General features: G+C 41.1%; 1 protein-coding gene and 1 long non-coding RNA gene across 6 annotated transcripts; one reads left to right on the plus strand and one right to left on the minus strand.

The window, feature by feature from the left end:
• Positions 1-23,588: 23,588 nt before the first annotated feature.
• Positions 23,589-60,107, minus strand: SNX16 (sorting nexin 16). Of its 5 annotated transcripts, XM_065902493.1 has the most exons (9): positions 59,938-60,107; positions 57,803-58,050; positions 57,576-57,715; positions 51,879-51,965; positions 43,964-44,112; positions 32,512-32,581; positions 28,007-28,143; positions 27,365-27,484; positions 23,589-26,643 (listed from the first exon to the last, which is right to left on the minus strand). In XM_065902493.1, exons 2-9 carry the CDS (start codon positions 57,948-57,950, stop codon positions 26,550-26,552), a joined length of 945 nt encoding a protein of 314 aa, XP_065758565.1. In that variant the 5' UTR covers positions 57,951-58,050; positions 59,938-60,107; the 3' UTR covers positions 23,589-26,549. The 5 variants fall into 5 exon arrangements, with proteins under 5 accessions (XP_065758565.1, XP_065758561.1, XP_065758562.1 ...); XM_065902489.1 differs by having other exon boundaries at positions 57,576-58,050; positions 59,938-60,106; XM_065902490.1 differs by lacking the exon at positions 59,938-60,107 and adding an exon at positions 59,692-59,768 and having other exon boundaries at positions 57,576-58,050.
• On the plus strand, positions 58,066-89,085 carry LOC136144660 (uncharacterized). Its single transcript, XR_010658611.1, has 3 exons — positions 58,066-59,330; positions 86,480-86,661; positions 88,721-89,085. It is a non-coding gene; the product is annotated as an uncharacterized lncRNA (long non-coding RNA).
• Positions 89,086-144,179: the final 55,094 nt, after the last annotated feature.

The raw sequence follows: 144,179 nt of genomic DNA on the forward strand, positions 1-144,179 counted from the left end.
TGAACTGCAGCATTTCCTCCTTGGCAAACACTGAGTCTGAGCACTGATTTACTTAGTAGAAACTGGAGTAGTAGATACTTTACACACCACAATCGTTTACGTCTTACTAAAACAAACTGAATAATCTGTTAAAGTTAGGAGTCCGAGCAAGAAGAAAGAAAAAGAGAAAGGAAAAATTCCAGAGAAGCTAGGACCAATAAGGATACCTTGGTAGCATTTCATTACAGCCCAGTGGAACCAACTTATAAACTGTTGGTCAAAGTCTAGTTCATGCCTCTACTTTTCATTTCTTCAAGATACATACTGATGTTTCTGCTGGAAAAGGTATTTCTTGTTGCTGTTCAGTTGCTAAGTAATGTCTGACTCTTTTTGACCCAGACTTGACATGCCAGGCTCCTCTGTCCTCCACTACCTCCCAGAGTTTGCTCAAATTCATGTCCAATGAGTAGGTGACGCCATCCAACCATCTTATCCTCTGTTGTCCCCTTCTCTTGCCTTCAATCTTGCCCAGCATTAGGGTCTTTTCAAATGAGCCACCTTTTCCAACAGGTGGCCAAAGTATTGGAGTTTCAGCTTTAGCAATAGTCCTTCCAATAAATATTCAGGGTTGATTTCTTTTAGGATGGAATGGTTTGATCTCCTTGCTGTCCGAGGGACTCTCAAGAGCCTTCTCCTGCACCTCAATTTGAAAGCATCAGTTCTTTAGCATTCAGCCTTCTAATTTATGGTCCAACTCTCACATCTGTACACGACTACTGGAAAAACCATAGCTTTGAATATAGGGATCTTTTATCAGCAAAGTAATGTCTTTGCTTTTTAATATGTTGTCCAGGTTTGTCATACCTTTCCCTTCAAGGAACAAGTGTCTTTTAATTTCATTGCTACAGTTACCATTTGCAATGATTTTGGAGCTCAAGAAAATAAAATCTGTCATTGCTTCCACTTTTTCCTCTTTTATTTGCTATTAAGTGATGGAACTGGATGCCATGATCTTAGTTTTTTGAATGTTGAGTTGCAAGCCAAATTTTTCACTCTCCTCTTTCACCTTCATCAAGAGGCTCTTTAGTTCCTCTTTGCTAAAGTCCTAGTGGTATCACTTGTACTTGTGGTTGTTGATACTTCTCCAGGAAATCTTAATTCCTGCCTGTGCTTCATGCAACTTGGCATTTTGCATGATGTATTCTGCATATAATGGGCTTTCCAGATGGCTCAGCCATTAAGAATCTGTCTGCAGTGCAGGAGTGGTAGGAGTCTCAGGTTCAATCCCTGGGCTGGGAAGATCCCCTGGAGGAGGGCATGACAACCCACTCCAGTATTCTTGTCTGGAGAATCCCATGGATAGAGGAGCCTGGTGGGCTACAGTGCATGGGGTTGCAAAGAGTCAGCCATGACTGAATGACTGAGCAGGCACCCTGCATATAAATTAAATAAGCAAGGTGACAATATATAGCCTTGTCATCCTCGTTTCCCAATTTTGAACCAGTCAGTTGTTCCATATCTGGTTCTAACTCTTGCTTCCTGACCTGCATACAGTTTTCTCAGGAGACAAGTAAGGTGGTTGGGTATTCCCATCTCTTCAAGAATTTCCCAGTTTGTTGTGATCCACAGTATTTCTTAAATTAGCTAAAATACTTCAACTTCAAATTTACTTTACATCATTTGTTTCCTGGCTGACCAGAAGTTTTATTGCACTTTATAGAAGACATTGGAGCTATTGTTTTGGAAAAAAAAAAAAAAAAAAGACAGTATATATTGACAAAGTACAGACAGGGCAAAACAGTAAAACTGTTATTCAGAAGAGAGATGTTCAAGCCCTGAGCAAGTAGGCAATGCCTCTGATTATGAATCCTTCTCCTGAACATTTCTGATATTCACAGGCTACTGAAGGCTGTCTATAACAGTGTTACTTATGATATCAGGAGGGTAAATGTTTCTTTTCAGCATCCAGAAAAAATCTCCAATCCAGGCTTCTCTGTGAAGCACCGAAAGGGTGACACATGGGTGGCACGTGGCATGGTTTTATGTAGTATGTTTATATATATGAAATGTGCCCAAGTGGGTCATATATGCTTAAGTACAAATTATACACGTGTGTTAAGACATGTATAGCTGCATGTCTGACTCTGCGACCCCATGGACTGTAGCCCACCAGGCTCCCCTGTTCATGGGATTCTCCAGGCAAGAACACCGGAGCGGGTCACCATCTCCTCCAACAGTCGCACATACTCTCTACATTAATACAGTATGTGTCTGTCCCCTGCTCTTTGGAAAGGCTTCTGCTTGTCACGCTCCACCATTCTGCCGTGCTCCGTCAGTCCCAACTCTTGCATCTTTTTCTCTTTGGAGGGCTCAGTCTTCTTCCTGACTCATAAATGTGAATCTTTCTCAGATTTTTAATAATTCAGGTATTTGCTCTCTCTTTTCTATACTATTCATAGGTATCATTTTAAATTATAGCTTCAACTATCCTTTCTTTGAAAGAATGAATTAAATTGCTCATATAAATTTATTCATTCAATCAATTAATGTTTACTAAACACTATCCTCTGAGCTCTGAGTCAGCACGGGGATTAAAGTTGGAGCAGTCCTCTGGCACGTGTATTTCTAGCTGTGACCTCTATCCCAAGCTCTAGTCAATTAGAGGCTGGAGGTTCACTTTAGTTTTCCTGCCGTCACGTCCACCTCAACATCTCTGTCTTAAAGTCTACTTTGGTGTTTGTATAGCTACTCTCTTCAGCTCTCTTTTGATTACATTTTGCATGGAATATCTTCCCATCTTTTTATTCTCAATCGATACTTGTGCTTTAATTTACCATGAGCCTTTTGTAGATAGCATAAAATAAGATATTTCTTTTTTTAATCCATTTCCCAATCTCTGCCTTTTAATTGGAGAAGTTAATTGTTCATATGTAATGTACTTACTGTATTTGCCATTTTGGTGCTTGTTTTCTATAATATATGTCTTATGTCTTTTTTCCCTTAGTTTCTCCATTACTTCTTTCTTTCAAAAAGTTAGTAGATAAATAGCAAATAAATACATTCTAGTGTAGTATTTTAATTCCCTTGCAGCTTCTTTCACTATGTAATTTATTTTCTTAGTGTATTTCCTTGGGGATTACAAATAACACTTTAATTATAACAAACTAGTTCAAATTAATACAAACAACTTGAATATTATATAAAACTTTCCTTCTATATATCTCCCATCCCCCTTTATAGTGCATAAACTACATCTTTAGGCATGTGTGCCCGTAAACACAGGCGTATAGTGATTACATCATATACTTGTCTTTTAAATAAAAAGGAAAACAGAGGAGTTACAACTAAAAGTACTCATCCTGGTTAACCCTTACCTATGTACCTATGTAGCTACCTTTACTGCTATTCTTCGTTATTTGCGTTGGTTCAGATTACAGTCTGGTGTCCTTTCATTACTGCTTGGAGGTCTCCTTTTAGCGTGTCTTGTGAGGCAGGTCTACTGACAATGAATTCTTTCAGGTTTTCTTTATTAGGGAGTTCTTAATTTCGCCTTCATTTTTTTAAAGAATAGTTTTGCTAGTTATAAATTTTGGGTAACAATTTTTTTTCTCCTAAAAACTTGAATATGCTACTTTCTTCTGGGCACCATGGTTTTTGATGAGGAAACAGCTGTTAATCTTATGGAGGATTCTTTGTAGGTGATGAGTCTCTTCTGTCTTGCTACTTTAAAGATTCTTTGTCTTTTGACAATTTGATTAAAATGTGTGTAGACGCTTTGAGTTTTTCCAGCTTGAGTTTCATTGAGCTTGGATTTGTTGATTCATATCTTTCATTGAAGTTGGGAAGTATTTGTCATCATTTTTTCACATATTCTTTCTGCCCCTTCCTCTTCCTCTCGCCATCTCTTTCTCTTCCCTCGGGCGTCCAATTACACGTGTTACTTTGCTTGGTGGTCTCACACAGGTCTTTTATACTTTGTTCATTTTCCCCCCCATTTTTTCTTCTCAGACTAGATAATCTCAGTTGATCTATCTTCAAACCCACTGATTCCTTCTCTCTGCCTGCTCGTTTGTTGATGATTTTCTCTAGTGAATTTTCATTTCAGTTATTATATTGTGTTTTTCAACTTTAGAATTTCCAACTAGGTCTTTTTTCATGAAATCTCTCTCTTCATTGATATTTCCTATTGGTGAAAAATGATTCTCATGCTTTCCTTTAGTGTTTTAGAAATGGTTTGTTTAGCTGTTTGAAGATATTTTAAAATAGCCAATTTAAAATATTTGTTTAATAAGTCCAGCATCTGGCTTGTTTTAAGGTCAGTTTCTACTGACGGCTTCCCCTTGTGTTTGGAGCACACTGCCTCATTTATTTGTGTGTGTCAGACTGTTTTCTTGTTGAAGACAGGACATTTTGAATATCACATATGTGAATATTATAATCCTTCCCTTATTGTTTGATGTTTCTTGAGCTTGTTTGCTTGCTTAGTTACTTTTCTGAACTATTTATTTTGTCTGTCGTCTTTGTTGTGTGTGTCCAGTGAAGTCTCTGTTCCATGGTAGTCAGTTAATAACTGAACACAGATTTCCTTAAGTACTTGGACCTAAATGTATAAAACAAAATATCCTGCACAAAGTGGTGTGCAGAGCTCTGTGTGCCTTTTACGAAAGCATAATAACAGTCCACGTGATTTGTTAACGTTTCAGCAAGACTCCTGTTTCCTTGAGGGTGACATATGCACAGTCTGCACTGCCTGGGAAAGAAGGTTCATATTTAAAGAAGGTTCATATAAAGAAGGTTCATTTATGCGTTCCCCAGATTATTCATTTTTTCATATAGTCTTTCACCAAAGACTACTTGATGACAGACACTGTGAGCTTAAGCAGGACACAGACCCTGCTCTGAGGTAGGCCACAGTCCAGCTCTGTGACCTTGGGAAAGTTTCTTAACTTCTCTGAGGCTGAAATACCTTTATGACATAATGGGAAGACTATATCCTTGACATCACTGGATTATCATGAGAATTAAACGGGAATATATATGTAAAACTAGTACAGTACCTGGTACAAAATTAATGCTCAATAATTACTTTCTTCCTTCTCTTGCCAATTCTCAAAGCAACAGAGGCAATTTAGGTAACAATTGTCACCATCTGTAATGTGCTAATTCTATGCCAACTGAGTGCAAAAGGTCTTACTCAATATTTCACTAGTTTGTAAAACATGGCTTTGAATTAGATATTAATTACTTAATATATCTAGTCATTAATAAATCTGAAAGTGGCTCAAAAAGATGAAGCAACTTTCTGAGGTTATACAATTGCTAATTAGGATGAAGAATTTGAAATCAAGTTTCTTTGGTGGCTCAGACAGTAAAGAATCTTCCTGCAATGTAGGAGACGTGGGTTCCATCCCTGGGTTGGGAAGATCCCCTGGAGGAGGGCATGGCAGCCCACTCCAGTGTTCTGGAGAATCCCATGGACAGAGGAGCCTGATGGGTTACAGTCCATGGGGCTGAAAAGACTTGGCCACAACTGAGCGACTAACACTTTCACTTAGTTCAATATCTATATCCTTAACTTCTTCCCTGTATTTCTGCTGATGCAAGTGCTTCCTTCACGAGATGACACGTGCATAAAATCTTAAAAAAAAAAAAAAAAAGTTCCAGGCAAGTAGAACCTAAGAAAAGATCATTCTTTGTCTTTCTTTGGCTGTAGAGGGCAGCAGAGGTCCAGACTGAGAAAAAAGTGCATGTGTCCTACTAGTATATCTCCTAGAAGGTTATTTTGTCTGCAGAGTCTGACAGGATTTAGTGACTGAACAACAAGAAGATTATTTTACTTCGGGCAATGCAAAATAACAAAATTACATAAGCCTAAAACTGTTATCAGAAACTCCTGGGAAACTGGGCCAGATTGGTTACATTTCTAATATTAATTATTTTTCTGACAGAGGTTTTATTTTAATGAACATGTATGCTTTTTGCAGAGAAAGAAAGCAAACTTTAGCTGAGAAGACTGAGCCAATAATAGCTCAAACGCTGACTCCCGAGTCCCCATTGGAAAATGTAGCCCTTCTGTAGTTTTTAGTCAAGATTGACAAGTTCAAGATCATGTTTTCAAAGGAAGGATCGAAGGCATTTGAGTTGCTTTCGCTCTGACTTTATTCCTGAAGATGCCTGTGCAGGATCTGGGGCATGGAGCTATCCCGCGGCTTCTGACGCCTGCACGCGTGAAGTCACTCAGCACCGGTTACACCGGGCAGGACAGGACGCGTGTGACACACGCCCTCCAGGCCCAGGGTCAGCGCTCCTGAGTTCTCTCTCCTTCTCTTAAAACATTCCCTTCTCAATGGCTTTAAAGATGTTTAGTAAAATAACATCAATAAGACTTGGATCAGGCTTGGTTATTTAAGGAGGAGAAATATAACTGCTAAATGTCTGAGTTTCTGAAAACACTGATAAAGAAAACAAAGTCGAACATTAGAGGGTTTTGGTATTGCAACTAGGTTGACCACTTCTGACCTGAGCCTAAGTCATGAGTTGAGAAGATCACTTGCCCGCCCCTTCGAGGCAGCAGACTTCATTGTGAGGTTTCCGAGGGCGGGAACTGTCAACAAACGAGCCTGAGCAACCAAGCCAAAAGAGCAAAAGCTGACTGACACATGCTTGTTGAACGCCTGTGCTGAGTACCGCGGACACAAAGGAAAGAAAGGCCTGCTCATCACAGGAGGGTGCAGTCAGGGAACCACCAGCGGAGCCGCTGAGTGGGCCGCGGTCTGGTCACGTGGTCCATCAGTGACTGGCCGCCCGACTCCTCCTGGCCAGGCTCCCTGGGAAGAGAACACAGCACGCGGAAGGAGGCCGACTTCGGCGTCCATGCCCCAGGACTGGATCAGACAGAGAAGCTGAGGGGCGGTGCGGGCTCACGGGCGGCCTTGCTGACCCCACAGGGCACCAGGGAGCCGCGCCTGAGCGCGGGCGACCCCGCGGCGCTCACTCAGAGTGCGGCTGCCCGGCGGAGCGCATGGTCCCGGGGTGAGGAGAGCCACAGGCCACGCTGCCGGGGGTGAGCCCGTCAGTCCTCTGCTGAAGGGGATTCGGAGGTTGCGTTACAGCTTCCCCCGCAGTGGCCTCCATCACTGAACTTCGTTGGTCTTCATTTCCTTCATGTGGCAGATAAGTATTGACGATATCTTTACACGGTCAAAATTAGGGTTAAATACAACAATACAGGCAACATCCATGCTGTGCCCGGCACGTGAGACGCTGCAGAAATTCTCCATTGATCCCCCGCTCACAGCGTCTCCAGTGTACGCAGCCGCCACGCTGGCGGACGCTAGGTTTTCAGAAACCGGCAAGGACAGGCCCGCGCCCTCCGGAAGTCTGGTCAGGGCCGCTGGCACACCCAGGGCAGTGCCGTGTGATGCGTGAGGGTCCAGCCTTGCCTGGCTGCCGGGCTGGCCTTCCGGACCAGCTGTTGCCGGGCTGAGTGCCGAAGGCCTGGTCCGCGCTGCCGACGGGCACCGTGAAAGAGAAGGCGGGGCTCCAGGGGTCCGGCACGCGGGAGGCGAAGGCTCGGGGCGGCGCCTGGGGACGGTGAGGCGAGCGGGTGCCCAGGGCCTCCGTGCCCTAGCGGAGGGTTGGGTCACGCTGAGGTACTGGGAGGCAGGGGAAGATAAGTGCTGCTCAGCTTGCGGGTTACAAAGCGCGGCCTGTCACAGAAACAGACACAGCTGGAGGGGCCGCAGTGAGCTGAGGGGACTGGGCGCAGGGCAGTGGGGTGTGGAGGCGCAGGCAGGCCAGAGGCGCCCACCGCGGGTTCGAGAGGCCCGGCGCACGCGGGGGCGTCTCCGGGCAGAGGGTAGCAGGAGGCGGGCGGCCCGGGGTGGGGCGGAGACCGGTGGGTGTGCGGCCCGTCGGTGACCCCAGGGCTGCGGAGGGCGGGCTGCGGGAGGGTCAGAGCCTGCAGCTCGTGACTGCAGCCGTGGCGAGAAGGCGGCGGGCTGGGCACTGGGAGAGGCCTGGCCAACAGCCGGGCGGTGGGAACCGCAACGAGGACGGACTGGGACCACGGGAAGTCCAGGAGGCTTTCAGCGTCTACCGTGTGCTTTGACAGTGTGGAAAAGCCTACTTCCATGCAGTCAGGAAGCAACTTTCTTTTAATTATTTGAGCAAAGCCACTTCTCTCTGAACGTCTTCTTCAAAAGCAAGACATGGAGTAAAGAGGAAAAATTTCATTTTTTCAAAATAAGGTGACAAAAGTTATCGAGCATACAGTGTTTAGAAAACTAGCTGAAGTAAAAAAGGAGTTAAAGCCCAAGAAAATTTTGAAAAAAGAGTAAAGAGAATGTGAGAAAAAGTTAACATAGGGAGTAGAATTACGAAAAACTTTTAGAAACAGGCATCTTTCAACCTTGTGTAGCTGGCATCCTAAGTGAAAATTAGGTCAAATAACACAAACGGATACACTGAAGTCGGCTACAATGAAAAAGTAGTTGATAATGATTTTTGGAATTTCAGATATAAGTGTGAGTAAGGCAAAAGTCAATTTTATGTTCCTCCCTTGTGAAGGTAACAGTTGACCAAAAATTCTACAGTAAATGAAAGGCCTTCCTCCTTGGCTCTTGGAGATCTGGATGGGATGGTAGCCCAGTTTTCTCAGATGAGACAGTCACTCAAGAGACGCCTCCTGGGCTTCACCACCTTTCAGTCAGACAGACTCTGGAACAGCGGCCCGGCCCATACCCGCGGACCTTGGTTCCCCGGACTCGCTTCCCCGGAAGCCGCGATGCCACCCTGGTCCACGGGCGCCACTCCCTCCACCGCCCCGCCGGCCGGGGCCCCTTCCGCCGGCGCCCCGCCGGCGCCCCGCTCCCGTCCCCCCCCCCCGCGCCCCTCCCACCGCCCCCCTACAGCTCCTCTCGCCGGCGTCCCCCCCACGGGCGCCCCGCCCACCGGCGCCCCTCCCACCACGCCCCTCCCCGTCGCCGCCGGCCCCGCCCACCGGCGCCCCCCCACGGGCGCCCCTCCCACCGCCGCCCCTCCCCGTCGCCACCGCCCCCTCCCACCGGCGCCCCGCCCACCGGCGCCCCTCCCGCCGGCGCCCCGCCCCGCCCACCGGCGCCCCGCCCACCGGCGTCCCCCCCCCCACGGGCGCCCCGCCCACCGGCGCCCCTCCCACCGGCGCCCCTCCCCGGCGCCCCTCCCACCGGCGCCCCTCCACCAGGAGGCCCTCCGAGCTCATCGCCAAGGCCAAGACTAGCAACCGGCTAAACTCGGCCAGAGGCAGCCCCTTTCGTGAAAAAATGTTGTTTGGATTTTATTCATCGACATTTTAGAACGGATACCTGCTTCTTTATAGACCTAGGCAGCAAGGCCAGCTGTATGATTTAACTGAGCCTGAAAGTCGGTTGTCTTTGGGACCCCGTTTTGCTTCCTCTCACGCCCCGTTTTGTGCACCAGTGAGGTGAGGCGGCCGGTGACCACCCCAAGTGTGCTGCGAGAGCGCTGGGGGCTCCTCCCCAGCACAGGGGCCTGCGACGGCGCTCCCTGGGGGTCACCTGGGCTGACTACTACTCAAGGGACTGGTAAGAGCCAACGTGCTTGCTTCTCAAGGAGCTGGTAGGAGCCAACGTGCTTGCTCAGCCATGCTAGAGGCACCAGTAACCTCTCCAGCAAGCGGCTCCCAGGGGCGGGTTTTTCACGGCTCAGGGGCAGAGAAGGAATCGGGACACGATTGCTGCTGCAACTGAGGGCGCAACACTGAGTAAATTCAGAGCCACAGCGATCCTTAGCTGCGAGCTTCCAGCGTTGGAATGGGCAGCGATTCTCAAGGCCTTCAGGAAGGAGGATAGGATGCGCGCAGCCAGGCTCAGTCTGGAAGCTATTGACCCTGCTCGCTGACTGTGGCTCAGATCATGAACTCTTTATTGCCAAATTCAGACTGAAATTGAAGAAAGTGGAGAAAACCACTAGACCATTCAGGTATGACCTAAATCAAATCCCTTATGACTATACAGTGGAAGTGAGAAATAGATTGAAGGCACTAGATCTGATAGAGTGCCTGATGAACTATGGAGGGAGGTTTGTGACACTGTACAGGAGACAGAGATCAAGACCATTCCCAAGAAAAAAAATGCAAGAAAGCAAAATGGCTGTCTGAGGAGGCCTTACATATACCTGTGATAAGAAGGGAGGCAAAAAGCAAAGGAGAAAAGGAAAGATATTCCCATTTGAATTCAGAGTTCCAAAGAATAGCAAGGAGAGATAAGAAAGCCTTCCCCAGTGATCAATGCAAAGAAATAGAGGAAAACAACAGAATGGGAAAGACTAGAGATCTCTTCAAGAAAATGAGAGATACCAAGGGAACATTTCATGCAAAGATGAGTTCAATAAAGGACAGAAATGGTATGGACCTAACAGAAGCAGAGGTGACAAGAATACACAGAAGAACTGTACAAAAAAGATCTTCACAACCCAGATAATCACGATGGTGTGATCACTCACTTAGAGCCAGACATCCTGGAATGTGAAGTCAAGTGGGCCTTAGGAAGCATTACCACAAACAAAGCTAGTGGAGGTGATGGAATTCCAGTTAGCTATTTCAAATCCAGATCTTCCCTGATGGCTCAGATGGTAAAGCATCTGTCTACAATGTGGGAGATCCAGGTTCGATCCCTGGGTCAGGAAGATTCCCCCTGGAGAAGGAAATGGCAGCCCACTCCAGTACTATTGCCTGCAAAATCCCATGGACGGAGGAGCCTGGTAGGCTACAGTCTAAGGGGTTGCAAAGAGTCAGACACGACTGAGCGACTCCACTTATTTCAAATCCTGAAAGATGATGCTGTTAAAGTGCTGCACTCAATATGACAGCAAATTTGGAAAACTCACCAGTGGCCACAGGACTGGAAAAGGTCGGTTTTCATTCCAATTGCAAAGAAAGGCAATGCCAAAGAATGCTCACACTACCACACAATTGCACTCATCTCACACACTAGTAAAATGATGCTTAAAATTCTCCAAGCCAGGCTTCAGAAATACATGAACCGTGAACGTCCAGATGTTCAAGCTGGTTTTAGAAAAGGCAGAAGAACCAGAGATCAAATTGCTAAGATCCACTGGATCATCAAAAAAGCAAGAGAGTTCCAGAAAAACATTTATTTCTGTTTTATTGACTATGCCAAAGCCTTTGACTGTGTAGATCACAATAAACGATTTCAGGAAAATTCTGAAAGAGATGGGCATACCAGACCACTTGACCTGCCTCTTGAGAAACCTATATGTAGGTCAGGAAGCAACAGTTAGAACTGGACATGGAACAACAGACTGGTTCCAAATAGGAAAAGGAGTACGTCAAGGCTGTATATTGTCACCCTGCTTATTTAACTTATATGCAGCGTACATCATGAGAAATGCTGGACTGGAAGGTGCACAAGCTGGAATCAAGATTGCCTGGAGAAATATCAATAGCGTCAGATATGCAGATGACACCACCCTTATGGCAGAAAGTGAAGAGGAACTAAAGAGCCTCTTGATGAAAGTGAAAGAGGAGAGTGAAAAAGTTGGCTTAAAGCTCAAAATTCATAAAACTAAGATCATGGCATCTGGTCCCATCACTTCATGGCAAATAGATGGGGAAACAGTGGAAACAGTGACAGCCTTTATTTTTTGGGGCCCCAAAATCACTGCAGATGGTGATTGAAGCCATGAAATTAAAAGATGCTTGACCACCAGAAGGAAAGTTATGACCAACCTACATAGCATATTAAAAAGCAGAGACATTACTTTGCCAACAAAGGTCCGTCTAGTCAAGGCTATGGTTTTTCCAGTGGTCATGTATGGATGTGAAAGTTGGACTGTGAAGAAAGCTGAGCGCCAAAGAATTGATGCTTTTGAACTGTGGTGTTGGAGAAGACTCTTGAGAGTCTCAAGTCTTCTTGAGAGTCCCTTGGACTGCAAGGAGATCCAACTAGTCCATCCGAAAGGAGATCAGTCCTGGGTGTTCATTGGAAGGACTGATGCTGAAGCTGAAACTCCAGTACTTTGGCCACCTGATGTGAACAACTGACTCATTGGAAAAGACCCTGATGCTGGGAAAGACTGAAGGCAGGAGGAGAAGGGGACGACAGGATGAGATGGTTGGATGGCATCACTGAGTCAATGGACAGGAGTTTGGGTAAACTCGGGGAGTTTGTGATGGACAGGGAGGCCTGGCGTGCTGAGGTTCACGGGGTCGCAAAGAGTCGGACACGACTGAGCGACTGAACTGAACTGAATTGACTGATCTATACTGAGCTCCCCAGGGGGTGCTAGTGGTGAAGAACCTGCTTGCCAAGGCAGGAGACATAAGAGATGCAGGTTCGACTCCTGAGTCCGAAAGATCCCCTGGAGGACAGCATGGCACCCCGCTCCAGTGTTCTTGCCATGGACAGAGGAGACTGGTGGGCTGTAGTCCGTGGGGGTCACAAAGGGCCGGAAAGGACTGGAACAGCTTAGCACAGACGCACTCACACTTACTGGTATTAAAATGTGATGCATGAAATCCAAGGAAGAGGGGATATATGTATACATGCGGCTGATTCACTTCGATGCACAGCAGAAAGTAACACAACATTGTAAAGCAATTACACTCCAACTAAATAACTAATTACTTAAAATATGTTGATGACCTTTCTTCACCAGCCTCTTTGATTGATGTAAGCCTAAACGGTAGAACTGGAGTCTGGAGTCAAGGACAAAATTGAGAACCTCTCTCCGGTGGCTGTGAAAAAGTTCACACACAGATAGTGGCTATGATCCAACATCCATGCCATCTTTATGGATAGAACCAAACACAACAGCACCGGGCGGGGTATCAGAGACCTGTTTTCCACAGCGTTCTACCGCTCGGTCAGCGTTCAGGTCCTCTTCCTGGAGTGGGGTTTTACCTGTAAGATGAGGGTTTGGAGCAGAAGACTTACTTGATGGGCCCCATCAGCCATGACAGTTCTAGGATTCGGAGCTAGTGAAGTAGAGTCTGCCTGCAAACTTGCACCCCTCAGCCACTGTGGGAGAGCTTTTCGAATCATAGCTTCTGGGGGAAAGGCAGATTTGCTACCTACGGGATTATTGCCGAGGGTCAGTTTAAACTAGCTAGTTCTCAAAGTACTTCTAGTTATAATAGACCCTCTGAGTCCATATTAATTATAAGGCATTAATTGTCTGAGGGCTAAAAGGTTCAGATACCTCATTTTTAAATTATTTTTAATTTCCAAGATTAATCCATGCATTCATATGAATCACGTTTCCGTAGAGCCTCTGGCGTGCGTGTGCTGAGCATCTCCGTGGGGAATGGACTTAAACAAGTACCACCCAAAGCAGTCAGTGCCCTGCTAGAGGCACGCACGCGGTGCCGGGGGCCCACCTCCCGGGGGCTGGGAGACAGGATGTCTGGGGTCCAGGGCCCTCACAGGTCCTGTGGAAGTAGCTGGGTCAGGCCTTGCTCACTGCACACGTGTCCAGAGCCGGCCCTACCGCTCAGGTGGGCATACAGACCACAAAACGTTGGGTAATTGAGAGCAACGTCTAAAATGTTCCTGTCATATTTCTGTAGACTGAATCCAAGGCCAGCACAGGTTGTGTTTTTGTTGCCATCATTTTTCCAGAAACGCTATAGATGTGGGCAAGAATTTCATGATTAGACTGGTTAAATTTAAGGAAATTCTTAGAGCTTCCCAGGTGGTGTGAGTAGTGAAGAGCCCGCCTGCCAATGCAGAAGACATAAGAGATGTGGGTTTGATCCCTGGGTCGGGAAGATCTCCTGGAGGAGAAAATGGCAGTCCATTCCAGGATCTTTGCCTAGAGAATCCCGTGGACAGAGGAGCCTGGCTGGCTACAGTCAATGGGGTCACAGAGTCAGACACGACTGAAGTGACTTAGCATGTACATGAGGAAATTCTTATTTACATATCTCAAAATACAAATTTCTTAGATGATGTCACTTCTTAGCAGAAGCTTGTGAACAAAGAATGGAATAACATTACTCAAATAATATTTACTTTCAAACATTTTAAAATTAAAACCTCTCTATGCAATTGAGTGAGGCATCGACCAAGGCACAAGGCATGCTGTCTGGTCAGGATGGCTGTTCTGTACCTTGAAAATAAATTTAGGAAGTGACTTCTGTATCAGCTTTTTATGCCTTGACAGCACACTGAATCAATAGTATTCCTCTGACATATTTGAAAGGTGAGACTAGACCAAAAGAAAAATGCTTCCAAGAATGTTTGAAGGAATTTGATACCTGACAACAAATACATCAACTTCTCTCATTTCACTATTTCTTTGTGTCCTTAAACCACATGCCTATTTGCTTTATGTATTTACATTTTACATTTCAATGTTTATAGAACAGTTTGTAAGCATCACTCATAAAACAAAACTTATTGGACAGACTGCAGAAGCAGGAAGTTGAGGTTTCCGTCGGTTTTGGCTTTATTCTTCTATTGAAAGAAAATGTAGCGATAATGTCGTCCCTGAAGGTTTGGGGCAGGAAAGTAGAGCATTCCAGGTGCTGAAAAGGCTAGTGTGACTGAGAAGTCAGAAGCAGAGTGAGAGGTGACCTTGAGGAGGTGACCCCAGATTAAGTGTCAACTAGGGTGCCTTAAACGTGCAAGTCCGTGAACATACGCAAACAGAGATCCCACCATCACCAAAGAAAACTCTTGACTGGGAGGAATATGGACAGTTCAGCGTCTCAGGGAGCTTCCTCTCCTCCTCCTAAGCCTCCGGCTGTGGCTGAACTCTGAGCTCTCAGTGGCACGGCTGGTGGGCACTGCGTGAGGCGGAAGTGCCTCGGCTGTGCACAGACCAGCACGCTCAGCACCCGTGCAAGCCCAGCTGCCCTGGGCTCGGCTGTTCCCAAGCCTCGGGAGATGCCGGGTCCACACCTGCGTGCTCCACACGCCCTTCCACGTGTCCGCCTTTCAACACAAGCTGGTGAGCACTCTCATTATCTCTGTTTTAAACGAGCACCGAGGCTCAGAGAGGCGAGGTTATTTGCTTTACTTAGTAAGAAGCAAGAACGCAAGCTTAGGTCTGTTTAACGTATATTCTTAACTAGCTTCAGATTAAGGGGTAAGTGAACTTGGAAGGTTCTGGGGTTCCAAGAACTGGAGAAAATAAGGAAACATTTTGTAGATATGACATATTCAGAAAAGTAAACCCCACAGATTTTTACACAATATTTTGAGGATGGCATTATGAATATATCCACATAAACTATATCAGGGGCTTCCCTGGTGACTCAGATGGTAAAGAATCCGCCTGCAATGCAGGAGATCTGGGTTCAATCCTTGGGCCTGGAAGATCTGCTGGAGAAGGGAATGACAACCCACTCCAGTGTTCTTGTTTGGAGAATCCCATGGACGGAGGAGCCTGGTGGGCTGCAGTCCATTGGGTTGCAAAGAGTCTGACACGACTGAGCAACTCACACACACACACACACACACACACACACACACACACACAAGCTGTATCAGTCACAAAGTTTCCTCCGTAAAGGAGAAATTAATGTATTACCTAGCTAAAAAATGAAAGACATTTCTAAACATATTTAAATCTTTCAACACATACAGTAAAATCTTATTTTGAACATAAAGCCGTTCACGTATTATAAAACCAGTTTCTCCAAGATCCTGCTAAATAAATCATTGATGGAGCATCTAAAGGATTGAGGTCTGAAACTGCATTATCAGCCTCCCACACTGAGTGCCCTCCTGTTTTTGTCTGTTCCACTTTTATCCACCGTATCCTTCTGCTCATCTTTCCTTCATTTCTGGGGCATGAGCCCAAATGCTGTTGTAACTTGCTCGTCCTTATTATGCATACTTTCATTAGTTCACCTTGGGCCATCTTTCACTTCTTCCTCTGTCTTCCAATTCCTGTTCATAATCATAAGTAAAGCATTATTAATCCATTTTAAGCAAAAGCAGAGCCCTTATTTTGATTAATGAGTATAAAATTAGAGCTGGTGACTGACAGTCTTTTGTGGAACATGAATGCATGAAGACATTAGAAATAGAAGTAATTCTAGGTGATGGTGGCGCGGCAGGGGTTCCCTTGTTCGGCAGGGGGTCGGCTGACGTGCTTCCACTTCAGCTGGCGGACGGAACACGGGGAGGGCACTGGTGGTTTCTCTGCGTCTGTGACTTCGTGCGGTTGTTGCCCCGAGTGTGCTGCGTGAGTCGCCAGGCTGGAGGCTGGCTTGGAAGCGATCTGTATCCTTCTGGCAAACCGTTCGCACTGCTTGTGGGCCCATTTAGTTGAGGTGGCCCGACGTGTCATTTCTGAGCAGACTCCAAATCTGTACCATCTCTTTGTGTTTGGCCTGGCTCACTTGGAAATCTCCCATTATTTCTTTACAAAAGTCTCCACTTACCTTTCATCTCTAACTAATCTGCCTTCCTGAAACCCCATGCATGCGTGTTAAATTGCTTCTGTCTTGTCCAACTCTGCGACCCCACGGACCGTGGCCCGCCAGGCTCCTCTGTCCATGGGGTTCTCCAGGCAAGAACACTGGAGCGGGTTGCCGTGCCCTCCTCCAGAGGATCTTCCCGACCCGGGGATCGAACCTGAGTCTCCTATGTCTCCTGTGTTGGCAGGTGGGTTCTTTACCACTAACGCCACCTGGGAAGCCCCCTGAAGCCCTGTTTGTCCACACAAATATTTGCTTTAAATTATCCTTGCTTAATCACCAGTTCAAACTTTATAAATTGCCCCATTGCAATCATTATGCAGATTTCCATTATCCTATTTGTTGAAAAGGCATTTTAAGATTAATCTGAAGGGCCATCATCTACCCCCGGTGCCGCCAGCGAGTGCCCACCTGCCACTGCAGGAGATGGGGGAGAGGGGGCCCAATCCCTGGGTGGGGAAGACCCCCTGGAAGCGAGCAGGGCACCCCGCTCCAGTGTTCCTGCCTGGGGAACCCCAGGACAGAGGAGCCTGGCGGCTGCAGTCCGTGGGGTGACAGGGGGTCGGACACGAATGAAAGGGCTGGTAGACGGGGCTTCCCGCGCAGCACTAGTGGGAAAGAACCCGCCCGCCAGCGCAGGAGACACAGGAAACGTGGATTCGATCTCGGGGTCGGGAAGATCCCCTGGAGGAGCGCACGGCAACCCACCCACTCCAGGACTCTTGCCTGGAGACTCCCGTGGGCAGGGCAGCCTGGGGGGCTACAGTCCATGGGGTCCCAAAGAGTGGGGCACGACGGAGCGACTTAACACGCAGTCTCAACGGACTGCGTCATGGCGAAGTGTGGCTAGAAGGAAGACCATCAGTAAAGCAGACAGAGCCTACGCGAGCTTTCAAAATGTGAAAGAGGGTGAATGGTGGAACAACAAGGTTAGTTAACGAACGGCATTCAGTCCGTCCACCAGTGTCAGCTTCATGAAGGATTTCCAGCGTCTTCCTGCCACAGGGAGACTCCTGCGGGGCCGAGGTGATGCTATTGGGTGCAGGGGGTCGTCGGTCAGTCTGTCCACTTAGAAGCGCCTCCTCCGGGACAGGCCGAGTTTAGGGTTTTCACACTCAGTTTGGACCACCACAGTGCCTAGAGTGGATGGAGTTGATAGGAGTGAAGCAGATGAAGGAATTTGCCTTGAGGCAAACACACTGTAGATGATGGGGTACTACACATACTAATTACTGTTAGCTTGAAAATAATTTAAAAATTACAAAGGCTTTTTTCAGTACATGCTTATTATAGAAGAGAGAATACAGATTCATGACAGGAAGGAAATAAGATTCCTTCATAATTCCATCAAGTAGATAACCATGACTATGATTTTATTTTTTCTGTATACAAATGCATAAATGTTGTACACCTTCTTACTTCTAAAAGTGAGATAATACTATCTTGAATTCTGCTTCTTTTAATTATATCATGAATATCTTTAAGTCTTCTGTAACATTGCATTATTGGGTACAAAACAGTCCACTTTTTATCTATCATAAAATATTTGACAAAATCCCCTCAGTACTGAAAACTGGCTGACATGTTCAAGATAAATGTGATGTACATCCTTTAAGCAAAATTTTTAAACATCGTATATATTTCTTTTGTATAAGTTCCTCAAAGTGTAATTGCTAGATCGAAGGCCATGAACATTTTTAGCAGTTTGACTGCATGCAGTCAAATCAACTCCAGAAATACTGTTCTTGAACCAGTTCACACTCCTACCAGCAATACACAGACTTCATTGCTCCAACTCTAGTGAAAATACATTAAAAAAAAGTGACTATATCTGATTACTAGTGAGGTTGAAGTATTTAAATTTTACTGTATATTTTAATTTTTCTTAACCTTTACTTTAAATGCTAAATATTAAAATTAGCCAAAGTAAGACAAAACTGTGGTATGGTGCTCTTATTGTGTCCCCTCTAAATGAAGAAGAAAAACACGGTTCCCTCTGATTACAAATTACTTTTGGAATGAAAAACAAATTAACTGGATGAGACACCTGGGCCCATTAAGCGTATTCCTATGATGCTTGTCACAGTAGCACACCTGGGGTCATGCATTTCTGGTGTTCATTTTAGTACTGCTAACATACGGGACCCTGACAGGTTTTAGATCAATGCAGAATGGGCAACGGATGTGAAGAACAATTAATCCTATGAATCTGACTTGAGTTCTACAAGGCAGACCGCCCCTCTGAATTTTGGATGACTTCGTCCAAATGCCTGCTAGAGAGCTGCACTTGGATGACCTGTCGTATTTCAAATCCAGCGTGTCCCAAGCTGAATCCAGCCCCTAAACCTCCCTCTTCCTGCATTATTCTCTTCCTCAGTTGGCAGCACAACGACCCACAGAAGGTATCAATTCCCAAGACTTAAATTTTCCTTTCAAATACCTCTATTTTCTCTACTATTTTCCTAACTTAGGTTATTCAATAAATATTGTGAGCATCTGCCATTTCTTTCTAAGCTTGGTAGTTGTGGGGCAGGCGGGGATTAGTGGAAAATAGGCAAAGCTTTGCCTTTGGGGGCAGGCTTTGGGGAGGTGGGCAAGTGGAACAGATAATAACAAAATAAGAAAACTGAAATCGAAGTGACTGTTTTGAGGACTATTTTAGGTTGCCTGAAGAGGTAACATTTAACCTAAGACTTGGAGGAGAAGAGCCAGTTAGGATCTGGCGTATGTCTGAGATTCAAGCAAAGCGCTAGGGGTGTGGCTTATCAAGAGCGAGAACCAGAAACTCTCAATCTAGTGAAACTATACCAACTGCTGACAGAAAACTGGTAAATGAATATACAGTATGTGCCCTACATTAAAACATTTACCGTGTGTATCACAGTCTGGGTCTCCGATCTGTTACATCAGGGAAGCGGACTTTTGCATTTTGTAGCTGTATCTAAGGCATGGGAAGAGGGAGGGAGAATTAGGGCTAATAATACTTGTGTCTTGAGTAGGCTGGATGTCGGGAGCCGCCCGGATGCGCCCAGTCCGTGACAAGGTCATGGGATGAGAGGAACCTGCAAGGCAGCTCTTCCCCTCGAGGCTGTCCCGGGGCCCGGTGTGTCTGTTTCTTCTTTCTGTCTTAACTGTTGTTGGGCTTTCTATTAATTTTTGGAAATATAATATATAGTAATAAGGCCTCCCTGGAAAAGTTCAAGGCCTTTTGGAAATGCTCATGATTGCTCTGGCTCAGGACACGACCACAAACATCAAGTCAAATAAAATAAAATAAAATAAAAAGGCCACAGGTATAGTTTGCTTGTTTAAAAGATTATAATGTTCTAGAATAGAAAAGAGTAGAGGCATTTAGATTTAGAAGTAGATATACTGCTTCAGTTTACTTGATCCTTGGTTGAGAGGGTTTTCATTATTGCTATTTCCTTGCTGCCATTTGTTCATTGTTTCCCTTTCTTTAAACAACATGGAAGATTATGTGTATTTTTATAGAGTTAGGAAATGGTGTACATAGGATTGCAATAGAAGATTTATATTAACCAGCTTCACTGCCATTATCTCACTATTAATAGAGGTGTTTTGATGCTTTAGAGGTGTTTTTGCTACTTGATAGTTAATCATTGTAAATTGAGATTTTGTGGTTTCAGGTAAAGAAAAATATCAGGTTTTTCTCATGGTATTATTCTCAGAAATGTCAAACCTGTTACCGTGACCCTTCCCATGTTTTATTGTCCAAAGAATTTACACTGTACCTGAGATTTGTAGAAGATTGTTTTTGTTAGAGTGAAAATGTTAGGCCATTGAGGCAAGAAGCCTATGTACGGGACATTTAAGAAAAAACCCTGTAATTGGAAATGTTCTAGATGAATGCAGAGGGGAAAAACATGGGAAAGAAAAATACTGACAGGAGCACGAAACCAGTATCTGATGTAGTATGTGGTGACTTAAGGGGGAGGTAACATTTATTCTATAAAAACTGAGCTTCCTAGAAATAAAAAAAGCTACCTCTTCTACGCAACCTTCTGTATGTGTCTGTCTCCTTCCTCGCCGACGCCACTCATCCCTCGGGAATTCCTGGTCCTGTTGGGGCTGGACCCCGCCAGCTGGAGCTGACTTTCTGCTAGCTGGGCCCTTGCGTTCCGCTTTGAAAAGCAGCTAAAGCCTGGACTTCTGCTGCTTGTCACTGTTTGCCCCTTTCCAGTCCTCTCATTTCCATAGTTCATCACGAATCTCTCTATTGCCAGTTTACATCATGCTGCTACAGATCACAGAAACATCCACTCACTCTGAACTCCTGGAAGGGATCACATACTTCTCAACGACTTTTATAACCCAGAGCAGATACACAGTAGATACTCAAGTGCTGCTGAATGAACAAATGAAAGAATAGGCTGGTGGTGGTTGTTCAGTCTCTCTCCTTTTGAATGAAGAAAAATCTTTGTAGACATTTAATGATGTCACATTCATTCCATGCTGTTAGGGACTGAATGTTCCTGTTCTCCCCAGATTGATACATTGAAGTCCCACCTCCCGAGTGTTGGCTGTGTTTGTAAATGGAGCCTCTGGCTTCTGAAGTGGCTCAGTAGCAAAGAATCCACCTGCAGTGCAGGAGCCGTGGGTTCGATCCCTGGATTGGGAAGATCCCCTGGAGCAGAGAGCGGCAATGCACTCCAGTATTCTTGCCCGGGAAATCCCATGGACAGAGGAGCCTGGTGGGCTACAGTCCAGGGGTGTGCAGAGTCAGACAGGACTGAGCACACACAGGCATGCAAACTCACCAGGGCGTAATTAAGGTTAACGAGGTCACAAGGGTAGGGCTCTGACCCAACAGGACTAGTGTACTTGCGACACACCCTGAGGAAGGGCCGCCTGAGGCCACCATGAGAAAGCCGCTGACTGCAGCCCCAGGGAGTCTTCATCAGACACCAGCCCTGCTGGCCCCCAGACCTTGGCGTCCCGCCTCCACTGTGCATTCACTGTTTCAGCCATCAGTCTGTGGTGCTGTTGGTTACCTGACCAGACTAATATCTATACATCGAATAATAGATCTTTTCATTCATATTTGTCAAAAGGAGCGTCAAATGTAAAGTGACCTTTGATATGTCTAATAGATTTCTTATTTTCCCTCTAGCTTTCAAAACTTTTTTCTCCTTTTTTCCTTTGGTGATATACAGTATCATCACAGGAAGGCCTCTTAGTTTCTCCTGAAGCTTACAACCTACAATCCAGATTTAAGATAACTTTTATCTTGGCATAATTAACAAACAGCTACAGCTCGGGGTGGATTGACAGGTAGCTGGAGTCTCTGTGATTCTCTCCCTCTTCCCCCACTCTTGTCACACACTTCGTTTGCAACGTGGTTGTTGTGATAGCTCTGGATAGCACCTGAGGTCAAAGGAAGCTGGAGAGGAGAGGTCGGCAACGCGTTTACCTTCTTACAGGAAAAGCGAGGCATCTCCCAGAAGCTACCAGCAAATGCCCATGTGTGTCACTGGCTGTATGTGTCACAGGCTCAAACCGAGCTGCAAGGGGAGCTGAGACAAGTTTCTCCAATTCTTATTTTGGAGGTGGCGAAGAAGACAAACGGAAATACCTGTTGGGTTAGTCATTACATGTTTGTTACATAGGGAACTGGAAAACCAGACTGGCGGATCAGGTCATTCTTGACTTCTCCGCTCATGAGCTTAATCACCCCAAGATGGGTTTTGTGTTTCACACTGCTGCAAAGGATTTCAGGTACTAACATCAGTAACTCTGAGTACAATTAGCTGGGTTGCAAACATTACACTAGGACATGTGAAGTCTACACCTAATCTTCCCTGTATCTAAAATGCTACCTTTCATCTACTGAGTATACATTGACTGTATTTTTAATTATTTGTTTTATCCGGAGATAACAGAACACTGTTCTATTGGGTTGGCCAAAAATTTCGTTCAGGTTTTTCTGTAACATCTTATGGAAAAGATCACTCTTGTCACTTTCTGATATTTATCACTTTTCTGTCAGTGATAAATACCAAAACGGTAAGTAGCATCTGCTCTAATTTGAGGCAACGGTTAAAATCATAACTGGTTTACTGATACTGTGCTCTGGCCAAGAAGCTACCAACAGCTGCCAACAGACAGCAGTTCTAAGTCTGCACTCGTGTTCACTGACTTTACTTAAAGGCACCGTTTAAAGTAATCTGTCTAGTTACTGGTATCACTTAAGGGTGCAGTGATTGCTTCAGTGCAGGCTACGGCAAGTTCTTATCTAACGTAGTCTAAAATATTCAGATCTGAGACTTTACTGGAACAAAAATACATCTGCTCGGGGTACACTTTTGCCCCCTTCTGATGCCTATGTCAGAAGCTTTCTCTATCTCCTCTATACTTTAATAAAACTTTATTACACAAAAGCTCTGAGTGATCCAGCCTCGTCTCTGGCCCCGGATTGAATTCATCTCCTCTGGAGGCCAAGAATTCTGCGTCTCATTCAGCAACAACCTTTCATCTTGGGGGCTCGTCCGGGATCCTTCAGGACAAGATGGGCCTGATAATCTATGTGAGCCTACTTCTGCTGACTCCAGAAATCCTGAGTCTGCCATTTGATCCTCAAGACAATGCTTCCTGTCCTGGGCTCACTCCTATGCTGCATTCCACAATCAGTCTAACTGCTAGGTCTGCGGAGCACTCCCCTCTTCATCAGTGGAAGGCTTCCCGTGGTGGACATCTCCACTTCAAGGAAAGGAAGTCTGCAAATACCTTCAACAATCGCATGTGATGCCTCTTCTTAAACTGATGACATCTAACAACCTTAAGATGGACTGATGTAACTATGGACATAATGTGACTTTTCATTTTGATTTTAACTTGGTTTAATGACTATTTTGCCTTACATCTGTAACTGTATAATGGGGTTTTCTAACCGTCTAAAAGCTTTTAATTTACCAAAAAAAAAAAAAAAAAAAAAAAAAAATCTGCTCTAATTGAATAAGCTAAATAGTGAAGAAAACTGGAGTTAAGAGAAAATGAGAGGAAAACAACACCATATTTACTACACAAAAGCGTAACTCATAAGGTTCTGTACAGTAGCTATAGGTGAACCACAATTTGGCTTAGAGCTGCCCAGAAAACAAAAATAGACAGTGATACAGTCTTTAAGATAAAAATGAATCACTTGTTCAGGAGAAGCACAGGTTTACTGGAACTGAGACCTAAGAGAATTTTCTCCCATGAGTTCTCATAAAGGGTACTACACAATGTGACAGAGAAGACATCAGTTTTAAACACACATGTATTGAAATTACAAGTTCTGATGACCATTTTTGCCAGTACAAGCCAACAGCATAGAAACAAACAGCAACGGAACAAAGCTGCTTCTATGAAGAATCAAAATGTGGACCAAATACGTAGCTCTTTGAAAAACTCCCAGAAAATTTAGATTCCTTTCTTTACTAGTTGGGAATACAAACTTGTTTTAATATCACTGGAAGTAATAAAAACCCATTTCAAAACCAGATTAATTATTCTTAGACCTAAGGCCACTGTTCCCTTCTAATCTCACAGGCATGTGCAGTAACTACATGATTTACCTCAGGACCATGTTTTCTTCCTTTAAATAAAACATTTGTTGATCAACCATGGTTTTCTAAATACATGTGCTTTAAATGGCTAATCTAAGTTTAGGAGATAGAACACATTCTAAATGCTGAATTTTATGGTTGTCTTTCTTATACATAGACTTAATTTTCAAAAGGTTAAAAAACTATTCACAGAAATGTTTTCTCTTTCAGTTATGTTCAAATTTTATATTAATATTGGTTACATTTGAAGTGCACCGCACCTATTCAGAAACTTAAAATGATCAGTAACATAAAGTATAAACTTAAAAAGAAAATCACACTCAGTCCCCATCTGTGAAATGCAGCAGATGCAGCTAATCAGAAAATGTCCATTTGTGTCACTGACTAAATATGTCACAGGCTCAAACCTGGCTGCAAGGGAGCTGAGAAAACAAGCTTCCCCAATTCTTATTTTGGAGGTGGCGAAGAAGAGGACTGCAAATACCTGCTGGGTTAGTCACTACAGTCCACTACAATTCAGTTTACAATAACTGTAAGGGACAAGAAGAAGAACACAGAAACTGGAGGGGAAAAATGGCATTCATGATCTGACAAGACAGCTACTATTTACTGAAAAAATAATTTATTAAATGAATATAATACTGGGAAAAATTTATTTAAAAGTAAAAAAAGTAAAAAAATGTATTTAAAAGTAAAAAAAAAAATTCTAAATATATATAAATAATAGTGATTTCTCTAATTAACAAGAGTTTTTCTTCACCCATTTAAGTTTTAAATACAATCTTCTGAAAGGCCAGATTTTGAAAGTGTATGGTTCACTTTAAAACAGACATATATGTAGCACTATAATACCTAGAATTTATTATGTTTTATTAGACTAAAAACGATATTAATTTAAATGATTGTTCTCTTTAAGCCTTTTTAAACATTTTGAAATGAACGAGTAGATCATTTTATTATACTCTTTGTTTCCCAGGATAGCAAACATATTTCTAATACAATTTGTTGAAAATATTCTGAGATAAAGCATACCTGTCCATTTTGATGAAAACGTTAAAAAAGTTTTGGTACTTTGGTAAAAAGCAGTCTCCTTTTCAGGTCAAAGACTAACAACAGCCATTGTATCTGTTTATCTACGTCAGATGGATTTTAAACAATCGCATCTTAATATGCTGTATATCAAGACACTGATAAATTTTAGAGGAGGGAAAAAATGGAGATTGTTATTCTAATTCCCCAGTAAGTTTCTTTCAGTTTTTAAAAAGCATATGCAGTTCAATAAACCAACTGGAATTTCAAAATGCTAGAATGATTACCATGCTTATTAACAGCAATATGCAAAACAGTAGAAATAAAAAATAAAATGAGTAACTTCATACTATAAAACGAAACAAGGCACTTTCAACAACTATATGCAAAGCTGAAATAAACATCTTTTTCATAAAGCAGACTCACAGGACTCTAGGAGACGTTTGTAAAAGGTGAAATAGTGAAGGCACTATACAATTCTTTTTCCTAACTCCAGTTACTAAAGAAATTCACCAATTAAACTTGGCACAAAGGAGTTTAATTATCATAAAGTGCATCATTTAGCTAAATATATTAAGAAGAAAATCAGCATCAATACATTATAGCAACATGTTTACATATACAGAAATAAAATCGCAAAGCCAGTTGATATAGGAACTCTGCAGGATATATGGCTTTTTCTCTTTTATTTTTCTATATAACTGCCTATTTGCTTAGAATCTGTGTTTTCAAAAGAGTATGCCCTGATTAGCTAAAAGAGGTAGTGTTCTGAAAAAGGCAAACCCATTAATTCTATAGGTAGAGGTTTAAGATAAAGATTACATGGAAAATAAATAAGTGTAACTTATATAATACACTGGTACACTTATTATAGTATTTGGATATTAATGAATTTGCTTTTCAAATCAAAGCTATTTTATCACTTTAGCTATGATATTACAGCTCTTTCAGAGTTTTGCTTTGGTATTAGAAAGTTTTCTTCTTGTAAATAGTAACATTCCAAATAAGCAACTTTCATTTAGAGATGATAAACATGTCAATATTTAAAACTCATCTTTACCACTCATTTAAATAAATCATTAATAAAAATATATCAGGTCAGAGACACAAGGAAGTATACATTCAACAGATAGCAACATGCAATTTATGTCTACTTAACTAATACAACTAGTGATTTAAACACATACACACAAAGTGTGCTCACCCATGTTAGTCTGGATCAATATATTGGCAAAGTACCAAAATAATTTATGTACAGTATTTAAGGATGTGGGCCTTGATGACAGAAGTCTTAACTAGATTTTTTTTAGTGTATTAAATACAAAGTTTGTCTAAAAGACAATTTAAAGCAACAGTGAATATATTTCCTACACCAATAACTTAAATTTTCCTTTATGTAAACTTTATACATGTGCAATCTGGCTGTTTAATGTCGATGCTTCAGTCCCTTTTTTTCTTTTTAAATATCTGTCACTCTATTCTAAATCCACAGGAACGTAAAAACGGAAGGAACCGCGGGAGCTGCATTAGTCTTCTGCGTTATACGCCACTTCTGCTACTTCTATGTCTGATATGGAATTTTTAGGTTCACTAAAACTTGAGTATTGCTTATTATCAGCTCTGCAAAAAAAGAGAAACACAATGAAGACACAAGATGCACACTACTTCACCTATTACCTTATAATTTTTTTTAGCTCATGTAAAGAATATTTAATGGAAAAATACTCAATAAAAAAGAATATCTAAATATTCAATAAGAAATTTAATAAAGTTGTCATTGCCAGATAACACCTCTGGGGATGATTTTTAACTCTTTTAGCTTTCTGAACTACTGTTTTTCAATAAAAATCTAGTTTGTAATGACCTTTACCAACATAAAATTTGTTCTCATAGTTATAGCTTAACGACCATCACTGAAGTATTAATGATGACCTTGGACTTATATGCAATAAAAATTCTATGTGTGTTCAAATATACTATCTATCCATCACTCCTATTATGTAGACAGGGTAGATGCTGTTACAGTGCCCCACTTTTTGCATGGAGAAGACTGACGCTGAGAGAGATTAAAGTGATTTGTCAAGGTTACAAAATTAGTGAAATAACTGAGTCACACCCCTGTTAATTCAGACATATCTTCAAAATGAGTAATAAAATGTAGACCTTGGATGCCAAAGACTCACTTTTAGGGACAGTCTAGAATATGTAGAGTTTCCCTGTGTTTGCTCATCAGATTCATGATACAATGATACTGAATTCATAAAAACATACTCCATAGAGCATGACTATTTCCCGCCAATTACTCAGATGATTAGGCCACAGTAAACCAAACATTGTATACCTAGATTCTTCATCCGGGACACCCTGATCAACCTCAAGCGCAGAGGGCTCCACCTTTAGGGTCTGTCTAGCTTCTGTTCCTGATGTGAGCAGGGATTCTTCAGGTTTCAAAGATAGTGTCCTAGCGGTAAAGTACAGTAATAAGTTGTTTTCTATGAATAAAATAGGTATATATTTATTGTTGTCGATGCATGTAGCTTTAGCAGCTTTTAGCCGCTCTAAGTGGAGTCATATACTTAATAAACTGCTGACTCTAAGTGTCAACAGTGAAATCAGTACTTATGATTAATTTAAAATGATTTTAACATCAATTTGATATATGCTGACAAGAAGGCAAACTAGAAGTATCAATATGTGAAAAGCTGGTATAAATGACTAGAAACAAACATATCATTTAAATAGGTTAAAATAAATAATGTTTGCCTTGGTGAACAGCTACAGCTTTATTTTCCTGGTATTTCCTATCCTTCAAATTTCAGCCTTCTAAATGATCAGACAACAATTCTCCCCATCTATGAGGATGTACACCATGAGTCTAAGACTTTGGAGTCAGAAATTTCCTAAGTTATATTAATGCACAGAAGGTATTTAGTACAGAGTACTGAGCTGAACTTGGACTGAAAGTGCAGCCCACAGCACATACCTGACTCTGTTTTCTAGAGCGTCTATAAGAAGCTGCTTCTCACTGAGCAGCTTCTTCAGTGATTCCAACTCTTTTTGTTTTTCAAGTAGTTCTTTTTGAAAACGGTAGTTTGTCTCTTCTAAAGTTTCACAGAAAGCCTTAAAAATAAACAGCAAATAAAAACCACATGCAGAAAGAGAATAACATTAACTACTTATGCAGTACACTCTCTAGAGTGTAACTGAAGAGTTCACGGACACAGATAATCAAAACAATATGGATACAACCCAGGTGACTTGTTCTCCACTCTCATCTTTTCAGGTCTCTGCTACCTTAGATCTCACTTACTGGGGAAATCATAAATAAACACAAGTCTCTTTTCCTGAGAATTATTAAATAGTAAGTCAGGGTGCCAGAAATGCATATGTGATATGTCTCCAGTGTACAACTGGGAAAAAATTACTAATAACCACTGTTTTAGTTTCTATTCTCCTCCGTCTGCTTTTGCCCAGTCTGAGATGATTATACTGAAAAAACAAAACAGAAACCAACTGTGGTTATTGACTCCATTTGTGTCAGCTCAGAAGACATATCTGATAATCAGAATTTCCTTCATAGTGCCCTCAATATTATTTTCCCTTGCTTCTCCTTTCACTATATTCATGCAAGGACATTTTACCCTTTATACCAGGAAGTTAAACTACTGAAATAAAAATTAAAACCATACTGACATGAAGAATGATGTCATAAAAAAATCTGGGTCACTCACCACACTGAGATTTTCAGTATTGCTGATCAATTCTTTAAATGACCTCTTGTTACCTATCATCCCCTGTCTCCTGTGTGACTGTTTGAATCCTTCATTCTTGCAAACTCCCTATAGTATGTTACTCCTGGTTATCCCAAGCCCAGCAGATGATCTTTATTTCCATCCCAGAAAAAAATGCTCCCCTCCCAGAATCCTCACTACATTTGTATCCCGTTCCTGTCCTCGGGAAAATGTGCCTCTTCAAGTGAAGCCCCATCTCCTCTGGAAGTCTGTCCTGTCCCATACACTCTCTCTTAAATTTTCAACTTGCTCCTCTCTTTTGGCTCTTAAGTTTATTTAATCAACTTGACAAACTGATTAAGCAAACTCTAAAAATCTCTCCACTGAAAAACAGCCATTTTCACCACTCTTCTGATACGAGTCTCTATAGCTACTAACTCATTTTCTTCTTTTCAAAATAAAAAAAGATTTCCACAGAAAAACTTTTTATCATTCAAATTTATCCCCTCCCTCCCATCCCTATCCATGGCTAAGTTCACTAATAGTTTTACTTTTTTCTATATTAACTGTGCCCAGGCAAATGCTAATAATGACTTCTAACTGTCAAATCCAAAATGCTGCTTTTCTCAACTACACAGCATGTCACTACACTTAAAAAAGTTAAGTAAAAAAAAAAAAATTATTGGCCTCTGTGAAACCCTGTGATTCCCCTAACTTTACAGTGAGATTTTCACTTGTTCTTTACACATGGGCATTCACAGTTTTGTCCTTGATTATATATTCTCTTGCTCTATATGATGTCCTTGGGCAATTACTGTTAGCACTTCAACTATAACCTATGCTATTTGCTATCAACTTCCATTTTTTTCCCGTTAATCTCCAGCCCAGACCTTTCCTGAGTACGTAGTTGTCATTCATATGCCTACTGGTCCTCTTCAATTAGACGGACCAACAGTAGGTTAGAATGCACTCCCAAGGGAACATCTGCTCTACCTCCTAATCCGTAATCACCAAATCCACCAGGCAGGCCTCTTAGATCACGGCATTTCACTGCTTTCTGCGACCCAGGCAGCCCAGTCTTTTCCACTTCCCTCTTCTCCTCCTCCCTAACATCTCGTATGTGTTTGTCATTTACTCATTTCTGCTGTGCAGTCCTGGCAGCATAAGGATAACTAATGAGATCAATGAAAGAAGAGAGTCCAGAAGTGAACCCCTGTTCTTTACATTCACTTGACTTTTGATAAAGATGCCAATATAACAACACAGAGCACTGACAGTTAAATATTTATAGAAACTCAAGATCATTACTTCACCACACCTTATACAAAATTAGCTCAGGCTGGATGTAAGAGTTAAAACTATAAAGCTTCTAGAAAAAAAATTAGGAGAAAATACTTGTGGTCATGTTTGGCAGAGTTCTTGTGATACGATACCAAAAGCATAAGCCAAAATAGAAAAGTGATAAAATGAATTTAATAATTAAAAACATTAGGACTTCAAAATATACCATTAAGAAGATAAAAAGAGACATACAGACTATGAGAAAACATACGAAAAACACGTATTTGATAAAGGACTTGTATTTAAAGAATTCTCACAACTCAGTAAGACAAACAATCCAACTAAAAAAATAAGCAAAAAGCTTCATCAAGGAAAACATACAAATGGCATAAAGAGCACATGAAAAAGCGATTAACATGAAAATCATTATGGAAATAAAATTAAAAGTTTAATGAAATACCATGACATATCTACAAGAAAGGCTACAATCCAAAAGACAGATAATATCTAATGTCTGTGAGAATCTGGAGAAACTGGAACTCTCATACATGACAAGTGGGAACATAAAATGATATAGCCACTTGAGAAAATTCTGCTTTTTAAAAAAAAAGTTAACATAAATGTTTGGTTATATGGCAAACATAATTTGCCACATAACCAGATACTCTACTCTCAGGAACCAACCTAAGAGAAAAGAAAACATATGTCCACATAAAGTCTCCTTGAAATTGTTCAAAGCTGCATTATTCATAACAGTACAAAGCTGGAAATAATCCAAATATCCCTCAGCTGGTGACTGGATAAACAAAAGGTGGTATATGTATATAACGGAAAACCATTCAGTAACAAAAAGTAACGAAATACTGAGACTGTTACATGGATGGGCTTCCCAGGTGGTATTAGTGGTAAAGAACTTGCCTGCCAATGCAGGAGATGCAAGAGACCTGGGTTCAATCCCTGGGTTGGGAAGATCCCTGGAGTAGAAAATGGCTACCTGCTCCAGTATTTCTGCCTGAAAAATCCATGGACAGAGGAACCCGGCGGGCTACAGTCCATGGCGTCGTGAAGAGTTGGGACATGACTGAGAGACTGAGCACATCATCTGCACATGTAACATGGGTGATGCTCAAAAACATTATGTGAGATTTAATTATCTGTTTTTTAATAGGCTATGCATATTGTACATATGGTACTATGTATTTATATAGACACATACATTTTACACGCACATGAGCTGGTGATGGACAGGGAAGCCTGGCGTGCTGCAGTCCAGGGGGTTGCAGAGTCGGACACGACTGAGCGACTGAACTGAACTGATACATGTTTATATACACGTGTGTGTGCTACATTGCTTCAGCAGCGTCCAATTCTTTGTAACCCTGTAGACTGTGGCTGCCAGGCTCCTCTGTCCATGGGATTCTCCAAGCAAGAATACTGGAATGGGTTGCTATGCCCTCCTCCAGAGGATCTTCCCCATTCAGGGATCAAACCTGTGTCTCTTGCATTGCAAGCAGATTCTTTACCAGTGAGCCACTGGGGAAGTACTGTATACACATGATATGATTCTACCTATATGAAATAGCCAGAAAAGAAATTCGCAGAGACTGAGAGCAGAACAGGAGTCATCTGAGGCTGGCACTGGGGAATGACCGCAAAATGGCTTGTAGGATTTTTTTTTGAGGTCGTGGAGATTTCTAAAATTGGAGTATGTTAATGAAGGCACAGCTCTACAAATTTACTAAAAGTTATTAAATTGTACATTTAAATGAAATAGCAAATAACAAATTTTATGGATGAAAATTTTACTTCAATAAAGCTGTTTTTAAAAAAAAGCTACGGCATTCTTCTAACACAAAGAACTGACTCAGTTTAACTGAAAACATTAACAATTAAATCTGTTCCACTTAAAAGTCATTAAACATTTGGGGGAAAATTTGCATAAAATCCTAGCTAACCTATTATTACCAAATCTGTGAATCTAGCCAATTTCTTCAAGAAATAGGCCACTTTAGACGTCAATTAGGGTAATCTGAGTGGCATCGAGCTTGAGCTGAACTGATAACAAGACAGTAACTTCAACTTCTGAGATTAGTTTTTTAAATTTGATTTTAAAAAATGTAGTTTCCTTACTTTGATACTTGGATGGAAGAAAATTCAACATACACATATTACTTTTGAATGTAAAATAAATTTCCAAGTAATTTTTTTTTTCTTTCTGAAATGGTAAAAACACAGACAGCATAGGATTTAATTTTCACTGACTATATGATATGTACGAAATTTTACTTTTTTCACTGAACTAGGTCCATGTATTTCAATGAAAGAAAGCTTTGACTCAAACATTAAAAGCTTTCTGTGCAAAACTACCAGTCTGAAATTATAATTTTGCTGTTTGCTATTCCATTCAAGAAACAATGTAGTTACTGTATGGTATTATTTGTTCCTCTTTTCATGTGATACATAATACAGCACTTACCCTGCTTTCTTCTAAGCTATCAAATGGACCTGGTGGATCATCCAGACAAAGAAAGTCTCTCACTGCAAGGCTTTCAAAGGAAAAAAAAATAGCTGGGGTACAAATAAGTTTACAAAAGACAGCAGAGAGCAAAAGTTATTCCGAAGCTATGGTGTTTTAAGCAAGTTGGTTCTTCTGATAAGCAAGAAAATGAGCAAGATGGCTTATGTTTTTTCACACAAGTAACAAAATACAAATATAAAATTGATAGAAGATACAAAGATTTTAGGTTATTTCTAAGATCCTATGAACAAATAGAGATTCTGAATTTGTTACATAGTCTATATGACATAAAACATAAATCTGAATAATGGTACAAGAGATCAACTTAAATGGTGAACAGTATAGTATTACTTTCAGAGAAATGTGAATTTGAACTAGTCTAAAAAAGTCACTATCTTGTTATGAAGAAATACAATTTCTAATTTATATATCATTGTTTCCTCTTCAGGAGATGATTCTAAAGTAATTACAAATTAAAAGATTTTTCTTGTGATTATGTTTATTATAATTTACTTAAATATTTTCTCTAGAGAGTTCAAGAGAATTCTGACCATTCCATTTATGAATTACCAAAAATTTCAAAATAATGAAATAATATGATATTATTAAAAACTGAACTTCCTTGTTATACAACATTCCTCTTTCTAAAAAGTAATTCGGGACTGAGAGAGACAGCTCTGTGTGTGTGTTAAAGCTGTGGATCTTTAAAGTATGACTGGGCTTCCCCAGTGGCTCAGCAATAAAGAACTTGTCTACAATACAGGAGACCGTCAGAAAGATCCCCTGGAGAAGGAAATGACAATCCATTCCAATATTCTTGCCTAGGAAATCCCCTGGACAGAGGAGCCTGGGGTTGCAAACAGCTGGACACGACTTAGCGATTAAACAACAAGAGTTCTACTCAAATGAAGTCCAACGGATTCTCTAATTTTTTTTCCACTATAATTCTAAGGTTATATTCTATATCCCACTTTGTTTAATCTATGGCATAAGAATGAAATTTAAGACTGGCATCACAATTTTAATTTACAAAACACTTTTTTAAGGGGTTCAATACATTTCTTCTGTTTCAACAGGACTCAGTTGATGGAGGAAGAAAGTTAATACTCTCAAGCTTTTTTTCTTATCCAAGAAAAGGGGCAGACGAGAATGTCAGAGTAGTGTTTGAGAAAACAATTGCTTTATCAAAAATTCTGATCCTTTTTTCCTGTCTAGAAAGTCAAGCTCTTACCCCTTCCTGAGAATCACTGACTAGAGAACTTTACTTAGATTTGATAAACACTTGATTGCTTATATGTGCTATGGCCTGCTTAGCGATTTCTTATATATTATCAATGTATGATTTATAAACAAATCAATTAAATTCAAATAAAGCATAAGTACCAAAGAGTCTATACTATTAAATGACCTATGGATTAAATTGTTGGAGTCCTTTAATGGACCGGAACCTGGTGGTACGGAGTCGACGATAAGAAAGTAAAAGAGAGAGAGAGAGAGAGAGAAAAGACCCGGGGACCTAAGCTCTGATGAAGCAAAGGTGCTTAAATGATTTTCCTATGAGTATATACAGGCTGCAGTACAAGAAACTTCTTTCGGGAATGATAGAGATCAGAAAACCAAACGTACAGCAACCGTTACCAAGGGAACAAGGGGTAATGTTAGTCACAAGGTCAGGAGGCAATCCATATCTCAAGAAAGGTGAACAAGACTAAGCAGTTTTGTCCTAAAGAGAATGTTGACTAAAGGAGACCCAAGCCTGCCTCACACAGTGACCTCAGTCCCTGGGAGCAGCGTGCTGTTCCGCTTGAAGAGGGACAGAGGACTCATGAGAGACAGCACGTAGGAATCCTCCCGTCAAACATTCCCTGACATTAAATAAAAGTCAATTCTTTTAAAAAAGTTTTATTTACTTGTTCACTGATAACTTCAATATAACCCCTAATCTCTCTTCTGTATTCAATACTTAATACTTTTCATTTGACCATGATAATAACGGTAAGAAAAATATCAGGACAAGAGAAAATCCAATAATCTGGAATTGAAAGGTAAGAAAAGACTACCTTTCTGCTCTCTTTGGTATGTAGAGTTGACTTTTTAGAGTGGTTGGGAAATCCCTATTTTAAAATTGTGATCAATTATTGACTTAACGTGCCCAACGTAAGGAAACCAGAGATGGTATTCTTCAGCATCGCTTTTATCAGAGCAAACCTGCCCTGTAACTTAGACTCTTCGAGTCTCCTGAAAAAGTTTCCTTCAAAAGAGTTTCACTGTAATTTTCAAACTTCTTAAAAAACTATTTCACTCAGTGAATCTTCACCTTGTATTTCATATCTTTTTTTCTTTCATGGGTGTTTGTTTACATGCCAGTTTTCTAACAGACCAGTCAGTAGTCAAGTATGGATGTGAGAGTTGGACTATAAAGAAAGCTGAGCACAGAAGAATTGATGCTTTTGAACTGTGGTGCTGGAGAAGACTCTTGAGAGTCCCTTGGACTGCAAGGAGATCCAACCAGTCCATCCTAAAGGAGATCAGTCCTGGCTGTTCATTAGAAGGACTGATGTTGATGCTGAAACTCCAGTACTTTGGCCACCTGATGTGAAGAGCTGACTCATTTGCAAAGACCCTGATGCTGGGAAAGATTGAAGGCAGGAGGAGAAGGGGATGACAGAGGATGAGATGGTTGGATGGCATCACTGCCTCGATGGATATGAGTTTGAGTGAACTCCGGGAGTTGGTGATGGACAGGGAGGCCTGGCGTGCTGCAGTCCATGGGGTCACAGAGTCGGACACGACTGAGCGACTGAACTGAACAACTGTGCTCTTTATCTCAAAATTTATGTTAAAAAAAAGAGCTAAAAGTAATGCCTACAATTCATTAAAAGGTCAATAAAGAGCTAAGTAAAAAATGAAATAAAATTCTAGATACTAATTCTGTCAAAACCAAATTAAGCACAAAAAGTCACTGCATGAAAAAGTTAATGAGGGATTTCAGATAGAAATGTTTTATTATTACTACTTCTCTTCAGTAATCTCGGTATTCAGTAAAATGAAAATAACAAAATTTGACATTAACTATAGCCTTGAGGATAGGGATTCTCAAGGCTGGTGGCAGTGAGGGTTGAGGTGCAGGAACTGGGCTGGTGGGTGTGAAGCGGAAGGGCTCCGCTTCCGTAACTGTGGCGGATGTGTGGGCCTGGTTTTGGGGCCTGGTTTACACCTTGATCATGTGTCACCTGGTTACTTTTAGTTCATTTGTGTCCCGACCTTCAGTTTTATTCCTTCTAACATGAAATGCTTCCAGAACAAATGTTTTATGTCAAACCACCTGAGCCTCCTCTCACAAGAGGGAACAAAGCTGAGGTCTTGGTGTTCACATAAGTGCCTGCGTACATTCAAACTTTAACTGCCTTCCTTATTTGACACTTCAGAAATAGTACATCCTCATGTCCATCGGGGTTGTTTCATGCTTGCCGCTATTATCCTGGCCCACCCTCCCCCCCTTCACTTAGCCAACTCATACTTAGCCTTCGTGTCTCAGTTCATCTAATGTCTCCTCAAACAATCTTCTCCAACTAAATCCCTTTCCTCTACACTCTACTAGGTTCAGTGCTCTTATATGCATTACCACACCACCTTGAAGAGATCCCTGTCACAGGACTTCTACACGGTCTTATTAGCATTATCTGTTTAACCAAGCAGTCTTCTGTTTCACCAAAAAGTAGATGACAAGTTCCAGAACTGTACAGAATCTGAACCAATTAGCACAGCACAGAGTAAGTATTCAAAAATAATGAATTTATTTGTAAGAGCTATGCAATTAGAAGGAAAAAAACAATGAAACTGTTAAGAGAATCAGAACAAACTTCTATCCACTGTTGTAGATAAATAATACAATAGAACTCTCAAATTTGAGGTGGATTTTAGTTTTCAACAGATATTCCTACTTTCATGAGAAAATAAGCTTAGACAGCAAAATGTAATACCAAGTCTTAAGAGTTAAAAGAAGGTTAGAATCTGGTGGCTTCTGATGGTATGACTTCAGGATTTATGAAGAAGCACAACAAAAAGAATAAGAAACTTAAGAGCTAAAAGTGAATATTTTTAGAGAACATTTAGTCTAATTACTTCATTTTCTAATTGGAGACATTGATTAAAATCAGTTAAGTAATTGCTTAAAATTATTTCACTACCAAGCTCAGAAAACTGAATTTTGCATAAGATCTTTGAGACCAAATTAGGTAAGAGTTTACATGTATCTGAATACAACATATTTAGCTTTATTGCATTAAAAAGAAAACTGTCCATAATTAAATGCCTACCAAACTAATATTTTGTGTAAAAATCATCCAACCAACCTTAGCAATAATGTGTTCATTCTCATGAGCTAGAATTACAAAAGCTATTGCTTATATAACTGAATTCTTTTATTTTATAAAAATACTAAGGTTAACTCAACCTCTCCTGACAGTCTCTTTACATAAAAAAACAACTTAGACACACGAGAAGATATGGAAATGTATAAAAAAGTTACTTTAGATATTCTTGCTCAAAAATTATAGACTGACTTTTACAACTAGATGAGGCCCCTAAGAAGTTGTTAGTTCAATATACCCCATGTAGTAATTTCCTCTTTAATACCACCGATAGTTTCCTAGCCTCGTCTCTTCTAATACTTAAGGTAAACTCACTTACTCAAAAGGCAGAACACATTTCTATACCAGACAGCTTGAAATGACATGTGACTTTTTTATCTGAGTTTAGGGGTGCTTCCTCTAACTTCTCATTTTTTCTTCTACATGTTAGTCTTGCTATTCAAAATGAGGTCCTAGGCCGGTGGCATCGGCATCACCGAGAAATTGGTTAGAAACGCTGCATCTCCACTCCCAATCTTGCTAATTCAGAACCTGCACTTGAACATGATGTGCATGGCAGTGGAGAAGCACGGCTTTAAAGCTAACTATCATTTAATTGATTCTTTTCTGAATGTGTGTTTATTTGCTTGTTTTTGCCCGTGCTTGGTCTTCACTGCTGCGTGGAGAGTAGGGGCTACTCTGGGTGCAGGGGTCTCTCTCGTGGAGCACTGGCTCTGGAACACGTGGGCTTCAACGGCTGCAGCTCCCAGGCTCCAGGGCACAGGCTCCACGGCTGCAGTGCACGGACGTAGTCCCCTGAGGCGTGTGGGATCTTCCCGGATCAGGGACTGAACCCGTGTCTCCTGCACTGGCAGGAGGACTCTTTACCACTGAGCCACCAGGGAAGTCCTCATTTGATTAATTCTTTTCCCCATCACAAGCTTTCAAACACCTGACTATGGTTATCATGTCTCTCCAAGTAAGTTTTTTTTTCAAAGGGTAAAGATTCTCATTTCTTTCAATTGATTCCTCAAGTAAAATGTTTGGATAGTATTTTTTTTTAAATCATGAGCTTCCGTTAATCCAGATATACCTGGACTTTTTTTCTTTTAAAACAGAGGTAGATAAAGAAACAAAAGACCTATACATAGAAAACTATAAAACACTGATGAAAGAAATCAAAGAGGACACAAACAGATGGAGAAACATACCGTGTTCATGGATTGGAAGAATCAATATTGTCAAAATGGCTATTCTACCCAAAGCAATCTATAGATTCAATGCAATCCCTATCAAGCTACCAACGGTATTTTTCACAGAACTAGAACAAATAATTTCACAATTTGTATGGAAATACAAAAAACCTCGAATAGCCAAAGTAATCTTGAGAAAGAAGAATGGAACTGGAGGAATCAACCTGCCTGACTTCAGACTCTACTACAAAGCCACAGTCATCAAGTCAGTATGGTACTGGCACAAAGACAGAAATATAGATCAATGGAACAGAATAGAAAGCCCAGAGATAAATCCACGAACCTATGGACACCTCATCTTTGACAAAGGAGGCAAGGATATACAATGGAAAAAAGACAATCTCTTTAACAAGTGGTGCTGGGAAAACTGGTCAACCACTTGTAAAAGAATGAAACTAAAACACTTTCTAACACCATACACAAAAATAAACTCAAAATGGATTAAAGATCTAAATGTAAGACCAGAAACTATAAAACTCCTAGAGGAGAACATAGGCAAAACACTCTCCGACATAAATCACAGCAAGATCTTCTATGACCCACCTCCCAGAATATTGGAAATAAAAGCAAAAATAAACAAATGGGACCTAATGAAAATTAAAAGCTTTTGCACAACAAAGGAAACTATAAGTAAGGTGAAAAGACAGCCCTCAGATTGGGAGAAAATAATAACAAATGAGGAAACAGACAAAGGATTAATCTCAAAAATATACAAGCAACTCCTGAAGCTCAATTCCAGAAAAATAAACGACCCAATCAAAAAATGGGCCAAAGAACTAAACAGACATTTCTCCAAAGAAGACATACAGATGGCTAACAAACACATGAAAAGATGCTCAACATCACTCATCATCAGAGAAATGCAAATCAAAACCACAATGAGGTACCATTACATGCCAGTCAGGATGGCTGCTATCCAAAAGTCTACAAGCAATAAATGCTGGAGAGGGTGTGGAGAAAAGGGAACCCTCTTACACTGTTGGTGGGAATGCAAACTAGTACAGCCACTATGGAAAACAGTGTGGAGATTTCTTAAAAAACTGGAAATAGAACTGCCATATGACCCAGCAATACCACTTCTAGGCATACACACTGAGGAATCCAGATCTGAAAGAGACACGTGCACCCCAATGTTCATCGCAGCACTGTTTATAATAGCCAGGACATGGAAGCAACCCAGATGCCCATCAACAGATGAATGGATAAGGAAGCTGTGGTACATATACACCATGGAATATTACTCAGCCGTTAAAAAGAATTCATTTGAATCAGTTCTAATGAGATGGATGAAACTGGAGCCCATTATACAGAGTGAAGTAAGCCAGAAAGATAAAGAACATTTCAGTATACTAACACATATATACGGAATTTAGATAGATGGTGGCGATAACCCTATATGCAAAACAGAAAAAGAGACACAGAAGTACAGAACAGACTTTTGAACTCTGGGGGAGAACGTGAGGGTGGGATGTTTTGAAAGAACAGCATGTATACTATCTATGGTGAAACGGACCACCAGCCCAGGTGGGATACATGAGTCAGGTGCTCGGGCCTGGTGCACTGGGAGGACCCTGAGGAGTCGGGTGGGGAGGGAGGTGGGAGGGGGGATCGGGATGGGGAATACGTGTAACTATATGGCTGATTCATGTCAATGTATGACAAAACCCACTGAAATGTTGTAAAGTGATTGGCCTCCAACTAATAAAATAATATTTAAAGAAAAAAAAAAAATGCAAAAAAAAAAAAAAATAAATAAAACAGAGGTAGAATTTAAAACGCTGAATTCTGGCACTGAATCCCGTATAGATGAATGGTATATAAGGAAAATATACATAATTTTAACCCTTGCATTTTAAAGCATTAACAAGAAAAATCTGGTAAATCAGGATATATGTGTAGCAATTATGAAAACATGGAATAGTAAGATATTTGCTGTGCTGATTAAATGATGTGATTATTTCAAAATAGCAGAAGCCAGAATAAAACAGTAGCTATATTTTAACTATACAGCTACGAGAGACCTTCCCCCTCCATCCGTCTTTATGCATTTGACAAGCTAAGCTAGATGCTGTTTCAGGTACAGGATTGTGCCTGCTTGCTTCTGTATTATAATGTATTTCTCATTTGGAAAGTCCTTCTTTACTTTCTCTCTGTCAATTCAAATATCAGCAATTCTTTAAAACCCAGCTTAAATATCACCGTCTAGGAAGCTTCCTATAACTCCTCCAGTTAAAAGTTCTCTCTTTCCTTCCCCTTCTGAAAAAGACAGATATCCAACTTTTATTTTTTGGTGTGTCTTCTTCCTATTTAGTTTTCTCAAATAAAGGATTTTTATGCACTTTATGCACCTTTGTGTAGCTGCAATACCTTATATATTGTAAAAGACCTAAATAAACATTTATTGAACAAACAAAACCAATAAGAAATTCTATCATGAAAATATTAACGCTTTTATTTTGTATTTTCTAAATGTATCTGAAAATAATATTCTCTTAAAACACTTAAACCAACAATTCCTAATATCCCTTGGATCTCAACTGCATTGTGAGGTGCTAAGGAGTCAAAAAGCAAAGTGAAAGAGCTGCATAAAGTAGTAGTGTCAAACAATTATTTGGCCACATAAAGACAGTACCGTTCTGTGCTGCCATTAGAACTGTAACAGATTGGTATGCTAAAAGGCATACCAATAGGTAATGTAAACTAACTGACACTTTAAATAGTGACTTTTAAATATGCAATTTCACGTTTTTATAAAGAAGAATAGGGATTCTGTCTTTTCCCCTTTCCTCCCTTAGAAGAAATTCATAGATGGACCTGTACTCTTAATCTATCATTCATGGTTCTCAAGCCCCACTCCCTACTTCCAGTATTGTTTGGTTCACAGCAAACAGGACTGATCGTCCCCTTCTCTGAATTCCTTTTATTTTTACCATCTGTATCATGTCAAGTAGAATTTTATAATCTCCCTTATTTTGTCAGAAGAGAAGCCTAATGTCTTCAAACTAATTAAGATTAGTAAATAGATCCTCAATTTCTGTTATACCCTTCTTAGTATGAAAAGGGACAAACGCTTAAGATATAGATTAATAACTCTTCCTTCTGCAAAGTCATGTTTTAAATACTAATTTATTAAGAAACTGCTTAAAATGTGAAATAAAAAACGCTACTCACCACTCACGAAAAAGACGGTACCCGAGAACAAACATAAGGTTTCTACGCTTATCTTACTTCCATGGGGTCGCAAAGAGTTGGGACATGAATTAGCGACTGAACAACAATAACAACACATACATTATTTAGAGTTCTATTTATCTTACCGAATTCCTTCAGTATCTGAGATATATGACAAAAATACATAGGCAAGTCTAAGTGTGAGGTACACTACAGGTTTTTGTATAATACTTTAGAACCTTTAATATTCTAGGAAATTCAAATGAAACCTTTCCCCAACTTACTTGACCAAGAAATCTTTCTTTTCCTGAAAACATCTATCTGTGAATTGAACAAGACCGCTATCACTGTTCTAAGGACAATTTTAGAAACTATTTTAGAAATAGGATCTTGAACGTTTACAGAGATCTAGTACCAAAAATTAAAAAAAAAAAAAAGGTACAGGTCAAATAAGATACACTTAAAAGGTTTAAAAAAAATCAATAAATCATAAGATGAGTTTATCAATGTGGTTCATACTACATAATATTTCATTAAATAAAAAGAGGATGTAGTCATTTATAGAATAAATTCAATTTTAATTTGCTATATTTTCAATACAAATATATAAAGGTTTAATTGAATAAAGAGTAAGAGAAAAGGGATAGGATTTGTTGATTTCCTAGATATAAAAGTCTTTTACGGTATGGTATAAAATTTATTTTCTTCAAGGTTTTCTCTATGATTTTAGAGTTTGTTGGCTTTTATTCCTGCTTTGTATATCTGAATTAACACTATTTTTTTTCCCTTTGGAGAGATTAAAAAAAGACACTATGAGAAAGACTTGACCTGATTTTTAGTGGTGGTGATGGATGAGGGGCTGATCAGGAGACCAACCTAAGGAAGTGAAGTCTGCTTGAAACCTGAAGGAGTTATCTACGCTGGGACTGGGCAAGAAGCAAGGAGCAAGGGCAAGAAGCAAGGAGCAAGGGCAGTACTGTGAAATGCATTTCTAGGAACAGCATATTAAAAAAGGAACAGGGGATTCTGAAAAAGCACGAGACCAACTATGTCTGATGCAGAGAACAGGCGCAGGGAGGAATAATGAAATATAAAGTTGGAAGGACAGACATGTAGTCAGGGACCAGAAATTGCGTCACAAAAGGCCACTGTGGCCCCAGTGGGCTACAGAAACAGGAGTGGATGAGGAAGACAGTGGTGGGAAAGGAGTGATTTAAGTGAGAAGCAACCACTTAGACTAGAGTGGCAATGGCAGGGACGGAGAAATGCAGACAGATTTGAGTAATATTTAAAGTATAACGGCAGGGATGTGTCCAAATGACTAGGTTTTGGGTAGACAATGATGCTGAATATTGGGGGGAAAGTGAGGGAATGAGTTGTGAAGTCTGTTCTAGGTTTGAGGTCACACTGAGATGTCTGAAGGAGATGGCAAGGAGGCAACTGCAGCAGTGAATCTGGAAATGGGAGGAGAGGTCTGGCTTGTAGTTATTTTATTAGAGGAAAGTGAGGAGCGATGGCAGAGATCTCAGGCAGTCACTGAGCTTAGCACACATTAAGAAGCAAGATATATATGTATAGGACATGTGTCATGTGTAATATCAGTTCAGTTGCTCAGTCACGTCCGACTCTGCGACCCCATGAACCGCAGCACGCCAGGCCTCCCTGTCCATCTAAGGTGAACAAATAAAAGAAAGACTAAGAAGAAAGGGTGAAAAAAGTGAAAGCGGTTTTATTTGTTTTCCATTCTTATGTGAAAAATTGCTGAAGATCGTCACAAAAGTAGGTCTCTACACAACATGCTATTGCTGCACTGTAAATGCTGTCTGCTGTTGGTTAGTCACGAAGTCGTGTCTGAGTTTTTTGCGACCCCGCAGACTGTAGTCCACCGGGCTCCTCTGTCCGTGGGATTTCCCAGGCAAGAACACTGGAGTGGGCTGCCATTTCCTGCTCCAGGGGACCTTCCTGACCCGGGGATCCAACCCCAGTCTCACACACTGGCAGGCGGATTCTTTACCATCGAGGCACCTGGGAAGCTACAAACATGCTAATTTTTTCAAAATGGTTCTAATTTATCTTATAATGTAAGTTCCAAGATTAGATACCCAGATGCAATCAGATCATATAGCAATTTTCTTGTAAATATATTCAGATACAAAAAATAAAGAAAGGATATAAATCCCTTCTTTCCCTTTCTAATAGTTTCTGGTATTTTTACTTCACTCTCTGTATAAATTAACCTGATTTCATGATTTTTGTATTACTTTGGAGAATTATAAATATTGTCAAAATTATATAGTGTCATATTTACCAAAAATCTACCAAAATGCTAGCTACTATTGTAAGTTATTACTAAAACACTAAACTCAAGTTTACAGCTCAGTAGGTGGTTTGACTACATGGCACAGTGAGTTTTTAACTTTGCTGGACTTTTCGTAAGTGTGAGTATAAACCAAAACCAAGTAAGCCCATACTGAAAAAAGCCAAGAAAACCACAGCTACGCTTTCAGAGAGGATAAGTAATTATACTCCTACTTTGTATTTTTTGTGCTTGAATAAATGTGGTCCTAGATTTATTCTCTAGTTTAAACCAGTTATTGGAATGCATTCGTAACTCTTATTCAATTTGTTACATACCAGTTAGCAATGTCCTTGTGAGCTACTAAATTCTGAAGAAACGCTTGTAATCCTAATTGCCTATCTTCTAAAAAGTCGGCATTGTAATTATCTCTAAACCAGCGTTTTGGTGGAAGGGCTAATCGAAAGCCTGGAAACATCTCTTTTAACTGAAAAAGAAGAAAACAGAAAATACAATGTTCAACTAAATTACCTGAATTCTAAAAAATCTAACCTGTTGACTCTATGAAACTACTCACAAAACAAGCTTACAATAAAATTTAAATTCAGATATATGCTTTTTACGGCTTGACTGTTTTACTTTGATTTCTGTGTATGCACAGGAGTTGCAGTTGCTCCTCGTTCCTGCGAACACTTGGTATTGTCCATCTTTTTAATGTTGGCCATCCTACGAAGCGTGTAGCAGTATTTCACTGTGGCTGTAACTTGCCTGTCTCTGTCGACAAATGGTGATAAGTATCTTTTCATGTGCTTGGATCTATTCAAGTCTTCTGAACCCTCTGCTTTTCAAAAAAACTGGGTACTTGTCTTTGGATTAGGTTGTCAAGAGTTCTTTATATAGTCTAGATACAAGTTGTTTATATAGTCTATATATAGTTCTAGTATAGAACCAGTCTATACTAGTTCTTTATATAGTCTTTATATATTCTAGATACAAGGCCTTTGTCAGGTGTATGTATGATGAATATATTCTCCCAAACTGTGTTTTGACTTTTCATGTTATTCTTAATGGAGTACATTTAAAAATCTTTACTGTTTCCTAACTCATCCTTTTTTTTGTTTTTTCCTTTTCTGGTTTATGCTGTTTTAGATACTATCTAAGAAACCTTTGCTCACTCCAGGGCTGTAAAAATTTTCTTCTATGTTTTTTCCTAGATGTTCATAGTTTTAACTTTTACATTTTGGCTTCTAATCCATTTTGCATATTTGGCTTAAATTTTACTTTCTTAGGGAAGGCTTTTCCACCTTCTAAGCTGGGTGAGATTTCCCTTTATACACTCTGATTAACTGACTATATTAACATAACTGGATAACAAGGTACCTCAAAATTCAGTGGTATAGAGCAATCATTTATTAGGCCATGGACTCTGTGGGCTGGCAATTCCTACAGGGCAGGGTGAGGATGGATTATTTGTTTCACAATGAATTAGAACTTCAGCTGGACACTTGAGGTTGAGAAGCATCTGAAGTTCACTCCCACATATTTATACAGGAATAGGCTGTTTGCTGGCTGAGACCTTAGCTGGGGCTGTCAATCACAAGGCTGACAGGGCCTCTCCCCGTATAGTGGACTTTCTCACCACATAGAGACTGGGTTTCAAAGAGGGAGCATCCCAAGACAGAAAGCTAGGATGAAGCTGTATACTTCTTATGGTCGAGCCTCATTCACAAAGCGTCAGTTCCACTGTTCTCTATTACATCAGTTACGAGCACACCCATTTTCGAGGCAGAGAGGAAACAAGATTCTACCCCTTGATGCTAAGTGGCAAGATTCCGGGAGAGCATTTGGGACTGAGAGTGCTGCTGCAGACATATTTGGAAAAGACAATATGCCACACATTAGCAAATCTTTCACTTATTTTTTAAATGACATTTATCATGAGGCAAATTAAGTAATGTCTATTTAACTGGATTCTCGTACCAGACCAGTCATTCTAAATGTTGGCTGCACACTGGAATCACCCAAGGAACTTTTGAGTAGGAACTCACAGATATTCTGAGAGGGCTCCACTGTAAACAGCTCCCTTTTGTCTGAAGATGATTAATTGATATTAATGACTGTGTCCTACCTCTGACATATTTGGATTTTAACTGGTTGGGATATGGCCTGGGCATTGTAATTTTAAAAAGCTCTCTAGGGAAGTGCAAAGTACAGCTAAGACTGAGAACCATTTTACACACAGTTGCACCCCCAATGCCTAACACAATGCCTGCTACATTACAAGTAGTCAACAATCTACACTCAATAAATGGATGAAATGAAATGGAACCACATACATTCACATTTCTCTACTTAAATACAAGACAAATATTACAATGTAAGAAAAAAGACTAGCAAAGGAGAAAGATTCACAGGGTAAAAAGCTAAAGAAATATATAAAATATTCTGTCAACATTTCTATACTGAAAATTCTGATTTGATTTCAAGATGTAGATAGATATTTTTGGCCTTGGAGTCTGATTGTTTACTGTTTGAAAGTAATAAAAGCTTTAAGGATGAAATAAAGTCTTTTAAAAGATTAATTTTAAGCTTTAAAATTTAAACGTAACGTATGTCCACATGCATGGTTAAATTTTTTTTTTCCCCCTTAAAAAATAATCCTCTGAAAAGAGTGAGTTGTTCCATAATTAGGCCTTCACAAAGTGTTTATAAGTGCTTATTCAATAACTTTATTTTGAACAAAGTACAATTTGGGAACTATACATTAGCTTGAAATAACTAATAAATGGTAGCTTTTATATTTCATTAAACATTAATAGATTTCCTGTGAAATGACATCAAAGTAGGCATTTGATATTTTTATAAAAAAGCCTTGAAAAAAATGACACACATGCTGTGGGATTAAGATGGAGAACTGAGCAGATTCATCTAATTCTGTCTTTCTGAGTTCTGCTAAAATTATGGTAAAGAGAAAAAAACTTAAAACAACATCCTGGAAACTAAAAAGCACTGAGGAGAGCAGCAATTGGCTCAAGAGAGCCAAGAAACCTGAGGTGCAGAAAAACTTACTCCAAGTTCATACTTAAAGAGACCTCACACTGCTCGCAAACTGGCAGCACGAGGCAGGCGACTGGAAAACACCTCGGGAGAGTCTGATCAACTCAACAGCAATGACTTTAAGATCCTGCAATCAGAAGTTCTCCAGGAAAAGCCCACCTTTCCCATTACACAGTGAATCTTGAAGTCAACACAAGACTCTCCCATGAAGCAAGAGATTCCAATCAGCTATTAGTACCCAACTGTTAATCATGAGCAGACAACCAAGAATTACTACACACTAGTACTTAACGTGGAAGACAAAGGCAAATATCACAAGGAGGAAAAAGTATGAATAAAAATACAAACGATCACTAATGCAGTCAATGGATTAAGATACTACATTAAGAAATAAGAATAAGATGACCAAAAGAAAGGAAATGCAGAGAAAAGATGGTCTTAGAAAGAGAAAAGGAAAACTGCCTTCAAAATAGCAAAAAAAAAAAAAAAAAAGAAAGAAAGAAAAAAAAAAAGTAAACAGGGGGAGGAAAAGATCCAGAATCATATAGAACCAGCCCAAAGGTCTGTTTTACAAGAGAGGTGACACAGAACATAGAAGGGAGGAATTCATTAATAAAGCAATTCAAAAACACTTCTCTGAACTGAAAGACATGGACTTCCCAGAGTGTCCAAGTTAACACAAGAAAAGAACCTACAGAAAGTCACTGTGTGTCCCCTTCCTCTTGAACCCCCCACCCCCACCTCCCTCCCCACCCCACCCTACAGGCTGTTAGAGGCCTAGTTTGAGTTCCCTGAGCCATACAGCAAATTCCCATTGGCTATGCATCTTGATGTTTGGCAGAAACCAACACAGTTCTGTAAAGCAATTATCCTTCAATTAAAAAATAAATTTAGAAGGTGGCCAAAAAAAAAAAAGTCACTGGAAATTTCAGATTAATTACACAGAGAAGATTCAAAAGACTTCTAAAGAAGAAAAAACAGGTGACACACAAGTGATCAGGAGCAGGAACAGCTCTGGACTTCTCGAGGGCAATACACAACACTAAGAACAAGATAAAACAGCTTTCGAAACATCCCACCCTCCCCTTCTCTGTATATTATCTGTGGTGAAACAGACCACCAGCCCAGGTGGGAGGCATGAGTCAAGTGCTCGGGCCTGTTGGGCTGGGAAGATCCAGAGGAATCGGGTGGAGAGGGAGGTGGGATGGGAGACCGGGATGGGGAATTTGTGTAACTCTATGGCTGATTCACATCAATGTATGACAAAACCCACTGAAAAATAAAAAAAAAAATTAAAATAAATAAATAAATAAATAACTCAAAAAAAAAAAAAAAGATAAAACAGCTTAACGTCTTCAACATTCTGAAAGAACATTTTCCAACCTAGAGTTCTATACCCAGCTCACAACCAAGCATGGAAACGGAGTGAGCATTTTAGACGTGTGGGGTCTGAAGGACACTGCTTCCCATGCGGCCTTCCTCAAGAAGCCACCGAAGGGTGAGTTCTGCCAAGAGGAGCCTGTGATCCGAGAGAAGACATGAACAAAGGAAAGGAACCCCGACAACGGAAAAAGTGAAAACCCCAGAAGGATAGTGAAAGGCAGCTTTACAACCGCCTCATGTCGGTCAGTCTGGGACAGTTCATGACAGTGTGACCCAAGAGACAGACATGCTGAAGACTGCCATGAGTTTCTTTCTAATGGAAGGACTGAATGCTTGGTTGAGCTTAGCCCAGATTTTCATGAGCTCTGCTTGTCTTGACAGTGGGCTGATAATGGTTCTGCTCCCTCTCTATGCTCTGCTGGGTGGAACCAATTGAGAATAATCATTTTACATCAGAGAATTACTCAACTTTAAACTACTTCTGCAAACTGGAAGTAGAAAACAGTTAGTTTTCTAGTAGAAAATAAAGAAAACCTCACTCTCATGGCCACATTTCTGCAAACTATTCATCACCAGTCTGCTCTACAACTCTGCCAGATGTCTCAACTCTGAGAGACGGTGTGTTCCAGACCTTGCTCATGACTCTGCCCTCTAACTTTCTCAGAAGAGGTTCTGAAAAACTCCTAGAGAAGTTGAAGCCAGATTATAACCCAGGTAATTTAAAAAAGAGGAAGAAAAATTTCTCTTTCTAAACAGTGTTATTTTAACTAAAATGATTTTCACATTGACAACTGGCTATTTTTTTTCTCACGACTATAGAAAAATGGAAAATGTAAACTCCTCAAAGTTAGAATCACATCTGTATAGTTTCTATATGATATCAAATTCCTAGCACAGTGATGAACTCAAAAACTTCATGACTGGTTTTACAAAATGAAAGATGCTAAGATTTTACTTTAACAATTATAAAAATAATAACTACCATTTAAACTGTGTGGCTGCTGGTGTCTGACACACATTTTTGATTCTTGCCAGTAAAATCAGGTGATGAATGGAGCTCTTTCTGGTACCTAGAAGACTGACATATACACTTATTAATTTTAAGTGCCCAACTTAGAGGATCAAGGATATATCTTACAAGACTTAAATTAAACTTCTATTAACATCTTTTTTCAAAAGCTTAAGAGCAATCTAAATCCCAGCTTGCCTAAGGCAAGAAATATTTTGGCAGTAAAGATGAATCTAAAGAGATAAAAGGAAGCAAACACTAAATAATAGTTGAGTCCTGAGGAGAACAAAAGTCATAAAGGATGAAATAGCTCTGAACTAAAACTGTTAGAAATGAGTTTGTATGAACAAAAATTATAACAATTTCGTAAGAAAGGTAAGAATTCCACTTAAGTATGTGGTAACTTAATGAATCACTTTGGTCTTGCGTATTTTAACCATTTAAAAAGATGAACAGAAGTAAAGAATTATAGGCTTTTAAATCAACAATGTAAAATAAGAACTCGGGAACAGAAAATAAGATTTATATATGATATAAATATCTTAAGTCATCTTAACAATACCTTAATTAAGGATAAAATATTTAGCATTTTATATTTTACCTTTTCATTAAAACTGAGGTTTAAGAATGGTGGAAGCTTTTTGGCATCCCGGCAGTTGCAAAGTCTCATAAATGGAACTTCTCATCACCAAACGTTCTAAGTACACACCAACTTGAGAAGTTCAGAGAGTCCAAGAAGGTGAGAGGGAAGATGGCAGGTGGGGAAGCAGGACCAATAAAGTTTCCTCTACTCAACATCTATCAAAATAGGGAGTAACCCGTGGTCCGAGGTCATTGTACTTGGCCTCTCCGAAGCATTGTAAACCGCTTGCTTCTTTTGGAAAAATGCCTTTTCTCTTGGTTTCTTAAATACCAGTTACCCCTACCTGTCCTACCTGGTTTTCCTCCAGCTCTGTGAACACTTTAGCTGCTGTTTCTCTACTGAATTCTTAGTGCAATTTACTCAATCAATTCCCTAGTGTTAGAAATTTAGGTTGGTTCTAATTTTTACTATTTAAAACAAAATAAAAAATGAAAAAAGAGAAAAATACACAAAATATTATGAGAAATATCCATAGGGCTATATCCTGCCCATATCGATAATTTACTATATAGGATAAATCCCAGAAATGTAATTATTGTGTCAAATTATACATAGCTTTAGGATGTCCTCTAGGAAGACTTATGTTTCTAACAACAGATATACCACTTAAAGGCTGTCAACTTGACAGGTGAAAATTAAAATGGTTTTCCTTTCTTTTCTTTAACTGTAATTTTATTTGTTTATTGGTGGTGCTGGATCTTCATGGTTGTGCAGACTTTCCTCTAGGTGCAGAGAGCGGGGGCCTCTCTCCAGCCGCAGGGTGTGAACCTCTTGCTGGGGCAACCTCTCCTGTTGTGGAGCACAGGCTCCAGGGCACAGTGCCTTCAGCAGCCGCAGCGTGTGGCCTCAACAGCGGTGGCTCCCGGGCTGTGGAGCACAGGCCCAGCAGCGGTGGTGCACGGGTTCAGCTGCTCCATGGCACAGGGGATCCTCCCAGACCAGGGCCGGAACCCATGTCTGCTGCAATGGCAGGCAGATTCTTTACCACTGTGCTACCAGGAAAGCCCAACAGGTAAACAGTGTCTTAATTTTCTTTTCTTGGAGTACTCGTGATAGTAAATGGTTTCCAAATTTATTGGTTGTTTATATTTCTTCTGTGGATTACACAGTTCATATCACTTGCTGAATTTTCTATTTTGGGGTGTTTCTTGTTACTTATTTTTAAGGGTACTTAATGTACTGAGGTCTATTGTTATCTTCTTTGTTTCACATGTGCAGTGGACACATGTGAATTCTAGATGGCTCCATGACCTTTGCTCCTGGTGTAGCCTCTGTGTTTCCTTGTTACACAGCAAAAATGATTTTGTACATGCAATTAGGGTTACTATTGAGTTGACCTTAAGACAGGAAAACTATTTACGTGAGCCTAATCTTATCACTTTAGCCCTATAAACGTAAAGCTTCTTCCTGGCTGGTGACAAAAGAGAAAGTCAGAGATATTCCAGCCCAAGAAAAACTTGACCAGCTCTTGCTGACTTTAAAGATGGAAGGGTCATGTGCAAGAGCTGAAGAATAGTATCTATGGGCCAAGAACAACCTTTGGCTAACAACCAGCAAGGAAACAGGGACCTTGTCTCACAATCACAAGAAACCAAGCTCTGCCAACAACAATGATACTGAAAGCTGATTCTTTCCCAGAGCCTCCAGATAAGAGGGCAGTCAAGTCAACATTTTGATTTTGACTCTGTTTGACCCTAAGCAGCAAACCCAGCTGAGCAGTCCAAATCTCTAAATAATGAAGAGGTGTGTTTTAAGCCACAAAGTTTGTGATAATTTGTAATACAGCAAAGAAAACTAACCATAATATGCTAAATTTTTCTTCTTCATTCTTCTGTAATCCTATGATTTTGGGGGTCTTAAACACATACATCTTTTCAAAGTTATAAGATTATGTAAATAATTATATTTCTGTTGCCAATTTTAACGTTTTCACATTTTTAATATTAAAAATAATTTTTTGTTTCCAACAAAAGGAAGTTATATGTAGAGATGGGAGTTCAGACTCTTAATATTAAATGAAACAGTTGTTAGGAAATAGCAAAGATTCGACTTCACTCAAATAATTAACAAAGCAGAAAAAACAAGTAACAACAGTAGAACTCCAGGAACAGATAATAATTCCAAACTGAAAAGTCAGTTTTAGATTTATTAAAGTACTTACTTTATCATTAAGCCTAGAGAAGTCAGTGTATCTTCTAAAGACTACCCAGCTTTCTTCTGGGGTCTTCTTTACTAATATTTTATATACCTATGGAGAGAGAGAGAGTTTTAAAATATATTTCTGTAAATATTTTACAATTTAAGCCAAATAATTTTAAAACTTTTACTTGACAAGCCAAATGGTAATGATTATTATGTTAAAAATTCAGAAATTATTTAGGCCATCAAATGTTCAAATAATCAAATGTAGGAACCAAAAGCAAAGATTTTTTTCTCAGGACTGACAAATTTAAGGCAAAATGCTTTTCTGAAGCACACTAACAATAAATAAACTCATCAGCCTCTAAAATGTATTTTATGCTGCTGTTAAGTCGCATCAGTTGTGTCTGACTCTGTGCGACCCCATAGATGACAGCCCACCAGGCTTCCCCATCCCTGGGATTCTCCAGGCAAGAGTACTGGAGCGGGTTGCCATTGTCTTCTCCAATATTTTATGTTAATATACTCTAAAATTAATATGAAAAATAGCCACTATTGTCTTACACAGTCAATAATCAAAATAACTATAGTTAAATTAATAATCAATAACTGCCAAGCAAAGTTTTCAAATAAATCAGATGTTTTAATCTTCAAGGATTAAATACAAGGTAGAAAATAGCTGTAGTAGATGAAAGTTTACATTTCTATAATTATGTAAAATTTTCTAGGCTACTGAATAGAAAAATTTGGTTGAAGCAAGTCAATATTTTAAAAGGTACTTAAGAAAAAGCTAGATTCTATGTTTCCTAAGGATAATTTTAGAATTTATTGTGAGGAAATACTATTTATAACAGAATCTCAGAGAAACATCTGGTAGTTTTTGGTACAGTGTTTTGAGCTAAGCTAAATACATGACACACAAAAAGTACTCAATAACTATCTATTGAATGAGTGAAACTCTCTTAAAAAGAGTAACTTTTTTCCTTCAAGTTAAGGTGTGGAATAGCTTTCAACTGTAGCTCTAGAGCTGCACTCTAGCTGCAAACGGCCACAAAATACTTGAAACGTGACTTTGACACATGCTGTGAGGGTAATATAGAACAGATTTCAAAGACTTAGTATGAAAGAAGATGTAAAAATACTTCATTAAAAAGATTATATAATGGCTACATGTTGAAATAATCATACTTTAAATATATTAAACAAAATACATTACTAAATATAATTTCATCAGTTTCTTTTTACTTTTTTTAACACTAAAAATTAGGAAATTTTAAATTACAAGTATGACTCATATTATAATCCTATTGGATGATCTAGAGACAATTTATTAGTTAGGGATTGTTGATCATCCTTCCCATTTGATTCGTCTCCCTTACAGACTTCTCAGCTTTGAAGGGAGAGAATCAGCAAGGGTTAGGATGGACTCTTTAGTTTTCAGGTAAAAAGTAAATAATCTATCTCTGTAACACATAACGGTGAGGATGAAGATGACTCAGACACCCTGTAAAGTCTCCAGAAAGTCCTGATGTAAAACAGCCATGCAGGGGATGAAAAGTAGATATTCTTTCTAGAAGTTACTAATTCAAAAAGGGATAAATTGACTTTAATACTTTTGACTGTGAATAACTGATGCATGATAAAAGTCACTTCATATGATAATTACTTCAACTATACATGATACATATTAACTTTATTTTTTCTGTTTTAAAAAATGAGCCCTTTTCTAACTGCTACCCTTCACAGTGGTCCTTTTTTTCTCTAGGAAAAACACAGGATAGATTTTTGTTTTATTTTTTCTAGAAAACTCTCCTATCTACTTGTTTAAGTAGTACTTTCAACGAAAACTATGTACAGTACTGATCATTGCTTCCTCCAAGTTCTAATAGCAGCTATTGTCTCTACTCTTTATTTGAAACTTAGTGTATACTACTTTGTACTCTTGTTTTATGTAGTCTCTGCTTTAACTAAACAAATGTAGACACATACACTGATCATAAAATACATACAGAAAAGCACAAAAACTTCAGTATACAACTTAATAGATTTTCGCAAAGTAAACATACCATGTACTGAGTGACAAGAGGAAGAAACAGAAACAAAACATTACCAAAGAAGTCCACCCATGACTCTTTCCGGAACCTGCTCACCACTCCTCCCAGTTGCTTTTTGTTTTTAAACACTTTTCAAAGACATTACACTGTCTATATAAGACCTTGCCAGTTTTTCCTAAACTTTCTTCAGTTAAAGAGATCAATTCAAAGAAATATACCAAGGTGAAATTATTTGACAAACCTAAGACCCTCAATCTTGTAACTCTAGCTTAGACCTCTCCCCTAAACTGAACACTGAATATATATCTATGTGCATATATATAGAGAGAGAGATAAAATACATATACATGTGTATACTCTCATATGTACATACACGTAACTGACATCTCCACTTGATGTCTAACAAACGTCTTAAACCTAGCATATGCAAAAACAAATTCTGGTCTTTCTCTCAAAATCTGCCATTTATTAAATGGCAACTCTACTTCTCACATCGTTTAGATGAAAAGCGTTGGGATCATCTTTGCTTTCTCCATCTCCCACATCCAAAGGCTCTCTCTTCAAAATATATCCAGAATTGATAATTTCTTAGGCCCTCTTCCCCCACCTGGTGCACACCACCACTTCTCCCATGGATTACTACAAGAACCTAACCGCCTCCCGCCTTCCTTTTCCTCCCACGAAATCTAGTCTCAATTCAGCAGCCAGAATGAGCCTTTAAAAAGCTTAAGTCAGATCATCTGATTTTCCCTTTTAAAATCTTTTTGAGATTCCCAGCTCAAAATGGGGAAACTCTAAAGGCCTCATAAAGGCGTCTGTGCTCTACTTGATCTGAGGGTCACACTCCCTTGCTGTTACCTCAGTTCCTACATCTCTCCCCACTGATTATTCTGCTGTCAGCCACGAGGGTCTTGGCAGTTAAACCACCTGTCTGGGAAGCCCCCTCTTTCCCCCCGCATCATCCTGGGTATTGTCATGGTTCACTTTCTCTTCAGTTCAGTGGCTCAGTCGCGTCTGACTCTTTGTGACCCTGCTGACTGCAGCACGCCAGGCCTCCCAAGTCCATCCCTGTCATTTTCTCTTAGTGCTACATCTTTTCTGTGAGGCCATGACTGGCAGTGCCACTTATTGCAGCTCCGGTTTCAGGAAACTATTTCTTTCCCCTTTTTTATTCTTCTCTACAGCACTTATCACCATGTGACAAACTAACATTAAAAATAAAATTGCTTATCTATCTTTCAAACGTTCAGCTGAGCTCCTGTACCACTATTACCTGGAAGAGGGCTTGGCACATAACAGGTACTCCAAAAACATTAAATAAATGAATAAGTGAATATGACTGATTTTATATATGTCATTTATTTCTTCCTCTGTATTGTCTTGAAAGACTTAATATACAAACTTTTCACACACATTATCTCAGTGAATGCTCATTTTTTTGAGAAGGTAGGTCACTGTACAGAAATGAGCCACCAATTTATTATAATTTCCAAAACTCACTCACAAAAAAGTCAGATCCATGCAGATTTGCCATTCCTATCATGTCTTACAATATTTTAACTCTAAAAATTGCCTCTTCATAATTTCAATATTCTTTATCCTAGAAGATCCTTCCATACTGTCATTAACTATACAACATGAAATGTTGAAGTAAATATGAAATCATTACTTCCAGAAAATCCAAGAGAAAGAACAGTTTCAAAGAACAAGCTTATAAATGGATTTAACAAGGTCACTGGATAAAGAAATATGTAATATATAATGAGGACAAAATAGATTAATTTATTAAAATAGTATTTAAATTATTTAAAATATTTAAAAATATTTTTAAAATATTTATTAAATATTTTACTTATAAAATATTTATATTTATAAAAATAAAATATTTATTAAAAATAAAATTATTTAAAATTAATTAAAATATTATTTAAATAAAGACTTAAGGACATGGTTTAGGTTCGTAGGTTCAAAGATTTGGTACTGTAAATGTGTCAGTTCTCCCTAGATAGATTTAATACAATCTCAATGCAAAGGGGCAAGACAACCCTGAAGAGGAACAGCAAAGCTACAGAACTTAGCTACCAGATGTCAATGCTACCATCAGGCCTTAGTGATGAAGACAGGGTGGAACCAGTGAAGAAGGGAGAAATGGAACACAGAATCAGACCCGTACACTTATGGTCACCTGACTGTGACATAGGCAACAAAGCAAATGCAAAGGAGCTAAGAGTTGTCTTTTCAATAAAAACCTGATTTTAGGAAGAAAAAAATGTGTCTTGACTCTTCATACCATGGACAAAAATCAATTCCAGACAGTCTATAGCTCTAACTTTGAAAGGTCCAACAATAAAGCTTTTAGAAGAAAACACAGGACAACATACTTGTAACCTGGGAGGAGGCAGATTTGAAAAAGAGCTAACTGTAAAAAAAAAATTTAATGTGTTGGACTATATTAAAACTAAGAACTCTTTGATTATTGAATGAACCACTAAGGCAGGCAAATCACAGAGTGAGAGATGATAGTCACAACACATGTTCTGAAAAAGGACTTATGTCCAAAATACACAGGAAACTATAAATCAAAGTGGAAAAGACCTCCCAAAAGGAAAATGAACAAGTCTTGAACAGACATTTCAGAAAAGAGAATACTCAAATGGCCAAAAAAAAGAGTCTTAAAGGCAAATTAAAACCACAATGTATCATTCTGCTCACTAGAAAAGCTAAAATGAAAAAAAAAAAATACTACATGTTGGGAGGGTGTGGAATAACTAGAATTCTCAAGGTGGGAGGAGAAGGGGAAGACAGAGGATGAGATGGTTGGATGGCATCACCAACTCAATGGACATCAGTTTGAGTAAGCTCCAGGAGTTGGTGATGGAGGGAAGCTTGGCGTGCTGTGGTCCATGGGGTCGCAGAGTTGGACATCACTGAGTGACTGAACTGAACTGGGAAGGTGTGGAATAACTAGAATTCTCATACACTGCTTAAAAGAGTATAACTTAGTACGGCCGCTCTGGTACATTGTTCATCAGTATCTTCTAAAGCTGGGCAGATGATCCAGAAACTTTATTCTTAGGACTTTATATCAAACAGAAGTGAGTACATGTGTTTAATGAGGGACAAGTACTACAGGCTTGCAGCAATAGTATCTGTAAAAGTCCCAAACCGGAAATGATCAAAATGCCCTTCAGCAGTAGAACAGATAAGCTGTAGTATATTCACATAAAGGAGTAACATCAGTAATAAAAGTGAGCTGCCTACAATTACATGCAAGATCAAGGGTGAATCTTACAAATGTATGCTGAAGAGACCATATCCAAGAGTAAATACTTCATAATTCCACCAACGTGAAGTACAGAACCAAGGCAAAATTAATCTAGGCCATCAGGAGAGTGGGTATTGACTGACAGCACGAGCAGAGGCTTTTAGGATGTTGTAACGGTCTATTCTTGACTTGTGTGCTAGCTTCACAGCTGTGTCTGGTTTGCAAAAATTCATTCAAGTAAAGCAAAAGTACACCAACAGCATGACAATTTGAGGGGTATAAACCAATTGACTTATAATTCAAGAAATTATAAGTATAGGTTAACATCATTCAATACAAGTTTAGAACACAGGTTAATAAATCTTTCATCTAATGATGGATAGCAGAAGTCAATACTCACAGTAAATTTAGCTCTTTCTTCCATCACCTCATAACCCAGGATAATAGGTGTAGAAGGTCTATCTTCCAAATTCACTGTTTCAGGACTTTGTTCTTCACTTTCTCTTGGTCTAGCAGAATACTCAATGGAAGAATCTGCACCTGTAAATTTAGTCCTAATGAGGGGACTACTACAGACAGATGAAGTGCTTTCCATTTGGTCAGATACACTGGTCTGTTTAAAATTACCCATATTTGAATCTTCTAACTGGCTTTTGGAAGAGTTTGAGCTTGTTGAGATACTCCCAAAAGAAGAACTTCTTTGGTTTCTGTTGGTTGCAAAACTGGAAGCAGAGTTCCCTAGGGGCATAGGAACTGGAACATAAGGAGTTGCCATCTTCTTTTGGTGTTTGTAACAAACTTGCACACTTCTGAGTCCGAACAATTAGAGAACAAGTAATAAGCAATACATTATTTTCTTCTTAGGAATTCACTCTCTAAAAATGAGAGGAACACATGAAAGATTAGTTTTTGGTCAGGAGCATTATCCAAAAGAAAACAAAATGCTCATATCCATTTCTTTTAATTTTGTGACACTGTATTATTTTATTTAGAAAGAAAATACACCCCAAACTTCTTTCTTTAATCTAAAAATATCACCTCTAAGAGCTCCTGTTTGCAAGACGAAGAGAGCAGAAGTATTCTACACCCTTTTTCTTGATCCTAATATTACATGGTATCCTTTTCCCCGGATTGCTGTAAGGGTCATTGTAACCTGACAGTCATGGACATAAAGGAGTTGAAAAGAGGAAAAGTGATAAAGATTGTTCTGAAACTTTATTCTCTTTATTATGATGCTGACACTACTACATATCGTACAGGCAGTGGAGGGTAAAGGGAAGGAAAGAAAGGGAGAAAAATTATTTTATTTCCTTCCGATTTAATTAGGGAAACTAAAAAATTATCCAGAGTAATGACAGTCACCAGAAGCTTAGACAGCTTGTAAGGTAAAGAATAAACAGTTTTTAAAGCAACAGGTTATTAAAACCAGGATCAAACGGATTTGGGGGAAAACCAAACTTGGTCAAATTATATTAATCAAATAAACCGCAATGAATATATATATCGAACAAGATTAAATGATTAAAAGTTTAAACGTTCTTCTAGTTTCCAGACCATCCCTAATTCCTACACCATAAACTGCAGGTACTGAACAAATGTTCAAAACCCATACTCCATAAGCTCTGTTCTCAAAAGGAGTTTATCTTGTCTTATAATTTCACAATAATACAGGAAAAAAGGTTTCCCACTAAGCTATTAATAAAGTACGAAATACCAGTAAAGTACAGATCCGGGAAATGGCACACAATAATGGGTCTGCCTATCCAACTACGTCTACGCAGCTCTACCGGCGAGTAAGGTAAGAGACAAGCCGCGGAGACAACATTTCTAACCCAGCACGTGGCTCTGGGCAGCCTTCCCCATCATCAGGGACTCGGCAAACCCGAGCTGCTGATTCACCGCTCCTCGGTTCCGCCCGACGGCTTCCTCCCAAAGAAGTAAATAAAAGCCTGAACTCTCAACCTCCTGACGGCCGGCGGGGTCGCCCCGCCCTTGGCCACGCGACCACCTGCGGCCTCAGGGCCGGGAGCACCCGGACAGCCTCCGAGCTCGCGAGGCCCTGAGCGCTGCCCGGCGGTGAGACACCAGGCGGGGCTCGCGCCGCGGCCTCGACCTGCTCTGAGAACCTCTCCGTCCTCTGGAGGACCGCGGGCAGGTGAGGTGGCCCGAGCCCGAGCAGCACGGCGAGCCAGAGAGGTCGCGGCGTGCGGGTAGCGCAGAGCCGGGGCTACCCAGGACGGGCTCCTCGGGTCTGCGCAGGCCAGGGCTCCTCGGCTCGGGGGACGGCGAGCCTCCGCCTCCGCCCCGGCGCGCGGCAGAGTCGGCGGCCGCCCGGGCTCGGTAGCACTCCCGGCCCTCCGGGGGAGGCCCCCGCCTGCCACTGGGCGCAGGTGTCAGCCGCCGCGCGCTCCCCACATCAGCGCGCCCCCTACCTACCTCAGCGCGCTCCCCACCTTCCTCAGCGCGCTCCCCACCTCAGCTCGCCCCCTACCTACCTCAGCGCGCCCCCTACTTACCTCAGCGCGCTCCCCACCTTCCTCAGCGCCTTCCTCACCTCAGCGCGCTCCCCTCCTCAGCGCGCTCCCCACCTCAGCGCGCTCCCCTCCAAAGCCCGCTCCCCACCTCAGCGCGCTCCCCTCCTCAGCGCGCTCCCTACCTTCCTCAGCGCCTTCCTCACCTCAGCGCGCTCCCTTCCTCAGTCCGCTCCCCACCTCAGCGCGCTCCCCTCCTCAGCGCGCTCCCCACCTCAGCCCGCTCCCTACCTCAGCCTGCTCGGGCGCGCTGCCCCGGGAGGGTTAACTCCGACCCTGCCTCACGGCAGCTTTCGATCTCCAGCCACAGCTCCCAGAGAACTCACGTGACTCCCTTCCCGAAAACAGCTGCTCCCCGCCCGCCTCCGTGCGGGCCACGGGCCCAGGGTCCCCGCCAGGCGGAGGGAGGGGCTGGGCCGCCGCCGCTCCCGGAAGTGACGTCCACCGAGGTCGCCCGCCTCAGGGGCATGAGTTGTGGGCTCAGGGGTCCTTAACGCCTGAGTCTAACCTAGTTTTGTGGTCAAAATTTTATCTTCTTTCCCATAGCTTTATTTTTATCAATTAACTTTTGAGAAATGGAGGCTACGGTCCCTAGTTTGACCGACAGGTGATGAGAAGACTACAATTCCCGGGAGGCACTGCGGCCAATGTGGGCCTGGGCTCGCTTTGCATCATGGGACTCGTAGTCATCCCCTGCGGGGCTGGTTCTACCGGGTTACGGGCTGGTTTCCAGAAGGAGCCGAGTTTCAGGGGAGGACTGCTGATTCTAAAAGGGGGACGCAGGATGCTTCACTACAGTCTGTTCCTCCTACTTTTCCTCACTATTCCTCCAATGAGGAGTAATTTCAGAGAACTCCTGAAATTGTTCAGTGTGGCGTGGTTTTTTTTTTTTTTTAATTTTTATATATTTTTTTATTATCTCGAGAGAAATTTTGTTTCAGAAAATATAGTATTAGGCTTGTTAGGGACTTCCTTGGTGTCTTAGATGGTAAAGAATCTGCCTGCAGTGGGGAGACCCTGGTTGCATCCCTGGGTCCCGTGGAGGAGGCATGACAACCCACTCCAGTGTTTGCCTGGAGAATCCCATGGACAGAGGAGCCTGATGGGCTGCAGTCCACGGGGTCTCAAAGAGTCAGCAGGAATGAAACAGCTTAGCACACAGGCTTGTTACACGTGCTCGTTTAAAGACCTGAAGATATCAGAAAAATCGTTCTTTGATAGGCAAATACTAAAATTCAGACTGGTCTGCAGGCCTGTTTATCATTAGAATTGAGCAATTTGATACAAAAGTCATTCCATGAGTTCTAAGGCGTTGGAACAGTCCCAAGACTGGGAAAAATTGATACTTGTAATTTCAAAGTGAACATAGGAAGATAATCTGGCTTGTGGTGTATTGATGGTTTTCGGTTGATAATATTGAGCTTTCAGTGTGAATAAGACGTAAAATGAGAATTCTAGGGACTTCGCTGTCAGTAGTAGTTAAGACTCTGTGCTTCCCATGCAGAAGACAAAGTTTCCATCCTTGGTGGAGAAACTAAGATCCCGCATGCTGCCTCCTACAGCGAAAAAAATAAATAAAATTTAAAAATAAAAAAGAATTCTGTAGAGATGGTAGACTAAAACATGAGATAGTTTTCAGGATAGACTTGGCAGTCTTGACTGAGAGGTGGCAGATAAATCCTTGAGTTCTGTAAGTTAATAAAGGTGTAGAAAAAAAAGAAAAAGGAGCTTTGGAATATTTCCCTCACTTGTCAGGACTGCAGAAAAAGATAAGTTTGAAAATGGAAAATCTGATAATCTAATATCCAGGAAGCTAAGGAATATTAAACTTTCAAGAAATATACATATACCTCAGTTAGGGATAGAAAAAAGATCTAGAAAAGATCTTTGGAATTGTCCAAGAAGAACTTCCTTCACAAAGTATTTAGAGGAGTGTACAGGACATACATACTATATGTATCCTTTGTCTTCCAGAATATCTGGCATAGATGAATGTCTAGATTTTTTACTTTTAGAAAATGAACGGAACATTTCTTAAAAATATTTTTAACGAGATTCCAATTAGCAGTATAAATTATACTAGTTTCAAGTATGCAGCATAATGACTTAATATTTGTACTCATTGTGAAGCGATCACCATAGTAAGTCTAGTTAACATCTGTCACCATAGAGTTATAATTTTATGTTGAATATGTTAGCAACTATTAAATATGCAATATAGTTTTATTAACTATGGTTACCATGCTGTACATTATATCATCATGACATTAATTTTTTTATAACTGGAAGTTTGTACCTTGTGACCCCCTTCGCTCATTTCATCCACACTTCCCTGCTCTGGCAACCCCAATCTGTTCTCTGATTGGTGAGCTTTGTGTTCTTTTTTAATTCTACATATAAGTGAGATTACATGGTATTTGTTTTTCCCTGTCTGACTTATTTCACTTAACATAATGCCTTCAAGGTTCATTCATATTGTGCCAGAGGGAGGATTTCATTTTTTATGGCTGCATAGTGTTTCCGTCTGTGTGTCTGTGTCTGTGTCTGTGTGTGTGTGTGTGTGTCTGTGTGTGTGTGCGTGTGCGTGTGTGTGTCTGTGTCTGTGTGTGTGTGTGTCTGTGTCTCTGTGTGTCTGTGTGTGTGTGTGTGTGTGTATCACATCTTTATCCTTCCATCCATAGATGGGCACTTAGATTGTTTTCGTATGTTAGCTTCTGTAAATAATACCGCAGTGAACTTGGGGGTGCCTGAATCTTTCTGAATTAGTGTTTTGTTTTCTTTGGATAAATACTCAGAAATGGAATTGTTAGATCATATGATAGGCCTATTTTTAAGTTTTTAAAGAACATCCATACTGTTTTCTACAGTGGCTGCATCAACTTACATTCCCACCAACAGTGCATGTGTTCCCTTTTCTTCATATCCTTAAACTTGTTATTTCTTATCTTTTTGGTAATAGTCATCCTAACAGGTATGAGGTGATGGCTCATGGAGTTTTGATTTGCATTTTCCTCATGTGCTTGTTGGCCATCTGTATGTGTTTTTTGGCAAAATACCTGTTTAGATACTCTACCCATTTTTAATTGGGTTGTTTGCTTTTGGACTATTGAGTTGTATGAATTTTTTAAAATACATTTTGGATATTAATGCCTTATTATTTACAAATATTTTCTTCTTCTTCTTCTTTTTTTTTATGGTTTCTTTTGCTGTGTTCAAGCTTTTTAGTTTGATAGCTCCCCTGGTTTATTGTTGCTTCTGTTGCATTTGGAGTCAGATTCAAAAAAATCACTGCCAAGTTCACATTGAAGAGCTTACTGTCCATGTGTTCTTCTAGAATTTTTAGGGTTTCAGGCCTTACAGTCAAGTATTTAATTCATTTTGAATTAATTTTGTGGATGGTATAAGATAATAGTCTAGTTTTATTCTTTTGCATGTGGCTATACAGTTTTCCTAGCATCATTTATTGAAGAGACTGTCTTTTCCCTATTGTATATTCTTGGCTTATGAACAAAGCTAGTGGAGGTGATGGCATTCTAGCTGAGCTATTTAAAATCATAAAGATAATGCTGTTGAACTGCTGCACTCAATAGGGTAGCAAATTTGGAAAACTCAGCAGTGGCCACAGGCCTGGAAAAGGTCAGTTTTCAATCTAATCCCAAAGAAGGGCAATGTCAAAGAATGTTAAAACTACTGTACAATTGTGCTCATTTCACATTCTAGCAAGGTTATCCTCAAAATCCTTCAAGCTAGGCTTAAGCAGTACATGAGCTGAGAACTCTCAGATGTACAAGTTGGGTTTAGAAAAGGCAGAGGAACCACAGATCAAACTGCCAACTTTTGTTAGATTATGGAGAAAGCTAGAGAATTTCAGCAAAATATCTACTTTTGCTTAATTGACTATGTTAAACCCTTTGACTGTGTGGATCACTATAAACTGGAAAATTCTTAAAGAGATGGGAGTACCAGACCACCTTGCTTGTCTTCTGAGAAACCTGTATGTGGGTCAAGAAGCAACAGTTAGGACTGGACATGGAATAACTGACTGGTTCCAAATTGTGAAAGAAGTATGTCAAGGTTGTATATTGTCACCCTATTGATTTACCTTCTATGCAGAGTACATCATGTGAAATTCTGGGCTGGATGAATCACAAGCTGGAATCAATGTTGCCAGGAGAAATATCAACCTCACATATGCAGATGATACTACTCTAAAGGCAGAAAGTGAAGAGGAGCTAAAGAGCTTCTTGATGAAAGTGAAAGAGGAGAGTTAAAAAGCTAGTTTAAAACTCAACATGAAAAAAACTTAGATCACGGCATTCAATCCCATCAATTCATGGCAAATAGAAGGAGAAAAAGTGGAAGCAGTGACAGATTTTGTCTTAGGCTCCAAAATCACTGTGGACAGTGACTGCAGCCATGAAATTAAACGATGCTTGGTCCTTGAAAGGAAAGCTATGACAATAGACAGCATATTAAAAAGCTGAAACATCACTTTGCTGATAAAGGTCCATATCGTCAAAGCTATGATTTTTTCCAGTAGTCATGTACGTGTGTAACAGTTGGGCCATAAAAGGCTGAGCACTGAAGAATTGATGTTTTTGAATTGTGCTGGGGAAGACTCTTGAGAGTCCCCTGGACTGCAAGGAGATCAAACCAGTCAACTCTAAAGGAAATCAACCCTGAATATTCATTGGAAGACTGATGCTGAAGCTGAAGCTTTAATTCTCTGGCCACCTGGTGTGAAGCAGACTCACTGGAAGAGACCCTGATGCTGGAAAAGACTGAAGGCAAATGAAGAAGGGGTGACTGAGGAGTCCATGGTTAGATGGCATCACCAACTCCATGGACATGCGTTGGAGCAAACTCTGGGAGGTCGTTGAGACAGAGGAGCCTGATGTACTGCGGTCCATGGGGTCGCAAAGAATTGGACATGATTTAGTGACTGAAAAACAACAATAACAATATTCTTGTCTCCTTTGTTGTAAATTAATTGCCCATATTTCTGAGCTCCAGGACATCCTTAACAATCAATAAAGAATATCTGCGATTGTCAAAATAAAAGTTATATTAACACAGATAGCATCTAATGGCTAGTCTTTGTGTATGGAATATTTTATTTGAGCTATGATGCCTTTATACAGTGCACACAATCAAATTGAATTGCATTCATTAAAATTTTTAAAGTAACAGAAGACCATTTTTCTGCCCTTTCGTCATTTTAATTTTGTATAAAACATATACACATAGCAGGACATATGGAGCCCGCTCAAGGTCTGATTTTATACAATGATATATAGATATTGGTACGTAGGGGTAGAGGGTTTAAGGGGGATGGAGAATGAAGGTAGAAAAAACATAGCAGAATAAAGTATGTGAAATAGGCAGACATCTCTTGAGGTAGCTTCTCAGATCCCAACATTTCCCCCTTGTCTGAAGTTTGTCCCTCTTCTACAAGGATGGGTCCTCGTGGCCGTGTTCATAATATGTTACTCTTATTACAAAAGATTTTTTTGTCATAGTTGATTGTGTCTGAACAGGACTTTTGATCCAGTTATGTCCAAATGATGCTCTCTTCTACTTTCTTGTGGGAAGGTGAGCATATAGACTGGAAGTCACAGGAGCTAAAGTCAGCTAAAGGAAATTTTGTGTGACGGTCCATCAAGTCCCACAGCTGAGGTCCCTGGAGTTGGTCTAGTTCTTCCCCATTATCCACTTTTTTTGGAGTTATGAGTACCTTAATGTTCTTCCGGTAGATTTGCTTTTTACTTAAATCTAGCCAGAGTTGGTTATTTTGCTTATAACTGAGAGTACAACTAATAGACACATTGAAATGAGACAAACTGAATGCACAAAGTGAAAGTTGATAAAATACAAACAATCCCTTATCGATGGTTTGAAATAACTGAAATAACATAAAATGACTCTTCTCCAGTTATTGTTGTTCAGTCACCCAGTTGTGTCTGACTGCTTGTGACTTCTTGGACTGCAGCATGCCAGGCCTCCCTGTCCCTCACCATCTCCTGGAGTTTGCCCAAGTTCATGTTCATTGTGTCAGTGATGCCATCCAGCCATCTCATCCTCTGACACGCTCTTCTTCTGCCCTCAAACTTTCCCAGAATCAGGGACTTTTTCAGTGAGTTGTCTGTTCACATCAGATGACCAAAATCCTGGAGCTTCAGCTTCAGTATCAGTCCTTCCAGTGAATATTCAGGGTTGATCTCCCTTAAGATTGACTGGCTTGATCTCTTTGCTGTTCAGGGGACTTTCAGGAGTCTTCTCCAGCATCGCAGTTCAAAGGCATCAATTCTTTGGTTTTCTGCCTTCTTTATGTTCCAGCTCTCAACTGTACGTGACCTCTGGGGTGACCATATCCTTGACTATATGGACCTTTGTTGGCAGAGTAATGTCTCTTCTTTTCTACACACTGGGTGTGTCATCACTTTCCTGCCAAGAAGCAACTGTCTTCTGGTTTCATGGCTGCATTCCTTACTTTGGTAGAATTTCATGGATTCCTTGTTTTCCATAGACTGCTGCTGCTACTACTGCTAAGTCACTTCAGTCGTGTCTGACTCTGTGCGACCCCATAGACGTCAGCCCACCAGGCTCCGCTGTCCCTGGGATTCTCCAGGCAAGAACACTGGAGTGGGTTGCCATTTCTTTCTCCAATGCATGAAAGCGAAAAGTGAAAGTGAAGTCGCTCAGTTGTGTCCGACTCTTCGTGACCCCATGGACTGCAGCCCACCAGGCTCCTCTGTTCATGGGATTTTCCAGGAAGAGTACTGGAGTGGGGTGCCATTGCCTTCTCCATTTCCATAGGCAGTGTTTCTATAACCTTAATAGTCAGAATCTGAGTTCCACCTGCCCTCTGTTTTCTCCCTGTCATGAAATTTTAAGAGTTCATAAAAAGAACTGTAGACGGTGTGTTCTTAGAGTGACAGGAGGTGGCCAAAGCAGCAATGGAGCAGCATGATAGCCAACTTTCTTACAACGGATTTGTGACCCGCGGAGTGTCCTAACCCCGGGTAGGAAGTACACGACTTTCTTATAGTGGGTTTGTGATCCGTGGAGTGTCCTAACCCCGGGTAGGAGTTACACAACTTTCTTACAACGGATTTGTGACCTGTGGAGTGTCCTAACCCCGAGTAGGAATTACACAACCTTCTTACAGGGGGTTTGTGACCCATGGAGTGTCCTAACACTGGGTAGGAAGTACAAAACCTTACAACGGATTTGTGACCTGTGGAGTGTCCTAACACCGGGTAGGAATTACATGGCATTCGTAATGGCACAGAGAAGAGCCTTTCATGCCACTAGCATGGATTTGTGATTTTCTACTCCTATTACTTAAGGAAGACTCTGAAAGCATGTGTGGAAATCCTACTGGAAATATAGCAAAGAGACCAAATTGCTTCACAAAATCGCAGTTATTCTTCGAACTGAAAGGGACCATAATGATCTTGAAGATAAGTCTCCATTTTAGAACTGAGACTCTAAAATGACTCTAAAATGACCCTTTCATTTCCTCAAAAGCTGAGGAAAACAGAAGCTAAAAGATCTGCTTGTAATCAGTTCCACTGCCCATGAACTCTTGGTTCTCAAGCTGGTAAGCTTCTTACCCGGGATAGTAAGACACCCTTTTCTGAGCACTTTGCACTTGTGTCCTAAATGTCCGTCATCCTTCCAATAGTGTCTTGCCCCTGGTACATTCTCAGTTAACAGGTGATGCTTGGGAAGTCTTCATGGATTTTGGTGCATGAGGAGGACCTACATTGGGCTTCAAGGGTTGCTAGGAATTGAATAAGTGAAGGATTCAGGCAGGGCAAAAAACAAAAATGAAAGTGAAGTTGCTCAGTTGTGTCCGACTCTGTGACCCCCATGGACTGTAACCTGCCAGGCTCCTCCGTCCGTGGGATTCTCCAGGCAAGAATACTGGAGTGGGTTGCCATTTGCTTCTGCAGGGGATCGTCCTGATCCAGGGATGGAACCTGGATCTCCTGCATTATGGGCAGACTCTTTATGGTCTGAGTCACCAGGAAGAGCACACCAGGCAAAGTCAGAAACTCGAGAAAGGGCATACCTGTGTGGAGTGTGGTGAGACATCGAGGAGACCAGCCTTATTGAACTGAAGGGCCTTTAATGTGGCTGAAAATAGAGCTATGAGCTCCACCTCATCCCTCAAGCCATCTCAAATATAACTTCGTTAGTAATACCTTCCTGCTTTCTTCAGATGGAGTTAAAGCAAGCACGTATACAAGCCTCTACGAGCCTTGTATTTGGTACACGAGTGGAGGCAGTCGTTGCTTGATTTGTGAGGGCTTTTCTGGTGGCTCAGACAGTAGAGTCCTCCTGCAATGCAGGAGACCCGGGTTTGACCTCTGCGTTGAGACGATCCCCTGGAGAAGGGAACGGCAACCCACTCCAGTGTTCTTGCCTGGAGAATCCCATGGACAGAGAAGTCTGGCGGGCTTCAGTCCACGGGGCTGCAAAGAGCTGGACACAACTGGGCCACTAACACTTTCACTTTCACTAAATGTACAGCATAAGGGCCAGGATTGTGTATTGACATCCATGTACTGACCTTGTATGGTACCCGAATAAGGCAGGTGGGTATCGTCTCCATAATAAGTACTTTATAAAATACCTGGCTCATCTTTCTTGTGCACATTTCCTACAATATTCTTCTAGACTTATGCATTTTCCACTCCTGGTTTAGAGAATAAAATCTAAATTTTTGAGTAGGTCCATGAGCCCCTTCATATAATGACTTTTATCTCTTTTATGGTCTATTTCCTCTAGATGAATTAATTGGTTAATTAGTCCACCAGCTATTTATTGAGTACCTATCATATGCAATGAGTCTCAAAGTCCAGCTATATCTATATATTTCCCCTTCTAAGCTTTCCATTTTTCTGTTTGCTAGCTTTTCTTATAGCTTTTGCCTGGAATTCTACTCCTCTCGTCCCATTTCTGAGACTCAGCTTTAGATGACATGCTCTCCAAAGGCTGGTCTGACTCCCTCTCCACCATGTTCTCACAGTCCCCTCTTCAAGCTTCTGTTATGGCCTTGCCCCTGTTGAATGTGGTTATCGCTCTGTGACTGCCTTTCTGACTAGGACATGTGCTCTTTGAGGCAGAGACCATATCTTTTTCTTCACTGGCTCACAGAACCTCCAGCATATGTTGTGGCTAAATTCATTCGAGTTTATGAATGAAAGTGGGTGACTACAATTTTCTTATTGGATCAGCTAGGTAGTTTACTAGAAACAAGCGAACACACATACACACATTCTCAATGAAACTTGGTTTCAAAGAAACTTTAAAAGGAAATTTAGCGCTTGAAACAAAGTGAAACAACTCTGCTTAAAGAGAAAGGACCCTTACATCTGCACAGAGTAACTTGTAAATCACTGTGTTAGATAGATGATCTCTAAGTCCACTTCAGATCTAATGTTTTATAAGTTAACGAGTATCATTTGAAACCTTAAGGAGAGGCTGAAACAAACATCACAGTCTGGTTCAGATCTATAAAGTGCATTAGGCAGAGCGAAGATTAAATAAAATGCAAAAAAGCTGAACTATTGAAATTAAACATACAGATGAATCAGGTGTTATTGTTCTTTTAAGTCTTTGTCTTAATTAAGTTTGGGATATGCTGCAATTCCTGGGATAAACAAAGAGAAGGAATTCTGAGGTCCTAGTGCCAGGTTTCAACATTCCACTATGCAAGAGATCCTTCAAAAAAAGAAAACAAAATGTATTCAAGGAAAAACTATAGCCTTGGAAGAAGTAGCAAGTTTCTGGTCCATTGACACCAAGATTTCTGCTCATCTTTCAGGTGAGGTATTAACCTCTTCAGAGAGGGCTTAAATTATCTGGGTTACCCATGGTCTTTTGTTTGGATTACTTCCAGCTTTTTTAAAATCTGTAATATGTGACAATAATAATCCTTCCTCATAGGGCTGTTTTGAAAAAAAAATCGATCTTGCTTGGTAAGTGCTTAGTACAGTACCTGGCAAAATGAACAATAGATATTATTATCTGGGGTCAACTTGGTAGCTCAACTACCTTAAGAAGGTAGACAGTATTGATAGTAATGTATATAGATATTTGTTGAATGAATGACTGAATAGTAGTTAATTATGAGCAGAGATCTGCACTATTTATTTTATGTACATTAACTTATTTAACCCTCAAAATAATCCCATGAGTCAGATAGTGTTGTTATGATTGGTTCTTTCCAGACTGAGTTTGTAAGAGGCCAAATAGCAGCTCTTTATATATGAAAAGTTATTCTCTGAGAAGTTATCTTTGTATATATAAATGCATATATATATTTGAGAAGTTCTCTTGTTTGGAGGAGAAGGAAATGGCAACCCACTCCAGTGTTCTTGCCTGGAGAATCCCACGGACAGAGGAGCCTGGCGGGCTGCAGTCTGTGGGGTCGCAGTCAGACGCGACTCGGCGACTCAGCCGCAACAGCAGCCTTGACTGGAGAGAATGAAGGACGCAAGCCCGGCTCTGTCTGCCTCGGAACCCATGCTCAGACTGCTCCTCCGCCATCCTCTCTCTGTCATCTCACGGGCTGAAGCCTCGCCCCTCAGAAGCCATCCTTGGCAAGACAGAGATTGAAAGAGAAGTCTTTAGACTTAGTTCCAGAAACGCTGGGGGTCTCACTTCATTTAGCGCTATGGTAGCTGACCCGAGTGATTTCATTTCTTTTATCTTTCTCTTTGACTCTTACCCAGTTGTAGTAGAATTCATGCATCCTGGGTTTGGCTCCTAAGATAACTTGTCTTGGTAGACTGATGGTTTCCTCAGATGCTCTCCTGTTGCTCTCATTTGCTGTTTATATTGGTTCTGAGCCCTAGCTTCTCTCATCTTCCTTGTTGAAAGATTGGATGGACTAGAAGGGTTGGGAAGGAATTAAACAGGTAGAGATTGTGTTTGGATAGGAAATGAGGGAGTGTAGCTGGGAAGAGGAGTATCCTAGGCAGAAAATGTATAGAGGATTTTATATAGAGATTCTTTTAATAGTGAGAGACAAAGTTGTTTGAATTGAAATAAAGACAGACCTGCAGTTTTAATTTTTATGTGATACTAAATAGCCTTATCTGAGGAGCCAGCTCTTCCTCTTCATCTGACAGATCTTTGTTGCCTGCCTACCATATGTTCCAGTTATTGTTCTAAGCCTCTAGGAATTTATCAGTAACAGCATATGCAAAACCACTCTTCTCATGGACTTCACATTTGGTAAATGTTCACGTGGGGACAGACAATAAACGTAACAAGAAATAAGTGTTAAGAATTTATCTAGGTTTATATTCTTTGAAGACAATAAAGTAAGAGTCATATGATCGGAGTCTCTGGGGCAGGGGAAGGTGAAGCAGTCATCCACTGGGGCATCGAAGCAGACCTCTCTGAATGCGTCTTGATTGCTGAGATTTGGATGCCTAGAAGAAAACAGCTTTGCAAACGTGAGGATGTAGGCAGAGCATTCTAGGAAGGGTGACTCGCATGTTCTGTAGGAGGAAAAAGGAAACCACTTAGCCAGAGCACTCTTTTTTCCTTTTCCTAAGATCTCTGGTTCCAGGAAGTAAGATGCCAGATGTTTCTCCAGTTGCATATGTGATCCAAGTGTTTCTGACATTTGAATTTTAACATCAATATCCCAACCTTGCTAGTTTCAAGCTCCCACGTCATTTTAGGGAATTCTAGTCTCATGTCAGTTTTCCTTTGTTTGCTCACCCTTAAACTCCCCAAGAGGCATCTTCTGTGCTTCAGGGACTCTGTTTTGGTCATTACTCCCTTAATGGCTGGGTCAGCTGCTGTCCCTGCTGTTGCCACCGGCAGAATCACGCTCGTATTGACAGCTCCACAGTAGCCTTTCCACGCACAGGGGTGAGACACTCCGTGTCGCTGGAGTCACGCTCGTACACAGACGCCAGTGGAGAACTTCCAGCAGGGCCCCCGGCCCCGGCTGAACGGGAGACCCACGGGGCAGCAGCCTGCTGCCAGCTGAAATGGAGAACTTTCACGTTTGCTTGAATCCCCAAGTGTTACAGAGTGTGTCGGGCACCCCCTTTGAGTTTTGTTCACTTAGTCCCCTTCTCCCCAGGGAGCACCATCCACATGGGTGGCTGAGTTTGCCGAAGGTTCTGTAACAGTTCTGCAGTGGGCTTCATCAGATGCCAACTCTCTGAGTGTCTTTCTGTCTAGGGAATTCCTACCATCTGATTCTTGGTGAGAGGTCAGAGCCCACTTTCCACTCTCAAATTCTAGGTTACCGTATCCTTGCTTTCTCAGCCTCATTCCAGTTAGCGTACAGAACAAGCCCTCAGCATTACCAGTCAGAGGAGTCTTTTCCCATGCCTGCTGCATTGATTGAAGAACAGGGTCTAATGCTCAGAGGTAGCGGCCTGCTCACAGACTCATCATATGGTTTGGTTTTGGGCTTTCCAGGTGCCACAGTGGCAAAGAATCCTGCCAGTGCAGGAGACACAGGAGCTGTGAGTTTGACCCCTGGGTCAGGAAGCTCGCCGGCAGTAGGAAATGGCAACCCGCTACAGTGTTCTCGCCTGGAAAATCCCGTGGACAGAGGAGCCTGGCGGGCTACAGTCCATGGGGTCGGGTATGACTGAGCGCCCAAGCATGATTTGTTCCTGCAACCCACTTCAGTATGTTTGCCTGGAGAATCCCGTGGACAGAGGAGCCTGGTGGACTATAGTCCATGGCATTGCAAGGAGTCGGGTATGACTGAGCGCCCAAGCACGATTTGTTCCTGCAACCCACTCCGGTGTTCTTGCCTGGAGAATCCCATGGACAGAAGAGCCTGGCAGGCTACGGTCCATAGGGTCGCCAAGAGTTGGATACAACTGAGCAACTTAGCATATATGCATGCAATGTCCCCAAGGATTTCAGAGTTCTGTTAAGCTAGTCAATATCCTTAAAGTTTTTCTTTTTTTCTTACCAACTTATTGACCATAGACATATTAGTACATCTTTTGTTACCCAAACAGTATTGACTGGAATGTTTCAATATTTGCCTGCACAACAAATCTCCAGCCACAGGTTTTAGTTTCTTCAAACATTCCCCAGTCAATAATGTGTTAAATTTGACAGAGTCACTTTTGAGCTGCTTGCTACATAAGCAAGTGAAGAGAACGGCAAAGAGAAAGGCCAAGAAAAAAGAATGATTTAAATTGAGGGAAATTGATGCCTTTGAACTGTGGTGCTAGAGAAGACTCTTGAGTCCCTTGGACAGCAAGGAGATCAAACTAGTCAGTCCTAAAAGAAATCAACCCTGAATATTTCTTTTAAAATTAATTAATTTATTTTAATTGGAGGCTAATTGCTTTACAATATTGTAGTGGTTTTTGCTATACATTGACACGAATCAGCCATGGGTGTACATGTGTTCCCCATCCTGAAACCCCTCCCACCTCCCTCCCCATCCCATCTTCTTGGGTCATCCCAGTGCACCAGCCCTGAGCACCCTGTCTCATGCATGGAGCCTGGACTGGCAATCTATTTCACATATGGTAATATACATGTTTCAGTGCTATTCTCTCAAGTCATCCCACCCTTCACCTTCTCCCGCAGAGTCCAAAAGTCTGTTCTTTACATCTGTGTCTCTTTTGCTGTCTCACATATAGGGTCATCGTTACCATCTTTCTAAATTCCACATACATGCATTAATATAATGTATTGGTGTTTATCTTTCTGGCTTACTTCACTCTGTATAATAGGCTCCAGTTTCATCCACCTCATTAGAACTGATTCAAATGCATTCTTTTTAATAGCTGAGTAATATTCCATGGTGTATATGTACCACAGCTTTCTTATCCATTCATCTGCCAATGGACATCTAGGTTGCTACATGTCCTAGCTATTGTAAACAGTGCTGCAATGAACATTGGGGTACACATGTCTCTTTCAATTCTGAAGAACTGATGTTTTTGAATTGTGCTGGGGAGGACTCTTAAGAGTCCCTTGGACTGCAAGGAGATCCAACCAGTCCATCCTAAAGGAAATCAGTCCTGAATATACATTGGAAAGACTGATGCTGAAGCTGAAGCTCCAATACTTCGGCCACCTGATGGGAAGAGCTGACTCATTTGAAAAGACCCTGATGCTGGGAAGGATTGATGGCAGGAGGCGAAGGGGATGACAAAGGATGAGATGGTTGGATGTCATCACCAGCTCAATGGACATGAGTTTGAGCAAGCTCCAGGAAATAGTGGAGGACAGGGAAGCTGGCGTGCTGCGGTCCATGGGGCCACAAAGAGTCGGACACAACTGAGCGCCTGAACAACGGCAGCAACAGCTTGAGGGGAAATACTCTCTTCTTCTCTGCAGTTGGCCATGAACAAGGGAGTGCAGAGTCCTGACCACCATTACCCGTCATCTTGCAGCCGCGAGGGAGTCACTTTGGGATGGAGCCGGTGTGGGGATGGCAGGGTAGTGAAGCGGGGTGAGCATCCTTTGCATTTGCTGTTCCTGGAGTCCGCACTGCTTCTGGTTTTGAAGTGGTCTGAGATAATAAATTTCCTTATTGATTAAGCAAGATTAATTGGGTTTAATTAAGCAAGATTCATCGTGTTTGCTGAGTGATGAGAAGTGTTTGTCTGTTGTTAACAGCCCAGTTGGAAAAAATGGTAAAGCTGACCCTCACCCCCAGGTTTTTCTTTTCTAGAAGTGAACAAAAAAGGGAGGAACATTCCACTTGGGCTGAGTCCTTGAAGCTGGTTGAATTTCTACTTGAATGTTCCATCAACACTTTAAGACCGGTATCTCCCTCCTCTCTACTTTCTTTGGTGACAGTATTTTTACCAGCCAGATAACTTGAAGCAAAAACTTAAAAATTGTCCCAAATTTTCATTTCTCTATTCCTTCCACCTTGTCAGAAATAGTCTGTTAGTTGTTTTTAAAAATATCTTTCAAAACTGTTTTCTCTTCACTTATCACTACAAATACCTTCCTCTGGGCATCCATATATATTTCCCTGGACTGAGACGATTGACTCCACACTGGTATTTTTGACACCAGACTTTCATTCTCCTCTTTTGCTTCTAGAGTTAGAATTTTGAAACATAGATCTATATGCGTCCTAATTCACCTGTTCAGATTCTTTTATTATCACTCATCATTTAAGAGATAAAATGCAAAACTCTTTTGCTTGACAGCTGGTGCCTAAGACTTTGTGATCTGGCTGCTGCCTACCTCTCTAATCTCCTTATTCCTGATTTTCTTTTTCTCTCTTTTTAGTCCATATATTGGATGAAGCACTTGTTATAAATGTGACATGTCTCCCCTCCTTGGTCTGTGCTGTTTCTTCTCTCTCTTTGAAATATCCTGTTCATAAAGCTCATGTTTTAAGTCCTTTGTGTGTATTTTCATAAGTTTTCCATGCTTGGTTGGCATTTCTTCCATATGTCCCTTGTGTAAATTTCAGCCTTGACCACACTGTACTGAGATTGTCTTCATATTTGTCTCCCTTTCATTCAGTCAACCCAGATTTCCAGAGTACTTTTTGTGTGTGAAGCACAATGCTGAGTGCTAGCCATTTAAAAATAAACACTTAATATTGACCAACTTGGTTTAGCAGTTAAACAGAGAGAGGCACTTGAATAAATAAATATGAACATGTTCGGATGGTAGGATGGATCTCTCAACAGGGTACCTGGTCGGCATAAGGAAGAAAGAGGCACTGTTACTAGGAGTTGTGGCTTACGTGTTAGGTCATGGATAGTGATAGTCAAGTTACATGTGCTGTCCCGTTTATTCTTCTTCACCAACAGATATTTAACGAACACTTATGGTTACCATGCTCTGGACCAAGAGATACAGTAGTAATTAGAATTAGTAATTGCCCTCATGGCGTTTACGGTATAGTTCAAAGGCGGCAGACCAAACAGGCTATCACAGTACAGCGTCGCAAGCACCACAACTGGGTAGAGGGTTCATACAGAGGAGGTGGGCCAACCCAGGCTGCAGGGCGGGCCATGAGTGAGGACTTCCTGGAGGAAATGGCACCTGTTGGTGAGGTCAGACCTGAATGATTATTAAAAGTTGGGCAGGAGAGGGGGATGGGGATTGGAAGTGAGGGAGGAAGACATTCTAGGCAGGACAGTACCTTCTAAGGTCTGATAGTGAAAAACAGCGTGGTAGAGTTGTGTTTTAGGGGTAAAACATTATGAGTGTATGAATGTGTACAATTTTCTGTGCACCCTAGACCTTAGAGGACTCAACCTTGCTTCTTAGGTCTTAGGTCTAAAGTCTGAGTTTTCAAAAATAATTAAAGCAACCAAGAGGGTAGTTGTGCCTGCCTTTCCCAGAAGTTTCACGTGTGCGTCCTTTCTGAGGATCTGAGAGAATTCTAGGGCTCTGAACTGCTGGCTTGTCTGGCTGTCCTCGGCCATCCTAGGGTGGATTACCTTAGCTAGTGGGCTTGAGTGGAAGAATGGGGACCAAGAGTGCTGCCTGGTGGGGGTGGGATGGGATGGAGGGGGAGCCCCCTGACTGTAAGAGAGCCACGAGGGGAAAAAGATCTTTGCCAGCTTCAGAGGTCATGGAAAACCTCCAGGGGAAAGAAAGGTGCATGAAGGTAATGCCTAGGTAGCATTCTGAAATTCTGTGTGAGAGTCCTGGGTCACCTCTTTAAGAACGTCACAGTTAAGATCTATGCTCTCCTTCAGGCTTCTGGACTTAAGGCTCATGTTTCTGTGGCTGGGCCACCACACAGAGACTGGACTGGCAGTTCTTTGGATTTCAGAAGGAAATGCAAGAAGAGAAAGTTCAGAGAACAAAAATCTCAAGCATAGAGTCAGGGAAGGTTCATGATGAGGCCAAGAAGGTGGAGGACCAGGTCACAGAGGGCCCTGAAAGCAAGGCTGAGAAAGGGCCCAGGGTCACATTTGCATTTCAGACAGATTCCTCTGTCTCTGGCATCTGGAAGAAGCAGAGAGGTGAGACCCAGGCAGGGAGGTGACCTGCTCGGGTACAGAGCAGTCCTTTGAAGGCAAGGGTTATTATTTACCTTGATTTTCCAGGGGAAGAAGCAGAGCTCAGGGAGCTGTTTGGCAGTGAAGGGGATTAAGACTCTGGACTATCGGACTCCAAAGTCCACACCTCTTCTTGGTAGATCACACTGTCCCCGTGTACTCGGCTGTACTCCTCTTTGAAGGAAGAGGCTGCGTCTTCTTGTTTATGGGTTCAGTGCCTGACCTGGTTATCTGTCAGTGAGTGACTAAACATGGCCAAACTTAGTGGCTTAAAGCGGTAGCATTCATTTTGCTCATGCCTCCGCAAAGGGAGCAGGCATGGCCTGGGAAAGCAGTTGGCTCTGCTCTCCTGAGTGACGCCTAGGGCGGCTTGAAGGTGGGACTGGGTGACCCGTGGGCTCCTTCACACACGTCTGCCAACTGATGCTCGCTGTTGCCTGGAACCTTAGTTGGGGCTCTTGCCCTGGACACCTCCACCTGGACTTTCCTTGTGTCTTATTCCTTGTTGTCTTACAATATGGCATCTGGGTTCCCAGGGTGAGCATCCTAAGAAAGAGTGGACCATGCTGAGGTTGTATTGCTTTTTTAAACCAACCTTGCATTTCTGCTTGTTGGGAACGCCTTATTAAGGCTTGCTCATACCTAAAGAAAAGTAAATCAGAATTTTGATGGGAGGAGTGTCAAGGAATTTGCTGATGTGATTTAAATTAACTACAGTGCCTAATTTTATAGCTAATACTTAAGTACTTAAACTTAGAAAGTGCTCTTTTATGCTTTTTACTTGGGTTGAGTATTTGATTCTCATGATAACCTTGTATTGGTGAGTGGTGGTTTAGTAGCTAAGTCGTATCTGACTCTTGCAACTCGATAGGTCATAGCCCGCCAGGCTCCTCTGTCCATAGAATTCCTGTCCAGGCAGGCATACTGAAGTGGTTTGCCATTTCCTTCTCCAGAGGATCTATGCAACTTAGGGGTCAAATCCGGGTCTCCTGCACTGCTTGCATATTCTTTACTGACTGAGCTACAAGGGAACTTACGTAGCTTGCATTACTGGGCCCATTTCACATGTGACTAAATACAGCTACAATAAGTTAAGTATTTCTAAGACACAGATAGTAAGGTGGGGGAGACTACTAGTGGAACCTAGACAGTTTGGCTCCAGGGTCTATGTTCTGAACCATTCTGTTATGTTGACTATTTCAGAGTCTGGAATGTAGTCAGAACCAATATATAATTGTTGAATGGATTAGTGTTTTGTATTGATAATTTGGGCTTCTCTCAAATGCTAGTTAAGACATTTCTTAAGTATTTCATATCTGACATTTCATATCCTATACCCAACATTGAATTAAAAATATACTCTTGGAAATATACAAGTGGAAAAGGTTAAATCATGGATTTTCAAGTCAGTTGCCCTCTCTCCCCCACCGAGAACACACCAAAATCATTGAAAGAGTATGTAGTTGTATGTGTATACATTATATTTCTCTCCTTTCCCAGACAGGTTTTATTTCAATAGTATTCATTTTAAAAGAACATATAACAGATAATATATTCTCTGTGGAAGTTGTTTTTTCAGTGCTACTTACATGATACAGTTAATTTAGAATATAAGAAGAGCCACCTTGTGGTAATATTTAGCATTTCACAGTTATATATATATATATATATACTGAGCAAAAAATTATAAGCAGTTTTAAAAGGAATCACTGGATAGCAAAATAAAAGGTATTTGAATATATATTAATATATATGTTATATGCAAGTCATATGATATGGTTTCTGATATATACAGTTTGCTTTTTTTTTTCCATTTATTTTTATTTGTTGGAGGCTAATTACTTTACAATATTGTAGTGGTTTTTGTCATACATTGACATGAATCAGCCATGGATTTACATCTATTCCCCATCCTGATCCCCCCTCCCACCTCCCTCTCCACCCGATCCCTCTGGGTCCTCCCAGCCCACCAGGCCCGAGCACTTGTCTCATGCATCCAGCCTGGGCTGGTGACCTGTTTCACCCTAGGTAATATACATGTTTCGATGCTGTTCTCTCGAAACATCCCACCCTCGCCTTCTCCCACAGAGTCCAAAAGTCTGCTCTGTGCATCTGTGTCTCTTTTTCTCTTTTGCATATAGGGTTATCATTACCATCTTTCTAAAGTCCATATATATGTATTAGTATACTGTATTGGTCTTTATCTTTCTGGCTTACTTCACTCTGTATAATGGGCTCCAGTTTCATCCATCTCATTAGAACTGATTCAAATGCATTCTTTTAACAGCTGAGCAATATTCCATGGTGTATATGTACTACAGCTTCCTTATCCATTCGTCTGCTGATGGGCATCTAGGCTGCTTCCATGTCCTGGCTATTATAAACAGTGCTGTGATGAACATCGGGGTGCACGTGTCTCTTTCAGATCTGGTTTCCTCAGTGTGTATGCCCAGAAGTGGGATTGCTGGGTCATATGGTAGTTCTATTTCCACTGTTTAAGAAATCTCCACACTGTTCTCCATAGTGGCTGTACTAGTTTTCATTCCCACCAACAGTGTAAGAGGGTTCCCTTTTCTCCACACCCTCTCCAGCATTTATTGCTTGTAGACATTTGGATAGCAGCCATCTAACCCTAACCCTAACCCTAACTAATACAGCCACTATGGAGAACAGTGTGGAGATTTCTTAAAAAGTGGAAATAGAACTGCCATATGACCCAGCAATCCCACTTCTGCACATACACACCGAGGAAACCAGATCTGAAAGAGACACATGCACCCCAATGTTCATCGTAGCACTGTTTATAATAGCCAGGACATGGAAGCAGCCTAGATGCCCATCAGCAGACGAATGGATAAGGAAGCTGTGGTACATATACACCATGGAATATTACTCAGCCGTTAAAAAGAATTCATTTGAATCAGTTCTAATGAGATGGATGAAACTGCAGCCCATTATACAGAGTGAAGTAAGCCAGAAAGATAAAGACCAATACAGCATACTAACGCATATATATGGAATTTAGAAAGATGGTAACAATAACCCTATATGCAAAACAGAAAAAGAGACACAGATGTACAGAACAGACTTGTGGACTCTGTGGGAGAAGGCGAGGGTGGGATGTTTCGAGAGAACAGCATTGAAACATGTATATTATCTAGGGTGAAACAGACCACCAGCCCAGGCTGTATGCATGAGACAAGTACTCGGGCCTGGTGCACTGGGAAGACCCAGAGGGATCGGGTGGAGAGGGAGGTGGGAGGGGGGATCGGAATGGGGAATAGATGTAAATCCATGGCTGATTCATGTCAATGTATGACAAAAACCACTACAATATTGTAAAGTAATTAGCCTCCAACTAATAAAAATAAATGAAAAAAATAAAAATAAAAAAATAAAAACTTGATAAAGGAAAGGAAAAAAAATTAACTATAATATATAAGCCCTATTTTGGCCCTTCCACATCTTATTGTAAAGTCCTGCTTAATTACTAAATTTTCAGGAGAGTAGCATTTCTTCCGAACTTATAGCTTAAACACACATACACACACATGCATACACATATGAAGAATACATTTTTATTTTCCTGACTTTAAAAATCCATATACCTGGGACTGGTTTTTCTTTTTTAAACTTCCTTTTTAATTTCTCTCTTTGATCATATACCAATCATTATTTCTTGACAACATTTGTGTCTTACAAAGAATATTTTAATGGTGCTATGTCATGCTAATCCTGGAGAAAAGTTATAGTTTTCATGAATATCGCTTTTCAGTGCAAATGTAATACCCTAGGGAAATATTTTTAAAAACTGGAGTTTCTACCTGTTAATGTAAAATGTTCCCGAGAAATAGATAAACTACAAAATTAAAAATTCATGTTTATACTGTAACCCTTGATTGTGTTTTCAGAAATTGCCTGGTCTGAATGAAATTATTTAGTTTATAATGAGTTTTAGAAGAAATGAAGAAAATGGAGGAATTGGAAAATGAAATGTCTCTTAATTGAAAAGCGACTATGATTGTTTCTTTCCAATCTAAATCGAATTATTATGACAGTGGTTTCAAGCAATTGGACAGAAGAATTATTCTCTGGAAATAATGACTTCATTATATAACCTAAAAATATAAATAAAAAACTTTAGCTGTGTTTTTACTGAAATAAATGATTTAAAATGAACATATTTTTGTTCTTGTTCCTCTGAAGAATCCATTTTTTGAAGTAATATTTATATTACTTTGACTATATTATCAGTTCAGTTCAGTTCAGTCAGTCAGTCATGTCCAACTCTTTGGGACCCCATGAATCGCAGCACGCCAGGCCTCCCTGTCTATCACAAGCTCCTGGAGTTTACCCAAACTCATGTCCATCGAGTTGGTGATGCCATCCAACCATCTCATCCTCTGTCGTCCCCTTCTCCTCCTGCCCACAATCCGTCCCAGCATCAGGGTCTTTTCCAATGAGTCAGCTCTTCACATGAGGTGGTCAAAGTATTGGAGTTTCAGCTTCAGCATCAGTCCCGCCAATGAACACCCAGGACTGATCTCCTTTAGGATGGACTGGTTGGATCTCCTTGCAGTCCAGGGGACTCTCAAGAGTCTTCTCCAACACCACAGCTCAAAAGCATCAATTCTTCAGTACTCAGCTTTCTTTACAGTCCAACTCTCACATCCATACATGACCACTGGAAAAACCATAGCCTTGACTAGATGGACCTTTGTTGGCAAAGTAATGTCTCTGCTTTTTAATATGCTGTTTACGTTGGTCTTAACTTTCCTTCCAAGGAGTAAGCATCTTTTAATTTCATGGTGCAATCACCATCTGCAGTGATTTTGGAGCCCAAAAAATAAAGTCTGACACTGTTTCCACTGTTTCCCCATCTATTTCCCATGAAGTGATGGGAATGGATGCCATGATCTTAGTTTTCTGAATGTTGAGCTTTAAGCCAACTTTTTCACTCTCCTCTTTCACTTTCATCAAGAGGCTTTTTAGTTCCTCTTCACTTTCTGCCATAAGAGTGGTGTCATCTGCATATCTGAGGTTATTGATGTTTCTCCCGGCAATCTTGATTCCAGCTTGTGCTTCATCCAGCCCAGCATTTTGCATGATGTACTCTGCATATAAGTTAAATAAGCAGAGTGACAATATACAGCCTTGACGTACTCCTTTTCCTATTTGGAACCAGTCTGTTGTTCCACGTCCAGTTCTAACTGTTGCCTCCTGACCTGCATACAGGTTTCTCAAGAGGCAGAGTATATTATATATAATATATATTATATTACATTATATTATTTATATTACCATTAGAAGACAAGTGTCTGCTTCTGTACTGGAGTTTTCATTTGGGCTACTAGGAGATATGAGCTACCTAGGCAAAGGAAGTGAGGCTATACATATATATACACTATATATATATATCACATATGTATTAGGGTAAATAAAATACATATGATTTTAATTGTCTTGCTTTCATAGAAGTTTTAACAATTTTTAAATTTACTATTTGAGATGAAAATAATTTGATTTTTCAGAAATATAATTTTCATTTTATATTATACATACACACACATACACAATCCCACTACATCCTACTACATTGGATGTAGTAGGATACCCCACATGTTGATGCTTATAAAAGAACCATGATTAATTCATTTTTCTCACATGAGGAAAGAAAGAATACTTTTAATTGTTTTTTTACCTTTTGGGGAAAATGATCTCCCCAAACTCCAATACTCACTAGATTTTTAATAGTGTGAAATACTACCCGATTTTCACCTCAATAGCAAATGCTAATTGTCCAAATCCAGATGTTAGAAATAATTACTAAAGCCTTCAGTCATTTTCCTTTTCCCATTTACTGGTACATGGACCATGCAAATCATTATTCAGGCATAGCCCTTAGACTCTTGGAGTTTTGATTGGGTTCTCACATTTTGGAAATTGGGAAATTTGATAAAAAATGTAATAATACTTATCTGCCTATTTGCGTGGATGTTCATTGATCTAGTTAATATCTACCTATCCTATGAAGGGCTTCCCAGGTGGCGCTAGTGGTAAAGAACCCATCTGCCAATGCAGGAGATATAAGAGATACGAGTTTGATCCCTGGGTGGGGAAGATCCCCTGAAGTAGGGCATGGCAACCCAGTCCAGTATTCTTGCCTGGAGAGCCCACATGGGCAGAGGATTCTGGTGGGCTACAACCCAGGATTGCAAAGAGACGGACATGTCTAGAGCGACTGAGCACGCACGTATCCTCTGAATCTCCCTCCGTCTCTCACCAGCTTACCTATAGTGTGTGTACCATGTATGTTGCTCTTTCTTTTACTAAACATTTGCTATCTTCTCTGTGTGTGTATGTATGTATATGCTCTGTCAGTTACATTTCTTTTCTTTCCCATTTTTGTGTGACATTCAGTAGATTAACTTTTAGAATATAGGAATTTGGGGACAAATGCTCATAGAATCACACTTGGGGAGTTGTAATTCTTTGAAAATTCATTCTTGTTTTGAACTGAAATTTCTGTCTGTTGAGTTCACTTTACTAGCAAGCAGTAAGCCCAATCTTTCCTGAAACAGTGATCTCATTTCATAATCCTACTGTTCCTTTCTCCTTTCATCTTTAACTTAATCCACTCCTACAGGGTTTCACACTAGGCTTTGGGGCTTTGTCTTAGATACGTATCTCTAAACAAGAAATCTTTATATGTTCCAATATCTGTGTGTGTCTCCCTCCCTGGCAACTTTCTTTTTCTATATTCTGGTTGTTAATCTTATTCTCCATAAATCTCAGTTGCAGGCAATTCTTAAAAATGTCACCTATGTTTATATCAATGTGTAGTGTAAAGGTAACAAACATAATGAATTAGAGATTATGAATTAGTACGATTAAAACAAACTTTAAGTCTAATTCTTATTCCTTCTGTATGCTTCTCTCAAAGATAAATCTTCTGAAAATAAGACTTGCTCAAATCAGTATCTCAAAATCCCTCACTAAGTCTGTACCGTGTAGCAAATGAAGTATGAATGCTGTATTAGGTATTGCAGGCCCTTTGATCCATCTTGCCAACTCTATCTACAGCTGTTTTCTCATCAAAAACTTGACCAAAATAAATCTGCTCATTACTCACTGATAGGCAGTGTATTTAGAGAGACCAGGTTGTCTGTATTTGATTCCTGCTCTGCTACTTTCTCACTGTATAGCTTGGGTAAATTAATTAAACTATCTGTGTCTCACTAAAAGAGAACTACTAACAGTATCTGCTATGTAGGGTTATTATGGGGAGTAAAACGTTCTTACATAAAAATCACAGAAAACCGTACATGACACATGGAAAGAATTCAATACATTATATCAGCAAAAATGGCAGATTTGACTTTATTTTCACATGCCACTTCTTTTTCCAGAAATCATTACATTTTTTATTTCAGCTCTCTGTTGCTTCAAGACACATTGCAGATACAACCTCCATTCTTCAATGATGTCTACTCTTCTGAAGTGGTGTGTTTCTTTTCTTTGTCATTGATGCGGTGCTCAGTTAGAGCAGTTGCATTATTTATTATTCAAGCTGGGACTCTTTTGATAGTGAAAGTGAGTACCACTGATAATTACGCTGGGACTGACCTGGGCAAAGAGACAGACGGTTACCTCCTGAGTAGTGCAGCCCTAAGTTATCAGATCTGTTATTATCAAGTCACAGCAAACTATCTTTACATGCAAACGGGTATGGCAAATCTCCCATAAATTTATGTGACAGACAATGAGATTCATTAAAGTGAACCTTTAGAGTCAGACACGACTGAGCGGCTAAGCATACACGCACACACAATGAGCCTCAGCTGTCTCTGGCCATTCCAAGAGCACTGTTTCTCGACTGTTCAGACCCAAACACCCCAGTTTCTTCTGCTGAGGCTTCTTCATGAACAGAGCTTGATCCTCAGGTGTCTTCTGCATTACTGACGACCGATAACTTACGAGATAGCCGCTCCACACGGTACTCCTACATTGCCCAGCCCCCTGACTCCCTGCCTTACCCCTCCTGGTCCTCATACTCACAGCCGTCTCCAGGATGGGGAAGAACGACGCTCATTCCTGTCATTCTTCCCCACAATGCTTGTACTAGGTCTTTTTAAATGAACCTCAACCCAACTGAGACCCTGGTAATTCTTGCTTAGGTTTTATTGATGCACCATGGTAAAAGAAAAAAGAGTAGAGAGGTTTAAGTTAGAGAATTCCTAACAACCATTGCCTAAACCTGTGCTCACACCTCTGATCACTTATGGCCTCATTCTTTGCCTAGCTCTCAGCCTGTGTCCTCTGACCAGGGATAACTCGCGCCTCACCATTAGAATGACTCCAGAATTCTCAGTCATTTTCGTGCATGAGATGGCCCTCCCCAGAAGAGACTAGTATACCCCTCACACCCAAGTTCCCTACCACCCCCTTCCCATCCCAGCTTTCTGGTTTAACCTCTTTTTTATATGATCAACAACAGGAAAACTCCTCTTTTCTGGAAAAACCATCCCAGTACTCAAGGAAGTTGGTTTTGTTCTATTGCCTTATTAAAATAATTCTACTAGCCCGATATTGGTATATTTCCCTAAAACTGGGATATTTGGCTTACTTCATTACTGCTTGTTATATACTTTTGAACTGTGGTGTTGGAGAAGACTCTTGAGAGTCCCTTGGACTGCAAGGAGATCCAACCAGTCCATCCTAAAGGAAATCAGTTCTAAATTTTCATTGGAAGGACTGATGCTGAAGCTGAAGCTCCAATACTTTGGCCACCTCATGCGAAGAGCTGACTCATTGGAAAAGACTCTGATGCTGGGAAAGATTGAAGGCAGGAGAAGAAGGGGAGGACAGAGGATGAGATGGTTGGATGGCATCACCGACTTGATGGACATGAGTTTGAGCAAGTTCTGGGAGTTTGTGATGGACAGGGGGGCCTGGAGTGCTGCAGTCCATGGTGTCGCAAAGAGTCAGACATGACTGAGTAACTGAACTGACTGACTGACCTGTTATGTATGTTGTCTGCCGCTTCATAAATATGTTCTGTATCCTCAGCTTCACTGTTCCTTGAGAGCAGGTATTTCCGTTGCCTGGCAAAGTTCCTGACACTGAGCTGATGTTGGATGAAAGTTTATGGTTGATGAGTGTGGGGTGATACAGCAACACGGAACACTCCTCATTTGTGAAATACCCCTTCCTTCCTCAAACATTGCTTTTTCCTTGTCGTCGCCTTTCGGCCTCTCAGTTTTGTCTGACTCTTTGCGACCCCATGGACTGCAGCCTGCCAGGCTCCCCTGTCCTTCGCCATCTCCCAGTTTGCGCACATTCACGTCCACTGAGTTGGTGACACAGTCTCACCTCGTCCTCTGCCGCCCTGATCTCCTTTTGCCTTCAGTCTTTCCCAGCATCAGGGTCTTTTCCAGTGAGTCGTCTTTCCTTGCAAGACGTGGTTTATGTGTAGAACAGCTGTCCAGGAGTCTCTGGGTTCTCCTGGCAGAGCCGTCTTGCTGGTGTGCACAGAGCCTTCTCCTCTGGTCCGCGCTGCTTGCACTGTGACCTACCGGCCCTTCTGGGACAAGTCAGGCTTGTGTTCATGGTTATCAAGCACAGATTGGCTCAAACCTTGGTGAAAAGAAGGTTTGTTCAAGAAGTGAAATCCACCACCAGAGAGACATGTCACAAAATCACCAACACTAATGCTGGGCTCACAGGGATTTGTGTTAGGAATTTCCCCACCAGCCTTGTCTGTTTCTCAACAGGGCTGTCCATAGCACTCCAGGGGCCTGCTCCGGCCACTCTTCAATTGTTTAACCCAGCGACATTCCTCCCAAGTAGACATCTTCGTCTTCTGAACTCTAAGAGTTTTCACGTCATAGCGTATCTTCGTCAACCAGCACTCACCTGTGTGCTCCGGTGGCTATCAGACACGACACCAAACAAGGTAGGTTTTACTCTCTTATCAGTGCGATGTTTTTTTCTATCATTCGAACTGACCTGGTGTCAGCCGCTCCTTCCCCAGATGCCATTGTCAGTAATCACAGTTACCCACAGAGATGTATGCTCAGATTTTGACCTTTATTCTCCACACTGAGGACAAAGAAGAAACGAAACTGGTAGTTTATCTAAATAGAAAATGATGGAAGACTCAGGAGAGGTAACACTAAGTGAAAAATTCGACCATTTATTTTAATTCAGTTTTCAAGGTGGTTTTTTCGAGAATTACATACTCATTTTGGCTTCATAAATTGAAATCTTCCAAACAACGGCAGACATATTATTTTTGGTTTTTGCTTGACTGCTATATAATTTAACGCTTTGTGTTTTTGCTGGGAATTACGGCCTTTACCTTTTTTGTGAAACAAATAATGAAACCACAACTCAGTCTTTGATGGTGCGTGCCTGCTAAGTCACTTCAGTTCTATCCAACTCTTCAACATTACAGACTGTAGCCCACCAGGTTCCTCTGTCCATGGGGTTCTCCAGGCAGGAATACTGGAGTGGATAGCCATTCCCTTCTCCAGGGGATCTTCCTGACCAAGGGATTGAACCCGGGTCTTCTGCATTGCAGGCAAATTCTTTACCATCTGGGGCTTAACTGTCCAATCTTTGGTCAGCCAGAGTTATAGCCCTGTCAGCCGGAAAGGGGAGCGGACGTCTCTCAGGATGACCCTTCTCCTGAGGCTGCTCTGCAAACACTGGTTACTGCTCCTCTAAGTACCCACTGGGACCACTCGCAGGCAGTATAGATTTTATACTCAAGCAGCTCTAGGGCAAAACAATAACCAATTAAATTAACTCCTCCAAGACTAGTCTGCGTTGAAGGCTGACGTTCACTTATATGTTACTTCGCATCCCAAATGTATCCCACCACATATCCAGAAGGGGCGATCAGAGGTTCTTCAAAGAGAGCAAATGAAAAATCATAAAACACAATCCTCTTCTTATTATCAGATTCCCTGGGAGAAATGTAACTTGTCAACTGAATTCCCTTCCAGGCTGTATCTGTTAACTTCTAGTAGGAAGCAGATGGCAGCTCACGCTGGGCAGTAGAGAAGGGTTTAATAAAAGAACTGTTGACCGCAGTGGAGACAAGGTGTCTGGAAGTGAAGAAGGATGGACAGCATCCTGGGGTTATCAGGAGGGGGTCCTTGACACCACCCTGGGCCTGAAGGGGCCACGGAGGGGGAGAGCCTCAGACTCCAGAGAAAGGAGTTGCGTGGAGAAGGCCACCTTCACAGAGAGGAAGGGGACTCCGGCGACCTGGGAGGAACAGAGGGGAAAGCCCGTGCCCTGAGTTCCTCCTGTTCTCCGGGTGCGTCCCCGGGGGTGAGTTCAGCGGAGAGTCAGAGGGCCAGGGGCCTGTGCAGCTTCTGGGGCACGAAGCATACAGAGTGATCTGGAGAGCAGGCAGAAAAGAACCAGCTCATCAATTCAAGTTTAGCAAAAAGCATGAAGGAAATAAAGTCCAAAATCAAGTTCTGTTGCCCTTGTGTTGTAGAATGCCAGAGAAATTTAAGCGCAAAATCCATTCTGTTTAACTTAATATTCTGCTCAGTCTCAGCTAAAGCCATTTCTGTGTTTGGGTTTCTTTTAAAAGCTGCAGGCTGGACTCTTTCCTCCTGCAATGGGTGTAGATCCTTCATCGTCTCAGAAGTTGCATTTGCTTAATGCCAAATGTTTGTTTTATGAGCTACACATTTTTTTTTTTTTTTTGAAGAGACCAAATTCACATCAGAAAGTGTCAGCTTTAGGTACATAACAACAAATTGTGAAATGAGCCAATCTCTAGTTCCTGGGACAGTTATACAAGGCAAAATAATATTTCCAGAATCCAGAACCCAAGATCTAGTCTAAGTAAATGTTGTTTGTCAAAGCCCACAGCATTGACTAAGGATATGTAAGTGAAGGAACTCAGGAAAAAAATTTTTTTTTTCATTTTTGTTAATGTATTTACTTTAAATGTTAATGTTAATGTATTTATTTTAAACTTTATTTCTCAGAAAATCTCTGAACTTCAAAATACCTAAATTTGGAAGCCTTCCCAGAAGACAAAGCTGAATCTAGCATTGGAAGTATGAAAAATAAAGATTTTGACTTAAAAAAAAAGCCACATGTGTACAAACTGCTGTATTTAAAACGGATAACCAGGAAGGACCTGCTGTATAGCACATGGAACCCTGCTCAATGTTACGTGGCAGCCTGGATGGGAGGGGATTGGAGGAGAATGGATACGTGTATCTGTAACTGAGTCCCTTCTGTGTTCAGCCGAGACTAGCACCTTAAATGCCTTTACCCCAACTCAGGGCTTCCCAGGTGACTCAGTGGTAAAGAATCTGCCTGCCAATGTAGGAGACAAGGGTTTGATCCCTGGGTCAGGAAAAGCCCCTCTAGGAGGAAATGGCACCCCACTCCAGTACTCTCGCCTGGAAGATCCCATGGACAGAGGAAACTGGCAGGCTGCATTTCATGATGTCGCAGAGTTGGACACGACTGAGCATGAACATGATACCCCAATATAAAATAAAAAGGTTTTTTGTTTTTTTTTTGAAGCTTGAGGTTTTTATCAATTAGGAAATAAGAAATGACTTTAGAAGGATTCTGCATTGGTAGATGTTCCAAGTGATAATGATGTTATCACTCGTGTCCTGGTTTCTTTGATCACTATTTTCTCTAAACACCTACAGGTTTTATCTCATCCAAAATATAAATTAGCTGTATGTTTCTTAACTGCCTGTCACAGAAAATATTCTTGATCTAGCTTTGCTGTAAAGTCAGTCGTGATAGTTGGTCCAGAAGTCGTAAACTCAAATGAGAGAAATCAATAAGAGTTTAATTTTTCCTTTACATGTATATGGAGCAAAATCCACTTCTGTGTACCATGTCCTCTTCCAGATCTTGCATTTGAGAATGGCTGCTGGTTTTCAAAGGTTAGAAACTTTTAATGGTGGACAGAAATTTTCAGACAGAAAATCTCAGGGAGTCTCTCATTTCCATCCCATGGTCACAGCCTCCTGTTTTTGCATGTCTTCTTTGTACTGTTCATCTGTGCCTGACATTGAAAATCTAAACCTGGAAACTCGCCAGTGTAGTGTAGCACGGGCAAAACTCAGGTTAGCCTGAGCTAAATCCTTTCTGCACAGGAGAGGCAAATGTTCTGTGTCCTGTCCAATCTTAGGGCCTCTGTGTGAGAAGACTGCTTCCTGCAGCTGAGCTTTATCTCAGCCATGGCTGCCTAGGAAGCCACACCTGGGTGGTCCAAGGACCCGTCCTCCTGAGCCTGCCGAGTCAGCTGTAGATCCAGCCTTAGATGAAGTCGCACCCCCGCCTGTTACAGCCATCATCCTGTTAGTCCTGGGACAGGTGTCACTGCCCTCCCAGAGAAAGCGCCTCTGTAAGCTGTGATCAACAGCGAGTGAAAAAATGCCATCGTGCTCAAAGCTCACCGTCTCTCAGGCCAGGGCAGGAAAAACAAAACCACAAATGCATAATTGTAGATTTCAAGGTTGATAATTTCTACACGTGGTCTCAGTAAACAAACAAACCAAAAAGCCTGAAGCCGCGGGTCAGAGCCTAGCCCAGAAGCCCTCCTCACTGCTGGTGTGTGTCAGTCCCCAAAGATTCATCCTCCTTTCTGTTACAAAGACCCTGGCGCTGCGTGCCAGACATTTCCTTCCTGAAAAATAAACGCAGGCTCCTCACCCTCCATCGAGTGGATCTTGTGTCCTGACCTGGAGCAGTGAAGTGTATAATAATTTGCGGGGAGTCCGGTTCCCGAGGAAAGGAGGGGGAGGTGCGAGGCAGGGCATGCTGACTCTCCTGCGCTGAGATGCGGAGCTTGCTTCTTCTGTAGCAGGGAGCGTGATCGGCTGACGGCCCCACTTTCTGCGCTTTCTGGAGCCGCCTCTGCACCTCTCCTGGGGCGGCTCCCGCCAGTGACCGAGCAGGGCTTGCGGACTAGTTCCACCCCCTCCCCAGGCCTTCTCGTGGGCAGCCCCTTGTGAGGGCCCCGTTGACCTCGCCCAGGCTCTCGGAAAGGCACTGTGGTCTGAGTCTGACTGATGCTCCTTCGCAGCGGTCAGACCCGCACTGCGTTATGAAGGCTGTCTCCGGCCTTCCCTGTCTCCTCTGCCCCGGCCTTAATGGGCATTTCCTCCAGTGACCTCTTGCATGTCTCATCCCATCTTGCATAAGCTTCCCGGAGGACTCGAACTAACACTTTAATACTTTCCAAAGTCAATGACTTGTTAGGTAATTCAGCCCATCTCCCCTAGACTGAGTGAGGGGGAGGAAAGATAAAGAATGTGAAGCTGAGCAAGTATCCCTTTACATGGAATACGGTATCAGGATTGGAAAATAAGCTGCACGCCCTATGGTTTCATTACAAGAAGTTACGGAAGCTAAAGGTTATCCCGTCTTCTGTCTGTGTCTCCATCAAACTATGTCTTAATGGTGTTTTCAGGAGCAGAATATTAAACAGGCCCTTTATCGGCCTCATATGGTTTTTCGTTGTGATGAGAAAATAGAGTTGATTGATTTACTGGTTTAATAAAAATTAAACCAATCAATAATTTAGTTTTCAAATTTTGAGTACTTGCTGTTGTGTCTTACAAATGCTCTGATCTCCTGATTCTTTTTAGCGCGTTTCAGTTTGGTTAAAGTCGTCAGGCATCCATTCAGTTGCTCAGCCGAGAAATTTCGATTCAGGTCTTTCTTTAAGGTCCGTAGTTAATCAGTCGCCAAGGGCTTTAGAAGGTACTCTTCAAAGGTATCCAGAATCTGCTTCTTCCTTTTTATTCTTTCTGATAATGTTCTTGTCATCAAATTTGACCTGTTTAAATAGCCTTGTTATTATCTCTCTTCAGTCTCTTCATTATTCCAATTGATTCTTTTTTTTAATCTATAAACCAAATTATATTAGTTTCCTGCTTAGAAATTGCTTTCCATTACCTGGGAGATGAGGTTAAAACTCTATCATGATGCAAAATGTTCTTCATAATCTGATCCCAGCTCTACTTTTGAGAATCGTGCCAGGGAACCGTCCGTTCTTCATGTCCCCTGTTCTGGTCACACACCACCATTGGACGCGCCTTCTATCTGTCACCTGTTACACTTTTCTCTGTGTAACTGTGCATGCTTTTCCTTAGGTCTTGAGCTTTATTTCTTTCCTTTAATCTGATGAGTTCTTCCATATGCTTTGAAGCCTGGCTAAAAATCACCTCTTCTGAAAAAAAAGAACCTCAAAGGTTTCCCAGGCAGAATTAATAATCTCTAATATTCACCCTTAAAATATTGTATATAGACATCTACAATGTTACTTTTCAATCATATTTTAATTTTTTTCCCCTTTGTCCTTTTAGACTGTAAATTCCTATCAGGGTGGGCAATTCTGGTTGGCACACAATAAATATTACTGAATTTAAGTAGAAATTTCAAGATATTATAGAAGAGGGATCTAGGAATAATCAACATTAAAATGTATTTCTCCTTTAATAAATATATTTCTGTTCAATAAATAGTAAAAATTCTAAATAATATATTAATAAATAATATAAATTGCAGTAGCAGAGCCTTGCTATAACCTACTTTTCAATATTATGAAATTTTAAAGATTTTTGGTCTTCTTCAAAAGGACCATAGGTAACATACAGAATTACTTAAATTATATTATTGCATCCAAGTGTCTCCTACATATTTCACTCCAAAGGAAAGTTTTAGCTTAGGGTATAGTAAAGTCATGTGTCCCAAACTGACTGAATATTTTATGTACATTATTTCTTCTTCTTGTCTTTTTTCTTCTTGTTTTATTATCAACAAACAGTAGCAAAAGTAGCTGTATCTTACTTAGCAAAAAGAACCTAAATGCAGTTGAGTGTACTTGTCAATATTAAGCTAAATTAGTAGAGCAAATGCTAAAAATGCATATGGAGGTGATAAATCACAGGCATATGTATTAATAATATAAGCAGCATTAATGAAACATTTGTACTGAGTACAGATTCACTTCAGCAGGCTCTTAGCTGTTCTTACTGAATGACCGGAGAAGATGTATGACCTCTCTGGGTCTGAGTTTCCTTAGTTGTAAAATAAAAGGGCTGGGCTAGGCTCATTCATTTATTCAGAATGCTTATGTGCCAGATGCTAGTGTTGGAAATACAGAGATGAGCAAGATATATAGAGTGCCTGTCTTCTACTGATTTAAAAGGCTTATGTGAATTTAAAATTCTTTCTCCTTTAGAGTTTCATAAATGTGGCATAGTGGTTAACTGAGATGGATAATGAAATATCCATATTTTATTTTTTATTCAGAAGCCTATTTTACTGATGTTCATATGACTAAAAGTTCTCATTAGAAGACAAGTCTTAATGGTTAAATAGTGATAAACATATTACCACTATTTTATAGTAATTGGCCCTTGTTTTAAATTTTTTTTTTTTTTGGCCCTTGACTTTAAACAACAGAAAATTGGTTAATGCATTGATCACACATAGACTAGGTTTTAGTCAGACATATGTATTTTAAATCCAAGAGTCCGTTATAGAGATTTCACTCTGCACAATGACTCTTATTCAATTCCAGATTTCATTATTGTCTGTAGCCTCACATGTGACCTGGAGATGGGGAGAGGAAATTTTTCTGTTGCTTTCTAGTGCTGTACAGAGGGGACAGCTGATTCAAAAATATAAATTACCTTGCCCATTTAAAAAGTGGACAATGCTGGTGGATAAGGAAGACAAAAATAAGCAAATATTCACTGTTTTAGTAAATTTGCCCCATGGAAGTTTTAGGAATTACCAGAATGACATAAAGACACTAAGAGGAAGATGCTCTTTGAATCCATATTGTAAATGATTTTCATTTCACCTGCTAATTATGTATTTATTAATACCATGTGAAATGTCTTCACTCTTACACTCTGATCATACCCAAAGGATATGGAATCCACATCCAAAGGAATCAGAAAACCTGCCACTGTAGTTTTAAAAATATGATCCCAGTATGTTGCAGTCAGATTATGTCTCCTGAGTGAAATATCTCAGAGGTAAAGCAGGTCCCTTTCTGCTCACTTTTCCACTTAAAGATTAGAAAACTGCAATATTCCATGTTGTAACAGGAATGATATTTTCATGGTATTAAGCCAAAATGGAGTTTTTCCCTAGTAGTTTTATGACTTTCTTATGAAGAGCCATGCCTGGGATGTTCAGATTATATTATCTTTTAGTGTAGAGAAGACACCTCTTCTATTATTGAGGCTGGGAACTGAGGTTTCATGTCTCCTGGGAAGGAGTTATCAATAGGTAAAATGAAGAAGTGTTTGCTTGGGAAAAATAAATGTAGGATACTTTCCTTTTCTGAACATGTGGATTTAGGAAAAGAAGAGAGAGAGAGAGGGATGTGGTCAAGAGGTTAGGTTTTCAGGCCCTCATTTTTCTCCTCTTGGAAATGGAATCCGCTGTCTGTGGTAGGAACATGCATGCGTGTGTGGGAGAATCTGACCACATCAGAGGGTCAAGTAGAAGCGAGCTCAGGGGAGACTGCAAAATTCAGAGAAAATCTCACATGTGTGGCAAGGGTGAAGGCACAAGGACGGTGAAGGAATGACCCAGGCAGCCTCCTCAGTTCCCGGGTATGCATGGAGGGTGAGGGAATTAAGAAGTCCCTTTATCCTCTAGAGGGGACTGATGGAGTCAGTGGTCCATCAGAGGCCCAGAGTTGAGACAAAGAGGTCTTTGTGTGAAGGACCTCAGACCTATATAAAGGTTTCTCAGGAGACAGGTAAGGTAATCTGGTATTCCCATCTCTTTTAAGAATTTCCCACACTTTTTTGTGATCTACACAATCAAAGGCTTTAGTGTAGTCAGTAACGCAGAAGTAGATGTTTTCCTGGAGTAGTTCTTTTTCTATGATCTAGTGGATGTTGGCACTTTGATTTCTGGTTCCTCTGCCTTTTCTAAATCCAGCTTGTACATCTGGAAGTTCTCAGTTCACATAGTGTTGAAGCCTAGCTTGAAGGATTTTGAACATTATGTTGTTAGCATGTGAAAAGAATGCAGTTGTATGGTACTTTGAACATTCTTTGGCATTGCCTTTCTTTGAGATAGAAATGAAAACTGAACTTTCCCAGTCCTATGGCCATTGCTTAGTTTTCCAAATTTGCTTGCATATTGAGTGCAGCACTTTAACAGCATCATCTTTTAGGATTTGAAATAGCTCAGCTGAAATTCCATCACCTCCACTAGATTTGTTCATTGTGATTCTTCCTAAGGCCTACTTGACTTCACATTCCAGGATGTCTGACTGTAGGTTAATGATCACACTGTCATGGTTATCCCAGTCATTAAGATCTTTTTTATACAGTATCTTTGTGTATTCTTGCCACCTTTACTTGACCTCCACTGCTTCTGTTAGGTCCTTGCTGTTTCTGTTTTTTATTGAGCCCATCTTTGCTTGAAATGTTCCCTTGGTATCTCCAGTTTCCTTGAAGTGATCTCTAGCCCTTCCCATTCTATTGTTTTTCTCTATTTCTTTGCCTAGTTCATTTAATAAGGCTTTCTATCTTTGGAACTCGGCATTCAGTTGGGTATGTCTTTCCTTTGCTCCTTTGCCTTTCACTTCTCTTCTTTTCTCAGCTATTTGTAAGTCCTCCTCAGTTAACCACTTGCCTTCTTGTATTTCTTTTTCTTGAGGATGGCTTTAGTCACCACCTCCTGCACATGAGCCTCCATCCATAGTTCTTCAGACCCTCTGTCTACCTGATCTAATCCCTTGAATCTATTTGTCATCTCTACTGTATAATCATAAGGGATTTGTTTTAGGTCATACCTGAATGGCCTAGTGGTTTCCCCTACTGTCTTCAATTTAAGCCTGAATTCTGTAATAGGAGTTCATTATTTGAGCCATGGTCAGCTCTAGGTCTTGCTTTTGCTGACTTTATAGAGCTTCTCCATCTTCATTTGCAAAGAATATATGATCAGTTTGATTTCATTATTGATGATCTGGTGGTATCCACATGCAGAGTCTTCTCTTGTGTTGCTGGAAGAGGGTGTTTGCTATGACCAGTGTGTTCTCTTGGCAAAATGCTGTTAGCCCTTGACCTGTTTCATATTACTCCAAGGCCAAACTTGCCTGTTTCTCTTGACTTCCTACTTTTGAATTCCAACTCCCTATGACGAAAAGATATCTTTTTTTGGTGTTCTAGAAGGTGTTGTAGGTCTTCATAGAACCGTCCAGTCAGCTTCTTTGGCATTAGTGGTTGGGGCATAGACTTGGATTACTGTGATATTGCATGGTTTGCCTTGGAAAGGAACTGAGATCATTCTTTTGTTTTTGAGATTGCACCCAAGTACTGCATTTTGAACTTTTTTGTTGACTTTGAGGGCTACTCCATTTCTTCTAAGGGATTCTTGCCCACAGTAGTAGATATAATGGCCATTAATTAAATTCCCCCCTTCTCGTTCATTTTAACTCACTGATTCCTAAAACATTGATGTTCACTCTTGCCATCTCCTGCCTGACCACCTCCAATGTGCCTTGATTCATGGATTTAACATTCCAGGTTTCTATGCAATACTGTTTACATCATCAGACTGCACTTTCATCAGACACATCACAACTGAGCATCATTTCCGCCTTGGCCCAGCCTCTTCATTCTGTCTGGAGCTACTTCTCCACCCTTCCCCAGGAGCATATAGGACTCCTGCTGACTTGCGGGGCTCAGCTTTTGGTGGCATATCTTTTTTGCCTTTTCATACTGTTAATGGGATTCTTGAGGCAGAATCCCGGAGTGGTTTGCCATTGCCTCCTCCATGGACCACATTTTGTCAGAACTCTCTCCACCATGACCTGTCCGTCGTGGGTGGCCCTGCATGGCATGGCTCGTAGCCTCATTGTGTTACAGGGGGCTGTGATCCATGTGATCATTGTGGTTAGCTCTCTGTGATTGTGCTTTGCATTCTGGAGTCTGTGGGGTTGTAGTTCTCGCTTCTTCTATCTGAGATTCCACATATACGTGACATCATATGGTATTTATCTTTGTGTGTCTGGCTCTCTTCACTCAGTATGACAGTCTCTAGGTCCATTCACGTTGCTGCTAATGGCATTATTTCATTATGTTGTTCTTTTTATGGCTGAGTGATATTCCATTGTATATCTGTGTGTGTGTGTGTATACGGCACATCTTCTTTACCTGTTCCTCTGTTGATGGATGTTTAGGTTGTGTCCATGTCCTGGCTATTGTAAACAGTGCTGGAGTACATGTATCTTTTCAAATTATGGTTTTCTCCAGTTATATGCCCAGAAGTGGGATTGTTGGATCACGACGTAGTCATGTTTTTAGTTTTTTAAGGAACCTTCATACTGTTCTGCATAGTAGCTGTAGCGATTTACATTCCCACCAACAGCAAAAGAGGGTTCCCTTTCCCCCACACCCTCTCTAGCATTTATTGTTTGTAGATTTTTTTTTTTTTTTGATGGTGGCTATTCTGAGTGGTGTGATTATTATAATTTTAATTTGCATACTAAGCAATGTTGAACATCGTTTCACGTGCCTATTGGCTATCTGTATATCTTCTTTGGAGAAGTTAGACCCCATTTCTTGATGGAATGTGGTAAGGTCGCATTCTAGAAGAGAGGGTGAAATAGATATTCTGGTAGCCTTTGGAAAGTACAGGCAGAATCCTTGAACCACAGTTACTTGAAAGAAAATGTTGTATACTAAAAGGAGACTAGTTAAACTTGAAATGACTGAGATGGTATTAATTGGAAAGTATAAATTTCCTAGTTACTCACTGGAATGTGGCTCATTGGAAAGATTAGATTTGCTTTCGTTTTCCCATATTGTAGTAACAGAGATTTATTCTGTAATCCCACTATGTCAGCCTAGTTGGTTTGGGTACAATTTTGAAACCACTATGTTCTCTGTCAATGACATTTTGATAGCTAGCCTGTATCTCTGTTGCCTCATATCAGTTTCAACTGTCCATGAGCAAACATTTCTCTCTTGAGCTACAGTCAGTCTTTTGAGTACCCCCAAATGATTGCCTATCTCTTAGGGTGCTCGAAAGTGCTTCACCTTAAATAACAGTCTGTGATGTTTTCGAGAAGACATGTCTCTTTTCAGTTGCCAGCAAATTCTGATTAAACAGCCTTTTATTCCCTTTGAAAAGTGATTTGTTTCCTTACTGGTTTTCAAGTGATTTTCCCTCACCTCCTCCGTGCCTGCGGTCCCAAGTGAATTTTGCATGGGCTATCCTGTCTGTTTGCCAGACTTTCTAATTGTCCCTCGGGCCTTCCCAGGTGGCCCAGAGATAACGGATTTGTCTTCCAAGGCAGGAGACGCCGGAGATGTGGGTTCGATCCCTGGGTCAGGAAGATCCCCTGGAGTAAGCGATGGCAGCCCACTCTGGGACAACCCCATGAACTGGGGAGCCTGGTGGGCTAGAGTCCACGGCGCCCCAAAGGGTGAGCGCGACTGGGCGCGCCTGCGGGGAGGACGGCAGCGTCCCTCAGCCTGCAGAAACCAGGCTCTGACCGTTAGAGGGGAAGCCCGGAGACGGTGAGGGCGCCGGCGGGCCGCGCCTGACGGGAGCGGGAGGGTTAGCTCTGACCGTTAGAGGGGAAGCCCGGAGACGGTGAGGGCGCCGGCGGGCCGCGCCTGACGGGAGCGGGAGGGTTAGCTCTGACCGTTAGAGGGGAAGCCCGGAGACGGTGAGGGCGCCGGCGGGCCGCGCCTGACGGGAGCGGGAGGGTTAGCTCTGACCGTTAGAGGGGAAGCCCGGAGACGGTGAGGGCGCCGGCGGGCCGCGCGCCTGACGCAGCGAGAGGGTTAGCTCTGACCGTTAGAGGGGAAGCCCAGAGCGGTGAGGGCGCCGGCGGGCCGCGCCTGACGGGAGCGGGAGGGTTAGCTCTGACCGTTAGAGGGGACGCCCGGAGCGGTGAGGGGCCGGCGGGCCGCGCGCCTGACGGGAGCCGGAGGGTTAGCTCTGACCGTTAGAGGGGACGCCCGGAGACGGTGAGGGGCGGGCGGGCCGCGCCTGACGGGAGCGGGAGGGTTAGCTCTGACCTTTAGAGGGGACTCCTGCCGCGAAGCCCGGAGACGGTGAGGGGCGGGCGGGCCGCGCCTGACGGCAGCGGGAGGGTTAGCTCTGACCGTTAGAGGGGAAGCCCAGAGCGGTGAGGGCGCCGGCGGGCCGCGCCTGACGGCAGCGGGAGGGTTAGCTCTGACCGTTAGAGGGGAAGCCCGGAGCGGTGAGGGGCGGGCGGGCCGCGCCTGACGGGAGCGGGAGGGTTAGCTCTGACCGTTAGAGGGGAAGCCCGGAGACGGTGAGGGGCCGGCGGGCCGCGCCTGACGGGAGCGGGAGGGTTAGCTCTGACCGTTAGAGGGGAAGCCCAGAGCGGTGAGGGCGCCGGCGGGCCGCCGCGAAGCCGCCTGGGCGTCGTCCCGGGCTGAGAGGCGTCCGAAGGTGGGAAGCTTCGCCATACACAGCTAAGCAGTTGGCTTAGTGTCCGCATGTCGCTTTCTCATTTAATGCTTGCTGCTGTCTTTTTATGTCAATAACTATCCCTACAATCTTCTGGTAAACACATTTAAACCGCACCTGTCCTGTGTGCTTTGGCTATCGTTACCGTTTCTGTTGGAGGGCAGGCATTCATGGAAGGCTGTCTTGGCATGCAGCTACCATTCTGTTACATTTATTGTAAGCCATCGTCTGTAGTATGCTGTTTTATGACAATGTAATTGAAAGGGCTTTAGATAGAAGAGTTTTGGGGGACTTTAGGTTCACCATGTTAAACAATAAAACAATGTGTTAGATAAAATAATTTCAAAGTTTCTATCCAGTGTTGTCAATCTATTAACTTCCCGTATTTTAAGGAGGTGATGAAGAATAAAAAAAGATCTACATACAGTTTAATTCTGTACAAAGCGTTTCTCACAACTCACACATGGTCACCTACTGACATTTATGAAGGAATTGTGTTGATGAGATTTGGACTATTTCTTATCTCTATAACTTTAAATGGAATCTTGATGAAGTTACTGAGGTATTTTTCATTATAAAGATGGAAACATTTTTCTGTACAATAACATCGCAGTTCAAGAATACCACAAATGAATAAATGTAAAATTAAATTATCCTTGAACTTCAGGCATATAACATAATTCAATTTTGTTGTATGATAGGATTGCCTCATTTTTATTCACACAGAATAATAGAAAAATAAACTAGTGGAGACAGTAGAATACTTTGGAGAGAAAATAGTCAATTTAAGTGCAAATAACTAAGAAACATTATTGATAGGTGTGAAAAACAAAAGAAAAATTTACCTCATTTTGATGATTATTGTGAAAGGTAATGTATTTGTTTTAGGAAAAAATATCTAAATATCTCGATTTTTTTTCAATTTAAAAGTGTGATTTAAATGTTTTGTGATATTTGATTACATTTGAGACTTCACTTAACATGAAATTACCTAAACCAATAGCTGAGCATAACTGAAGCACATTATCTGGAAAACCACTAAAAATAATTATCGTTTTTACAGGGTAAAGACTAGAATTAGTTTTGCAATATTTTCCTTTGGCAGAACAGAATTCCATTAGAGATAATTTACATATTTTTCTAGCTAGTAATTATTTTTCTCCCCAAAATATTGTATGTAAGACTGTAATTTATGATGGATTTAAAAATTGATTAGAGTGATGCTCGTGGGCCCAGTTCCCTTGGCCATTTATTTCTCTTCCTTTTTTTCACCCAAACAGACTCCTTACACATCCCAGAACCCTGGACTTCAGGAGAGCAGTTTGAAAATCAATACCTTACTGTGTAAAATAATTCTATATTAGTACATAAATGGCAACATTAGCTTGTTACAACATTACCAATATTTAAGAATGAGAGACATTATTGTTGAAATTTCTTGTTTTATGTATATAAAATTCAAATGATTGTTGCCTTATTAATTGATTTAAATCTTTATATCTCAAAGAGATTGGCATGTGAAAGAAGGGGGTGTGCATGCGTGCTAAGTCACTTCAGTTGTGTCTGACTCTTTGTGAACGTATGGACTATAGCCCACCAGGCTCTTCTGTCCCTGGGATTCTTCAGATGAGGCATGGGTTGCCATCCTCTCCTCCAGGGAATCTACCCGAACCAGGGATCAGACCCGTGTTTCTTAGGTCTAACCTGCATTGGTAGGTGGGTTCTTTACCACTAGCTCTACCTGGGAAGACTGAAAGAAGGGTAGTCAACTTTAAAATGGTTAGAAAACCTAGAACTAATTAAGCTAACTAGGGAGTTTATATCTAAGAAATCAACAGGTATCTTCAAACAAATGAAATAAAATATTGCTTGTAAGTCTGTTCAGATTGCTACACTGAAGTTCTGTCTGGAGTCAGATGTTTGTGAAAAACAATACTATTGGTTTATCAAACAGTAGGAAACATACTTTGGTGATTTTTATTGAATCTTTTCACTTTTGAAAGGTTTAAAATGACTGGAGTGTCAGATGTGGATGGTTCTCTGGATGTTAATGAACTGCTCAGATTTGCTCAGATGAGGTTAGCAGTGGCTGGAAATCTCTCCAACACATTTTATGGCATTTATATAGTGTGTTTATCTCTGTGGAATGTTTACCACCGAGCATCTTCTGGAGAAGCAGTCGATAAATATTTGACTGACGGGACACAGAGCTGCTAGGCTGACAGATGTTTCTGTTGGCAGTCTCAATATAGCGGAAGCTGACTTGCTTGTCATGGTTTACGGGCTTTCTTCGCTTCCTCAGTTTTTTTGTCACCCTTAGTCATAAACACTGTACCATCTCCTCTGAGTATGTAATCTCAGATTCACCTCATCGTTTTCTCATCTCATATTCCAGTCGTCGGAGAATCAAGAAAAGCTATTATTTCCCTACTCCACAGAACCATGGCCATGTTTCTTTTGTTTTTAATCTAACTATTTATTATTTTACTGTCTGACTCTGCTGGCTCTTGGTTGGTGGGCTTCCCTCTCGTCGCAGCAGCAGGGGCCCGCCGCTGGCTGTGGTGAGCGCCTCACTGCAGCGCTTCCCCTGTCGTCGGGCACGGGCTCTGGGGCGCTCGGCTTCAGCAGCTGGGGCATGCGGGCTCCTCAGTCGCGGCCCCCAGGCTCCAGGGCACAGCTTAGTCGTTCTGGCACACGGGCTTAGTCGCTCTGCAGTATGTGGGTTCTTCCTGGACCCCGGGTCAAACGCACGTCTCTTGCATTGGAAGATGGATTCTTTACCTCTGAGCCACCAGGGAAGCCCATAACCGTGTTTTTCAACCCAAACCTCCATGCTCTTGAATCTGAACTGGGTTATCTATGGGAAACTGGGAAAAGGCCCGTTGGTCCTCAGATTAGCTTGTGTTTTTCTAGAAAGTAAAAATCAGCGTCACCTGCTAACTGAAACAATTTTGCCTGTGGTAATGACATTACACGGGACATCACAAATCCTTGAAAATGTTCAAGGTAGTTTCATATTATAAAAATTGCCCAAGCTTCAGAGAAGTTCTCATGTAGATACTTGTGTAGATACTGGTAGATATTTGTGAGCTAATGGTGTAATCACATCATGTTAGGAACTGCTAGAGATCTAAAAACCAAACAAGTTCTCTCATTTTAGGAGTTTATAGATAACAGGGGAGGCAGTGCTGTGTTTTGGTTAAGAAAGCAGATTCTAGAGCCAGACTGCCTGAGTTCAAGTCTGTCACTGTGCAACTTTGGGCAAGTTGCTTTACTTTTTTATCCCCTGATTTCCATATGTCTTAAATGAGGGTTATGAAAATCACCATCTCATGGAGTTGTGAGAATTAAATGAATTACTGTAGGTAAGACTTTGTCCCTGGTACTTGGTAAGGACTGTGTTCTTGTTGTTGTCTTTAGTTGGCAGGGCATTTCTTTGTCTGCTTTTCTCCATTTAGGGCTCATTGAGCTGAACTATAACCCTACCAGTATTTACTTGTACCAATTGACATGCTTGTGTGTGTGTGTGTTGCATATGAAAGAAAAGAAGCTGAGAATAAAGCCAGTGTTTGGAATCTGTTTCCAAGCAGGCAAATGAACTTGGTTTGAACTGAATTCAGTTCAGTTGAATTGAATTCAGTTCAGTCGCTCAGTTGTGTCCGACTCTTTGTGACCCCATGGACTGCAGCACACCAGGCCTCCCTGTCTATCACCAACTCCCAGAGCATACCAAACTCACGTCCATTGAGTCGGTGATGCCATCCAACCATCTCATCCTCTGTTGTCCCCTTCTCCTCCTGCCCTCAATCTTTCCCAGCATCAGGGCCTTTTCAAATGAGTCAGCTCTTCGCATCAGGTGGCGAAAGTATTGCAGTTTCAGCTTCAGCATCAGTCCTTCCAATGAACACCCAGGACTGATGTCCTGGGTTTGAATTAGCCGTGTTTAGAGACTTAACAGAACTGCTGCTCTGAGTAAGATGTGGGGAGGTACCAGGAAGAGGCAATGGTCAGAAGCCGAGAGGACTCTGAGCAGGACCTTGTGAACAGCAAACAGAGTTACTTAGGAGTGTTTCAGAAGAGCTTCTAAGGGCTGACTTTATTGACTTACCATCACTTTTCCCACTTCACTCTAGTCTACTTGCCTAGTTCAAGTAAATCAATACCGTTTTAACCCTGGGCACTTAAACAAACAAGCGAAAAAGAAGCCCATTTAGTAAGTGTAGGCCCCAAATGGGAAGATCTAAGAATGAGTCCTTCCCAGGCCCGATTCTGCCACTTCTGGCTCCAGCGCTGATTCTCGGGAATAAGGCATTCTATCCCTAGGCAGGGGTGAGTTGGGCAGCTCCAGTGCAGATGGCTTCCCTGGACCATGATTGAATGGCCTGGATTCTCATCTTGCTAGTCCTAGGAGAGTTGGAGAAGGGTCCATTCTGAGGTATGGATAATTCCATCTGTAGCAACCTATAGCGCAGACCTTTTGGAGCTTTTTCCCGTATTGTGTTCTCAAGAACTTCTGTCCCAGCGGAGTCAGAATCTCACTAGGTCTTGTCTCCGCAGCCTGTCACAATGAGCTTATGTCTCGTTGTTTTATTTCCCCCTAGTGCCCAGACAAACAAGAGGGACCTCAACTACTTTAATAAGTCAGACTGTACTAGATTCTTATGATTCGCTTCTCTTATCTAGGTGTTTTCAGGAACACTGAATTAGAGAGGAGGAATCATTGCCCCGGGGGAAATACAGGGTTAGATGCCAGTGAGCCTATAGTCACAGCATTTTCATCAGCCAATCAGTACGGAACCTTCTTTTATATGTGCTTCTGTTTAAAAAAAAACTTGTTAAATATATATTCTTGACTCATCAGCAGCGAACTTGCAGCCAGTAGCTCTGTAACCCCTCCTGAAGGCAGCTTACCTAGCGCATGCACTTTCTGCAGAAGACGTACCACAGCCCCCTGTGCTTGGGTGGAAGCGCGAGCCGGCTCTCCCGCGCTGTGCTCAGGGCCATGGTCCACAGGGAGGTGGCCAGCAGAAAGCACGACGTGTGGAAACTGCGGCCCTAAATACCCTGGAGAAGGACACCGTCTAAACGGACAGCGTTTACACTCTGGGAATCAGAACAGGGAGGCAGAGGGTCTCTCCGCCTTCTACCGGGAGTGTGCACAGATGACGTACATTTCACCACTCTCAGCCGCTCCAGGCCGCACCGTGTGTATGGATTTGGGGGCTACAGATAAATTGTAAGCAAGTGGGCAAATCTGCAGACACAGAATCTGAGAATGATGATTTACTGTATTTTTCAGATGGGTACAATGTTACTTTGATTCAAGAAACGTTTTTGATTCTAAACATGCCCACCACTTGAATCTTAAGCATTTAGAATGGCCTTAGCGCCTCTTTTTACCAAAGGTAGATGAACTAGCTGCAGTAATTCCCACATACAGACTAAAACCTACCTCATTAAGTTAAAAAAAATGGAATCTCAGTTCCCCAACTTAAATTATCCACCCCCTCCCCCTGCCCCCAGAGTAGCTCGGGCAGATCTTGTCTGTGGTCTGACACGGAGTAGGGCCTCCCCTTTCCCTCGGGCGCTCTGGCCGGGTTGCCTCTTCAGGCCGTAGTCTGGGCTCAGGCCCCGACGGTCACCAGCCGTGGTGGTGCAGCTGGTCTGGAGGTTTCTCAGGCGCCTCACGGGCACGAAGAGCGCATACAGAACAGGATGTTGAGGTGCAGACGTGCGGAGTAATGGTTTCTGGACACTTGTAAGGGCTCTTTGGATGACCCCAAATAACCAGGGACATTTTAGGGGTACCATTTTTTTGGTTAATAAAGCTTGTGGACAGTTGGAGCATGATAATTTAAACTTTAAAAGGCTATATGGCCTTGTTTTGTAGGCCTGTGAATTTATGGGCACTCGGATTACAAAATTCTGCAGGCTTGTTTGTGCATTTATTGGGAAACCTACAGACGTTCCGTTTACATTTCTCTATCCTTATTCTGCAAACGGAAAATTCTGCGCAAGTGGAAAATTTACACAGGCCAGGGAATTTCATGGTGTTTTTCAGATTCTTTCAAGCAGACGAATGGATAAGGAAGCTATCTATGGTACATATACGCGATGGAATATTACCCAGCCATTAAGGGGAATTCATTTGACTCAGTTCTAATGAGATGGATGAAACTGGAGCCCATTGTACAGAGTGAAGTAAGCCAGAAAGATAAAAGACCGATACGGTATACTAATGCATATATATGGAATTTAAAAAGATAGTAATGATAACCCAATATGCAAAACAGAAAAAGAGACACAGACATACAGAACAGACTTTGGGACTCTGTGGGAGAAGGCGAGGGTGGGATGTTCTGAGAGAGTAGCATTGAAACAAGTATACTATCAAGGGTGAAACAGACCACCAGCCCAGGTTGGATGCATGAGACAAGTGCTCAGGGCTGGTGCACTGGGAAGACCCAGAGGGATAGGATGGGGAGGGAGGTGAGAGCGGGGATCGGGATGGGGAACACATGTAAATCCATGGCTGATTCATGTCAATGTATGGCAAAAACCACTACAATATTGTAAAGTAATTAACCTCCAACTAATAAAAATAAATTAAAAAAAAAAAAAAAAAAAAGATATCATAGAAATCCATCATATAATGGGTGTAATAAAATATCCATCATTTATTGAGTACCTACTGTATGCTATGCACACTACAAGATGTTTATGTGTATTATTTTATACATTAATGGACTTGCTATCATTTTATAGATGAGAAAATATAAGTTAGAGAAATTAATAAATATGTTTAAGGTAGAAAGTTAGAAAACAAGAGTTCAAAGCTACGTCTATCTGACCTCAAATTCCACTCTCTTTCCAGTTTACATTTCCTCAAATATCATGTCAGAGGGTGAGCACGTGGAGGTTTGTAGTGGGAAGATTCTCGCAAATTGATTAATATATGGAAGAAATGTAGAAGTAAACTGATAGTCCTTTATAGTTCTCTACCGTGAGGTAAAGATTCTTTCTAGGGCCGTGTGCCAGTGATGAATACACCTCAACCTTCAACAGGAATACACAGAGGAGACCGACTGTCAGAAAATGACAGTATTGATCTTCCGAGAAAACTGGAGCACGTTTTAATAAAGTGTGACATTTGAAAAAAGACATATTTGATAAACTTACTGAACATATTTTGAGCCTTATTGAACTTTAGAAAAGCAATCTGAATTTTCATCAGTCCAAAATGTGTAGGGTTAAAAGTCACACAGTTTAAAAGCTTACGACCGAGTACAGCTGCTTTCTACATCCCTCTCTTTCTTTACTCCAGATCCTGGCCCTTCAAGGGGGACTGCGTGTCCTTCTCTCTGTCCGTTTCCTGTCATTCCCTTCACATGTCCAAAGAAGCTGCTTCTGTGGGTTTATTGATTTTAGACATCTACTAGGTCTTGTTACTGTCAGGTTGGCCAAAAAGTTGGTTCGGGGTTTTCCGTAAGGTGGTATGGAAAACCAAGTCAACTTTTTGGCCAGTCAGTATTAAAGATTGACCTTACTTATATAAGACTTCTCCTTCCCTCTGTCTCTCGGTGTACTTTTATCACTATTCACTTTTCACTACCTTATTGATATTTACAATATTTCAGCTGCTGAATTGTACCCTGTATTGTACCGTGATTATGTTTTCTGTCTTTTATAATAGTTTCTGACATCTCTCATCTGCTGTCTGTACCTTCCTGTTCCCTTTGTTCTTGTGGAATTATATTTTCACTCTTTACTGTTAATTTTTAAGGACTTGAGAGTAGATATAAAATCATGTTAAGGTGAAATTCCTCTTTTATTATTCTTTTATGGCAGTTGGATTGGAGATGTGACTTGCAGACCTTTACCTCCAGGTGTGAGTAAAAGTCAGAGCTCATTTCCGTCCTTAAGAAATGACTGAGGAAACATATTGCTTTCCTCTTTGAGACAGTCCATGAGGCACCAGTGTAATTTTTAGATTCTGGAATTTGCATTTTCTTGGCATATCATTGGCTAAAATATTAAAACTTTTTTCTCAATCATTTTGAGTTAAATTGTTTCTTATTTAAAAAAAAACACACCACATTATTGACTGTGTTTATGATGGGAGTGATGTAGCTATGAAACAAGGAATATTGGCAGCCCCCAGAAACTGGAAAACAAGACGCATCTGAATGCTTCTCTCTTCTGAAGATCTGCTAAATATTTAGAGCAAAAGTTTGTAACCTATTCAGATATCTAGATGATAGATGATCCTGATGTCGATTGGTGAGCTCTTTTTCTATGCAGCTTGCTTGTCTACAATATCCAGAGCCACAGACTTTAGTTTCTTTGGCAGCTTCAGACTTTGATTCCTCAGCTCAGTGGTATTTCTGTGCTCTGCTGGACTCCACCTCCCTGCATTGTAATCTGGAAATTTTCCCTGGGGCAGGAGTTCAGGGCAATTATGGGACTTCTTTTGTGTATTTCCTTTCTCCGGGCTGCCTTTTGACCAAGATCTGAAAATACTATTTCATATATTTTGTCAGTTTTATAATCATTTACTATTGGAAGAATAGTCTGGTACCAGTTTAATTTGTTAAAGTTAGAAATTTCCTCACTGTGAACTTGATATCTTTATTTGAATATTTTAGGAGAGGAAAGAGAGAGGGGCAAAATAAGGTAGGAATTGAGAGGTATAAGTGGCAGAAATGATCTCATTTGCAAAGCAGAGATAGAGACACAGGCATGAGAACAGCACCAGGGAAGCCCCGGGAATACTGGAGTGGGTCGCTGTTCCCTTCACCAGGGGATCTCCTCGGCTCAGGTATGGAACCCAGGTCTCCTGCCTTGCAGGCAGATTCTCTACCTTCTGAGCCACCAGGGAAGGCCAGATATACGGATACCCAGGGGGGAAAGGGGTGGAGTTGGGAGCTGGAGACTGATTGTGTTCGCTCTGGTACTATGTGTGGAGTAGATATCTGGTGAGAACACACCTGATGCACAGTGCTGACTGGGACAGGAAAGAAGCCCCAAAGGGAGAGCGCGTATGTGCGTGAATGGCCGAATCATTTTCTGTACAGCAGAAACCAACACAGCATTGCAAAGCAACTGCTTTCCAACAAAAATTAATTTAAAAACAATAAAATAAAAAAATGAAGCCCAAGGATATATTGTATAGCACAAAATATTGGAAACATAACCAACATTTTATAATAACTTCAAATGGACTATAATCTATAAGAATACTGAGTCACTATGTTGTACCTCTGAAACTAATATAATATTGTACATCAACCGTACTTCAAATAAAAAAAAAAAGAACAGAAAAAACCGACACACACAGAAAAGCATTTCAAATGCAGTATGTGCCCCCCTCCTCAAAATTCATGATTTTCCCCTCCCTAAATCTGGTCTAGTTATACAAGTCAGAAAGTTATAAATTACTTTTGACACCTCTTCTTCCCCACCTCCCACATCCAGTGAATCAAGCTTCCTAAGTATCTCTTGAATTTATACCTCTTTCCACCTCCACTAGTCACCTGGGAGACCAAGGCAGCACATTTAAATAGCCTCCCTGCTGACTGACTGAACTCTTGCCTCCTCCTCTCCCTGTCTGTCTTCTCCTTGTAGGCCTGCTAATTGGTGTGACGCCAAACCTGGTCATGTTTGGTCCCTCCTCACCTCCTGGTTAGAATCCTTCAGTGGGTTTTACGACTGTATCATGTGGGTAAGGTTCCTTAGCGTAGCCTCACAGCACAGTATGGTCTGTTTTCTACCTACCACTCAAACTTTATTGATGGTTTCATTTACCTTATTCTCTTCACTTCAGTCCAGGAAACTTTGCTCATGCTATTTCCAGGAATCGTTAACTTCCTCACACCTTCAGGCATCCGTTCAATTCTCTCTTCTCTAGGGAAAATTCCTTAATCTCTTTGACTAGATCACATCTTCAATTAATATGCTCAAATAAACTCATATAAATCAGTTGAAGTTTCACATTTCTGTGATTTTTTTTTTATTAATGTCTTTATCCTTTACTAAAGTAAAGGATAAAATGTCATGAAAGCTATTTTGGTGCTAATGTTACTGCTCATACTTAGTAATAAAGGTGAATAAAATAAAAGAAAGAGGTGAAATGGAGGTGACTTAGGAGCATTGGTTGATTGAATAAGCAAATCTTCTCAAAATGAATAATGCAGTGCAGTGCCCATAGATACCTCACTGCCCACAACTGTTATCACTATGAGAATTGTAGGCATCATTTCCATTAGGAATACAAAGCTCTTATCTGTATCCATTACAGAAGTATCACAACATCAATCTCCAATTTGAGTGAAAACCCCTTTTCTGTGAATTCTTTTTATATAAAATTATAATGAACATTTAAAATTTTACTGCTATTTCTAGAATCTAAATACTACAGTCTCAAAGGTATGTATAAGAAGTGTTTCTAAGATCATGCAAGTGTTAAATATACACATAAAGTTAATAATATCTAGAGTTCTAGTCAACACTTGTGTACTATGATTCCATGTACTTAGGCTAGGTTTCTTTACGCCAGGCGCTATTTTTAAGTGCTTTACAAATATTAACTTATTTAATTTTCAAAATAACATTATAAGGTAAGTAGTATTATTATCCCTATTTTTTTAGATGAAGAAGCAGAGGTACATATATGTTCAATAATTGTCTAATGTTCAACAATAGAATCAAGAGTCAAACTCAGGTTCTCTGGCTTTAAAGAGCTGAGTATTTGCTTAGATTCTCTTTGTGTGGCCTCTATCATCTAGCCAGTTACTCGAAAGCCATAAGAAGTTGAGGGTAAAAGTTCTGTGTTTCTTTCTTTCTTTTTAATGTGTAGTACACTCTAGGTTTTAAAAATCTACATCTCCTTTTTCATCTCGTGAGTACTTATATGAAGGCAGGGAGAGGTACCTTGTTAACTCTGTCAAAGAGGTTTTTCTCTCACCTCATACTTTACCTGTAGAAAGGTAGTGTTAATTGCAAAACATATGTGGAAGTTGTGAAATCACTGAAACTTAAGAATTTCAATGTGACTCACTAGATTGAATGAGAGAAGCCAGAAAATTAGTTAAAGATATTCAATTTGGTAAATGGTCTGTCAGGATTTGATTTAAAAAATCCTTTTAAGCAGAGTGTAGCTTTTGTAGGTTTGGCAAAGTGTCAAAACTTGTGAAATATTTGGAGGTCTCATTTCAGCAGTGGTCTTAAAATAGATTGTCTTTAATGAAAGTTAAACGTTAAAAAGGCAGAACGGAATACAGCCTGCCTTAATGTTTCACAAAACTGCTAGATTGCCAGATGATACTTAATTGGAAGCTCAGAAAATAATGATGAGCAACCTAATCAGGAAAAATCTATTTGGTCTAAATCTCTAGAGAAGGAGGTTGAACAGACAGTAAACAGTAAATTGGCGACATTTAAAGATTAGTCACACGGTGAAAAACAAAACCAAAACTGGCCCCTCTCAACAAAACCAGGCATAAAAACAACAACAGAAAATAGAAAACAGCTGTTTAACTTAATATAGATCTACATTATATTTGAGAAAGAAAAATTAGACTTTATCTAGCTAAGGAGTTATGAAGAAGGAAAAAGTAGCTTGAGTCTGATTCTTTGCGACCCCATGGACTATCGTCCACCAGTCTCCTCTGTCCATGGAATTCTCCAGGCAAGAATACTGCAGTGGGTTGCCATTCTCTTCTCTAGGAGATCTTCCCAGCCCAGAGACTGAACCCAGGTCTCCCGCATTGCAGGCGGATTCTTTACAGTCTGAGCCACCAGAGAAGCCTCTATATAGTAAGGTCTCTCTGAAATTAGCAGTAGCTGCTAAAAAACCTTTATTTAATATCTATGACGTGTGTGTGCATGCTAAGTCACTTCAGTGGTGTCCGAGTCTTTGCAACTCTATGAACTGTCGCCTGCCAGGCTCCTCTGTCCATGGGGATTCTCCAGGCAAGAATCCTGGAGTGGGTTGCTGTGCCCTCCTCCAGGGGATTTTCCCAACCTAGAGATCAAACCCGTCTCTCCTGCGGCTTCTGCATTGCAGGTGGATTCTCTACTGCTGAGCTACCAGGGAAGCCCATGTATGTGTGATACATTTGCTCTATTAAAGAATTAGAGCTTGGAGTGCCATGACTGCAATTTTGTCAGAACTTGAGGGAGAGGAAAAGTATGGTATAAAGTAGAAACCTTATGCTGGAAATTCAGAGTTCCATTGATGTAACAACCATCTTAACCCCTGGGTATATTTTATTAAAAACAAAGAGAAAATTCCAGGGGTACTTCAGATCTGTACTACTGAATACAAATAGATATTTAAATGAGAATTTAAGCTAATTAAATTTAAATAAAATAAGAGAATTCCTCAGTTGCATTAGTTACATTCTAATTGCTCACTAGCTGCTTGTGGCTAGCGGCTACCATGTGAAACAGAAAACAGAGATATTGAACATTTCCATCATCCTAGAAAGTTCTATTGCAGAGTCATGCTTTTGAGCATTTATACTGGCCATATCAGCGTTGTTTTCAATCTCCATGGTCCTATTCAGTCTGTCTGAAGCCCAAGGTTCTATTAGTTTCCCACGTGGACATCCTGTAAGAGAAATATCTCTCACTAGTCACTTCTTTTTTTTTTTTCACTAGTCAATTCTTAAAACTCAATTTTCTAATCTGTGGAGAGTAAGACCTAACCTGTAGGGTTGTTGTAAGAATTAATGTGAAAATAATATAAGAAAACTGCCTGACATATAGTAGATTCTCAGTAAACACTAATTTGTATTCTCTGTAATGTAATTTTTTCAGTGATAATAGATTTATATTAGATAGACAATAGATTCTTGGAAAATCAGGAAAAGATGGTAGGAGAAATCAATATACTCTGAATCTAGAGGAAGCTTGTTCTGATCTCTGTATGACACTCTTCTATTATTCTTTTGTCTTTTAATTTTTTCTTGTCCTGCCACAGTACGTTTTAGGGCGTATAGTCAAGTACCTAGTTATTTGTGCCTTTCTCTAGTCACGGCTTCTATGCTTGTCTGCTTACCATCAAAATCGAGCAAGGGAGTAACAAGCAATGTCTAAGGGTGCCAGACACATTCCTCCCTGCCTCCATGATCTGAGAGTAGCTTTATCTCTTTCTAATGACCAGCTGCCTCGTCCGGTCTGGTAGCTTCTTGCCTGCTGGTCCTTTGTCACATGAAGCTTAAGGTGCTAGACAGACACCCCTAGCTTAAAGCTCAGTGAGGTTTTTGTTGTTTCCCCGGTAGAATTCCTGCTTTGGGAGTCAGGACTTCTCAACCCACAGAGCCCCAAACTGTGAGGAAAAAGCAAAAATTCTCCAAGTGCTTCCCTGGGAGGGATATAAGTGAGGCTACCTCTTATTTCCGACTTTCCAGGTGGCTCAGTGGTAAAGAATCTGCCTGCCAATTCAGGAGATGCAGGAGACTCTGGTTCCATCCCTGGGCTGGAAAGATCCCAACCCACTCTTTCCTGGATCGCGCCTCCTTCCTGGAGGAGGAAATGTCAACCCACTCCAGTATTCTTGCCTGGAAAATTCCATGAACAAAGAAGCCTGGCGGGCTACAGTCCATGGAGTCAGAAAGAGTCAGACTTGACTGAAGCGACTTAGCAGGCACGCATCACTCTGCTTCTGGGAGCTGTTTATATTCTGCCTGTGCCCAGATATGGGTTCCTCGCTGCCAGCCGTCCAGTAGGTAACTAATTCTAGAATTCAGAGCCGATTGCAGGTTGTATTCCCTGGGAGCCAACTCGGAAATGAATTGGTGTGAAGAAGTTTACTAGGAAGTGCTCTCAGAGTTAATACCTGTGGATAAGGTTGCCAGATCTAGCAAGGAAAATCATAGGCTGCCCAGTTAAAACTCTCTGGCCAACAATGAGTCCTTTTCAATTAGGAACGCAGTCTTCAGAGCAGGACTCTGCACTTCAGGTCTGAGCGTCCCGTGTCCTGGGCGAGGCCCCTGTGTGAGGAGGAAGGGGAGGGAGTGGGCGCAGAGCTGGCACTGCTGGAACCCGCGCCCCGGCCTCGGCGGCTCCCTGGGGACCTGCGGTTGGAATGGCAGCCCAGCCCGTCCACGGGGCACGGGGGCCGGATTTCTGGGCCCTTGCATTGACCAGTCCCGGGTGCGGACTGCAGCTGGGACTCAGTCGTGGCCTTGGGGACGGCATCGCTCTTCTGCGGAGATGCCCTTGCCTTGAGGGTTGTCAGCTCGCTGCCTTCTGGGTAGCCGGGGGACTTCGGTCCTGAAGGGGGCTCCTGGCGGCGGGGTGGGGCTGGGGGTGGACAGGTATCTGTCAGGACATCTGTTTTCACCATCATCGTTGTAACTAGCATTCTCACGTGCATCCCCTCATGTGGATTCTCTGAATGCTATGTGCCAGCTCGCCTTGCTAACAAGGCCTTCAGTGACTGTTCCCTGACCAGGGTCTTGGTCACTGGTGGTGCTTTAGTCTCTGAGTTGTGTCTGACTCTCGAGATCCCATCTGCTGTAGTGTTCATGGGGTTCTCCAGGCAAGAATACTGGAGTTGGTTGCCATTTCCTCTTCCAGGACATCTTCTCCACCCGGGGATTGACCCTGGGTCTCCTGCATTGCAAGCAGATTCTTGACTGACTGAGTCAACAAGAAATCCACTGTAGAGGCTTTGAATGAAGCTGTCTCTCAGAATAAGGCCCTTGCCCTCACTTTCTGACACCCTGGCTCTGTCTCCCCAAACTCTGTAGCAATCTATCCTCAGATCAAGGTCTTGTCACTGCTCTGGAAACAGGTGGGAACCCTCGGTCAGAACAAACGTTTGTGGGGTTCGTTGCTGATTTCTGTGTTCTTTCCTCTGATACCAGTGGAGATTAAGACTCTTGATTGAGGCTAATCAATCCTTCTGTGTTCTTGACTTCATCTTGGCCTCTCTCTTCTGCGACCTTAATCCATTCTCCCCCCCTCCTGTGTTTTTAAGTTCCTCTCTTCAGCTTTCAAGAATTCAAGTCTCATACTAAAGGTATGCTCTCCTGACCAGATGTCTCCTTAGCTTTAATTCAGTCAGCCCTCTTCCTTTCAGCCTTTAAAGGAGTCGCCTTGACTTGCTCTCTGTTCCCCCTCATGTTCTCTGCCTGTTGGCATTTGGCTTTCAGCTACACTCATCTACTGAGTGAGTGAAGGTCCTCTGCTTCTTTAAGTGCATAAGCAAATGACCATTCTCTTAGCTTTTATTTAGCTAGAGCTCTCATTTGAAATCATAGTCTTCAGTACCTTGATAACTCTTCAGTCTCCTGGTCCTCTTCATTTCAGAGGACTTCTCCAGCTCCACCTTGTCCCTCTCATCCTGAAATGTTAGTGTGCTTTTTATTTCCCCTGTGTTGTCTTAGGGTTCCACATGTTCTTCCTTAACAATAGTATTTCCTCCATAGTTACTGTTTACTATGTGCTCATTACGCCTGATTTTATTTCTTCCAACCAAAATCATATCCCCTGAGTTTCAGGTTTGTGTATTCAAGTCTTCAAAAGTTCTCTCCATTTGGATGTTCCAAAGATGCCTCATAGACAATATGAACAACAAAATTGCCATCAACTAGGTCCCCTTTCTCATATAAGTTGATGGCACTCAGACACCCAAGCTTGAGTTCTTAACAGGTGTTTCTGACTCCTTCTTCTCACATTAAAAAAAACAAAACAAAACACCAAACCATCCCATCCTGATGGTTTCAACTGCTAAATATTTCTGGAGCTTCTCCCTTTTATCATTCTGATCTTTTTCACCTTTTCCTTCCACAGGACTACTACAGTCATTTGAGATACAAAGCTAACCATGTCAGTCTTCTGATTAAAATCCTCTGTTGGCTCCCCATCAACTATAACTTAGGGTCCAAGATAAAGCTTTTGCTCTGGGACTGGACTTCCCTTCCTCCCATAAGTAATGATGAGACTGGACTATATATATGCTGCAACAATTTTTGGACATTAGTCAAATAGTTGGCACAATACTGAAGGAAGGGAAGCCAGATGAGCCTACAGCTATTCTGTCTTCAAACACTTTCTGGACTACAGTGTAGAGAGGGGGGTCTTGAACAGAGCACAGTGGTATCACTGAGTTGAATAGACAGAACTGTTGTCCAGGAAGCTTGAGGCATCTAGAATTTATGGAGCAGAATAGCAAGGAGGTGGAGACTGCATAGAGAAAAAATGTCAGAAATTTATTCAGGAATCTCCTTGAATTTGTTGCTAAATACCAAACTGTACATGAGTATGACGAAGCTGCTTGAGGTCAGGCAAAGACCAGCTGTGAAGCTGTAAGGTGAAAAGCTTCCAGAATTCACACATGGTTGGGAGACATTTGAGTTTCAGTTTGAATGAGGAGTCCTCCTTAATCACTTGGACCTTCTGAGAAATTTCGAAAGGGTCATGCCTTAGTAGTTCAGCTGAACTATTGTGTTTCTCAACTGGCATTCTGTGGAAAAAAGAAATTTGAATAACTTTTTTCTTGTTTCTTTCAGGGTTGATATAATACCATTCTAAATACATTAGATATAAGTTAATTCATTATGTTCAATATTGCCTTAGGCACTAGGGTTTAATTTTCTTGCAGAAACCTAATTGAGAAGGAGTATTTTATAACCACCCTGCAGAGTTTAAAAACAAACTTCAAAAGTATCGTGTAAGTTAACTGCCTGTCAGATCAAAATCTAATCTCCAAAAATGGGAAAACACACACAATATCTATCAATAAATAAAAAATTACCAGACTTATGAAGAAGGGAATTGTGACTATAGCTAGGGGAAAAAATCAGTCTGTAGCAACATGCACAAAATGATGAATATTATGACATTAGCAAATGACATCATATTATAAATATACTCAGAGATTTAAAAGAAAACATGAACAAAATATTGGCTATATTCCCAGTGTTGTACATTGCCTGCTCTTGTTTTGTTTATCTTACACCTATTAGTTTCCGCTTCTGAATCTCCTTCACCTGTCTTCCCCACCCCCATCCTCTCCCCAGTGGTAACCACTAGTTTCTTCTCTGTGTCGGTTTCTGTTTTGTTACATTCATTTGTTTTATTTTTTAGACTCTACAAGTGAAAATATATGCTGTTTGTCTCTCTCTGTCTGACATTTATAACCTGTAAAAATTTTGATCCTTCTGTTGCACACCTGATGCTAATGGAATATTGTAAATGAACTCTGCTGAGTCTCTCGGTCATGTCCAACTCTCTGTGACCTTGTGGACTGTAGCCCGCCAGATCACTCTGTCCATGAGATTCTCCAGGGGATCTTCCCAACCCAGGAAGTGAACCTGGGTCTCCTGCATTGCAGGCGGATTCTTTACCATCTGAGCCACCAGGGAAGCCCAAACTAACTATACTTAGATACAAAAAAGGCTTAAAAGGTTAAAAAAAGAAAAAAGAAAATGAGCATAATGAGAAGAGAAGTAAAAGATACAAAATGAAGTGGAAGTTTTAGAGATAAAAATAAAATCTGAAAAAAATTTCCTGGATTGACTTTATAGCAGGTGAGACACTGCAGAAGGGATCAGTGAACTTGAGTATATAGATGTAGAGAGCACAGACAGTGAGGCCTGGGGAGAGAAAAAACTAAAATGTGTGTAATCTCAATGACTTTGAGGATATTACGAAGCGGTCTATCAAACCTGTAATTGGAGTCCTGGGAGAAGGGAAGAGCAAAGTAAAAAGTATTTAAAATCCAAGGCAGTTCACATGTCTCACCAGGCATTTAATGATCTGACTTTTCCCTGTCTTCAAGTTTCAACTCTAAACCAATTCCTGACACTGGTTTTTCTCTTCAGGTCACTGAATGACTCACAGTTTATCTCACAAACCATGCTTTTTCTTGTCTCCATATCTTTGTTCATTCTGGTGTCTCTGTCTAGAATCCTCTTAACTCATACTCTTGAGCAATCTAACTCATACTTCTATTTAAAGTCTCAACCCATGAGTCATGTCCAAGAAGTCTTCTTGTCACTATCCCTTCATTTTGCAGCCAGCCAGATACAGTTGTACCATTTGGTGCTTCTGATGTACCTTTGCCTACATTTACTGAATTATGCTACAGAGATCTGTTTTTGTGTTTGTTCTACTAGCTGGAGTATATCTAATTCATATTTCTTTCTCTAGCGTTTAGTAGAAGGATTGACACAAGATCAGTTAAAGAATGAATGAGCAATGACGTCATTGACCTAACTTTTGGTCCTGAATTTGATATTTTCATATATAAGTTAAAAATAATAAGAATCTCAATGGAGAAGGAAATGGCACCCCGCTCCAGTACTCTTGTGTGGAGAATCCCAGGGACAGAGGAGCCTGGTAGGCTGCAGTCCTCGGAGTCTCAAATAGTCAGACACGACTGAGCGACTTCACTTTCACTTTTCGCTTTCATGCATTGGAGAAGGAAATGGCAACCCACTCCAGTGTTCTTGCCTGGAGAATCCCAGGGACGGCGCAGCCTGGTGGGTTGCCATCTGTGGGGTCGCACAGAGTCGGACACGACTGAAGCAGAAGCAGCAGCAGCAGCAACCCCTTTAAGTTTCATTTAGTATGGCTTACTTTATTTTTTGGGCTCCAAAATCACTGCAGATGGTGATTGCAGCCATGAAATTAAAAGACGCTTACTCCTTGGAAGGAAAGTTATGACCAACTTAGACAGCATATTAAAAAGCAGAGACATTACTTTGTCAGCAAAGGTCCATCTAGTCAAGGCTACAGTTTTTCCAGTAGTCATATATGGATGTGAGAGTTGGACTGTGAGGAAAGCTGAGCACTGAAGAATTGATGCTTTTGAACTGTGGTGTTGGAGAAGACTCTTGAGAGTCACTTGGACTGCAAGGAGATCCAACCAGTCCATCCTAAAGGAGATCAGTCCTGGGTGTTCATTGGAAGGACTGACGCTGAAGCTGAAACTCCAATACTTTGGCCACCTGACATGAAGTGCTGACTCATTGGAACAGACCCTGATGCTGGGAAAAATTGAAGGCAGGAGGAGAAGGGGACGACAGAGGATGAGATGGTTGGATGGCATCACTGACTCGATGGACACGGGTTTGGGTGGACTCTGGGAGTTGGTGATGGACAGGGAAGCCTGGTGTGCTGTGGTTCATGGGGTCGCGGAGAGTTGGACACGACTGAGCGAGTGAACTGAACCTTTTTATTTGAAAATTTAAAAAATATCTTATAGTTAATGGGTCTAAGTTTGAAGTCTTGAGGTTTGATTATAATATTTTGCTAACTTATTATATATATATGCACACATAAATTTATATATATATGTATAAAATGTTTATTTTTTCACTTCTTCCTAAAGCTTCAATTAATAAGTTTACAATCAAGATAAGGAATCATGGAATTTATAATTTAATACTTTCAATTTTAATATGTCCATAAAGCTTTTGTGAAGCTTGTTAAAATGCAATTTATCTTGCCTCCTTTTTAGAGATTTTGATCCAGTAAATCTGAAATAAAGAACTCCCCAGGAGATTCTGTTGTAAGTGATAGATGATTTCTGGAGAGAAACAGACATTTCTGTTCCATGGCTAGAGAAACATAGGTTAACAGTGGATCCTACATTTGTATTTTGACTAGATAAGGAAAAAAGTGAGGCTTGGAAAAGTAACATTTAGAGAAACCTCTTCTGATGTAATGAAGCCACATCAATTATGTTGAAGTTCTGAATAACCTTTGTAGTTGAGCAATTAATGGGGACCGAGTGTGAGGAGTATTTCTGTAGAGGAAGGAAGAAAATAGTAAATTAAGCAGGAGAGTCCTCTTTATTCTGTTTTAAAGTCTGTGCTCCAAAGAAGAAAACATTGTTTTAAAACTGTTGTTTGATTTGGAGCACTTGATTCCAGGGGGAGCAAATCGCCCTGAAAGCTCAGGGATGAAAGGCTGGAGGGAAATGCTACAACCTGTGTTCGAAGTCACTACAGTCAAGAGCGCGGTTTCCCAGCTGACTGCACCGTTCTAAATGTCGTATTAAGTCAGTTACTTAAGGGTGTTTTAGAGAACACATCAGTGGGCAATCTTGTCATATTATATTACATGTAGCAATCACACTGTGCTAAACGGCAATATCTGAGAGAAACTTGTGGGAACCTGAGCCAACTGGAGAAAAAGAGAGTTGCAAAGTTGTTTTTACATATGAAGGTGACAAGCCATGAAATGTCCCACTGACATAGAATATTACATTTGGTCTGTGTAACTTGAGTAAATAATTTATTGGTGAAATCTCAAAAGTGAATTATTTTGGACAGAATTTTGAATTTAATTCTTTCCTTTTGACTACACTCTTTTTCTTTTACATCATAGTTTACATTCTATGTTCACAAGTTCTCTTAGAAATCAGTCCATCTATCTACCTACCTACCTACCTATCTTTTCACCTGTCCATCTATTAATCTAATATTTAAATGTATTCACAACTCTTAGAAAACAAAATTCTCAAAGAATATAGTATTTCAAATCCAAATGGTCTTGAAAAAAATTTCTGTCCCAAGGTAGAACCAGAGTTATAGAATCTTGAGTCTTTTCAATCAGATTGGTTTTACTCTCTTCTCCAAAAGGCTAGATAATGCCTTCTTCTGGACGACTACAGAGGGTCTTATGGGTATCAGGCTCAAAGTTCTGCAAACAGGGAAAATGTAGTTGCAGCGAGAACACTTACAGAAAAAGAGAAAAATGGATGTCAGATTGAACACAGAACACAGAAATGGATATTAATAACCTATTAAACCTATGTAATGCTGAACCTCATAATTTCACCACCTCCCTTTACCATACAAACCTCTGTATATCAGTCTTTTAAAATAAGATTAGATCCTTTAGTTTTTAAAATATACTTTCTCGTTTCCTTTCGTAGGCCTTTGTTTATGCATAGAAATACATTTAACTTGTTTTATTAAAAAGTGAAAGTATTAGTCACTTAGTCTTGCCCGACTCTTGGCGACCCCACGGACTGTAGCCCGCCAGGCTCCTCTGTCCATGGAATTCTCCAGGCAAGAACACTGGAGGGGGTTGCCATGCCCTTCTTCAGGGGATCTTCCTGACCCAGGGATCAAAGGCAAGTCTTCTGCATTGCAGGCAGATTCTTTACTGCCTGATCCACCAGGGAAGCCCTTATTAAAATATGCTATTAAGTTAAAATTATTGACAAATAAACTCTTAAAATATGTTCACTCTTACCTTTGCCTTTCTCATGTTTTGTTAATTGTGAGTTTTACCTAACTTCTTCCTTCCTGTACCAGTCTTGAGTTTGGGGAGATATTTATAAAAGAGATTAAGGCACCTTTAAATTTTACTAAGTACTAGCTCAATAGGTTGTTAAGCCCCCTTTTCTTATTTTCCTTTATAACCCTTTTTTTGATACCTAATGCATCTCTTTTAGCTCAGCTTCGGTAAAATCAGTCGTCCTCTCTTTATATGTAAATCTTTGTCTTGAGCTATATTGTTGTTTAGTTGCTAAGTCTTCTCTGACCCTGTGGACTGCAGCCCACCAGGCTCCTCTGTGCATGGGATTTCCCAGGCAAGAATACTGGAGTGGGTTGCCATTTCCTTCTCCAGGGGATCTTCTCAACCCAAGAATCAAATCTTCGTCTCCTGCATTTTAGGTGGATTCTTTACCACCAAACCACCAGGGAAGCCCCCTTGAGCCAGGCAGCCGAATGCTTAATCATGTCAGATTTGGAGTTCTGCTGTCTGGGTTTGAATCGCTGTTATACCGTTTGCTAGCTATGGTTGAGTTAGATATTCTTTCCAAGTTTCTGTTTCCTCATCAATGAAATAAGGTGGTGATAGCACTTAGTGCATAGGATTTTTTTGAGGTTTAAATAAGATAATATGGATAAATGTAAGTATAGGTAAACTATCTGATTCATAAGTACTCAATACTTGTCATTTAATTGTTGATACTGTTACTGTTATTGCCTGTGTTTCTCAGGCTTTCTGGGATTTTGCATCCTGTTTCTTGCTGGAGCTTTGCAGTTGTGTCACACTACAGTGCTTTAAGACAAGTTACAAATCTGTTTGGAGTACTGTGGACTATCATTCTTCTTTCCTATAACTGTTATGTTACATAATATACATGACTTATGATCTCCTCCCGCTCCCTCCTTCTAGTAGCTTTAATAACGCCTGGCTTCCCACGACCACGAACAAAACACACACACACAGATTTCCTGTTCCATTTCCCCATCTTGGCACAAGCAGTGTAATCGACCTGGTCATGCAGTCCTGTAGTCACTAACATAACAGAATTTACTTGAATGGATTTCCGAGCAGAAAGATTCTTCGGACCATACAACTTGCTATAAGATATTGAGCAGCACCTAGATGGCTGCGTGAGAATCGTAGATTTTCCCTGAAATCAAGTTGCAGAGGTGGAGTACAGAAAATGTACTTATTTTTCGAGGTTGTGCTCAGAAACAGACGACTACTCATAGGAAGCAGGTGGGAATAAGCGTCCTGATAAGCACCTGATGCATCATGGATGTGTTCACGGCTGAATCCGGTTTAGGTGGAGAAGGGGTGAAGCCGAGAGGTTCAGTTCAGTCGCTCAGTTCTGTCCGACCCTTTGTGACCCCATGGACTGCAGCACTCCAGGCCTCCCTGCCCATCGCCAACTCCCAGAGCTGGCTGAAACTCATTTGAAGCTGAGAAGACTGTAAGACAATTGGTGTTTTCAGTATTTAAGCTTGTTGAATAATATAAAATTGTGAACTTTTAAATTGCATCTTCCTTATGTAGTTTGGGGTCTGAGGTTTCTAAAACTGTTAAAATAGTCTGGGCATTTAGGTGACATAAAGTAAGAGACTGCAAGTAAAGAGAAAGGCCTGTGGTTCCTAAGATCTTAGTTTTGAAGGAGACATTTTCTCTACTGTATTAATTGGTGACAGTCAAATTTTAAAGAAAGCATTGTGGATGGCTCAGAAATTCTGCTGGAGACTGTTCTGGCTGACATTTTTCATTATTTATATATCTCATTATTGGAATAGAGTTAAACCTTATGCTTTTTTTCCCCCTTCTTATGCTTTTAAGAATTTGTTGAAGTCCTTGATTTACAGATGACCTGGATCTTTTCAGGGGTGACTTAGCCCTGAAGCTGCTCTGCAATGTTTTGACTCAACAATTCTTTTAGCTTGTACAAGAGCATTGCTTGCAGAACTTTTAGAAGTAGAATTATTCTTGCTGTATCAATTTTTGTTTTATTGCTAATGAAATTGCATATAGAATAATTTACATGAATTATAGCCATTGTCTACCTCTTAAAGAAATTTGTTCTATTCTTGCCTTTATAGGCTTTTTTTTTTGCTCATGTCAATGGCAATATATTCAGAGTATTCATTTGGTATTCAAGGTTATATGCTATTATCTGTGAAATACTCTTTCTCTTTGTTTTATATTTTATTTAAAATTATTTGTTGCTATCAAAACAGAATGGGTATGCTAAAAATTCCAGCAGTACAGAAAAGCTTATAATGAAAAGCTCCATCCTTTATACTCCCTTGTCAGAAACAATCATTTTCAACTGTTCTTATTAGATCTTTTGTTGGATAATCCCATGCATCTAAATAATAAGGTATTTCTCGAAATATCAACTTTGGAAATATCAACTCTATTGTCTCTCCTATGAAAGATTGGTATTTAACTCCTATTTTTCAATCCCTTCCTCTTTTCTCAGCATTGTTATTGGTATTATTAATTATCTTTTATTAGCTCCCTTTATAACACTAAGCATTATTTGTCAGCTTATGCCTGTTATTCCTCAAATTCAGATAGTAGCTCTTCTCCAGTGGCTCAGATGGTGAAGAATATGCCTGTGATGCTGGAGATCTGGGTTCAGTCCCTGCGTCAGGAAGATTCCCTGCAAAGGGAGTGGCTACCCCCACTCCAGTGTTCTTGCCTGGAGAATCTCATGGACAGAGTCGCCTCACAGGCGAAAGTCCATGGGGTTGCAAAGAGTCAGACACGACTGAGTAACTAACACTTTGACTGTCATGACTTTAAGCATTATTTATCAACTTACACTTATTATTTCGTCAAAATCAGACAGGAACTCTTCTTGGTTTTGCACTAAAGTAAGACATAATTGTTAGTACCCTTATCATTCCTCTCCTAATTGTGCCATCTATAGTTTTACTTTCACATTATTATCGCTGATAATATTTATATTTGATTTTGTAAGCATAATGAGTTCTTCCACTGTTAATCTAGAGGTTGACTTGAGGTAACTACCCTATGCTTTGCCTACATCCGGATAAATATTTCATGTATTGTCTATATGTATATAAATACTTTAGGATCTTTCATATATTGATTCTAAATAAATTTTATTTTAATATTTTTAGTTTCAGAATCATCACCACTTGCTAGAATTTCCTTCCTAAAGGTCCACTGTTAAAACTTCACGGTTAGAAAAAGAATATCACCAAGATTAAGGACAAATGGATTCGCTCTTTTTTTTATGGATGTACCACAGCAGCACCTGAGCTCTCAGGTCCCTGACCAGAGACTGAACCCATGCCCTGCAGTGGGAGCTCAGAATCAACCACTGAACTGCCAGGGAAGCCCCTGGGCTAGCTTTTCTAACCCTTCATAAACTTCTGTAAGTCATGCCACACTGTCATTGACTTCATATGACAAAGATGAGTTTTTCATAAACCGTATTTCTGTGTTGTTTCTTGGGGCTTTCTTTAGGAGGAATTTCCTCCTAGAGCCCATGAAGTTCCTCTTCTCCTCTGGACCCGTTATTTCCCAGACTTGCTGCACAGCTGTTATTTTCACACTTCATTCTGTCAGGATCCTGGGAAAGCTGTTTTTCATATCCCAAGTCTTCTTTCTTATTTTCCACTCTTATTTAAGTGGGTTTCTTGGAAAGAAATCTGGGGGCTTCCCAGGAGGCACTAGTGGTGAAGAACTCGCCTGCCAATGCAGGAGACCTGAGACTCTGATTCTATTCCTGCATCGGGAAGATGCCCTGGAGGAGGAAATGGCAACCCCCTCCAGTGTTCTTGCCTGGAGAATCCCATGGACAGAGAAGCCTGGTGGGCTACAGTCCATGGGGTTGCATAGAGTTGGACATGACTGAATATGCATTCACACATGTTTGGAAAGAACAGTGAATTCATGTTTTAAGTTCTTGAGTGTCTGAAAATATTTCTGATTTGTAGTCATGTTGGATTTATAATTTGCCATGGTACAGAAGTGAGCATATAATTTCACACAGAAATTGGAAATTCACTCCTTTGTCATTTAGCATTTTAAAAATTAATTTATTTTTTAATTGAAAGATAGGTGCCTTATAGAATTTTGTTGTTTTCTGTCAAACCTCAACATGAATCAGCCATAGGTATACATGTATCCCTGCCTCTTGAACCTCCCTCCCTTCCCCCTCCCCACCCCACCCCTCTAGGTTGATACAGAGTCCCTGTTTAAGTTCCCTGAGACATATAGCAAATTCCCCTTGGCTATCTATGTTACATATGGTAATGCAAGTTTCCATATTACTCTTCCCATATGTCTCACCCTCTCCTCCCCTCTCCCCATGTCCATAAGTCTGCTCTCTATGTCTGTTTCTCCATTGCTTCCTTGCAAATAAATTCATCAGTACCATTTTTCTAGATTCCATATATGTGTGTTAGTGTACAACACTTTTCTTTCTCTTTCTGACTCACTTCACTCTGTATAATAGGATCAAGGCTCGCCCTCAGAAGTAAGGGTACATTATAATTTCACATAGAAAATGGAAAATTTGCTCCACTGGCATTTAGCATTTTGATGATAAGAAATCTGAGCCCAGATGATTTTTGGTTGATGCTTTAGAAATGTAATTAATTTAACTAAGTAATTAATTACATTTTCAGCATGATTTGTTTGTCTGTTAAATCCATTAAACATAATTTAAATCTGTTAAATTCATTGTTAGTCTGTTAAATCCATTTAACTTATATACAAATTATAAATTTATGAATTAAATTTATATTTTATACATTGGGGTATAGATATATAGCAGTTAACAATTTAAAAGTAATTTGGTTAAAAATAATTTGGATACACTCAGTTTAGAAAACAGTATGGAGGTTACATAAAAAACTAAAAAAGAACCAACAATCCCACTACTGTGCATGTACCCCAAGAACACCATAATTCAAAAAGAAACATGTACCTCAGTTTTCGTTGCAACACTATTTGCAATAGTCAGGACTTGGAAGCAGCCTAAATATCCGTCGACAGATGAATGGATGAAAAAGACATGGTACATATAGACAATGGAATATTACTCAGTAATAAAAAGGAGCAAACCTGGTCACTTGCAGTGACGTAGAAGAACCCAGTCTGCCACACAGAGGGAAGCAAGTCAGAAAGAGGAAAGTAAATGTCATATATTAAAGCGTATCTACGGAATCCAGAAGAATGGTGCAGGTGAACCTGTTTGCCAGGCAGGAATGGAGATGCAGACTGGAGAGTGAATCTGCGGACACAGCGAGGGAAGGACAGGCGGGGTGCGCTGAGCGCAGCACTGACATGTATATCCCACCGCGTGAGACAGACAGCTGGGGGGAGCTGCGGGAGGCCCCGGGAGCCCGCCGGCTCTGCAGGACCTGGGGAGGGGAGGGGGGGAGGGGGCTCGGAGGGAGGGGTGGGGGGGAGGGGGGCTCGGAGGGAGGGGTGGGGGGGCTCGGAGGGAGGGGTGGGGGAGGGGGGCTCGGAGGGGGGGTGGGGGAGGGGGGCTCGGAGGGAGGGGTGGGGGAGGGGGGAGCTCGGAGGGAGGAGTGGGGGGGCTCGGAGGGGAGGGGTGGGGGGAGGGGGGCTCGGAGGGAGGGGTGGGGGAGGGGGCTCGGAGGGAGGGGTGGGAGAGGGGGGGAGCTCGGAGGGAGGAGTGGGGGAGCTCGGAGGGAGGGGTGGGGGAGGGGGGCTCGGAGGGAGGGGTCACGTGCACACACCGCTGATTCACCTGGTCGCCCTGCAGAGGCCAACCCCACCCCGTAACGGAATTATACGCCCACAGAAATCAGTAAGGGATTTGGATGGCACCGAATCATTCCGGTGGCAAGTGTCGGGGACTACGTAATTTCCTCGGTTCTGTCTCGCCACAGCGCAGATTTGAGGCGCTGGACCAGCGTTACAGCCCTTGCATGGATCAGTGTTACGGCTCCGTGCCACAGCTCAGCTTTATTTGGAAAATAAAGGAAGATACATGCTCAGGCGTGAGGGCATGCCAAGCCGAAAGACGTGAAGAGGAGAGAGCGAGCGTGGGGGGTACCCCGGCCCTTGGCTCCTCTGTTCATGTGTTTCCCTCTCCCCGGGCCTGCCCTCTGTAACGGGCTATACCCAGGACTGCTGCCTGTCCTGCCCGAGGGCTGCGCTCTGGTCCTCCGACCTCCCTCTGTTCAGTTTTCACCGGCGTTTCCTTTCCTTGTCTTCTAGCCACCGCCGTTCTGGATTCCTGTTTCCTATTCTAACTACCTAACAGCAAGTATTAAGCTGTAGGAAACCTACTTCCTGACCTAGAGAAGTTACTATGATTGTGGTTATTTTATATTCTGTTCGTAGTACTTAAAATTTACTTGTGATTTTAGAATTTTAACGTGCAAATTATTAGCCTATATTTTTAAATTTAAAAGTAAAATTAAAAAAAAATTTCACAATATACCATTTTGACAACTAGAATCTTAAGAGTAATAAGAAAACAGAGAATAATACTTATCTATAATTTTTTAAGAGCATACACTAAGGTAAACTGTATCTATTACTAAAGCATCATGTTATATCATTTAAAAGGCATAGGCTTTATTGTTCTGAAATTGAGTCTTGTGAAACGAAACTATCTCCTGCCATATCAATACACAAGAAATGTCGCAGCTATCGGGACATCTGGTCTCCAGCTGTGAATGCGGGCTCCGCAAACTGCTATCCAGAGGATGCTGACAGCGACTGCGGAGGAGCTGGAGGAATGTAGGAAGCAGCCCTCGGCTACTACTTAGAGTGAACAGGGAAACAGGATTTGACCCCTGATAGCTGTGGTGCATGTGAAAGGAATGAAACCAGTAAGCCCAGCGGCTTGCATCTTCCCGCACACAGACCACGAAGTTCCTTCACCCACACCTGATCTTTGATGTTCAGACTGTCTGCTCCCTTTGTGGCAAACTTGTATCTTGCCTGACTCCGCCTCCAGCCTCCTTGGAGCAATTTTCTCAGAGCTACCAAGATACTGTCTCCCTGGCTTGGAGTTCTAAAAATTCCCACCAAAGAAAATAACTCTACTTTCAGATTGTGGCTATATTTTTCAGGCAACAGTCTCAAACTGGAATGCCTTTGAGGACAGGTTATTCTGTAGAGGTCCTTTGACTTTAATAATTCAGTGTCCATTTTAAGCTTTATTCATTCAGAACCCTAATTTTAAGTTCAGTTGCTCCATAGTGTCTGACTCTTTGCGACCCCATGGACCGCAGCACGCCAGGCTTCCCTGTCCATCACCAACTCCCAGAGTTTACCCAAACTCATGCCCACTGAGTCGGTGATGCCATCCAACCATCTCATCCTCTGTCATCCCCTTTTCCTCCTGCCTTCAATTTTCCCCAGCATCAGGGTCTTTTCAAATGAGTCAGTTCTTTGCATCAGATGGCCAAAGTATTGGAGTTTCAGCTTCAGTGTCAGTCCTTCCAATGAATATTCAGGACTGATTTCCTTTAAGATGGACTGGTTGGATCTCCTTGCAGTCCAAGGGACTCTCAAGAGTCTTCTCCAACACCACAGGGCAGAAGTATCAATTCTTTGGCGCTCAGCTTTCTTTATATTCAAACTCTCACATCCATACATGACTACTGGAAAAACCATAACTTTGACTAGATGGACCTTTGTTGGCAAAATAATGTCTCTGCTTTTTAATATGCTGTCTAGGCTGGTCATAGCTTTTCTTCCAAGGAGCCAGTGTCTTTTAGTTTCATGCCTGCAGCCATCATCTGCAGTGATTTTGGAGCAAAAAAAAAAAAGTCTCACTATTTCTACTGTTTCCCCATCTGTTTCCCATGAAGTGATGGGACCAGATGCCATGATCTTAGTGTTCTGAATGTTGAGCTTTAAGCCAACTTTTTAACTCTCCTCTTTCACTTTCATCAAGAGGATCTTTAGTTTTTCGCTTTCTGCCATAAGGGTGGTGTCATCTGTGTATCTGAGGCTATTGATATTTCTCTCGGCAATTTTGAGTCCAGCTTTTGCTTCATCCAGCCTGGCATTTCACATGATGTACTCTGCATATAAGTTAAATGCAGGGTGACAGTATACAGCCTAGATGTACTCCTTTCCTGATTTGGAGCTAGTCTGTTGTTCCATGTCCAGTTCTAACTGTTGCTTCTTGACCGGCATAGAGATTTCTCAGGGGGCAGGACAGGTGGTCTGGTATTCCCATCTCTTTAAGCATTTTTCAGTTTGTTGTGATCCAGCTCAAAGAACATGAGTTTGAATAAGTTACGGGAGTTGGCGATGGACAGGGAAGCCTGGCATGCTGCAGTCCATGGGGTTGCAAAGAGCTTGACACGACTGAGCTACTGAACTGATCTGAACTGAACTGAACACAGTAAAAGGCTTTGGCATAGTCAATAAAGCAGAAGTTGATGTTTTTCTGGAATTCTCTTGCTTTTTTGATGATCCAATCAGTTCAGTTGGCCAAAGTATTGGAGTTTCAGCTTCAGCATCAGTCCTACCAATGGATATTCAGGAGTGATTTCCTTTAGGATGGATGTTGGCAACTTGATCTCTGCTTCCTCTGCCTTTTCTAAATCCAGCTTGAGCATCTGGAAATTCATGGCTCACGTACTGTCTAAGCCTGGCATGGAGAATTTTGAGCATTATTTTGCTAGCATGTGAGATGAGTGCAATTGTGTGGTAGTCTGAACCTTCTTTGGCATTGCCTTTCTTTGGGATTGGAATGAAAACTGACCTTTTCCAGTCCTGTGGCTACTGCTGAGTTTTCTAAATTTGTTGGCATATTGAGTGCAGCACTTTCACAGCATCATCTTTTAGGATTTGAAATAGCTCCACTGGAATTCTGTCACCTCCACTAGCTTTGTTCATAGTGATGCTTCCTAAGGCCCACCTGACTTCACATTCCAGGATGTCTGGCTCTAGGTGAGTGATTACACCATTGTGATTATCTGGGTCGTGAAGATCTTTTTTTGTACAGTTCTTCTGTGTATTCTTGCCACCTCGTCTTAATATATTCTGCTTCTGTTAGGTCCATACCATTTCTGTCCTTTATTGTGCCCATCTTTGCATGAAATGTTCCCTTGGTATCTCTAATTTTCTTGAGGAGATCTCTAGTCTTTCCCATTCTATTGTTTTCCTCTATTTCTTTGCATTGATCACTGAGGAAGGCTTTCTTATCTCTCCTTCCTATTCTTTGGAACTCTGCATTCAAACAGGTATATCTTTCCTTTTCTCCTTTACTTTTGCTTCTCTTCTTTTCTCAACTATTTGTAAGCTTTCCTCAGACAACAATTTTGCCTTTTTTGCATTTCTTTTTCTTGGGGATGGTCTTGATCACTGCCTCCTGTACAATGTCATGAACCTCCATCCATAGTTCTTCAGGCACTCTATCAGATCTAATCCCTTGAATATATTTCTCACTTCCACTGTATAATCATAAGGGATTTGATTTTGGTCATACCTGAATGGTCTAGTGTTTTTCCCTACTTTCTTCAATATTTGGCAATAAGGAGTTCATGATCTGAGCCACAGTCAGCTCCCAGTCTTGTTTTTGCTGACTGTACAGAGCTGCTCCATCTTTGACTGCAAAGAATATAATCAATCTGATTTCAGTATTGATCATCTGGTGATGTCCATGTGTAGAGCCTTCTCTTGTGTTGTTGGAAGAGGGTGTTCGCTATGACCAGTGCGTTCTCTTGGCAAAACCCTGTTAGCCTTTGCCCTGCTTCATTGTGTACTCCAAGGCCAGATTTCCCTGTTACTCCAGGTATCTCTTGACTTTCTACTTTTGCATTCTAATCGTAGCCCATAAGAAAGAATGTGACTTTAATATTGGAGTTTGCAGGGTTGCTTGAACATTCACTAGTTCCTTTTCTTTAAACCATAGTGAAAGTGAAAAGCGAAAGACACTCAGTTGGGTCTGACTTTTTTTGACCCCATGGACTATAGAGTCCTTGGAATTCTCCAGGCCAGAATACTGGAGCGGGTATCCTTTCCCTTCTCCAGGGGATCTTCCCGACCCAGGGATCAAACCCAGGTCTCCTGCATTGCAGGCGGATTCTTTACCAGATGGGCCAGAAAGGAAGCCCAAGAATACTGGAGTGGGTAGCATATCCTTTCTCCAGGGGATCTTCCTGACCTTGGGATCAAATCCAGGTCTCCTGCATTGCAAGTGGATTTTTTACCAGCTGGGCTATCAAGGAAGCCCACAGACATATGGTAAATTTTCTACTGTGTTATGGTTCCCTTTTGTTGGTGGGCATGTAGTGGGTGTTTCTTCGAAAGAGCCAAGTTTTACTAAAATGTTTCTGGAAGAAAAGAAGGCATAGGCTTTAAAGTCAAGTAGACAGTGGGTTCAAATAACAACTCTTCTTTGTTTTCTGTGTAAACCTGAAAATTAGTTATTATTTTTAAGTTCCTCTTTTCTCACTTATTAAGTGGATTATTCCTGCCCATGGAGTTAAGAGGCTGGGTCAAGAGATATAAGGCCTGACTTATTGTTGGCACCAATGTAAACTAAGCATTTTATATACATTTTCCTATATACATTATTCTTTTCAACAGCTTCTCACAGTAGATATTATTAAGTAGTCCAAGTTGTTGGCATTCATTTATTCAAAATATTTCCTTTGAGGGCTCAGTCACTCAGTCATGTCTGACTCACCCTTTGGATTGTAGCCCACCAGGCCACAGTCCGTGGGATTTTTCAGGCACCAATACTGGATTGGGTTGCCATTTCCTCCTCCAGGGGAATCTTCCTGACCCAGGGATCTAACCTAGTAAACTGCATTTCAGCTGGATTCTCTACTTGCTGAGCCAAAATATTTCCTTATTGTGCTTTTAATGTCTTCTAGATCTGTAGTGACAAGCCTTCTTTCAAAGCTGATCATGGTAATTTGCATTCTATCTCTCTATCTCTGGATCAGTATAGCCCGGGGTTGATAGATTTCTTTGATCATTTCAAAGAAACAATGTTTGGCATTTTGAGTTTTCTCAATTGCCAGTTTTCTGTTTCTTTGATTTCCACTCTTACTTTTTTTTTTTTCTTTCTTCTATTTATTCTGGGTTTACTGAACTATTTCTAGCTTCTTCTGGCAGAAGTTTAAGAAACTAGATTTAAATTAAGCATTAAAGTTAAACATTTCCTTATATGCATGATTTCATTTGCATGTGGAAAATTTTTAAAGATTTGGAAATACCAGATCACCTTACCTGCCTCCTGAGAAAACTGTATGCTGTGTGCTGGTCAAGAAGCAACAGTTAGAACCAGACATGGAACAACAGACTGGTTTCAAATTGGGAAAGGCGTACCTCAAGGCTGCATATTGTCACCCTGCTTATTTAACTTGTATGCAGAGTACATCATGAGAAATGCTGGACTGGATGAAGCACAAGCTGGAATCAGCATTGCCGGGAGAAATATCAATAACCTCAGATATGCAGATAACACTACCCTATGATAGAAAGCAAAGAGAAATCGAAGAGTGTCTTGCTCCTTGGAGGAAAAGCTGTGGCAAACCTTGACAGCATATTGAAAAGGGAAGACATCATTTTGCTGATACACTTTGTCTTGAAATATATTTTGTCTGATATTGATACAACATTACCTCAGTCTTTTCTTGCTCACTGCTAGCAATCCATTATGTTTCCCACCTATTTGCTTTCAGTCTACATATTCTTTATCTTTAAAGTTTATGTATGCAATAGCCAGCATGTAGTTGGGATTTCCGTTTTTAAAATTGAATTTGATATTTTAATTCTGCTAATCGGCATGTTCAGTCTATTAATATTTAATGTAATTATTGGTTTTGTTGGATTTAGTCTATAAATTTGTTATTTGTTTTCTCTTTGCCACTTCTGATTTTGTTCCTCTGCTCCCCCTTTCTTGTCATTTATGATTAATCAAATATTTTTTTAAATCCATGTTTAACTTTGTCATTGGCATTTCCACATTACTTTTAAAGTATTTGCTCTAGGAATTATAACATATATTCTTAACTTTCCACACCATACTTAATAGTAATATTTTGCTGTTTTACATAAAATGTAAAGTTAACATGAATTCTCAAACATAAGAGAACATGCCTTTAGAATCTTAAGGGCTTGGGTTTCCCTAGTGGTCCAGTGGTTGGGAATCAGCCTTCCATGCAGGGACACAGATTTTGATCCCTGAACGGGGAACGAACGTCCCACATGACTGAGGGCAAGTAAAGCCAAGCGTTGTATGGAAGCATCTCACTTGATGCAACTAAAACCCCACAAAGCCAAATAAGTAAATAATAAAAAGAAGAATCTTAAGAGCATGCTACACAAATAGTTGCCTTTAAACAGTAACACTTTCAAGGGTGTGGTGGTAGCTTCAGAGGTAGCTCAAGGCAGAGGAGGCTCCTCTGGCTAGATCTGTGGGTGTGGCTTTCGTGTGATAGACTGAAACACACAGTGTCCACAACAGTGACTGCCCTGTTGGAATCGTGAAAAACTTCAACCGATAGGGATGAAGTTAGTTAAAATAAAACGATGATCTTTATCTTTCTGGCTTACTTCACGAAATGTTGTGAAGTGATTGGCCTCCAACTATTAAAATAATATTTAAAAAAAAAAAAAAAAGGGATGAGCCAAAAAAAAAAAAATAATAAATAAAACGATGAAAAGAGGCTCTTGCACCTCTAAATGTATTGGATAGAAAGCACACTGATATATATACTATCTGCCTTATAATTTTGTCTAGATGAGTCGTGGATATAGCGATTAATTAAGATTAATTCTGAGAATGTCTTGTATTTCACTTGGTGAACTTTACATATTAAGGCACATTGTAAACCCGAATAATATTGCAGTTTAAAATAGACCACACAGAATAAGACATTGATTAATTCATTTGCGGAGAAACTATTTCAATTTCCTTAATAAGTGTTTCTACTAGGTCTTTATTAACAACATCTATAAGTAAATAATGATGGGTATGCTAGCTGTGATTATGGACATCAGCATGCATTTTAGAAGATTCAGAATTGGCTATTAACATTTACTAATTTTGGTTGTTTAGAATCCTACTTTGTCAGAGGCTACTAATGAGACACTTAATGAACAACAAAGCTGTCATATATCTTCTTGTGAAGATTAGAAATGCCCATTAATGCACTAAAATTAAAAAGGAAACAGTTACATATGGAATACTAATTATAAAACAGATTTTTTATTTCAATGAAAATGTTCACTGCCTCTTTGGGATACATCTGAACCATTTGCTGAAACCATTTTTTTCCTCCTGGTGGTGACACCCAGACTGTTGAGGTTCATGACACGCAATTTTCCAGACATCCTTTAGAAAAGCTGCTTACTGATACCATTGGGATGTGGATCAGGCACGTGTGGATGCCACACACTCTCCTCAAACCTGCACAGCAAGTGAGATGCCTCGCAAAAGTGCCCTCTGGCAATCCACGTTGTTGAAAGATGGCCAGCTATCTGCATGGAATGATGAAGTGTCAGCCAGAGTATAAGTTAAAATATCATGTCCGTGTGCGCTCTCCTTGTGTGGAGAACACACTAAAGAGCTTGGGCGATCCGTGTGTATGCGCAATTCAGACTGAACAACGCTTTTGATTTGAGAAAAATACGTACCCAAGAAGTCTGAGTTATGGAGAGTGCCGCACGTCTTTTCACTGTGTAGACGACTTCTATGAACGTGTGTAGGATGTGTGTGCGTCTGGCTGTGTGCCCAGGCTCGGTCGCGCGGTCTGTCCGACTCCTCGCAGCCCCAGGGATTGTCGCCCACCAGGCTCCTCTCCCCCTGGAGTTTTCCAGGCAAGGATCCTGGAGTGGGTTGTCATTTCCTACTCCAGGGGATCTTCCTGATGTCTCTTGTATCTCCTGCATTGACAGGTGGATTCTTTACCACTGTGCCGCCTGGGAAGCCCCTGGGTATGCAATCCTGTGCACCAAATCCAGAAGGAATTTTGTAAGAGGTGTCACGTGTGTTGAATTTGGCCTCGCCATAAGAATCTTGACTCTCGTTGTCATCTGATTCAATCCAACAGTCTCTATCAGGGTGTTTCAACCTTGGCCCAATTGACATTTGGGGCTTTCTTGATCTGGGCTACCTTGTACATTCTAGGCTGTTCCATATCATCCTTGACCCCTACTTACTAGGTAACTTGGTGGTAACAGCCAAGTGGAAAGTCCCGAGATGTTGCCAAATGTTCCATGTCAGGGGTGGAGAGGTGTCAAAATTGACTCTAGTTGAGAATCACTGGTCTATATATAAACTTGCTCTAATGAAATGGTGTATAAGGACAATTAAGCATTAAAAAGAAACACTGTACTTTAGTTTGTATTTGATCAAGAAGTTAAATGGACTTTAGAAGATAATGCTGTTTAACTGCTATAGTCAATATGATATGTGAGCAAATTTGGAAACTCAGTTGTTGCCACAGGACTAGAAAAAGCCAGTCTTCATTCCAATCCCAAAGAAGGGCAATGCTAAAGAATGTTCAGACTACCACACAATTATACTCATTTCACGTGCTAGCAAAGTAATGCTCAAAATCCTTCAAGCTAGGTTTTAGCAGTATGTGAACTGAGACCTTCCATATACACAAGTTGCATTTAGAAAAGGCAGAGGAACTAGAGATCAAATTGCCAACATTCTTCAGATCATGGAGAAAGCAAGGGAATATCAGAAAAAACATCTCTCTGCTTCACTGGTTATGCTAAAACCTTTGACTGTGTGCATCACAAAAAACTGGAAAATTCTTAAAGAGATGGGAATATCACAACACCTTACCTGTCTCCTAAGAAATCTGTATGTGGTCAAAAAGCAACAGATAGGATCGGACATGGAACAATGAACTGATTCAAAATTGGGAAAAGAGTGTGACAAGGTTGTATATTGTCACCTGGCTTATTGAATTTATATGCAGAGTACATTATGCAAAGTGCTGGGCTGGATTAATCACAAGCTGGAATTAAGACTGCCAGGAGAAACATTAAAGCCTCAGATATGAAGATCTGATGGCAAAAAGTGAAGAGGAACTAAAGAGCCTCTTGATGAGGGAGAAAGAGGAGAGTGAAAAAGCTGACTTCAAACTCAGCATTCAAAAGCGAAGATCATGGCATCCGGTCCCATCACTTCATGGCAAATAGATGGGGGAAAAAATGGAAACAGTGACAGATTTTATTTTCTTGGGCTCCAAATTCACAGTGGACAGTTACTGCAACTATGAAATTAAAAGATGCTTGCTCCTTGGAGGAAAAGCTATGACAAATCTTGCCAGCATGTTAAAAAGTAGAGACATCACTTTGCTGACAAAGGTCTGTGTTATCAGAGCTATGATTTTCCAGTAGTCATGTATCGATGTGAGGGTTGGACTGTAAAGAAGGCTGAGTGCTGAGGAATTGATACTTTTGAACTGTGGTGTTGGAGAAGACTTTTGAGAGTCCCTTGGACTGCAAGGAGATCAGACAAATCAATCCGAAAGGAAATCAGTCCTGAATATTCATTGGAAGGACTGATGCTGAAGTTGAAGCTCCAATCCTTTGGCCACCTGATGCGAAGGGCCGACTCATTCTAAAAGACCCTGATGCTGGGAAAGATTGAAGGCAGGAGGAGAAGGGGGCGACAGAGGATGAGATGGTTGGATGGCATCATCGACTCAATGGACAGGAGTTTGAGCAAACCCCAGGAGATAGTGAAGGACAGGGAAGCCTGGTGCGCTGCAGTTCGTGGAGGCGCAAAGAGTTGGACATGACTGAAGACTGAACAGCAACTCTGCTGCCGTAGTGTGAAGACGTTCACTTGGCAGTGTGTAAACAAATGAACATGGCTGTCTATCAGGAAATCTTTCTGTTGCCAACAGGTTACAATGGGACTAGCCTGTGGGTCTAAGTTTACCAACCCTCGTTCTGGAACACCAGCAATAGCTTTCGTCTTTCAAGTTTTCTTCCTTTATCATACATCTCTGCCTACCATGGTAATCACTATTCAAATTTCTGTTTCTACTTTCTATTTGGTTATAAATGAATATGTATCTTTCATTTGCTTCCCCCCCCACCTCGGTGGCTCAGTGGTAAAGAATCTGCCTGTGATTCAGAAGATGCAGGAGACCCAGGTTCGATCGCTGGGTCGGGAAGATCCTCTGGAGCAGGGACCAGCAACCACTCCTGTGTTCTTGCCTGGAGAATCCCATGGACAGAGGCGCCTGGGGGGCTACAGTCCATGGGGTTGCACAGAGTTGGACATGACTGACGCGAATGAGCATGTATGCATATATTATAAATAATAAATTGTTTAATTTCCTTTGGTTTTGAGCTTTGTAAAATTGTATTGCACTCTTATACAGGTTATTGTGGAAACATGGTAAATTATGAAAGCATTTTTAGGAGTTGTTATTGTTGAAGATACAAATTATTTAGTAGTGATTGCCTTCCTACATCTTTGCATTCTGCTTCTTTTTGTTGTTCAGTTTAGCTTAATTTTAATCCTTTAAGAAAAACTGAATAGTTTTTTTACTAAGTATATTAGAAGAAGCAGTGATCAGAATGTAATGGGATGGATTTTTTTTTTAGCATAAGACGTTAAATGCATGCTAAGTCACTTCAGTTGTGTCTGACCCTTTGACCCTATGGACAGCAGCCCACCAGGCTCCTCTGTCCATACGATTCTCCAGGCAAGAACACAGGAGACAGTAAAAGCTCATCTCAAAATATAATCAATTATACAAAGAAGTTCTATAATTAGTCAGACATACAAAGTTAGATTTTTATTCTTTTCATGCTCCCATTTTATTCCAGGCATAAGTTTGGTCTTCTTTAGCCATTTCAATTCAGTGTAATGAAGCATAAATCTAAAGAATGAAGTATCACTACAGTATATTGAAAGAATTAAAAGTGAATTCATAGCTGATTATCGTACTGGAATTCAGTTCACTCATATGATACTCCTATATCAAAGTAGTGCAAGAGAGGAAAAACCCAAAGGATCAAATCCTGGCTCTTTTTATTTGTCTGTAGAGTTATTCAGCTTTCCCTCTTTTAGCCATTCACTCATGTCGTCTAGCCTAAAGAGCCTCTGTTTAGTACCAAATGAAGCTTACGGGTAGCAGCTGAAGCCATTGAAGTTCATTTTTGGGAAGCTGAATATTCAGAACTGTGTAACATTGAACACATGAACATAAATCTACCTCATGCATTTATTGTCAAAACACAATATATAACTTCTATTTAGTTAGAACTAACTGCAAAAAGCAACACTACCAATGGGCATATGTTACGCATTACCAAAGTGAAAACTTGTAAATCAGACATAATGGATGTGAAAAATACGGGATCACACTGGAGTGCTAACACTCTCTGAATGACAGTTTTAAACAACTTCTCTAGATCGGCCTGTTGCCATAGGGTTAATAACAGTTCCCTAACTACGGATGGGTAATTTTACAGCCTTTTCACATTTTGTCTGCTGCATTTAATGTGATTTCTGTCTTAGAGCTCTGATCTCTTGGCTGTGAATAGGTAATGTGAATACATAAATAGATTTCAACAAAAGTATAAAATAGCATATGGCAAATTGGAAGATTCATTGAGGGACGGTTGGGAGGTGTCATGCAGATTGTTAATGATTCTAAAAACAGTTTTCATTCAGCTAATTCACGTCTTGACTTACTTGTTTTCCAAAAGAACTCAATGTGTAATCATTTCTTAAGATTTGCTTTTTTAAAATACTAGTCTTAGAAGAAGAAAGTCAAATAATTTACTTCCATGGGTCTAATTCTGAAATATTTCCAGGCTAACTCAGAGACAAAGAGAAATATTGTTAGTGCTTTTTAAGAAAAAAAAAATCTGTTTTTTTCTTTTTCCCCCTTCTTTTTAGCAACAGCAGAGTCAAGTGTACAGCTGTCTGTATTGTGACGTGTCAGCAGTGCCCAGTGGCGTCACTGACTGGACGCCAACACTCAGCTGCGGCGTCACCGACTCAGTGGACGTGAGTCTGAGCAAACCCCGGGCCGTGGCGAGGGACAGGGGGGCCTGGTGCGCCGCAGTCCAGCGGGTCGCAAAGAGTCGGCCACGACTGAGCGACTGAACAACAGCAGATGTGACCTGAGGACATGAGAAGTACTTTTGGCCATAAAAAGTTTCTCTTTGTAAGCTGACTGATCTTTGACATTCTATAGTTAAAAGTTCTTTGCTTAAGTTTTTGACATCTACTGTCCCGGAAATGGAAATATTAAGTAGTCTTTTATTTATTTATTTATTTTGACCCATTCTTTTTTTTTTTTTTTTTAATTTACTTATTTATTTTAATTGGAGGCTAATTACTTTTAAGTAGTCTTTTATAAAAATGAACAATTAGCTTATTATGTGAGTTAGCTTTTAGAGCAACATTCACAGCTAATTTATATTAAGTACTCTGTATGTTCCAGGTATTCATGTCTTATCTCATTTGGTCCTCACTTTAATATTATGAATGTGTTGATTACAGTATCCTATTTTTGCATGTAGGGAAAACTGATGCTCAAAGAGGTAAATACTGTTGTTCAAGGTCAGAGAACTAATAGGGCAAAACTGAGGCTCTAATTCAAGTCTGTGACTCCAGTGTTCATATTCTTAAATGCTACATGGTGAGGTTAGGGAACTAGGGAAAGATAAAACTGAAAACGAGGCACTGATGGAAGCCCTGAAGTGGGTGATGGCCAGGAAGAGACGAATGAGCTTGCTGGAAGGAGATCCCGGCCTCTGCATTGTTCTTAATTTTTGCTCTTTTTTTTTTTGGAAAGAGAAAGTAAGGATTGACAGCTCTGCTATTGAAGGTAGTACAGGGTTTTGTAAGCTATAAATTATAACTTAGTAGGTCATGAAATCAGCTTAGTAGATGATGAGCAGCATTTGGCATGGGGGCTGGCAGTCTTAGGAGACTGTATTAAAATACGTCATAACCCATATGACAGGAGTTAATGTTAAGGACCAAAGCTCAGAAAAATAGAATTTCCAAAAATATATACTCATAGAGATGTGATAATATATGTATGATAGTGGATATTGGTGGGGTCTTTTCAACATCCTTCCCACTCCTCCCCCATCATGTAGCAGGATGCACTTTGGGGAATTTATCACAGCTCCAGGGGCAGGAACTGATTAATTTAAGCAATTCATTGTTTAACTCTGCCCAGCGTTCCCATCATAATTGTTTCAGGCTTCCAGGTCTAAGTCAAGAAGCTGAGACCAAAAAAAAAAAAAAAAAAGAAATTCCCTAGAGGAAGAGTTATGTGGCCAGCATGTTAATAAAATCAAATAGAAAATAATAGAAAATATTAGAGTGCATTACAGGCATTGTTAGCAAGAACAGGACACTTCAGAATTTATGCTGTAGCCACTTGTGAGTTGTTATGAGACAGAATATTAGTGGAAAGGAGTTATAAATGCAGCCTACTAGCTAGAAAGAGCTTTGTTCTTTTGCTCATTAGTGTCTTATCTGAATTTGTGGCATATATTTAATAAAATAGCTAATTAATGCCAATAAGGTCTTTCTTTACATTATACCAGGGATGGTTCTAAAAACTTTCGCTACATTAATTTTTAAATCTTTACAGCAAGTCTATAATCATAGGGACTCTTCTTAGTCCCATTTTATAGATGAAGAGATGAAGGACAAGAGAGATAAGTAACATGTCCAGGATACACAGCAAGCGTGAGGAGAAGCTGGGTTCAACACTTGGTGTTTGACTTTGTAATCTATATTTATAATCACAATGCTATACCGACCATCACTGGACTGAGGTGGCAATATTGTATGAATTAATTTTATATTAACCAGATTTACATCTAATTGTGGAACAAAGTAACGAATAAACTGACTCACAGTTGGCAAAGCATTGAGACTGAGTTTCAATGCTTGTGTGAGTTTTATTGAAAGAACATTATGGAACATGACTTTTTAGAGTTTGGGATAAATAATAACACTTTAGTTGAAATAACACAATTACCTTTAGATAAGTAGTCTTCATTACTAGAATGAAGATAATGAAGTAAAAATACAGAGGCATGTTCATGCTTCAGCTCTGGGGGGTATGTGTGTGTTAGTGGCTTGGTCGTGTTCAACTCTTTGGGACCCCATGGGATTCTCCAGGCAAGAATATTGGAGTGGGTAGTGTTTCCCTTCTGCAGGAGCTCTTCCTGACTCGGGAACCAAACACAGGTCTCTTGCATTATAGGCTGATCCGGTACCGTTTGAGCCATCAAGGAAGCCCTCAGCTGTTGGGGATGGAAATAGAAATGGTCAGCGTTGAGAAAATGTTGACTGTTGTCAAGGTTTGGTCAGGGAGGAACAACTAGCATGAGTGATATAGGATAACGGATTTACTATAGGCTTTAGATCCTACGATCTAGATCTTGTGACTTCCCTGGTGGCTCAGAGGGTAAAGCCGAGAAGCACCTGACTACAATGTAGGACACCTGGGTTCCATCCCTGGGTCGGGAAGACCCCCTGGGGAAGGAAATGGTAACCCACTCCAGTACTCTTGCTGGGAAAATACCGTGGACGGAGGAGCCTGGTAGGTTACAGTCCATGGGGTCGCAAAGAGTCGGACACAACTGAGAGACTTCACTTTCACTTTCTTTCACTTAGCTCTTATAATTATGAGACCTGATGGATATGTCTAAGCAAGGATTCTTGAGTCTGGTGTTAGATCTGATGTTGCTGTGGGCCAGTCAGGCTGGGGAGGAGAATAGGACATGAAATAGGAGCAAGGACATGCTAGAATCTAGTTTTTCATCATCTCCAGCTCAGTGAGATGGTGTGGGTGACCTGCAATAGAAGCTGGCATCCTTTGTCATAGAACTACACATGGACCTTCCCAGCTGTGGAGAAGCGTAAGGAGGGAATCCCCTAGAAGCCGGGGAGCTGTAGGAGATGCCATGGGCCTGGCTGTTACCTCCTACCAGTAAGATGAGCTTGCAACAGATCAGCAGTGAGGTGCCTGAGCTGCTGTATTGCCTGACACTCTTACAATGACCTTCAAGATGAGAAGGAAGAGAAAAAAGGAAGAAAGGGGAGGAAAGTGTTGTTTCCTCACTTTCATTTTCAAATATTAATATTACGCAAATTTCTACTGTGGTCAGTCTCAGTTGGAGCCATACAAGAAGATTCTAGGAAACGCTGATTGAGATTGGCTAAGCTGATACAGTCTAGCGCCACCGTAGTTCTGGTCAGTAAACTTTGATTTCCTGTAAGCTATAGCCCCAAGAGACAACTTAAGGGCAAGACTTGAAAATGAATGTTATTTCAAATGTGATTTTATCAAAGTATAAAATTAAATGGAAATGCAAACCTATTAGTGACAGGTCATTATACATGCTGTTGTTCAGTCGCCCAGTCCTGCAACCTGCAACCCCAGGGACCGAGGGACACCAGGCCTCCCTGTCCCTCACCATCTCCCGAAGTTTGCCCAAGTTCAAGTCCATTGCATCAGTGATGCCATCCAGCCATCTCATCCTCTGACCCCCCTCTTCTCTTCCCGCCCTCAATCTTTCCCGGCATCAGGGACTTTTCCAATGAGTCAGCTGTTCACATCAGGTGACCAAAAGCCTGGAGCCTCCGTTTCAGCATCTGACCTTTCAGTGAGTATTCAGGATTTATTTCCTGTAAGACTGACTGCTTGGATCTCCTTGCAGCCCGAGGGACTCTCAGTGGTCTTGTCTAGCACCACAGTTCGAAGGCATCAGTTCTCTGTCGCTTGGCCTTCTTTACAGTCCGGCTCCCACAACTGTGTGTGCCCATGGGAAGACCATGGCCTTGACTATATGGACCTTTGTCAGTAGAGTAATGTCTTTGCTTTTCAACACAATGTCTGGTTTGTCATAGCTTTCCTGCCTAGCAGCAATCATCTTCTGATTTCATGGCTGCAGTCACCACCTGCAGTGATTTTAGAGCCCAAGAAGAGGAAATCTGTCACTGCTTCTTCCTTTTTACCTTCTATTTGCTATGAAGTAATGGGACTGGATGCCATGATCTTGTGATTAGGCAGGCAGTCGTGTCTGACTCTTTCCAACCCCACGGACTGTAGCCCACCAGGCTCCTCTGTCCATGGAATTCTCCAGGCAGGAATACTGAAGTGGGTTGCCATTCCCTTCTCCAGGGGATGTTCCCAACCCAGGGATCACACCCATGTCTCCTGCCTTGTAGGCAAATTCTTTACCTTTTGAGCCACCAGGAAAGCCAAGATCTTAGTTTTTTTAATATTTAGTTTTAAGACATATTTTTCTCTCTCCTCTTTCACCCTTATCAAGAGGCTCTTTAGTTCCTCTTCACTTTCTGCCATTACAGTGGTATCATCCACATATCTGAGGTTGTTGATGTTTCTCCCGCCTATCTAGATTCCAGCTTGTAACTCATCCAGCTCAGCGTTTCTCATAATGTGCTCAGCATATAGGTTAAACAAACAGGGTGACAACAGACAGCCCTGTTGTACTTCTTTATCAATCCTGAACCAATCAGTTGTTCCACACAGGGTTCTAATTGTTTCTTCTTGATCTGCATACAGGTTTCTCAGAAGACAGGTAAGATGGTCTGGTAGTTCCATCTCTTTAAGAGCTTTCCACAGTTTATTGTGATCCACACAGTCAAATGCTTTAACGTAGTCAATGAAGCAGAAATAAGACGTTTTTCTGGAATTCCCTAACTTTCTCTGTGATCCAGTGACTGTTGGCAATTTAATCTCTGGTTCCTCTGCCTTTTCTAAACCCATCTTGGATGCCTGGAAGTTCTTGATTGGTGTAATGCTGAAGCCTAGCAGGCAAAATTTTAAGCATGACCTTGCAACTGTGGGGGATGAGTGCAATTGTCTGATAGTTTGAAGTTGTTTAGTATTAGCCTTCTGGGAACTGGAATGAAGGTTGACCTTTTCCAGTCCTGTGGTCACTGCTGGGTCTTCCATATTTGCTGACATGTTGAGTGCAACATGTGTCTTTGATACATAGCTTGTACATATAGGCTTTCTTTCTTGTTTTTGTGTATCTATTATTTTTGATTTGTGGTTACCTTGGGGTTGTATATGTTGACCTATAATTACATCTGCTTGTTTTAAACAGGTAATCATTTAAGTTCAAACACAATCTAAAAGATCTAAATAATACCCTCCCCCCACATTTTGTGTTTTTGATGTCTATTCTGCATCTTTATCCTTTCCGTGATTATTGTAGTTATAGTGGATTTTACAATTTTTCTGTCTTTTAATCTTCATACTGGCTTATTTAAGTGGTTGATCCTCAGCCTTTATTATATGTTTACTTTTACTAGTGGGAATTTCCTTTTCCCATAGTTTCTTACTTCTTGATATAATCTTTTCTTTTCTACTTAAGAAGACTCTAGCATTTCTTTCTGGGTAGGTGTGGTATTAATGAACTTTGAGTTTCAGCTTGTCTGAGGACTTCCTTACCTCTCCTCAATTCTAAACGATGATCTCACTGTGTAAAGCATCCTAGGTTGCAGGTCTTCCCTTTCAGGGCTTTAAATGTAATGCCGCTCCGTTTTGACCTGCAAATTTTATGCGGAAAAATCACCTGATAGTCTTAAGGGGCATTCCTTTTTATATGGCTCTTTGTTTTCTCTTGTCGCCTTTAGATTCTCTTTAACTTTTGCCATGTTAATTATGATATGTCTTGGTGTGGTTGTTGTTGGGGACCGTCCATTCTTTCTGACTTGGAGATCTGTTTCCTTCCTCAGGTTTGTAAAGTTTCAAGCCATAATTTCAT

The sequence above is a fragment of the Muntiacus reevesi genome, chromosome 12 (assembly GCF_963930625.1).
Source record: "Muntiacus reevesi chromosome 12, mMunRee1.1, whole genome shotgun sequence".
Lineage (NCBI taxonomy): Eukaryota > Metazoa > Chordata > Mammalia > Artiodactyla > Cervidae > Muntiacus > Muntiacus reevesi.

Coding starts and splice junctions, on each gene's coding strand:
- SNX16 (XM_065902489.1), bottom strand. CDS start 57,950: ATGGCAACTCCTTATGTTCCAGTTCCTATGCCCCTAGGGAACTCTGCT. Junction 51,966..57,575: donor AAGAAAGAGCTAAATTTACT/GTGAGTATTGAC, acceptor CTCTCTCCATAG/GTATATAAAATATTAGTAAA. Junction 27,485..28,006: donor GCTCTAGAAAACAGAGTCAG/GTATGTGCTGTG, acceptor CTTTACCGCTAG/GACACTATCTTTGAAACCTG.